Source organism: Parasteatoda tepidariorum, chromosome 9 (genome assembly GCF_982258835.1).
Source record: "Parasteatoda tepidariorum strain Cologne lab strain chromosome 9, Ptep-v5.0, whole genome shotgun sequence".
Classification (NCBI taxonomy): Eukaryota; Metazoa; Arthropoda; class Arachnida; order Araneae; family Theridiidae; genus Parasteatoda; species Parasteatoda tepidariorum.
Genome location: NC_141763.1, coordinates 9,157,227 through 9,301,405, shown reverse-complemented (window position 1 = coordinate 9,301,405; position 144,179 = coordinate 9,157,227).

Sequence of the window (144,179 nt, the reverse complement as noted above, 5' to 3'; positions counted from 1 at the left end):
TTGTTTTTAAAAAATAGTGAAGTAGTGACTACCATTCGAAAGTAGTTAGTCGTCACTACATTTGTAGTTAACTACATTTGTAATAAGGTAGTTGTATTCAACAACAAAGAAAAGGTATTTTTTTTTCGACTGCTGACAAAAGCTAAATTTTTCCATTATTGTACTGTAGTATAGTGTACTGTCTCAACTCTATCAGCCTAAATTATTAATGGGACGACAAATGTAGTTATTGTGCAAGTCGATTGTATAAGCTTATTAAAACAATACAAGTATGCAAAAAGTTTGTTATACACCACATGGGTTGTCATTTTAATGAAATGATTTTTAATTTGATAAAAAAAAAATTTTTAAATTCCTACTATTAGTTCACACTTAAGTTCAAATACATTTTTTTTAAAACTTGTAGAGAATGGCACTTGATGTTAATGTAGTTTTTTCAAATATAAATTCATTCATTAAATTTAATTAATTTTAATTTTATATGAGCGAAAAAATTTTAATTTTTTCGTTGTTGACCTAAGTAGGAATTGACTTTACATTTTTTTTTATAAATTACTTGTTTACCTTTCTATTCAAAACCTTTTTAAAATGATTTTTATTAGAGCCCGAAATTAAATGCTCCGTTTTAATTATTTTAGTTACCGTTTAGCAACCGTTTGGAATTCTGGGGTCAAAATAGATAATAAAAAAAATCGAAAACATTATTTTTCATTATACCTGAATTATCTTTTGTATGACAGATTATCACTGGCCAGAATTATCATCATACCAGGAAACAAAAGCATAAGTTGATTTAAAAAAGAAACATAAAATTATATATTTAATTAAGAAAGATTCTGTTTTCTCACACTGTACTCAGAACATCTCGATATTATCATAAATATTTATTTACTTCAATAATTGTTTAGAACATATTCAGGGGTTAGTCCAGACATTTTGTGAAAGGTCCTGTTTTTGCAAAATTGTGGAAAAACTATTCATAATTTGTGAATATAAAATGAACGTTAAGTCACATTCTTTCAACCAGGGTCCTGCTTTCGTGAATTTGTACAAATAGAGTCTTGTTATTGCAAAAATTGCTAAAAGCCTTTTCAAGAAGTTTTTAAATTGTAAATAGATACAAGATTCTGTTCAACAATTACTGCTACTAAATTAGAGATGTAACATACAAATATTTGGTATTTAGCCTACACTGCTCAACACAGAATATTCATTTCGGACGAATAAGGGAAACAAAATCAATCACACTTTTAATAATTTCAATTGATATATTTTAAATAACATAACTTAGTAATGTATCACTTTTAATGTGTTACGCATTAAGTAAGCTTAAACAATTCTTAAATTTATAATATTTTATTTAAAAAATTGCCAGAAATTAATTTTTATTTACATAATATTCTATTAATTAATTTTATGAATAGAAATAAATTAATCAATTATTTACTTACAAGCAAAAAAGAAAGATTTAATATTAATAAGAATGATCACACGATGTTTGTAAAAGTAGAAATATTTCTTTGATTACTACATTTGGAATTTAAACTTAGGGAAACTTAGTTTGTCTCGAACCGCCTTTCTTCCCCCCCCCAGGGAAGGATTTATCCGATTAACAAAACAATAATGAAGATAAACAAATTTGTGAAGGGTCCGATTAAAAGATAAATTATTTTGTGAAGGGTCCGTTTTAATGAAAAGATATTTCGTGAAGGGTCCGTTAGCGAACCCAAATTTCTTCTAAACAGACCCATGATATGGGTTGTTATGACGAGTGTCGACTATATAAGCTTTTACTCCATTAAAATTTCGATGAAAAGGTTCTTATTATTAGGGACAACTATAAACAAATGAAAAATTTAAAAGTGTTTTATGATTTGAGAAAAATTAATATTTTTTTCGTTTTTTTTTGTTTGCTAAAAATTTTCTTTATCCTTATTATTTTTATTTTCTCGAAATACTCACGAAAGATTAATCGTTATATCGGTAGTCAACTGTAACAATTTATTTTAAAAAAATGGCAGATATTTTATTATTTTAAGTCCTGTAGGATGCATAAGATAAAAAAAAATTGTATTTGCAAAATCATTTTAACACATTTTATTACGCACTATAAGCTTCCTAAAAGTTCAACAGTAAAAACTTGATTGCAGCATAAAAATTAAAAAAAATTTACTAGTTTTGAAAAAAAATTATTTCAATACTTTATGTTACACATCTTTCTGAATATTCTAAAATAACTAAATAAACGAGTTTTTTTTCCTTTAAAAATAACATTTAGAGTGGTCGTGAGAAAAGATAGTAATTAACCTTATTATCAGTTTTAGAAAAAGTGATAATTCATTCTTTATCTTTGTTGGTTTGGATCCAAATAACTTTGTCCACTACTAAAGTGGACACATTCTGCCGAAAGTAATAAATGATTTTGAAAGGTCTCCACCCCGTAAACTGTTATTATAAAACAGAAGGTAAGGTGATACATTTTGACACATTGCCAGGTCACATAATATTATGCGTCCACAGAATGTGTGGAATTTTAATTGTATTATAAAGGTCAAAGCTTAAAATTGACGGTTTTCTGTCGGAAATAGAATCTATTTTTTAAGAACTATTAGATTCAATTCAGTCTGAAATGGTTAACTTCCACTTCGGAAGTATGCCAATAGATAAACAGTACAAATAACAGAAATAAATCAACAAATAAATCAATAAATAATTAATATAAAAACAAGTAATATAAAAAAATAAACTAATAGTAGGTATTGAAAAAAAAGGCGCTTGGTATCAGACAATTGGGTATACTGTAGCCTACGTCACAGGTTGTGTTATTCCTACTAAATTTAACCCATGAACAGCATTTTCTGCGAGCCTAACTTCAAGCCACAAATAAACAAACGAAGTGTTCGATCGTTTAAATAGCTGCTCGCCAGATTTTATTGCATGATAAAGAAAAGTAATTGATATTCGATTTTTGATTAATAATTGATTTATGTGGATAGTGGCATTTATGTGGATAGTGGCATAGAGTTTAGCATTGCGTCATGGTAAATGTTATTCCTACTAAGTGGAAGTAGTTGTATTTTTTTTATACTATACCCAATTCTGAAAGTATACATTTGGTTACGTGGACCGCACGTGCTACCACGTAATGTTCTTTATTGAATTTATTTGACACAGCGAATATGAAATAATAAAATATTTAAATGTGCGCAATAAACTATTTTTTTGTTCAAATAGAGCTATAAGTTAGAATCATAATTGAATTTTATTAACTACTGAAAATTTGAATAAGATATTGGGAGTGTTTGAACTAATAATAGGGATTGAATAAATAAATAAATAAATAAATAAAAATGAATAAATACATAAATAAATAATATAAAACAGATAAAAGAAAAAAACGAAGCCTAAGTTCTAATGATAAAAATTTCAGTTTATTTAGTACTAATGATATTTATGACACAAATGATATTTAACACTGCAGCGGGAATTATATTTCCCGCCGACTTAATTAATTTTTAAGTATCGATGGGAAGTTACTTTTCCACCTGTTCTTTTTGCGGGCAATTAACTTCAAGAATATAAAAAAAATTGTAAATTCTGAGTTTATAACGAAATATAAACAAGGCGAGAAATGATCGAATGAACAAACGAATAACAACAACAAAAAAAAGAAGAAGAAAAATATCTTGAGCAATTCATATTTATTTAAAGTGTCCTTTATTGGTAATTTATTTATTTATTTGCATTTTCTGAAGTTTTCAGCACATGGTTGAGTAATGATAAAATAGCATAGATGATAAAATAGCTTCCCATCGAGATTAGAAAGCAAGTGGGAAGTTTACTTCCCACGGGCTTTTAAAGGGATTAATATAAAGAATTATCTTTCCTTTTCCCTATTATTCGATTGCCACTTTACTACAATATTGATTTATTTGCCAGAGTAATTAAGAAGAAAGGGATTCTTCGTGAAAATTACCTTTTTTCAATAATTTAGAGTAATTTATAAAATTGTACTTACAGACAATTTAGTCATTACAGTGTTTTTTCTTAAAGTTACTCTAAGACAGGTTTACCCAACAGTTTATCAAAAGTCTAAATTTTAATTTTTTTTTCGTGAAATAAAAATTAACATAGTGCAGAGTAAAAAATCTTAATTCATAAAATATTCAGTGTAACGTTTTTTTTGTGCAGTTAAACTACGATTGTTGAGAGAAAGAATTCCGGACAAAGAACAAAAGAAGAAAAAAGATGTTAAAAGGTGAAAAAAGTTAATTTTGGTAAAACGTTCATTTTACTAAAAAGGTAAAAAAAAAAGTTGCTTAAGTACATGAAGAACAAGTTCATCAATAAATTGTAGCTTTAAGCGATTAGTCAAAGTAACTTCTTTGGCATTTACGATATTGAACGCAGAAGTTAATTATCGAAAAACTTCGAAGTTCTAAGAAGCTTTATTTCTAAATTTTTTCTATTTATTAAGAGTTTAATTTTTTAGTTTAAACCCTCATTGAAAGAAAATAGGAAAAAAAAATTTTAGACAAGACTTCAAAGTCAAGTTTCAAGAGGTTATTTTGAAATGATGGAAAATACAGTTTCTTCTTACTTCACTTCTTTCTTAGTTACTTCTTTAAGTAGAAGAGTTTAAAAGAAAAATTTATTTTTCTTCTAGGAGATTGTTATATAAAAGTTATAGAATTGGAAACACGCAAAGAGTTTTTAAAAATAATCTGTCATTCACCTGCGATTTCTTAAAAAGATTTTGATTACATGCTTAATAAAGTAAATAATTTAAGACGCCTGTTATTTTATTTTCAATAAATATTTGGAGGGCGAAACCATTTTCGGATAGCCCGTCACAAAATGGTTTTACTTGATCAATCAATTTTGATAAAGTATAGAACTTACGGCACCTGTTATTTTATCATCAATGAATCTTGCATGTATTTAACACTAGAAAGACTGAAACTTAGTATTGCCCAAAAGCAGTAAAAATGACTGCATTGTAAAAGAATAACTAATGCGTAAAGAAATTAATTTTCAATATTTTTTATATTATTTACAGCTATATAACAAGTTATTAGTAAATATTAACAATAAAAAAACTTGCTTCACTTGGGAAAAAGATAATAACTTATACATTCTTATTTGTAAATTTTTTGCTAATGAAAAAGCAGTTAAAAAGCAGTCAAAATGACTTCCTTGGGCAATCTAGTGTAAAAACCAATTTTACATAGCTGAAAACAAAAACTAAAAAATTCAATGCAATATTAACATAATTCTACGATTGGGTACCTGCAAGTTACGTCCTGAGTGAGTATGGAATTTGATTGGCTACTGAATCGTGACCTACACAAATGCCACTATTCAGCAGCCAATCAGATTCGACACTCGCACGTGACGTCGCTTTCACGATTGGGTACCTGCAAGTTACGTCCTGAGTGAGTATGGAATTTGATTGGCTACTGAATCGTGACCTACACAAATGCCACTATTCAGCAGCCAATCAGGTTCGACACTCGCACGTGACGTCGCTTTCCGGAACCCATTTAAATTTGATCTGAAAATTGTTTCACTGTAATAATAAAACAAGTTAATAGCTGTAACGTTAACATGCTGTCTTGTATATACACAATCTGGGGTGTAGGGATGGGAGGTCACGGGGGGTCTCTGTGACCTCCCAAGCATTTTAACTATTCGAAATATTTACAAAAAATCTTTTTCTCTTATTTTATTTAGGAAACATAAATGAAACTATGAATAATGCTTCTTACTTTGTTTGAATTTCTAATTTATTTGGAATAGTTTAATTGTAAAGCTCCGAGGATTGGGAGGGAGGAGGAAGTAGGAAAGTGGCCTTTAATATAATTAAAATTATCAGGATATAAAAATTAGGGTATAAAAAACATCTGAGAGAAAAGATTAAGATACTCTCTAGGAAGGAACTGCGACAGAATTTTCGGGGATTTAGCGGTCGTAGTGAGCAGGAAGCGGAGTTCTCTTGTGATTGAAGAAAGAAAATATTAAGAACTAAGCTCCGATAGGAATTACGTGTCCGTTAAATTGGTGGGATACTCTTACAAAATCTTTTCAATGTTTGAGGGAAAAAAAAGTTAAAAATAAATCAACTTGCTTACTATCAAAAGTAATTTTAAAATAATCATTTTCATTTCATATGTTTCTGTACTGGTTTTATTTTATTTATTGAATTATTATGTATATTAACTGGAAAAATTAGGCAAAAAGTTACGTCTACTATATTCGTGACTACTTTACAATTGTTTACTTTTTAAAGTCAATCAATAAACATTTTTTTAAAAAATAAGTTCAGCAAATTTTTTATTTTTAAGGAATTATTTTATTCCTTTCAGTTTTTTTTTAAATTTTTAACTATTGAAACTATATTTTCATTTTCAACCAAGATTCTCAGAATATTTATTTTATTTCTATTGGTATTCGAAGAGATTTGCTGATTACGAAATTATTTGTTATTTGATTCGTGAAATAGTGGAGGTATGTCTTACATCGTAGCTGAGAATTAATTTATTTTTCTTTTACATTTCTTTTTCATTATTTATTTCATTTATTGAATGGAATTAAAGTATAGCATTACCACAACACCCCTTTGTATGCCAGGCAGTTGGTTCACGAATTGTAAGGCTCCACAATGTGGTAATTGCTGATTGCGGCAATGTGGTCAGTATTGCGCACAGGCACCCTTTACTTCTCAGACAAACTGGAACCCATCAATCTGAAGCTGGGTGGACTTCAAGTCGACGCTGGGGATCGAACCGCAGTTCTTCAGTACAGTTCAGTGCTTTACCCATGGACCAATCACAGCTCATTGACTTGAAGAATTAAGAATAAAGTCAATAAATCAGTAATATATTGGTGAAAAAAATTAACGCAAGTTAAAGTTTATGGCAATTCCTTATACTTGAGCCGTAGTGGCTCAGGGGAGGAGCGTTCGACTCCCAATGAGGAGAGCCGGGTTCGAATCTCTGCGGTGGCTGGTCGATACAAATTCCGCACCCGTCTCGCACCGACCGCAGTGTTGACGTAAAAATATCCTCAGTGGTCGACGGATCATGGGTTAGAGTCCCCTAGCCGTCAGGCTAACTATGGGAGGTTTGAGTGGTTTTCCTCTCCATATAACGCTATTGCGGGTTGTTTCCATCAGAAAGTCCTTCACGAAGGCAAATTTATCCCACTATTTGATCCAGGAGTTCCCCTGTCTTCTGAATTGGGTTCAAAATTACAATTACATGGATTTGAACATTGGTAGTCATAAACCCACAAATAGGGTCGGTGTTCGAGGATGGTTATAAAATAAAATTCTTTACAGTAGGCAAAATTTTCAACAACCTAAAATGAAATTAATTTCAGCTAAATAAGTTGCTTTTTACAAATCAACCTTAATCCCTAAACTATTTTAACATAGCATTACTGGAAAAAATATCCCGATCAAATGTTAAATATTTTCAAATTTAGATATTTTTGATCAAGAAATTCTATTTCACCTTACATGAATGCGTCACGAAGTTGTAATAATAAAACTTTGAACTAAATTGACTCTAAGTCTAAAAAGAGACTCAATTTTAGAGAGTTTAAATCGATGTCATATTTTCGGATCTAGGAGGTCCGTGACTTTGAAGACTTTAGGCATTTTTCTTTTCTATTTATTTTAAATTTTTTTTTAAAGTGAACGATAAACCTTATAAATTTTTTTTCTCCCTCTTATTTCAAAGCCTGTAGTGAAAAAGGATTTAAAAAATGAAAGATACGAAGAATTATGTTTATCTTCCGGTAGACTAGTGTAGTATTTTAGTGTCATTTTATTTATTTTAGAGTTTCGGATCAAATATTGAATGGGACTTTTATTTCTATGTGTAAAAAATATAGACGTTTAAAATTTATAGAGGTTAGTGCTAAAGTGTAAAGATCAGTAATTAAAACTTAAGATTTTTATACATATGATAAGCTATATATGGTTTTAAATTCCAATAATAATTTAAATTTTGTTTGCTTCGCTTGAAATTTTTTTTAGCGTTCATAGCATTGACAATAAAAGGAGAAAAGTTATCGAGACATTTTTTTCGGAATTTATCGTGAAGTCCTTACGTTGTCACACACACACAACACAGTCACAACAATCAATTACACAGTAAAGTAATTATACAGACTATTTAGGTCACATGCAAATTAACTAGCTTGATCCCTTAAACTGTCGAAATTACTTATTTTTTTCAAATGGCCAAGAAAATCTGCACATTACCGACCAAACACTCTTTAAAGAGAAAATAAGACCCTTCCTGGTACAACAGCAACGCTTTCGTGGTTTTTCCTTACACTTAACAAAAGCGTGGTTTAGTTTCTTTCCATTACAACGAAAAACTTGTACCAATTCTGGATTCAAAATTTCCCTTGTTTTCCAGATTGAGCCGTGGTGGCTCAGGGAATAGAGCACTCACTCCGAATCCGAGTGATCCAAGTTCGAATTCCAACGATGGTTAGTCAATACGAATACCAACCGACCACACTAAAGTTAGAGACTTCACATCATCTGATTAACCTCTGTAGGGCTTCGAAGTTTTCTTCTCCATGTAAAGAAAATGTGGTTTGGTTCCATCAAAAAGTTCTTCACGAAAGCTAGTTTTTCCAACTCTTGATCCTGGAGTTCATACGTTTTTTGCTTGGGTTCAGAATTACCCTGCCACGGAATTGAACATTGTTAGTCGTAAACCCAAAAATGGGTAGGACATTGAAGGTCGAAAATAAAATAAAAATGCAACAACAAAACTACAGAGTTGAACATTGGTGGCCAAAAATGGTCTACTGTTTAGTGCTGATAATGGAATAAAATAAAAATCTCTTAGGATATTTTGAGATTAGATCAAACACCCCTATTACATCCTTCGGAACTTGTGACATTATCGTTGAACTTTAAATAAAGCTCAATCAAACAAAATATCTGCTTAAAATCTAACTTCTGGATGGTCCTTGTGCAGACGACGTTTTCAAGTAGTTCTACTAGTAGTTCTAGTAGTAGTATCTACCATATGTCATAAAGATTCAGCTGTATCACAATGGTGTATTTAGATTAAAATAGCTACTATAATACTCTCAGCAAAGATTGCATAATAAAGTCTACAAACAGTTAGTTCACATCAATCTGCATTAATTTGGAGAAGTAACATATTTTACTGTTAAATTGGGTGACTTACAAGAAAATAAAAATAATTCATTCTGAATGTACAGTTAGTGAAATAAAAAAAAATATCCCGAATAACTTTTATTCTAATGATAGGATCTTCACGTTCTAGGACTCCATCTTAACGGTTAAAGGGGTGTCCATTAATATATTAATTCTAAGCGCAGACGATAATTTTAAGTTACAAAATCAGAGACAAAAGCATACTTTATAGTTACTGTGAAATCGAATTTTAAAAAAGTCAGATATTAAAATTAAATTTCTCAGGAACAATTCGAACGATTTCGCCCCAATTTTTCCCACCATCAGACGCTCGGAATCTTATTGACGCTCGGCCACAGAAACATTCTCATTGTGTGCATTGAAAGTCAGGCGAAGGATTTGCACCAATCACATTCGAAAAATTTGTTGCGTTTGAACTTGGTTTCCTAACGTTACGTTAAAAACAAACGTTAAAAGTAGTTGCCAGAAATCGCTACAAACTACTGTTTTTTTTTGTATCGCACAACTCACTACACTACCTTTTTTTTAAAAAAAAAACGTAGCACACAACACTACAAACTACAAAAAAAAAGTAGTTTCACTACTTGTAGAGGGCTATTTTCGACCACTGTAATACTTCAATGCAGTACTACCTAAAATAATTTTAGGTAGTCTATTTTTTTTATTTATCTATTAACGATGAAAAATTGATTGAATAGTTAGACACACAAATTTTTTCTTCATTTTTAACAACAGATTTTGAAATAAATAATAAATAAAATTGTTGTCCTATAAAAAGGCAACACCAAGAGTTTTCCGCATTTTACCTGGATATTGTGTACAGTCAGCAAAAAAAAAAAGATATCACCCTGAATAACTTTTGTTCTAATGATCGGATTTTCACGATCTAAGTGTCGATCTTAATGGTTCCCGGGGGTGACCTCAAATATGCTAATTAATTAGTGCTAACTATTAATTAAGTTACGAAATCAGACACAAAAACGTACTTTCTCTGAATAAACATGCATTTTTTTTTACATATTTGGAATCCTGACCCTTAAAATAGGGGGGGTAGACAAAATTTCGAAAAAAATGGGTTGTAAATTAGGTCGCAATAAGGATTTATATATCTGGCGATGGTTTAAAAATATGCCAAATTACCTCGCCATAGAAGGGGAAATAATTTATAACAACCATAAAGAAACTGAATGAATGACAAGATGGGAAAAGATAGTGCTTCTCGTTGCTAAGCAACCAAAAGTATTTTTCGCGTTGCTTTCTGGGCTTTTTTTTATTTTTTATTTTTTAATCTCCTTTAAAAAGGAAATTTAAATAAATTAATAAATTAATTTTGATTCTCCAAGATTATAGAATCTTCGACTTTTTATCTGACATTATTTATTTTTTTAAAGCTGTTTTAATGTAATTTGTATGACAGTTTTGAATTAAAACCAAATTTTCATAAGTTATCATAAATTTATGAAGAGTTGTAGGGTTAAATGCTTTTGCCCCTCACTTCGAGTTTCTTAGGAAAGGAAAAAAAAGTGATCAAGCAAAGGTGGACCTGAAAAAAGATAGCTATTCTGATGCATAATCGCAAAATTTTATAGAAATCACGGTATTTATTTTCGATAAAATTGTAAAACTTAATAAATGTTATGTGGCATTTTAAAAGCATTTTGATATATATATATATATATATATATATATATATATATATATATATATATATATATATATATATATATATATATATATATATATATATATATATATATATATATATATATATATATATACCGTAAACCGGGGTGAGTCTACCCATCCAGGGGCGAGTCTACCCATTTTAGTTTTATTTAATTTTCACTATTTTAAATGGCAAATAAAAAGCTTTTTACCGACGGAGGACTTAGTTCAGACTCTAAGGAAGATGGCGCTGTAGTAGCTTTATCCGTTTTTATTTATTTGGTGTCTTTTTAACCGACCTGTTCAAACGTCTTTTGAGAGATTTGCATTGAAAATCAGCAAACTTTTAGTTGGTGCTCCGTAAGTATATTATTATTATTACTATTTTCACTTTGGTTAAGTGATAAACTTATCTAAGACTAAGATTATATTAATTTTATATGAAAAAAAAAACAAAAGGAATGTAAGTTTTGCTGTTGTAAACAAAAGGCCAGAATTCGCGGGGCGAGTCTACCCATTCGTATTTAGTTTTAATAAAGCATAATAATATAATTTAGAACTTTTTTTATATTAAAATTAAGTCATTTTAAATGAATTTGCGTATATTATTTTAATTCTGCATTGATAAATTTATCATTAATAAGAAAATTTATAGGTTAAATATACTGTAAATATAAAATATGTTTATTTTACCTATTTTTTCAATTTTTATATTACAAAATTAACTTTTTTTATTTAATATTATACAGGGTGTTCCAAAATTATCTTTACAACTTCAAAAATTCATGACTTCGAACATAAACAAGATATTTATATTCTGTCTTTTGCATGTATTACTGCAACTAATAAAGTTTTTTTTTCAATAGGCTGAAAAGTTTTAAGTGAAGATGTGGACACCACAACAGAAAGCTCAATGCGTCTCATGGCCGTATTCGCTCCACATTTTCTGAACTTGTGCTGGGTCGTCCGGCTCCACTTTTATGCAATACTAATTCGGTGCTCATGAAGCTTGTGTGCCACGCTCGGATGGGGGGTCTGGATGGTGGGTCTCTTTGGAAATTTGTCCTGAAGTTCCGTTGAACCTGTGTATCTGATTTCGTCTCTATGAACCATGAGACGCATTGAGCTTTCTGTTGTGGTGTCCACATCCTCACTTATAACTTTTCAGCCTATTGAAAAAAAACTTTATTAGTTGCAGTAATACATGCAAAAGACAGAATATAAATATCTTGTTTATGTTAAAAATGTTATGTTAAATGTTATGTTATGTTATGTTTAAAGTTGAAAGTCAGCATGAAATTATTTCTAAGTGCGAAAAGCTTCATAATTTTACTAAGTCAAAACTGTTTAAATATTTTACTAAGTCTGAAATACCTCCAAATATTTCTAAGTGCGAAAATCTTCAGAATTTTTCTAAGTCAAAACAGTTTGAAAATATTATTTTCACACTGTTTTGAGTTTGAAAAGTTATGAAGATTTTCGTACTTAGAAATATTTGGAGGTATTTCCGACGTAGTAATATTTTCAAACTGTTTTGAGTTTGAAAAATTGTGAAGATTTTCGTACTTAGTAATATTTTCAAACTGTTTTGACTCAGAAAAATTCTGAAAATTTTCGTACTTAGAAATATTTTAAAGTTTTTGTAGTTAGAAATATTTTTATGTTGATTGAACTTTGAAAAATTCTGAAACTTTTTCCACTTTGAAATATTTCGAGGTTTTTCAGACTTAGTAATATTTTCAAACTGTTTTGACTTTGAAAAATTGTGAAGATTTTCGTACTTAGAAATATTTGTAGGTATTTCTGACTTAGTAATATATTCAAACAGTTTTGACTTAGTAAAATTCTAATGGTTTTCGCACTTAGAAATATTTGTAGGTATTTCTGACTTAGTAATATATTCAAACAGTTTTGACTTAGTAAAATTTTGAAGATTTTCGCACTTAGAAATAATTTCATGATGTTTGAACTTTGAAGAATTCTGAAGCTTTTTGGACTCAGCAATATTTTTAAACTGTTTGAACTTAGAAATATTTATAGGTATTTCAGACTTAGTAATATTTTCAAACTGTTTTGAGCTTGAAAAATTGTGAAGATTTTCGTAATTAGTAATATTTTCAAACTGTTTTGACTTAGAAAAATTCTTAAGATTTTCGTACTTATAAATATTTTAAAGTTTTTTGTAGTTAGAAATATTTCTATGTTGATTGAACTTTGAAAAATTCTGAAACTTTCTCCACTTTGAAATATTTCGAGGTATTTCGTACTTAGTAATATTTTCAAACTGTTTTGACTTAATAAAATTGTGAAGATTTTCGCACTTAGAAATAATTTCATGCTGTTTGAACTTTGAAAAATTCTGAAGCTTTTTGGACTTAGCAATATTTTTAAACTGTTTGAACTTAGAAATATTTCGAGGTATTCCAGACTTAGTAATATATTCAAACAGTTTTGACTTAGTAAAATTCTAAAGATTTTTGCACTTAGAAATATTTTAAAGTTTTTGTAGTTAGAAATATATCTACGTTGATTGAACTTTGAAAAATTCTGAAACTTTTTCCTTTTTGAAATATTTCGAGGTATTTCAGACTTAGTAATATTTGCAGACTGTTTTGACTTAGAAAAATTCTGAAGATTTTCGCACTCAGAGATATTTCAGACTTAGTAATACAATTTCTTTTTCTTTTATTCTCTTCAAAACTTGGAGAACTCCAATTAGACACTTTTTCATAAATATTTTCTTTCTAATTTATAATCACATACTTATTTACTTTAGTAATTGGTTCCATTTCTTCAGGTACAATTGTTGGCGGGACTATTATTCTTTTGGAAGTCGATTGGCCTCTTTCAGAATTACTCTTGGCAACATTTCCCGACTTAGTGCCACTTAGCTTACCAACATTAAGCCAACTAGACTCTGTGTCCTTCAAAGTAACTGTTGTTTCAAGAAAGGAATTTGGTACTTTTCGGGAAACATTTGGTGATATATTTTTATAGTCGGATTGGTGGTTACTATATCTCCAACTTCTATCGTAATTCTCTTTTCTATAATCCAAATCTCGATGACAACAGTATTTCTTAAAATGTCCTATTTCACTACAATAGAAACATTCACGTTCAGATCTAAATTTCTTCACAATACTTGGCGAATTCCATTTCTCATTAAAATGTTCTTTCTGGCTATCGTTATTACACGGAATATCTTGTGGATCATACTGAAAATTGGCTTTAAAGTAATAATAATCATCATCATAAATTTCTGGCCTTTCAGTAGGAATAAACTGTGAAGCACACGAAAGCCAAAGATCGAAATTCACCCTGAATTTCTTCGCTTTCTGTTCAAAGAGTTCGAAGTACCGTCGAATTCCACAATTCTTGGCATCAATTTTAAACATCTCATTCACTTCCTTTACTATAAGTAGGAAATTCATAATAACAATAATATTTTTCACCAATTCTTTCAAAAACTTAATAAAACATTTCTGGAACGGATCCCGACGCTGCCACCAATTAAATATATAGCTGTAACGTATCAAGCTATATTAAGAAACAGTTTTTTGTTTCATTAAAAAAAAAGTTTATTTCACAAAACAACAAATACAGTAACAAATAAAGGGGGAAATATACTTGAGGGTGCCCCTTGGCGAAATTAGCGACTTATGTTTGGCGCTATTCCTGTTTGCGCGGAACACCGTGGTAACAAGAATGGTGGCCAAAACATAATGATATTTCAGTAAAAAATTGGAAAATTTCAACAAAACATCGGCCAAAACTTGCAATGAACCCAATATAAGCAAAATTAATAAACCCAATAAAAAGGATTTCGAATCGAAGCAAAAATGAATGAAGTAGGCCCAGAAAGAAAAGGAAAAAAAACAACTATCTTCTTCATTAAGCTTGATTCTCAGATTCAGGTGCACAGAATTATCTAATAACAGTTAGATACTGTCTAAATTTATCATGAATAGAATCTGTGTACTTCCATCGCCACATCAATTCGACGAAATACAAATCGAAAATGGCGTCTGTAATACCGGACTAGCGGTGACATTTTTTTCCTTTTTTATGACTGTCCACATACCTTCGATCTTATTGACCAGATTCAAAAGTAACCTTACCAGTCGGTATCCAACGTAGAACTAACTGATCTCTAAAATTTCATATACGGTTGAACATTTAAAAATAATGCTAAAATCTAAACCAAACAGAATCACGATTGGGTTTCAACATCGCACAGATTGGCGATCAACCGCGATAACAACTTGGCGAGAATCAAGGGGCACCCTCAAATATAGTCTACCCCAAATAAAGTACCCGTAACGGGATAGTTAAATCTTATAAAACAATCTCGAAAAAGTGCCCGTAACGGGATATATGAAAACTCACCCGTAACGGGATAGATAAAATGTTATAAAACAAACTAGATAAACCCGTAACGGATTATATGAAAACTCAAATTCCACAACAAAACTAATCTGTAAAAAAATCAACAACTCTGTTGTTCTAAAAAATGTCTTCTAATTTTATCGTCTGTTTTTATTTTAATGTTTATCTGTTTATGTGTTTATTTTATTTTATTTATGCTTTTGCTAGCCCGCAATTTTTAAATATTTTTAGACTTTATAGTCCCCTTGCTGTCAGGCTAACAGTGGGGGGTTCTCGTGGTTTTCCCCTTCCATGTAAGCAAGTGAGGGTTAGTTCCCTCAAAAAAGTTCTCCTCGAAGGCACATCTCCCAATGCTTAATCCAGGAATTCCCTTGTCTTCTGGATCGGGTTCAAAATAACAAGGTTACGTAGTTAAATATTAGTAGTTGTAAAGCCAAAATTGGGTCGGCTGTTCAACGACTGTTATAAATATAAATATATCCACTGAAAATTTTCACAACCATTTTATTTATTCAATGTTTTCACAACAATTATATCCGCCGAAAATTTTGACAACTGTTTTATTTACTCAATGTTTTTACAGTAATCATATACACTGAAAATTTTTACAACCATTTCATTTACTCAATGTTTTTACAACAATTATATCCACTGAAAACTTTTATAACATACTTTATTCATGCAACGGCTTTACAACGATTAATCCGCTTTATTATTTTTATATTTATTTCCCCAAGTGGAATGTTTTTTTCCCCATATTTTTATCCAATTTAACTCTGTATCGAACGAGAAACGATTTGTCACGATTTGTAAAATTAAAGAGATTTTGTTTCAGTTTATAAACCAAACAACAAAAAAAATGAAATAAATTGCTCTATAGAAAATTCACCGTTACTTTAATGTATTGTGCATTAATCAGTTTTCCAAATTATCTGAAGCATTTTGAGGAAGCTGTTTTAAGTGGAAAAGGAAAGAAGCGCCCCCACGATTTCCCAAAATACTCAACTTATTTTTACCTTGCGAGCTCTTTTTGACGATTTCTAAATTTAGGAATGCATTAATTGTGATAGGTGGTGGCGATAAAACAAAAGAAAGGAGAGGAATCGATAAAAAGCTTTTCCACGGTATCAAGAAACTCGACGGAATTTATTGTCAAATCTCGTTACCTTCAGAATGTAGAACATTTTCTGCCATTTTTATGAATGAGATTGATTTTGTTATTTTAAACACCCCTGTCTTTGTCAAACCACATGACTATGAAAATAAATTGATAATTTATTTGTTTGCTTATGGAATAGTATTTTAACGGCATATCTCGTCTTTAACTAATAAATTAATATAATTGTTACCGTGAAGGAACGAAATCAAGAGAATGTCGATATTCAAAGGAGAATGTCAACAATCCCATAGTCGCTTTGGTGAATGTCCGATATATTTGTTATATCCGATTATATATTCATTTATTTGTTGACATTATTATTTTTATATATTTATTTTAAGATAAAGTTATTTAGAAAGGTTGTCTAATCTTATTAACCGTTTTACAATTACTATTTTCGTGCAATAACATTAATATACTGTCATAAAATTACAGTTAAAGAGATCTGTCAAATGATTTAGTTGTTGTTAATTTACGTCGCACTAGAGCTGCACAATGGGCTATTGGCGACGGTCTGGGAAACATCCCTGAGGATGATCCGAAGACATGCCATCACAATTTTGATCCTCTGCGGAGGGGATGGCACCCCCGCTTCGGTAGCCCGACGACCTGTACGCGAAGTCGAGCACTTTACGGTAGAACAGTTTAATAAGGACCAATACCGCACACCCTCGGTCCCTACGCAGACTGATCCAAGTGGTCACCCACCAGCACACTGACCGTAGCCAGTGATGCTTGACTTCGGTGATCTGCTGGGAACCGTGTCTTAACGATCAGTCCACTGCGGGACGTAAATGATTTAGAACTTAACAATCAGCTTCATGCTCAGTGTGTAATGAAAAAAGAATGTAAGATAAAAAAATTAAAGAAAATGTTATTGAAAGAAAAGTATTTTCCTTTCATCTGTGTATTTCCTTTTTAACGGTGAGTATGTTACAGTAAATGATCGAAATCAAGAGAATGTCGACATTCACCGGAGAATGTCGACAATCACATAGTCGCTTTGGTGAATGTTTGAAATAGTATTTTTAATATCCGATTTAATATTAACTTCTTCGTCTATATTATTATATTGATTCGATATTTCAATATATGCTGTGGATAGATTAAGAGAAACATCAGTGCTTGGAGTACCGATTAAATGCATACTGGGCAGTGGCACTTAAATAAACATCGATGTAGGGCATACCGGGCAAATGCATACCAGGCATGTATACACACCAGGCAATGTATACTATACTCATCGTATAAATATCTTTGTTACTGTGAATGACAGAAATAGGTGGTTGTTGACTTCCACCGGTGAATGTTGACAATCACATAGTCGCTTTGGTAAATGTTCGAAGTATATACTAGGTCTAGTTAAGTGCTACTGCCCGTTATACATTTGCCCGGTATACCCTACACTGATATTCTTTTAAGGTTCAGTGCCACTGCCCGGTATGCCATACATCAATGTTTTTATAAGGTCAAGTGCCATTGCCCAGTTTGCATTTAATCGGAATTCCCGAGCACTGATGTTTCTCCTAATCTATCCTCAGCAGATATTGAAATATCGAATAAATATAATAATATAGAATAAATATAATAATATAGACGAATAAATTAATACCAAATCGGATATAACAAATATATCGGACATTCACCGGTGGAAGCCAACAATCACCAATTTCGGTCATTCACAGTAACATAATCATTTTAAAAAATACGTTTTTCAACGAATATAAAAAGTTACAAATTATTATTTTTTGTCGTCAGACTTCTAACGAAAAACGCATGGTGCATCACTTTCCAAAGAGGGGAAGTAATTTTACTGGTGATTAAAGTTGGTAACAAAATCTAAAAAAGGAGTAAATTTTACTTTCCTCAGAGTTGAAACGAAAAACGACGGGTGCGTCACTTTCGAAAGTGATGGAAGTTAATGATGAAAGAGATGCACCCTTTACGTTTCACGTTCGGCAAAAATAAAATTATTTATAACCTTATGTTTAAGACAATTAAAAATATTAATCACTTGTTAACAGTTGTTTCGTTCTCCAAAAATTACAAGATAAAATAAAAAATATGTATAGTCGAACGAAATTTTCACAAGTACATTTGAATCAAAAATATAAGGTCTGTTAATTAGTTAAATTAGAAATATTAATATTACTGCAAATTTTATATTGATTAATGAAAACTTTAGTTGACTTACATTATTATCGAACAATAAAGTCAAATTATTTGTTAAACATTTTAATTATAAAATTGGAAAAAAAAACATTTTGTTTCCAAACATAAATTTTTTTTCCACTAATAACTTCATTTTATAAAGGGTTTTAGAAAATATGAATCAAAATTAATGCATTCTCGCTACAGCTCGTTATGAGCCAGGGGATGAACGCTACGTTATAGCACGTTTTCGTTGAAGCTTTAACGTTACATAAACACGTTTCCACTGATGATAAATCTCCCTAATTTGGAAACCAACGGCAGGATTGGGAATTTCGGTCAGCATTGCCTTTACTTCTCAGATATGTAGGTACCCGTTGATCTGAAGCAGTTAGAGGGATCGAACACTGGGGATCAAACCGCTATTCTTCAGTTTAGAGCCTCAACCACACAGCCATAATTTAACTATTATCGAACTTTGGGGCAATTCAAATATTATATCAGCATTTAAGGGGGGGGATTGTTTGTGATTAGCCTATTTTGCATACAAGGGGGGAAAGGGTTATGGACAATGCTTACTTAAGTCAGCTAAATTTTTGTTCTAAATTTTTTCAATTTTTAATCAATTCAATTTTTAGTTCAATTTCTACTTAAATTTTTTCTAACTTGCAGAGGAAAAAAAAATTTTAAAAGAATTTTGAAAAAAATTTAAAATTAGAAATTTTCGAATTCTTAATTTCTAAATAGCCCCCTGTTCTCAGACGCTCACAAATCCCGAAGATTGCTACGTAATAATTGCTGTTTCTTGGCACAAAACAGTTGAAATTATTCAACTAAACATGCATGTATTAAAAATATAATACTTGTGCCACCACATCCCGCGTCTAAATATTTCCCTTCAGATACTATTAAGATCTATAAGTGTACATAAATCACATTTGGAAATAACATTTATAATCAAAAATATATTGTTGCAACAAATTTGTGAGTTTACAACAGCAGTTTAATATTTTTGTTTACCAAGCGGATGGGTATATTTTAAATACAATGTTTGCATTCATCACTTTGTGCGTGAAGCTAAAAGTTAAGTTGTGAATCATTTGAAAAATCTCTTTAACAGTAATTCATAATAGCATATTAATGTAATTAGCACCAAAAAATAATAATTGTGAAATGTTTAATAAGACCGGATAAGATTTTAAGGTCTAACATTGCCCACTAAGCATTTAACCGGTACTCCGAACACTGGTGTTTCTTCTAATCTATCCTCAACAGATATTAAAATATGCAATAAATATAATAATATCAACAAATAAATTAATATCAAGTGGGATATAACAAATATTTCGGACATTCACCAAAGTCGCTTTGGTGAATGTCCGATAGAATGTGAAAGTCGACATTCTCTCGATTTCGGCCATTCCCTGGTAACATAGTTACATTTTGAGTGAAATCTATCTAACAAAAAGGAGTTTTCTATGTCAAGTTAATCCGTTTAGACAGAACTTAATGAGATGGTCTCCTTGTTTAAGCATGATCATTTCAACTTCTGCACGGTTGCTGAATGCTAATCAGTTTAAGCATTCTGACCTCGATTAGCACGGGACGTTTACTAAATAAATATTTTATTCTAGTGTACTTACATACTTTTAAAAGTTAACAATGGGACCACCGCATTTACGTCTGTCCCAAGTGTTTCCAAGTTATGCAGAAAAACATCTGCGATTTTGAACCAACGTACGACAAATGCGTAGATATTTAGGGCGTGTTATAATATACATATACAGTCAAACCCCGTTATAATGAACATAGTTTATAGTGAACTCCGGTATAGAGTGAACGAAATGTTCGCTCCCGTGTCTTGCTATACACATATAATATTATTTTTTGTGGATATAGTGAACCAAAGGAAGAGAGGGAATTGGACAGTGTGAACTTTTTTCTGTCTGATTTTTTTTTCTTCATTTTTAGGTAATTTTGAAATTTCTACACAAAATACATATACCGATTTTTAAAACCATCGATTGAGGGGAATGCAGCCATAAGTATTTTTTTCTTGTTTGCTTCTTCTATCTCAGTTTCCCATCCATAAATAAAGGACATTCCTAAATTTTTTTGTACGCAAGACGAAGAGGCATAAAAAATAAAAGTTAACGCATTCTTTGTTGCTACATATTACTTTTTAATCATTTTTGTATTCCTTTTTATGGGTCATTTATTTGCATAATGTTTAATAAAACGGAACAGTTTAGTGAAATTAGTTAAAATTGTTAAAATTGTCTATTAGTTAAAATTGTCTATTACGGATATAGTGAACTCCCGGTTATAGAGAACCAAAATTTTGGTTCCCTGAAGGTTCACAATAGCGGGGTTTGACTGTATATATATTTTTGCTACTTGTTGAAATATACTGAATCTTCTTTCGATTTGGCTGCGCCAAGAGTACTTAGTGGTTAAAATTGCACGAGAATATCGTTTTAAAAAATAAACTTTAAAAAACCATAACATTAATATTCTTATTAATTATGAGATCAGAAAATTTCTCTTCAAATCTTGTCATAAGTTACACTTTATAATACAATAAATTAAATATCAATATTAATAATAAGTTATATCAGTATTAAAAATAAATAATAATAACAAATATTAATAATAAATTAAAACATAATATAGATAAGCATATAATATAATGTACAGATGCATCTTATTCACACACCTAGAAAGTGTTTTTTAAGCTGTTGTAAAAAATAATGATTATGTAATTGCTGCGATTCATATTTTTCAATATCAGTATAACTTTATTATGTCTGAAAATTCTAAAGAACTTCATAATTCAATAAAAACTAATGAAACATTTTTTGAATAAATTTCTATAAAATATCTATAGAAATCTTGAGATCAATAAAATATACAGAGGCACCTCGTATTCACATGTATAATTGCCGGTGAAGAAATTTTATTTTATAACCGTTGTTGAATAGCCGTCCCAATTTTAGGGTTTACGACGACTAATGTAATAGCCTAGTAATTCGGTACCCAATCCAGAAGATAAGAAAACTCCTAGATTAAGTATTGGGAGAAATTTTGCCTTCGTGGAGGACTTTTTGATGGAACTAACCCGTATTTACGTTACATGGAGAGGAAAACCGCGAAAATCTCCCATGATTAGCCTAACGGCAAGTGGACTCCACTACCTAAATGTTAAGACAATTGTTTAGTTAAAAGCAAGAATAATGTTTCTGAATGTTTAAATGTCTGAATTTTTGTGAAACACAACAAAATATCAATTAATTTAATTCCACTTAATGACATATTTACTTCTGTAAAAAGAAAATTCCCTTATAAGCTCAAGACACCTAAAAGAACATTAATTATAAAGAAGATTGATTGTTCTAAGAAAATACATACCTAAAGAGACCGATAATTAAGAAAATCTTTGATAAGAATTTTCCTTCAAAAATTAGATTTTATTTACTGTAATTAATTTAAGCTCTGGGTTTTTTTTACTACCGTCATTGAACAGCCACCCCAATTTAGGGTTTACGGCTACTAAAATTCGACTCCGTAGCCTTGTCATTTTGAACCCTATCCAGAAGACAAGGGAACTCCAGGATCGAGTATTGGGAGATTTGCCTTCTTGGAGGACTTTCTGATGGAACTAACCCGCATTCGCGCTACAAGGAGAGGTAAACCACGAACTCCTTCCACGGTTAGCCAGACAGCAAGGGGACTCTAACTTATGAACCGTCTACCACTGAGGATATTTTACGTCAGCACCATGGTGGGTGCAAGCCGGATGCGGAATTCGTATCGATACCTTGAAATACCGTATTTTAAATGCATTTGATGGAGAAAAAAAAATGAAAAAACAAAAACATGGGTGTATTTTTTTTACATAACCGACGTTGAACAGCTGACCCAATTTTCGGGTTTACGACTACTAATGTTCAACTCCGTAGCCTTGCAATTTCGAACCCAATCCAGAAGACAAGGGAACTCCTGGATCAAGTATTGGGAGAAATTTGCCTTCGTGTAAGACTTTTTGATGGAACTAACCCGCATTTGCGTTACATGGAGAGGAAGACCACGAGAACCTTCCACACGGTCAGCCTGACGGCAAGGGGACTCTAACCTCATAATCCGTCTACCACTGAGGATATTTCACGTCAGCACTGTGATCGGTACAAGCCGGGTGCGGAATTCGTATCGACCAGCCATCGCCGGGATTGAACCCCGGCTCACCTCATTGGAAGGTGAACGCTCTATCCCCTGAACCATCCCGGTTCGGTGTAGAAATTAATGAAATGTAAATTTTTCGGTTCATAAATGTCTAGTATAATATTCAATTGATTTCGGTATTAAACTCTTGAAGAACTGTTGACCTCCAAGACAAAATATTTAAAATATATATATATATATATATATATATATATATATATATATATATATATATATATATATATATATATATATATATATATATATATATATATATATATATATATATATATATATATATATATATATTTGATTTCTTTGAAGTAATAATTGAAGTCAGGGAGAGTGATTGAATCTTATTTTTACACCTTCAGACTGATGGAGGGGTTATTTAGGAATTGCTTTAAACAAGTTGTCGATATCCGAAATCGATATAATAGAGTTTAAGAGGAGGAAATACAATCCGAAAATTGATTTCCCTGTCAAAAGGAGGGAATTTATGATTTGCAAGAGAACTTCTCTTTTCAGCTTTTGTGGCTGGCAACAACTTGCACAATACTCTACAAGTCTGTTAGAAAATTTTTATAGCTTCTTTTTTTGGAGGAAATAAATTATGGTATATGTTACATTCTCGTTTATCAAAGAACGTGTTTGGCCTCCACAAAAACGAAACAGTTTCAACCGCAACGTTTGTTGAATCAAATCATTCCAATTTTAAATTAAAACAAGAGTTTAATCGTACTAATGCACTTTTTTTAGTAAACAGTAAAGTGAAATAATTTCTGAGAGAAGAAAGGTTTTTATTTTATAAAACTACTTCCTTTTCTTGTGAAATTTAAAATTAAGACGAAAAAATCGTTCTAAAATTTAAACCTTATATACTCTCAACGCTGGATATAACGACTCGAGTGGTTTGTACGAAAATGGACGTTATAACGGGAGGTCATTATATCGTGAGTGTGTTGATGTGAATGATTGAAATGGGTGGTTGTTGACTTCCACCGGTGAATGTTGACAATCACATAGTTGCTTTTCTAAACGTCCGAAATATATACTAGGTCTAGTTAAGTGCCACTGCCCGGTATGCCCTACATCAATGTCTTTTTTAAGGTTCAGTGCCAATGCGCAGTATGCATTTAACCGGTACTCCGAACACTTATGTTTCTCCTAATCTATCCACAGCAGATATTAAAATATTGAATAAATATAATAATATCAACGAATAAATTAATATAAAATCGGATATAACAAATATTTCAGACATTCACCATAGCGACTAAGTGATTGTTGACATTCACCGGTAAAAGTCGAAATTCTCTTGATTTCTGGCATTCACAGTAACATACATATATGTAAAAAATTCACTTCTATGACTTTTTAAGAATAATATCGCGCACAACTGAACAATGAATATCTTAATTAAATCTGGCTGTTTCGAGGTCGAACAGTTTAAATCCAACAGGCTTTCGAATCGTATCTACCCATCCTTTATATGAAGGATTCAGAAATAATGACCTATTTGAGTTTGAAAAAAAAAACGGTATCAAATAACGGACACTGGGAATGTCCGACATTAGAGAACGTCTATATTTACATAGTCGTTTTGATAAATGTTTGAAAATATTTCTTTAAATGTAATTATTCCTCTATTACATCGGCAATTATCGATATTCACCATGCCCTCACTAACTGTGAATGTTGAATATAATTATTTCTAACTTACACCGGCAATTGTCAATATTCATCTCTAACCGTGAATGTTGAACATAACATTTCATCAGGGTTGGGTTTTTGACGACAAAAAGTGGTTTTTGACATGACAAGGGTATAATACTGGTTTAAACCGTCAAAAACCCGTCAAAAATGTCAAAAACTAAAGTTTGCCAAAAAAATATATAAACTTCAAAACTACCAACAGTTGCCATGCATTATATTGAAATTTAATTATACTATAGGTAATCAGCAGGTTTTAAAATATTCTTCAATTAAAATTAAGGTAAAATAACAGATTTAAAATCTCAGAAATTTATATTCAAATGCATGTGCAGAAAAATTTTGCACAGAATTTTTTTAAATATTTATATTTTGGAAAAAAAAATTTTTTTTTTGATACTTAAGAAAATTAAAAGTTTATTACTATGCATTTTTGACTTATAAGGAACATATAACTAATATTTATAAGGAACTTACAAGTTATGTTGTATAAATACAAACTTGATACAAGTGTATGACAAAATTTTTTAATGTTATACCGAATATCTTTATTATCCAGTATGTTAATTTGAATTTAAAAGTAGTTATATTTGTAAATAATGATAAATATAAGCAAGAAGTAATTATTCAGCAGCTGAAGCAAGAAGTAATTATTCAACAGCTGAATATTTAGATATTCAACAAAACTATATAGTATTCAGCAAAATGAAATTCACAAGTATTTGGATAAACTAAATTTTCAGCATAGTAAATGAATAGGCTGAATATACTGTAAATCGACACTAACTACTCTGTGTATTTAACAGAAAGCACTTAAATTTGTATTGTCTTATGTTAAAAAGATTATTAAGAAGATTTAAAAGAATATTAAAAAGATTATTCTTTAAAAGATGTCTAATGTACAAAACTGCTAATGTTTATCTTTAAAAATGTCTAATTTTTAGTATAATCTATACTATACACTAAATTTGGTTATAAATAAATTTCTTAATAATATCACTGCAGATTTTCAATAACACATGAAAATGAATACATAATATTACAAAAGATGTGAGCTTTCAAAAGTACAAGATTTTGGTTACTATTCAAAATATAAGTGTTTCTTCAAAATTTTAAATTTATTTTTTCTAGAACATATTTAGAAACACTATCCTTTATAAAAAATATAAATTTTATGTATTAATTAAATTTCACATATGAATATAGGTTTTTGACATTTTCGACATTTTTGACAGTGAGGTTTTTGACGTGACGGTTTAAACCATGGTTTAAACTGTCAAAAACTGTCACATGTCAAAAACTTGCCAACCCTGCATTTCATCTAATGTAATTATTTCTAACTTACACCGGCAAATGTCAATATTCACCATGCCCTCACTAACCGTGAATGTTGAACATAACATTTCATCTAATGTAATTATTTCTAACTTACACCGGCAAATGTCAATATTCACCATGCCCTCACTAACCGTGAATGTTGAACATAACATTTCATCTAATGTAATTATTTCTAACTTACACCGGCAAATGTCAATATTCACCATGCCCTCACTAACCGTGAATGTTAAACATAACATTTCATCTAATGTAATTATTTCTAACTCACACCGGCAAATGTCAATATTCACCATGCCCTCACTAACCGTGAATGTTGAACATAGCATTTCATCTAATGTAATTATTTCTAACTTACACCGGCAAATGTCAATATTCACCATGCCCTCACTAACCGTGATTGTTGAACATAACATTTCATATAATGTAATTATTTCTAACTTACACCGGCAAATGTCAATATTCACCATGCCCTCACTAACCGTGAATGTTGAACATAACATTTCATCTAATGTAATTATTTCTAACTTACACCGGCAAATGTCAATATTCACCAGGCCCTCACTAACCGTGAACGTTGAACATAACATTTCGTTTAATTATTTCTAACTTACAACGGCAAATGTCGATATTCAGCAAGCAATGATAGTAAGATGGTAATACAAATAGTGTTTTTCGTTAATCATTCAAAGCTGAATGTCGACATTTTGCGGTAATAATGATATTATGCCTGAACTACGGACATTCACCGAAAAAAAGTTGACATTTCAAAGTAGCATAAAAGGACAAAGATTCAATTAAAGTTTCTTTTTAAAAAAAGTCTTGAGTTAAGCATTATATTTAGCGCCTCTGGTGATTTTCAACTGTTTTCTTCACAATGAATCGATCGATACCAAAAGACGTATTATCGATTTCAGAATTTTTCTACCTGATCCAGCTGTTCTCTTTCGTTGTTAACTTTCTTTATATTCCGATATTTCAGAAACTTTATTTTAAACTTCACCGTTCAATGTCGAAATCACTTTTTCTCCAACAATAATATTATTTCGTTTGATAATATTAATGTAGCTAAAATAGACTGAAAAAACAGTAAAAAAAAATTTTTTTTGATAAAAATTGTTGTCAAAAAACTTTTTTTACAAAATTAAATTTCATAAAATTATAAGGTTTATGTATACTTTCTGTTCATTTTAATTTTTGAAGTAATATGATTCTTAAAACTATAGAATGTAAAGTTTAAATGGACCTTTCATGTTATATCATTAAATTTAGTAAAACTATTTCTCGGGCATTAGGTTTTAACTTTTATAAGAATATACACATTTTTTTCTGTTAATGTACAAATATTTCTCCGGTGTGTTTTGGATATTCCTTCTCTAATAAAAAGAGATACCATTTTTTTTATACCATTTTTTTTTCGTTTGCATAAGAAAGACTACCAAATATTTTTCTTTTTTAAATTTAATTAGCCACAATAAAGAAGGAACGTTGCAATGCTACGTGCTACATTAAAGACGTCTCTAGAGTAACTGAATCACTGTTCATATGGAAATCGCAGGTATCCGTCTCATACAACAACGCCCCCTATAGTTCGTTGCGATCGCGAATTAAAAAATGCATATACTTTCCTCCACTCTTATAAATGTATGCTAATGCGAACCTTACAATTGAAATATTAATTTTCGACAACTTAAACCAATAATATACGAAGGAATTAATAATTTAATTGTAAGGTTCGCATTAGTTTACATTTATCAAAGTGGAGAAAAGTTTAACTTTTGTATTAAAAATGTGGCAACATATTCGATACGTAAATAGAACGCTTCACTTTGATATATTTTTCGCTGTTCATAATTGGGTATAATATGAAAAAAACACAACTACTTCGATTTAGTAGGAACAACATATGACGCAATGCTAAACGAATGGAATTTAGTTGTTGTTTATTTAGTTATTGTTATTAGTAGTTGTAGTTATTTGTTTTAGTTGTTGTTGTTTATTTAGTTGTATTTAGTTTCAATAACTTTTCTTTATAATGCAATAAAATCTGGCGAGCAGCTATTTAAACGATCGAACAATTCGTTTGTTTATTTGTGGCTTGAAGTTAGGCTCGCAGAAAATGCCGTTCATGGGTTAAATTTAGTAGGAACAACACAACCTGTGACGTAGGCTATATTATACCCAATTGTTATAATAATTTTTTCTTCTTCTTTCCACGCTCTATTTTTTTTTTCTTAAGCGAAGACGATAATTTTTGTAGCGATATAGAAATAGAAATTGATACCATAAAAAATTATATAGAAATAGAAATTGATACCATAAAAAATTAATTTGTTTTCGTGTTCTTTTCATGTTTTTAGCATTTTAGTTTTTATTTCTTCAGCGTTGTAGCTATATAAAATAGAAATTTAAATGTTTTTGAAGGAACGATCACACTTACCTTGGATCTCTTTGGACTTCCACCGGTGAATGTCGACTAACACCAAATACGTCGGTGAAAGATGGAATATTTCATTACATTCTTGTACATTCGGACCCTCACCGGTGTATGTCGACAATCACAGATATGCTTTGGTGAATGTCCGAAATATTTATTACATTCGACTTGATATGAATTTATTCGTGGATATAATTACATTTATTCGATATTTTAACTGATGTTTTTTTAAGGTCAAGTGCCATTGCCCGGTATATATTTGCCTTATACTCCAAACACTGATGTTTCTTCTAATCTACCGTCAGTAAGTATTAAAATATAGAATAAATATAAATATATCAAATAAATATAATAATAGTAACGAATAAATTAATATAAAATTTGATATAACAAATATTTCGGACATTCACCAAAGCGACTATGTAATTGTTGACATTCACCGGTGAGAGTCAGAAATAAGGGTATTTAGCAAATATTTCGGACATACACCAAGCAACTACGTGAATGTTGACATTCACCGGTGAATGTCGACATTCTCCCGATTTCGGTGTTTCACCGTAATACAGTGGAATTCTAATATTATATTTTCCGTTGAACTAGCGTTAAAAAGGCTCGAAACGGAATAGCGTAAAATCGGAGTAAAAATATATATAAGCATTATTTTCAAAAATTGACACGAGATGAACTACTGGAAAAAATGTGCAATCGTTACCTTTTTTTTTATATACAATTTCAAGAACATTTCTCTCAATACTTAATTTTTATTGGCAAATTTGCTTTTTAGTTTACATTTGTAAATAAATAAACAAATATTGTTTCAGACTTTTCATGCTTTGGAACACTCCGCTGCGGCTATATTAAAATATCAAATAAATTTATTAATATCAACGAATAAATTAACATCAAATCGGATAAAACAAATATTTCGGACATTCACCCAGTGTGATTGTTGACATTCATCGGTGAAAGTCGACATTCTCTTGATTTCGCTCATTCACGGTAACATAAACACTCTTCAATCATTTAAAATAAAATAAAAAAGCAGTGATGTTTATTTAGAGCTGGTAGTTTTTTATATTTTATTTTATAACCGTCGTTGAACAGTCGACCCAATTTCATGGGTTTACGACTACTTACGTTCAACTCCGTAGCCTTGTAATTTTGAACCAATCCAGAAGACAAGGAAACTCCTGGATCAGTACCCCCAGAGGTATTGATTTGTTGTGGGAACATGGAGGACTTTGAGACTCGACAGATTTAACGTGCATCAGTCACCATTTACTACACGGGGAGTCTTCGGCCGGCGAGGATCGAACCCACGACCTCTTGGATATGGGCCCAGCGCCCTACCGACCAGGCTATCCCGGCCCCAGAGCTGGTATTTAATCAAAAATGAGTTACACACTAAGTTTGTTGCATGTCATTTAATAATTATCCTTCCGAATTGTATAGTGTAATTCGGTGTATTGCCCTTGTACCATGGCTGGTAAATTAACGAGAAATGATAAGAATATATAATACTAATTAATAATATGTAATAAAAAATATGTAAATAAATATATATTAAAAAGTATATAATATAGAATAAAGAAAAAAATAATAAAGAAATCACTTTCATCGTAAACATATAAAAAAATTTATCTTTCTTTATTAGGTAGCATTTTTAAAGATCACAACCATGGCAACATTTACAACTGAGAAAATATTTTGTTAACTAATCGTCAAGCAAACCTTTATCCTTGAATTCCAAAGCAAACATTGCTTTTCAAAAATAGAATTTTTTTTTTGAAAAATATATCGAACTGTTGTAGAAGGGGGGGGGGAGGCATAGGACGCTCAACAATCCCAAACTCGTCACGTCAACAAATTCAAATTACCAGTGGGAATACGTGTTTGATGAGAGCATGGTAAGAGATTCAATAACTGGCGAGTTATTCCTTAGTAATGCAGCCAAAAATAAAGCCAACCCCGCCTTATTAGCATTACATTTTAAATAATCTGGCTACAAATTAATCACCGTTAGAATTTATTATAAGCCTGTAATCGAAACACTTTTGTGGTAAAAGTATAAAGTAGCTTAATGAAAGTTAAGTTAAAAAAAGAAGATTTTGCTATATCGTTTTGCGGCGGCACTGAATTAATAAGAGTTTATACACTTGCATTGAATTAAAAAAATTTGCCGTTACATAGATTGTTAAGAAGAAACTAAAATTATTCATATCCTCATTTTTATAAATTGGGATAAAAATTCAATAATTACAGGATTAAGAATGATTTAAAAAAATTAAATTTATGGAATGAAGGAAATTTGAAATAATAATTAATTTTCTAAATAAAGAAATTTTAATTTGGAAGTATGTAATGCCTAAAATAGTATCACAATAATTAATTATTTTTATTTGTTAGGTTAGCTCTTAGAATAATGCGATGTACGTCACTGAATTAATATCGTCACCATCTGTGTATGGTTACGCTTTTGTAACATGTTTGTGTAGAATATAAAGTCAACGGTAATTAAAATTAAAAATGTTTTCAAGGGCAAATTTAATGGAGATAATTGCTTTGTTACGTTAAATTTTGTTTACCATAAGTTGGCAGCGAACAACAACATCATACTGATTTTTATTGGGAATGATTAACCTTTACTTTGATGAATTGAACTTTGGCAACACCTGTTTTGGTTAATCTTAAAGTATAGCCGTGGTGGCTCAGGGAATAGAGAGTTCGCCTCCCAATGAGGTACACCGAGTTTGTATCCCAGCGACGGCTGGTCAATAGGAATTCCACCCCCGGCTTGCACGACATCAGTATTGGGTATAATATAGCCTACGTCACAGGTTGTGTTGTTCCTACTAAATTTAACCCATGAACGGCATTTTCTGCGAGCCTAACTTCAAGCCACAAATAAACAAACGAAGTGTTCGATCGTTTAAATAGCTGCTCGCCAGATTTTATTGCATTATAAAGAAAAGTTATTGAAACTAAATACCACTAAATAAACAACTAAAACAAATAACAACTACTAATAACAATAACTAAATAAACAACAACTAAATTCCATTCGTTTAGCATTGCGTCATATGTTGTTCCTACTAAATCGAAGTAGTTGTGTTTTTTTCATATTATACCCAATTGACGTAAAATGATAATTAATCACTATTTGCAGACTAAAATACACACTTTTTACAGGAGAATATATTTATTTTAAAAATTATATAATACAATGTTGTTTATTCTTATTACCCATAGACAAAATGGGTATTGGTTTGGACTTCAGGGCGTCCTCACTTTCAACTACAATAATCAAGAGTAATAGTAAACACATGCGTTGCTATGGCGACAGCTGCTGTTTGATAATGTTTTTTAGAATCCTTTTTTTTAACTTTAAATTTTGTTATGAATTAAGTTGGTGAGTTTATTTTTGAGATATGGGACCAGAGAGATCCCATAAATACTTCTTGAGTTGTGAATAAAAGAGAATTTCATCATTTGAGCGATATTTTTGTTTTAATTAAGAATCAGAAATTCTACCCTACAGTTCAAACTGGATCGCTTTCAATACTAATTCAGGTGAATATCACACATAAAGAGGGTCCAAACTGATTGACATGGTCCCAAAAGTTAGAGTTGAAGCAAGAAAAAAACGATGCCAAGGCCTAAACTTACCGAGGCTGAAAAAGCCAAAGTCAAAGAGCGTAGACGGGAATTTTTAAGCGTTACACACAAACAGAAAAACAAAATTATTCCGTTCGCAAACGCAAGCATGAAGCCAGTCCCTTACAAAAGTATCTAAGTGGTTGAGAGAGTTGAACTCTACCGAAGAGCGAGAGGTGACTCTCCGAACCCCTTTCATGCAAATACTGGAACTGGGTGTTGATCACCAGTTAGGGATAAAAGGATCCATTGCCAAAGTGCCCAATAACTTGCACAAGACCGTAGACCACACCATATAAATGATTCATTCACTATTCTTGTAAAATTGAGAAAAAGCCTAGCTTTCAAATCATATTTCATGAATGAACTTGTGAATCCGGAACTGGTGTATGATGCGGCTTACGATCTCCATCAAACACCATTGTACCCATCCGAAAATGTTAATATTTATCACGATTGGCTGTTCAATGTCTATTCAGTCATCAAAAGAATTTACACAGAATGATTCAATAAGATTCTCAAGGGCCTCCTGAGAGCCTGGGCCCTTCGGAACTGCCCGTGTGTTACCATGCGTTAAGACAGTTCTGAAGTAAGTAGTTTTAATGAATACTAGATGTGAACCCATTCTCTAACAAGAAAACTCGAATTTGTAGTTCTGACAGTCGCTTAATTTGCGTTCATTAAAGGAAATGTGCTTTCCTAAGAAGCATTCACATAAATCATTAGTTTTAAACAGGGAATGTCGTACAGCGGATACAAATTAAGGAGTATTCATGGCGGTGGCATTTTTGAAGAAACAGGAGTCCCGATAGAATTAAATTAAAACACAACCATTTTGAACTCATAATACAGCAGATTCGAAACCCGAGGACCTTTATTAAATTCCTCGCAGGGTAAGAAAATTTAATTACAAATTTTACTCAAGGGAAAACCATTAAAATTGTTGTGAGCTTATGCACGGCCAGAATGAGAAGATCAGCTTTATGTTTATATTTTTTTTTAATCTTGTGTACTATACGAGATAAAAACTATTAAATTTTAGTGGTTCGTACAATAAATAAGTTTTCGACAGTTTTTATACCGCCAACTCTGAAAGGTTCATCCATTTGTACCTTGCGTTTTTTTTTTTTAGAAAAGGAAAAAAATGGTTACATTTTTCGAAACAATATAAAAGCTTTTAAAATTTGAAGACATCAGACAGAAATTTAATTCATGCTACCTTTTACGATATATATCATAGAATTATTAAAACAAAAGTTATAGTTTAGTAGTCTTACTGGAATCCTAGAACTTGGCGACACCTTTGGATAAATAAGGAGAACATTCGTTTTTGAAAAAGAAACCACTATATGATGTTGCAAGAGCGTTAGGTTTGATTGGACCATTAAAAATGGCGCGTCTTATGCTGACATGCCCTTAATAAATCAGAGGCGAGATAAAGAATTGTTGCTTTTGTTTCGCTGTCGAAGAAAATCGTCTGCAAGAAACAATATATTTATTATTCTTTCATCAATTTTTTTTAAATGCGAACAGAAAGATGTATATTCGTAACGATTTTTACGTATTATTTTTATTAATTTTTATTACTTCCTAATTGATTATTTGTTGCAAATAAGGAAGCAAGTAAAAAAGAGGCTGTGCAGCTTTGTTTCAAAAGAATTGGCGATATTGATACACATTCGCGCTAGGAGCTTGGCATCCATTTGGCGTGGTCGAAACATGCTTTTTCCATAGGAATAATCGTTTCCATAGGAAAACATGGTAACCCTCTTAATGGTCGTATAATTTTGAAGAAAACGGTAAGAAAAGTGCTTTTTATTCAAAAAAATTATATTAAACTAAGTGCATGTTATTAATTATTGTTAGCTGTTATGCTTGATGAATGCTAGTTTAAAATAAACACTTTAAGAACAGTCTAGTGTATAGATTGCTTTAATTTTTTATTGGAGGGAGAAAAAAAAGGGGTTAACCAGTTTTTGGCTATTTCAATTACTATTGTTTTTGTTGCCATTGTGATGCATATTTTTCACTAATTTTATTTATAGTTATTTTTAATAGTTCTAATGACATTTATAAAATATAAGCCACTAAATTAGTGTAAACACTTTCTGTTGAAACATTTTTAAAATACGCTAACTTGGACCGGTTATTGATATATTCAACTTTTTGAAAATGTATAATTACTCCACTAGAGTGTAGTCTTATATTTTTATTACGGATTAAAGATGCACTGTATATGAAATTACCATTTTATTCACCATTGCTATTCATTCGCCATTAACATTATTCATTTTATTCCCATTTAAGCACCATTTCATGTTTTAAATAACGTATTTTTCAGTTATGAAACTTTTTTTTGTGTCTTCATGAATGCAATTTAAGTATATTTCTATGAAAATAATACCACATATTCATTGCTACATATTCATTGCTATCTTTTTTTTAAGAAAAATATTCGTTACAAATCTGTTCTTTAAAAATATTCATTATTACATAAGCTTCGTGTAAAACATTTATTATATATGTATACTATTCATTTTTATATGTTATTTTATAAATATTTACTACTGTGTAATAAAAAATAGACTAATTATGTTATTATTTAATTGTTTATTAAGTATATATCGCACATCCTTATTTTAAATACTCATTATTATGCAAATTATTCTATTTAATATTACATATTGCGCTTTTTTTTAAATTCACTGTAACGTAATTATTTTATTCCTCAGTACGTATAGCACATCTTTAAATTAAATGTTCCTTACTACGCAAATTATTCTGTTTATTATCAGATATCGTTTTTCTTTTAAAAAAAAATTGAATGTGACGTAATTATCTTATTCTTTATTACATATTGTGCGTCGTTTTGCTAAATACTCAGTATTACGCAGGTTACTCTGTTCATTGTTACATATCGTTTTTTTTCTCCAAATTCAATGTTATTTTCCATTCATTTCTACTTATCTTTCCCTTAAATTCATTATTACGTAAATATTATTACGCAAGTATGTATCTTATTAGAAATTATTTTTGAATTATTCATTATTTTTTAGCAAATTAAAAGCCTTTATAAATGAACAACAACAGTACTTAAACTATTAAAAAGAGCTCATTTTAAAAGATCGTTTTTATCGATAAATATCTTTCAAATAATGTGGGTAAATAGGGTTTCAAAAATTAGATTGAAAAAAATAGCATTTGATAACTTTCAGAGGTTCTATGGAATTTTTCTCAAAAATTTAAAACTGTAAAATAATGCGGTAAGTCGATTACAATATTTTTTTTTATTTCTGTTACATGTGACAGTTTTAAGTGTTTTAAAACTTAAGTTTGATGTGGATTGCTTGCTCTCCAAACTGTCATAACAAAGGAATTTTCTGCTAAACAATTAGCAGCTTACAGTTTGTCTAAATTAAGAACTCCCCAATTCATTCGTTTGGACCCGTGGCGGTGACTATGGTAACGAGGTACGACTATTTTAAGTAGGGGTGCGGGGTCGCTGTTTTGGAATGTTTTCGGGTCGGGTCCGCGAGAGAAAGGAAATCTTTTTCTTCTGTCTATTGTGTTAGTCCTAGAGTGAAGAGAAGCTACCTTCCCTGAAATATGCAATTCTTGTTTCCATAGCAGAAAACTTTGTGACGGGGGGAGTTTTTACCGTAGACAAACTATAGGAGGATAAGTCTTATCTTCCACCTGTATCTCATACACTGGTCGTAAAATTATTGAAGCATGCGTTGCTAGGCCGGGATAGCCTGGTTGGTAGGGCACTGGGCCCATGTCAAAGTGTTCGTGGGATTGATCCCAGTCGGATGAAGACTCCCCGTTTAGTAAATGGTGACTGATGAACACTAAATCTGTCGAGTCGCAAAATCCTCCATGTTCCCATAATAAATCAATACCTCTGGGGGTACTGATCCAGGAGTTTCCTTGTCTTCTGGATTGGGTTCAAAATTTCAAGCCCACGGAGTTGAACACTAATAGTCGTAAACAAATATTATCCCCTTGCATTTGTTATTCCATGTTCTATGGCGAGATGTATCCTCGTGTACACGTAATATTTTCTCTTTAATTTACGATGCATATGAGAGACGTAAAATTTGAAATTACTGCTCTTAATTAAACTTATAATGCAAAAAGGTGAAAAATTATTGAATTCCAAATCATATCAATACTGAATGAACTTTAACACGAATATTATTCCATTGCATTTGTTATTCGATGTTCTATGGTGAAATATTTTCTCGTGCACACGTAATGTTTTCTCTTAAATTTATGACGCATCTTATATGAGAGACATAAAATTTGAAATTACTGTGTTTAATTAAACTCATAATGCAAAAGCGAATAAATTATTGGCTTCCAATCATTTTAATATCGAGCGATATTTTTATTCGAATTTTAAAACCAAGATTGCGATGATGCTTCTAAAATTTGCTCTCGGTGAGAGAGTTTGCTGAATGGTTTTGCAAATGAATGGCATCTCCTCGGAATAATGGTCCCCCTTTAGTAATGATGGTTATTGCTCGATAACTCATTAAAAGTCAAATGTAACGTAAGGGAGACGATAGTTAAATACTTTGGCTACCAAAATTATCGTCAAATAAACAGCTGGAGGCAGATTATGTAAACTCTTCTCCGATGATGGGAGATTATTGATCGTCCAGAATTTCAAGTTAAACTGGAAGTTCAGTTTCGTAACATCTTTTGCAAAATAAAATGGCAATTGTGACATGCCAGGGGGGGGGAAGAGAAATAATGGTCAGTAAAGTGCTTTTTTTTTAATGTAAAGTTTCAATAAAAAATATTTGAAAGAATTAATTTTTAAGCTACAGTCCCTGGGCATATTATTAGAGGCATTATAAGATTCCATGTAAAATTATAATTATCATTTGATACTATACAGCTGTATTGTTTTTACTCGGCTGAAACCGGTTTGCATTTGTTTACGCTCTTCTATCAATGGGTTAGCATTGTAACGCAATACGTTGAACATAAATACAAATAGGAAGTATATGAAAAATCTTCCGAATAAAAACCCATTACATGTATGTTTAAACATAAAAGTATTGCCTATAAACTCGTGCAAATCATGTCATTATTGAAAAAACAACAAGGTGTCTCATAATTTGATCTCATTATTATAATAAACTAATATAATGCTTGATATAATAAATATTCTATATTTATATAATATATCGTCTAATTTTTCAAATCGTCGAATTTATATAATATATCGTATCTCAATTTTCAAATCGTCGAATTTATATAATATATCCTGTCTCAATTTTCAAATCGTCGAATTTATATAATATATCCTGTCTCAATTTTCAAATCGTCGAATTTATATAATATATCCAGTCTAATTTTTCAATTCGTCGAATTTATATAATATATCCTGTCTCAATTTTCAAATCGTCGAATTTATATAATATATCGTGTCTCAATTCTCAAATCGTCGAATTTATATAATATATCGTGTCTCAATTCTCAAATCGTCGAATTTATATAATATATCGTGTCTCAATTTTCAAATCGTCGAATTTATATAATATATCCTGTCTCAATTTTCAAATCGTCGAATTTATATAATATATCGTGTCTAAATTTTCAAATCGTCGAATTTACATAATATATCCTGTCTCAATTTTCAAACCGTCGAATTTATATAATATATCATGTCTCAATTTTCAAATCATTGAATTTATATAATATATCCTGTCTCAATTTTCAAATCGTCGAATTTATATAATATATCCTGTCTCAATTTTCAAATCGTCGAATTTATATAATATATCCCCTCTCAATTTTCAAACCGTCGAATTTATATAATATATCGTGTCTAAATTTTTAAATTATCAAATTTATATAATATATCGTGTCTAAAATTTCAAATCGTCGAATTTATATAATATATCCAGTCTCAATTTTCAAATCGTCGAATTTATATAATATATCGTGTCTCAATTCTCAAATCGTCGAATTTATATAATATATCGTGCCTAATTTTTCAAATCGTCGAATTTATATAATATATCGTGTACAATTTTTCAAATCGTCGAATTTATACAATATATCGTGTCTAATTTTTCGAATTGTCGAATTTATATAATATATCGTGTCCAATTTTTCAAATCGTCGAATTTATACAATATCGTGTCTAATTTTTCAAATCGTCGAATTTATATAATATATCGTGTCTAATTTTTCGAATTGTCGAATTTATATAATATATCGTGTCTCAATTTTCAAATCGTCGAATTTATATAATATATCCTGTCTCAATTTTCAAACCGTCGAATTTATATAATATATCGTGTCTAAATTTTTAAATTATCAAATTTATATAATATATCGTGTCTAAAATTTCAAATCGTCGAATTTATATAATATATCGTGTCTAAATTTTCAAATCGTCGAATTTATATAATATATCGTGTCTAAATTTTTAAATTATCAAATTTATATAATATATCGTGCCTTAATTTTTAAATTATCAAATTTATATAATATATCGTGCCTAAAATTTCAAATCGTCGAATTTATATAATATATCGTGTCTAAGTATTCAAATGGCAAAATTTATATAATATATCGTGTCTAAATTTTCAAATCGTCGAATTTACATAATATATCGTGTCTAGATTTTCAAATCGTCGAATTTATATAATATATCGTGTCTAAATATTCAATTCGTCGAATTTATATAATATATAGTGTCTAATTTTTCAATTCGTCGAATTTATATAATATATCGTGTCTAATTTAACCCATTGTTACACGAACGTAAGCAAGTGCAAACAGAAACGTAAAAACAATAAAGCTGTACTGTATCATCTGATAATTAAGATTTTAAATATTATCTTATAGTGCGACGAATAATTTGGAGAGGGACTGTATTTTCGTAACAAGATTTCTAAACTGTGAATTATACATCGCCCTTTAATATATCCTCTCTAATTATGTATACGTTTGATTTCTCTCCCATAATAAGCGTATATCTTTCTTTTTCATCGTCGGTATTGTTTTTTTCAACGTGTAATTAATCATCCGTCCGATGGAAGAATATATATTTTTTTTCTCCCTTCCTTCACGAGACAGCGTCGCATTTTATGAGGCAGAAAAACCGTTTGAGATTCCCTCAAGCGCACCACTTCCTTAATGAAAGACCCCTAAAAAGAATGTTGAAAAAAACTGACCTAAGTCACTGAAGAAAAAAAAAGAAAGAAAGGTAAATGGAGGGTTTAATTATAGATCGGGAACACAAACTGAATGAAACAAAGAATATAAATCATTCGCGTTGTTTCGTTGCAAAAAAAAATAATAATAATAATTTTGGAGTATTTAAGTTGTAAAAATTTAGTTTAAAAGTAAAAACTTATGGGCAAAATTTACTGACACCACCGGCCAGGACAACTATAACACATGGTGAGCAAAGATTTATCAGCCAATTGCCATTTTTTTCTCGAAAATAAATATGGAATTATTATGTTGTTGTTGTAGTTCATTTACGTCGCACTAGAGCTGCACAATGGACTATAGGCGACTGTCTGGGAAACATCCCTGAGGATGATCCGAAGACATGCCATCACAATTTTGATCCTCTGCGGAGGGGATGGCACCCCCGCTTCTGTAGCCCGACGACCTGCGCGCGAAGTCGAACACTTTACGGTAGAACAGTTTAACGAGGACCCATACCGCACACCCTCGGTCCCAACGCAGACTGATCCAAGTGGTCACCCACCCGCACACTGACCGCAACCAGTGATGCTTGACTTCGGTGATCTGCTGGGAACCGTGTCTTAACGATCAGTCCACTGCGGGACGGAGTTATTACGAATATATAAAAATATCAGAGTAGTGCAATAAAAAAATAGTTTGTAGCGCTTCCTGGCAACTACTTTTAACGTTCATTAAATAAAGAGACAATGTTCGAACGCAAAAAAAGTTTTCGAATCGGATTGGTATAAATCCTTCGCTTCCCGCTGTGGACTAATCGTTAAGACACGGTTCCCAGCAGATCACCGAAGTCAAGCATCACTGGCTGCGGTCAGTGTGCGGGTGGGTGACCACTGCATAGGGACCGAGGGAGTGCGGTCCTCGTTAAACCGTTCTACCGTAAGGTTCCCGACTTCGCGCGCAGGTCGTCGGGCTACCGAAGCGAGGGTGCCATCCCCTCTGCAGAGGATCAAAATTGTGATGGCATGTCTTCGGATCATCCTCAGGGATGTTTCCATAGACCGTCGCCTATAGTTCATTGCGCAGCTCTAGTGCGACGTAAATGAACTACAACAACAAATCCTTCGCAGGCATACATACGCACTGAGAATGCCTCGGTGTCCGAGGATTAATAAGATCTATGTCTGATGCTCGGAAAAAGCGGTACGAAATCGGTCGAATAGTTCCTGAGAAATTGAATTTTAAATATCTGACTCTTTCAAAATTCGATTTCACAAGAACTATAAAGTACGTTTTTGTGTCTGATTTCGTAACTCAAAATATCTTTACCACTTATTAATATGCATAGTCGCCTCCGCAAGCCGTAAGATGGAGTAATAGAACATGAAGATCTGATCACTAGATTAAAAGTTATTCAGGGTGGTCCGCTTTTTGTTTTTCGCACTGTGCTTTATTTCTTAGAGAATTGAAAAAAAGTATTGATCGTTCACATCACAAATAATTGATAATTTCCTAGCATTTCTTAAATCATTGTCGAGAAAAGCATAGAGTTTGAAGGTTAAAAGAACAAATTCGTAAAAAGTTCTTTTTTTTAATAAAAAAAAAACTATTTCATGTAAACATGAATTAAAACTTCTTATTATCTCCACACATATAACCAAGACAATTTTTTTTATTCGAAATTATTTTGAATATGGGTGAGAATTAAGGTCAAAGATAAGTTTGCATTCTGAAAGTAGTGAAGCACTGACTAAATTTCGAAACTAGTTTGTACTCACTGCATTATAAAAAAAAAGTAGTTATAGTTGACTACAATTGTAATAAAGTAGTAGTAGTTAACTACAAAGAAAATGTAGTTTTTTAGATTACTAGTCTGATTGAAGGACAGAGTTTCTAATATATTATTTAATATATTATAAATTATACATGATTTAATATATTTAAACAATATATAAATTATAATATAAATTATATATTATTTAATATATATTATTATTTAATATATTATTTTTTAATATAATATATTATTTTCAATTAATTCCATTATGATCTTATTTTACAGCTAGTTAATATTTCATTGGCTTGGATGGTTGTTGTTGTTTTATAAATACCCTGTTGCTTATTTATGTGACATTGCGCGTTTCTTAAACGAACTAATGAGGCCACATTTATAATGAAATTCAATCATTTTAACATGTTAAATAAAAGAAAGAGTTAAATCTTATCTTTTTAAACTATAACTATGCGCATTCTTAACATAATCTGCTTGCGGCAAAGAAAGGAAAGAAAAAAATGCAGTTAGTTTAAATCGATTAAATCCATTACACATGAATCGATAGTGGAATTTGCGAAACATATGCACACATCAAGGAAGAAAAAAAGAAGATTCCAGGTTTTCTCTGATTTTCATTTTATGTTTTGTTTGCTGTTTCTTTAACTTCGACTTTGTTCGTTTCTTTCTTTTAAAATATTTTTAGCACTTAGGAAGAGAAAAATTCTTTTGTAAGCGTCATGTGACCTAAAGGGCATTTATCCCCATTACCTTTACAAAAGCTTTAAACTATTTATTTTTTTTACACGTAAAATGTGAGAAATAACATTTTTTCTCCTAGTTAATGATATTATAAATGAGATACTTTTACTAAATACTTTTTTCTGGGGTATAGAAAATGCAGAACTATTCTTTTTCTAATGCTACCTTTCTTTCATAGCGTCTTACAGGGTACAAACTTTTTCTCTCTTTCATTCTCTTTCATTAAAAAATGTTCCAAATTAAAATTTCAAAGATTAAAACTCCCTCAATTTTCGTTCGAAGCAATAAATATTTGTCGGCGTTAATCATCTGGGACAGAGAGGCGATGGCTCAGGGGATAGAGGGTTCGCCTTCCAATGAAGCAAGCCGGGTTCGAATTCCAACAATGGCTTTAGAAGTGAAAAGTGTAAAAGTTTTTTTCTCATCCCATTGTACGTATTTAAATCTTCATTTTATCATATTACGAATATAAAAATTTTAAAAATTAGCATTCATATAATGCAATGTCCATAATTTATTTTTTAATTTTCCGTAACTTGCTATATTGTTGGGGAAAAAATCAAAATTTGATACCGTTTTAAATTACATGAACGTAGTTTTCGTTGCATGTAGGTTTTTTAAAAATTATTATTATTTTTTTTTTTACAAACTGTGCTGTTTTTGAAGAAAAGAAATCACAAAATGACGTAAATTACGTTACATTTTCGTGAATTATTAAAGCCCAGTCACCCCGATTAAAATATCTGCAGCAAAAACTATTTTATTTTGAACATTGTGCAAAATTTGAAGTAAATTGTTTGAAAATTGTAGAGTCACAGCCAGTATGAGAACCATAGTTTCCAGTATACTGCCTTTACAGTTTTGTGATCAATAATCCATAAAAATATATAAAATTTTGCAATTAAATAATCAGGTCCCGCGTTAAGCATTCGCCACCTCGCCAAATGCGATAAAATCGTAAAATTTGGCGAATAAAATTGTGCTTTGGTGAATGGCAAATAATTTTTTCCACTGAAATATTAAAATTACGTCAAAATGATTTTTTCTGAACAAATCGGTATTTTTTTAAAATTAAAATACAGTAATTTTTGGTAGATTCACCGCATTACCAATTAGAATTAAGTACAAATAGTATAAGCCTGCAACAAACTACCGCAAATTGTTTTCTGTGAGAAAAATCTAATCATAAAAAACTGTTAAAGATTTGCATTTAGCGAAGACTTTCAAAAATTGGCGAATACTGTAGATATTTGGCGAATTTACTGGCTAATAATTTCAAATCCTTCACGCGGGCCCTGATAATGCATCAATACCAGGTCCGTAAAATGCTTCTTCTCCATAATTTCTATTAATAATTCTATACTTTCCATTTTAGAAGTTCTGCAGGTAAAATATAGTAACGAAATATTTAGTTTATTTTTTTGATTACACATGTCTATTTCCTGTGTAGCAATTGTTAGAAATATTTGAAGCAGACGAACAAAATTCGATAAAAAAAAAATTCTAACGCTATCGGGAAAAAAAAAGAAAGACATCAGCGCTCTATTGATTGAAATCATTGAGCAGAAAGACGAAGCGGCTGACTCAACTGTTTGAATTCCCTCCGAATAATTATTATCTTTATTTTCTAACCGATGTATTAAGATTTTTCTTTTCTTTACAGTTGAAAAAATTTCACTAAAATATTTATACATAATTTAAGGAATAAAAAGGAAAAATCTATGAACCCAAATGCAGAAAAGCTCAATGTTTTGAGACAAAATAGTTCATATAAATAGATTTTTTAAAACGTATTTCTACAAAATATTTATAAACAGAACATCTAAGGGAATTAGGAAAGTGAAATGTTAAAGGAAGGAATGAAAGAAAAATTAGCCAAATGGATGAAAATCGGTGATTTTATGCAGTCATTATATTAAGATGTTTCATACATCAATGAATTTTGTAATTAGAAAAATTACATGCATTGATGCATTTTGTAACAAGAAAAAGAAGGCATGCGTTGATGTATAAATTAACCAGAAGACTGCAATAGTACAAAATATAGTTATCGGTATCTTATGTAATTTGCATGTGTAATGTATACGTAAGTTGTATGCAAATGAATGTAAAGAAAAGTGTGTTTGAAAATTAATTACAATAATCAAATATGCATATATTGTTACAAATATATTCATGACGTATAAAAGCATGTTTAGCATGTCAAGTCATTAAAATAAATTTGAATTCAAATAAATGACATGTAATTCGTTAAACCTATTAGAAATGTGCTATAGTATGATTCGTGATATAAATCAAATATCGTCAAATAAATTCGTAATATATAAATTCGTGAATAAAAGCGCTTTCGACAAAATACTAAAATAGAGATCTATCGACAAAGACTACTCACTTCTGCCTAGCTTAATAGTATGAGATTGCCGCAGCTGATGCTCTCTGGTTATTTCAGTTTCCGTTTTTAAAAGCGCTATATGTTGAGCCACCTCAGCGAGATTCGGCATGTAACATTTTTAGCGGCAATCATAGGTCGATTCTTTGTGTAAGAGAAATAGTAACGTAAACAAAACAAAGCAAACGTTGCCACCGGCGGAAAAGAAATACAGCCAAAATTTGGGAGCCACGTAAGAGAATTATATATATTAGATTTTATATTGTATATTATGTATTGTATTCTTTTCCTGGACTTTCGCAGAACCTTTGGGGTACAGAGAAAGCAATTTTAGACTTCTTGTCTTGCTCTCTCGATAGAAAAGGTTTTGCTTTTATGACTTCCGGAGATGGTACCCACTGAAGACGTCAGCTTTGGTTGTCATATTTATTCAATTTTGTTTCATTTTTTCATTGTCTCATTTAGTTTCATTGACTTATAAGAAATACATACATTGATGTACAGTCTTAAAATTGTGTTGCAAAAATCCAAAAAATAGCGCCACAAACGTGTGTCTGATCTTAACATTCTAATAACACATCTGCAATGACCACCCCTATTATATATTTTTAAAAATGAATCAAAAAATGCATAGGACATCTTGAGATGAAATTATTATTGAAAGCAGGGTAAAACATTAAGGTGAAGCCTTCTAAAAACCTATTAGTTAATTGCCAACTGGTTTTTATCCTTGAGTTAGCTGTATAATCTTTTAACAACGATGAATTCATTTCTACTTTAATGATCGTGATCAAGCTTCACTTAATTATGGAATCATCGTTTTTTTTTCACGTGTTTCGATGCAGCTAGAAATTACGAAATTTAACTATGTTAATGCCGTTGAGGTTTATACACCAAAGAATTTTTCCTCTTGTATCTTAAACATGGTGCGTAGCCTTTTTAAAAAGTGCTTAAAGGTGCTTATTTTCGATTTTCGTTTTTTAAAAGCTCTTAAAGGTGCTTTTTTCATGGGGTGTTTTTAAAAAGTGCTTAATTTTTCCCATTTCGAAAATGAGATTTTTTTTCTTTACCATGTCTATTTTCGTCACGTATTATGCAAAAGCTTGCTTTTCGCATTGTTATATTCAACGTTTTTATAATTCATTAATCACCATCCATTTCGGCGTACCGTCGGTCCATAACGTATGAAAACGCCAATCATGTTACATGTTTGATGAAATACTGGGGAGTCCGCATGTGCGTCTACTGAGTTGGGTTCGGTGAGATTATTGCTCTCTCTCATATGCAACTCTGCTGTATTTTGCAAGATATTCTCAATTTCAGGCTTCACTTTCCGTCCTCTAATATCGAACTGAAAAATCTCATTTTATAATGTTTAATATAATCAAGAAAAAGTGTTCTTTGTCAGAAACTAGTTATTTTATCATGATCATGTAAAGTCTTTGAAAATTATTTTGCATTTTTTTAATGTATATAATACTTAAAAATATTTTTTGAGTGCTTAAAAAGTACTTAGAAGATGCTTATTTTTTGTTGAAAGATTTGGCTACGAACCCTGTTAAAAAACTACTACTACTGTTTTTTTTAAAAATTGGATTTGATATCAACGTAGTTTTTTTTTTTTTTTCATTAAAAGTTTGGGGAATTTGATCGTAAGTGAATAAAACCGGATGTTAATTTACTATCGAGTGGACTTTAAAGACTTACCTTTTTTTTGAGAGAGAGTTAGTCCCAATTACAATGTAAACTTCTATTTATTTTAAAATTCGTTACCTGATCTAAAGAAAAGTGATGAATCAAGATTTTTTTTTTAAAGAAAATGCCTAACAGAAGAGTCAATCGTTAAAGGCTGCAGTCCTGGAAAACCGCACCCCGGATATAAAATAATCTTATTCTCGTGAATTATAGTTTTCTTTGCCTTGAACCTTCATAACTGAGTTATACCATAAAGTGTTTACTTCTTTATTCTGTTACTATAAAAAATTTATTTTATTTTTAGGATTCAAGGACCTCACGGTAGCACCACAGGGATCCCCCATCACAAGAGGAAGGGGTAAAGGGCCACTCCGGCCTCAGGCACCCCGACCAACCGACAGGACTAGGAAAAAAATTATTTAATATATCTTACTGCTCCATAAATTATAAAAACATTTTAAGAGAGAGAAAAAAAATCGATTACAGAATATTGGAACTCGTTGAGTGACTTAATGCATGAACATAAACTGCTCAATTTAAATATATACTTATGAAAATCCATTCAATCGCGGCGGAAAACAAAAGCAATTGTATTTTTACAAATAATATTATTAACAACTCGACACAAAACTTATGAATTAAAATTTAGGACACTTGAAACATCTTGACACTGCACTTGAACCATCATCTGACAGAGAGCACTCAAGTCCAAATTATATAGAGCCAGGGAATTGAATCAAAACAGAAGAAAATACTTCTGACTGGAGTATATTTGGGATCATCAGCAGCTCACATCACAACGGAGGGTTAGGGGGGAACGTCAAGTGGTGTGCCATCCTCTTCTGCGCCTCCGAAATAGAATAAAAATTTTAAAAGCTCTCAGAGAACATTAGAAGGAGTGATGGAGAGAGTTTAATTTGTCGAGGCGATTACATCACCCGATACATTTTTACAAGAACACTAGCGTGGCTGAGCTCTTACTCTCCGTCTTACAGAGCCGAAACTCCGGCTTTCTTGACATATTTGTTTTTAGCAAAACAATATAGATGACTTATCTATAAAAAGTGAAAGATAAAAAATTATCCCAAAGAGATCTATCTATATCTATTTATATCTTGTATCTATCTATCTATATCTATTTATATCTTATATCTATCTATCTATATCAGCCTATATTTACCTTTATCTATATCTATCGTTATCTATATCTATCAATTTATATCTATCTATCTATATCTTATATCTATCTATCTATATCAGCCTATATTTATCTTTATCTATATCTATCTTTACCTATATCTATCTTTATCTATATCTATCTTTACCTATATCTATCTTTATCTATATCTATCAATCTATATCTATCTCTACATCTATCTATCTATCTATTTTTTGGTAGGTTTATATAGATTTTGTGACTGAGAAGAAAAGAAAGCCCGGGATAGCCTGGTCGGTAGGGAGCTGGGTCCATGTCTGAGAGTTCGTGGATTCGAACCCCACCGACCAAAGACTTCAAGGTGTAGTAAAATGGTGACTGATGCACGTTAAATCTGTCGAGTCGCAAAGTCCTCCATGTTCCCATAACAAATCAATACCTCTGGGGGTACTGAATTGGAGATGGGTCGTTCTCTGATTCCGGTGAAAATGGCGATCTGTGGATGAATGAATGGGCATGCCTTATAAACGGATGTGACGTCTGGTATGGCAGAAGTCGAATTCTTGGCCATAGATGGCGCCACTGGAAAACAAGAACAATCGCACCCCTCTGCCTTAACAGACATACGAAAGAGAGAGACTAATTTAAAAGAAAGAAAAAGTGAGTTCAGACAAATCTAGAGTAATTCATGAAGTTTCAATTGCTGAAAAAAATACTTCAAAATATTAAAAGGCAAACAAATTATTGGAAGAGAACTTCTCCTTTGTGTAATCCTAAGTTATCATCTCATCATTTATTTTAATTTGTATATTTTAAAATTTTCCTTTCGGTATTTGAAACCTCGTGGCTTACTCTAGGTTTGTCTGAACTTATTTTTTTTGCACTATAAATTTTAAATAGTAAGGAAAGATACTTTGCCGCGAAAATATTCTTCCGCGTTATGACGTCCTCTTAAAAAGACAAGGAAGGGGACAGATTAACAACGTAGAAAAAGTTTACTTTTTTTAAGCAGTTCATATCGTTCAAATGTATAACATACTTTAGAGTCATTCTATTTATCTCAGGGCCTTTTTAATGCCCTCTAATGAACTTAACGAACAGTCTTGTTTCTGCCCCTAAATTATATTCTAGCTGAGTTTTGTGGCAATTTTCACTGTAAGTGCAACGTACTACAACTGAGCTTTAATTTTTTAGAATTTTACAGTTGCTGATCAAAGGGGGCTAAAAACTTGTATGAATTCCAGGCATTCCAAGGTTGGGGGAAAGCGAAAGAAAGGGGGCGGGTAAAAATTGAAAACTTGTAAAATGTCGGTGAGACTAAAAAATCTGCGATCCAATGTCACAGGTAGCAAAGAGTTTATTTAATGACGCGGATAAAATTTCATCTTCCATATCACTCCAATATTGCTTGATATTGAGTATTGTTTCAAATCTTGCATAAGAGAAGCACAAAAAGCAATGACAGGATGCAGAATCATTTTTTTGAAGTTATACTTCTTATGCGACTTCCAACAAGGTTGCGTTAAACGTTTAACGCTTCATTTTTATTGGCCGGGAAATCACGTGGTAGGATCCAGTTTTCCCTCATTCATTTCCATATTGTTTTGGTTCTCACTAGCATAAAAGTATTGTTTTTCCATAAATATTTTTTTAGTTTGTTTTGATACACATATAATTTAATTCGCGATCGCAACGAACTATAGGGGGCGTTGTTGTATGAGACGCTTACCTGCGATTTCTACATGAACCGTCATTCAGTTACTCTAGAGACGTCGTTAATGTAGCATGTAGCATTGCAACGTTCCTTCTTTATTGTGACTAATTAAATTTAAAAAAGAAAAATGCTTGATATTCTTTCTTATGCAAACGAAAACAAAATGGTATCTCTTTTTATTAGAGAAGGAATATCCAAAACACATCGGAAAAATATGTATATTCTTATAAGAGTTAAAACCTAATGCCCGAGAAATAGTTTTACTAAATTTAATGATATAACATGAAAGGCCCATTTAAACTTTACATTCTATAGTTTTAAGAATCATATTACTTCAAAAATTAAAATGAACAAAAAGTATACATAAGCCTCATAATTTTATGAAATTTAATTTTGTAAACAAAGTTTTTGACAACAATTTTTATCAAAAAATTTCAAGTTTCAATAAAAATCATTATTTAGAAACTAAGAAACGTAAAATAAAGAATGCTGACGAAAAAAAAAAACAAAAAAACAATTCTTTTTTGTCGCCATTTTTAGTGCTGCGAAAATTCGTCTTTGGGATTTGCCAAAAACAAAACAAGATGCAATTGTATTTTTTTAGGAGGGAAATATTTTACCGAAAAAACGAAAATGTACCGATTCCCACAACATAAAACTTTATCTTGGTAAACGTACGTTTTGGAAATGTTATTTCATTTGGAATCTTATTTATCAGAGTTCATATGGCGATATGATTGTTTTGAATCTTTGCTAATCTCTATATCGGCTCATTTTCCACCGAAATCCGATTGACTATTTTGATTTTAAATAAAGTGTTTTATTTTATGAATTGTCGCAAAAATTTTAAGTGTAGATTAGCGGCACTTAAAAACCGCCAAATCTGTAGCGGCGGTGGCGTTAATAAGTAAGTACCGAATTTTTATTCCATACTTTTCTGAATCATATTACTTCAAACATTGGAATATACAAGAAGTATACATAAACACATAATGTTATACCATTTAATTTTTCAAAAAAAGTATTTTGAGAACAATTTTTATCAAAAAATTATAAACTAAAAAACGGAAAATAAAGAATTCTTAGGATAAAAAAACGATTTCAAGAATTCTTTACATTGAAATAAAAACTTTCATATTGTTTCTTTTTTTATTATTCTTATAGTTCTTAATCAGACGTAAAAAACCATTCTGTAGAGAACCATCATCAAATGAAAAAAAAATATTTACAGTCAAATTTTTTATTGTAAAAATCATTGCACTTACCTGATTTATAATTCCCGGAGAATTCCAAAATGATAAGTTCCTTGTTTGAAAACTTTATTCTCAAATAATAGATGCATAGTTTATCCCTTCATTACTTTTAGATAACATACTATACAGCAAAATTTTATAATAGATATGAAATTGAATATGTAGCTAAAAACAGAATAGCTGAATTCTAGTTGAACTTATTCTTTCAACACTAAAAAATACTTACCAAGAAAGCGATTAAAATTAATTAAGAATCAGCACAAATGGCACTATTTCAAGTAACTTGGATAATTTTTTATTGTTGTTTTCCGAATTATATGGATACAGAAATATATACTATTCTATAACGAAGAAGAATATGTTATAACTATTACAATTCTGTATGTTCTGAATTCATATTTATTCACTGGAATGACGAAAGCAATGTTGACTTCACTTTAATTCGTAATGAATTGAAGACAGAAGAAATGCATTTTACCTTCACACATCTGTAACAGTATCCGAAATCGGAAGTCATCAGTTGCAAGTTTGTTGATAATAGAAATAAAAAATTATTGCGGAATTTTTCTTCAAATGTTTGGCGTGTTCTGTTCCTGAAAGATTTACTAATATTCTGGAGATTTTTTTCAAGTTCTTCGGCCTTTTCCTTAGGGAAATTTTGTTTCTTATTTGCTGCTAAAAAATGGCGTCTGATTCAGTCAATGATTTCGATGGAACTAAATGAAAACGTGATAAATTAATGTCCGATATTTACAGGTTCCCGCTAGACGGCGTACTCGAGCGTTGCGATCGCGAATAGGGTAGTATTTTTTATTTTCAAATTTAGTGGATAACAATAGTAAAAAATGAGTGAAAACAATCCCACGGACAATGCGACGGATTTAAGGTTATGTCAAGGTACGTCTCTTGTGAATATCAATTGATTGTTTCTCTTCTGAAATTACATTATGACGCATTCACATACATTATTAATACAAATACATTTTCCAGGACGAGACGATGAGGCAACCACAAGCAATTCGACTGGTTCAAGAGGTCCACGAGGGAAAAATGCTACCGTGATTACAGAGCACGGAAGCGAGCGGAGCAGGAAAAAGAGTCGTTGAATAGAACTAGTGATCCTTCTACGACTGCTGATTCTTCCACAATTAACGTCGCAGGTTGCGAAGTTTAACTTCTTCCGCGCGGAGTGACTCCACGCACTATTTTTTTTTTTTTTTGAAAGTCGACTGGTAGAATTCATATTGAAGAAAATTTTTAAATCGTTCAAATAATTGTATTCAAGAATGTTTCACAAATTAAAATCAATATTAAGGTCTCTACGCAATTATTTGAAAAGGAAATCAAAAATGTTAATAGTTAAATCAAATTGCATAACCTGTACATTCATTAATCACTCAGACATTTTGATATTCATGAGAGAGAGAGGCCTCTTTAATCATTTTACCCCTTTTCTCGATAAATAGTCCTTCAGGGCATTCATTAATTGGGGTTGATATCCTATTCTAATGTCCCCCGTATTTTGACATTTTTCGACCCTAATCTCATTATTTGGAAATTAATTTCAGGACCAGGCGACTGAAAACGTGATTAAAATGTTTCGAAGTGTGTACTGCGAAATATATACAGAATGACTGGGAATTGTCAGAATTATTTTGAGGGAGCTACTTATTGATTTTGAGGATCCGGTGGCGTAAATAACACCCCCGGAAACCCCCGAGGAGGGGGGGGGTGGCACACGAGGTTTGAGGTCGCACTATCCAGAAATAATACACTACATGTTATAGGGGAGCACAACCTGCTGCCCGGAGAAGCACCTGAACTTGAAACAAAAAAAATACTACAACTTAACTTTAAGAAAATAAACTTAAATTAAAAAAAAGCTAAAACTTTAAATTTTTGCAACAAAAAAAAATAGTGCGTGGAGTCCCTTCGCGTGGAAGAAGTGAAACTTCGTAATGTGGAAATGAAAATAGGAAGGGGTAGAAATTGATTTTTAGTGAAATCATATTGTTTCCTTAAGACAAACTTTATTAACATTGCTTACAATTCACAATTGATCACATCTCTTAATTATCATTTTCGAGTGGAGAAAAATATCCAAATCTATAACATTTACAATGGGATTATGATAACTAAAGTAAGATACAAAATGTTTGAGATCTATTTTTTGTATATTTCTTGCAAAAACTGCATCAATGGTAGTTACCCCTTTGGTTGTTGGATCACTCCTACCACTTATCATTTCCAATCCAAATTTGTCTTTAAGGAAGGTTAATAATGCTTCAGCTTCAGGTAACGAGAAATTCAAATTAAAATCTCCAGCAAGGATCACTGGCCGCTCGTTGCCATGGTAGCGTTAAACGTTTAACGCAACCTTGTTGGAAGTCGCATTAGAAGTTTCACTTCAAAAAATCTGAACTTTTGAATTACACATAATAAGTTTAAAAAAATGTATTTGAAATTGAGTGTATGAATAAAAAGTATTTTATGAATGATTGAAATTTCGAACAAGATATAGAGAGAGCGTGAACTAATAGTAGGAATTGAAAAACAATATCTTTATTGCATGATCCTCTGCTTTATACTATGGAGTATAAGTGGGCGAAATCGTTTTGATATAGTTGATATAGAAACTAGGTGATGGAAACGATTTGATATACAGTCCTATAATATTCTATGTAAAATCATAATTATCAGGTGATACTCTACAGCAGAGGTCGCCAAAGTGGTCTATATAGACCCCCAGGGGTCTATTTAACATAAGCGGGGGTCAATCTGAGCCAGGGGGTCGAATGGGGGTCGATTCGAACAGGAAGGGTCGATTGGTCGAAGGATTATCAGTATTTTTCAGCTATGTGACAATTAGAAATAAAAGAAGAAGACTTGGAAATATATACAGGTAATCTTCAAAAATTGAGAGACAATTTTAAGCAGCGTTTTGTTGATTTGGAAAAGATTGACATCCCTGATGGGATTATTGTGCCATTTTCTGCTGAAATTGAAAACGTGGACATCAACCTGCAAGATGAGCTTTCTGAATTATTATGGGGATATGAAGCAAAGACGCTTTTTAAAAATTCAACAATAAGCAAATTTTGGACAAATATAAATATAATGCAAAAATATGTGAGACTTTACGAAATAGCTCAGCCATTTATGATAGCATTTCCAAGTTCCTATATGGTTGAAGTCGGTTTCAGTCACGTAAATTCAATCTTAACTAAGAATAGAAATAAATTAAATGTGGAGTTTTGAGGGGATTTAAGATTAAAATTGACCAATTTTGAACCCAATATAACGAACCTTGCAAAAAAAAAAAACACCAGGCACACATATTTCATTGATTAAGAAGCAATAAATCCGTAGCTACTTTACTTATTATTTGATCCTACTTATAATTACTTATTATTTCATAAATATTAAGGTACTTATATTTAAACATTAATATATTTTTCATAAAACTATTGTTACACTATGTACTATTACTTTAATAAATGTTCAAAATCGTAAAATAAATGTACAAACACAGTATCTAATAGAGTTTTATTTTAATTAACAGAAAATTACTTTTGCGGGGGTCGATGGAAATTTCGAAAAATTATGTAGGGGTCGATGATCAAAAAAGTTTGGCAACCCCTGCTCTACAGCTTTATTGTTTTTACGTGGCTGAAACCAATGAGCACTCGTTTACGTTCGTGTATCAATTGATTAAATTACACAATAAATAATATAAATTCGTCCATTGGATAAATTAGTCGATATATTATACAAATATAGAATATTTATTATATCAGGTATTATATTAGTATATTATAATATTTAGACTAAATTATTCGAAACACTGCAGTGACAATAACGACATGTTTTGCGCAAGTTTGTATGCAATACTTTTATATTTAAACATAAAGGTTTTTATTCGGCAGATTTTTTATGTACTTCCCATTTGTATTTATTTCTAACGTATTCCATTACAATGTTAGCCCATTGATACACGAATATAAACAAGTACAAACCGGTTCCAGTGGCGTAAAAACAATAAAGTTGTATAGTATCACTTGATAATTAGGAATTTACATAGAATCTTACAGTGCGTCTAATAATTTGGACAAAAATTGTAGTTGAAAAAAGCTATCATAAATTTGCTTAGCTGGATGTTTTCTCCAAAACACATTTATTCTGGTTAAGATGTGGTCAAAATTTTCAATCATTTGGCTAAGACAAGATCCACAGCGACGGCTTCAAGGGGATTCCCGTCATGATGAATGTCATAAGTATTCGAATTGGCAACGTGACGTTCGCAATGTTGTAATTATCATTTATGTTATGTAGATGGCGCTAACGAGCCTGATCTATTTTCAATATGTGAATTGCGTTAGAGATTATAAAAGTCATGTTTTACGTTTTACATGTTTGTTTGTATGTTGTCTTTTGTTACGTATAAAATAACTAAAGCTTGCTCAAGGTAAGTTTAATTTCACTAAGTCTCTTTTTCAATGAATAAGATGATTAAAGAGTTAATAATAATTAGTTTAAACTTAAATAGTTAAAAAGTAAACAATGACTAAAAATGTAATGACAAGTCGAATCATGGAAATGGCACGCTTGGAGCAAAAGTGTGGCAAACCAAAACCTCTAAAAAAGAAAAAACCCTTAAGTGGCATTTTAGAATTTTAAATGGCCTTCTTTAGAAAAGAAAAATAATTAATATGCAATTTTTGAGCCATGGTAGCTCAAGGAATAGAGCGCTCTGACCCGGATTCGAATCCCTGGTCAATTCGAATTCCACTCCCGGCTCGCTCAGACCACAGTGCTGACGTAAAATATCCTCAGTGGTAGACGGATCATGGGTTAGAGGTCATGGCCGTGAGGCTAACCATGGGAGATTTTCTTGGTTTTCCTCTTCATGTAACGCAAAGGCGGGTAAGTTCAATCAAAAAGCCCTCCACGGGGGAGAATTTCTTCCGATATTTGATCCAGGGCTTCCCTTGTTTTCTGTATCGGGTTCAAAATTACAAGACTACGGAGTTGGACATCGGTACCAGTAAACTTATAATAAGGGTCTGCAGTTCAATTACGGTTATAAAATATATAGTTTAGTATATATTATACAATATAATATATAGAATAATATATATACATATATATAATATATAAAAAATATATATATATTAAATATGAAAAATATATATACAATACCCATATAGCAAAAATTCTTCCGTAGTAGCTCCTACGGAGGAATCGCTCAACCTCCCCCGGAGCTCCCGACTTTTCCCGAATTCTTCCCGCGGAGCTCCTTAGTAATGCAAAATGTCCGCACCTTTCAATTCCTCAGTTCCTCCGACGGGCTTCCCGAAAGTCACTCCATAGGAGGAGCCGAGGAAGAACGGTGAGGAAGTTTCAAGGTCTCATACTTTCCGATGGCTGTCCCCGGGCAGTCTCCTAAGGAAGAACTGAGGAAGTTTCAAGGTCGTATACTTTCCTCGGGTACTGAGGAATCTTATGGCTTTCCCTTAGGCTACTAATACATATAATTATACTTACTAATACATCTACATTATTAAATTCCCAAAAACTCCAAGTTGCTTCTGGAAATCAAAAGATGCGGCTTAGAAGGGGCAATAGAAGGAAAGACTTGGTATCAAAATAATAAACAAGTTCCCTCACTAAAGCCCCACTGAGCCATCCTGCATCATAGATAATCGCTAAACTGGATCACTTCTCCACAGTTAAAGGTAATGCTTACACAATCTCTGCTTAGGAAATCTTACTGTACTTATATGCATTCTCGTATTTCATCAATTATTGATGAAAAATATGAATAATTATAAAATAATCTTAACTTTACTGGCACTTTGCACAAGTAGATTCAGTTGAAAATATGTCGCTAAATACATCATTTAGTAAAAGCTACACCATTAATGAAACAATTAATGTATCAGATAACATTTGATAGATTTATTACAGTGCTATTTTATATTAACTTACTTAAGTTTAATTCAATGTGATATACAAGTCTACAATTACCACATTACGACATACGGTTATATAATCTTAAAGAAAAGTAATTATCAATGTCAATGTACCATCATTTACAAATGAAAACCTTTTAATTGTAAATGATGGTTCATTGACACCTACCTTTTATTATATTTTACCTTTTCTACACACATAAAAGAATTAAACAGTTTAGAATTTTTTTTTTATTGATTATAGTTTTTATAAACAAAATAATAAACTATCGTATCTTTAAAATAATACTCTTTTTATTAACAGACATTTCTTATTATATCAAAGATAAAATCGGAGAACAAGTATGTTACTAGGCCTAACTCAGTAACGTGGAAATCATTAACTACTTTAACACAGATAATTAGAATTATAAAATGTGGTAAACGTTTAAAATACATGGATACAATATTATAAACAGAAAAAAATTATTCAAAACAATTAATTTACTTTATTTTCTGAATCATAAATGAAGAGCTCAAAATAACAACAGTCAACATAGCTACACTTGATTACACCTGTAAGCAAAAAACTATGTATACCTCCGCGCAATTTCTTTTTCACTTTTCAAAAATTCTTTGGTGAGAACAGGGACTAATCACATCTAGCGCATGCGCAAATGCTCAGCCGGTTGCACGCACAGACATAAGTAATTTTGATGCTCCTACGGAATAACCAGGGAGAAAAATCCATTGGATTGATTTCTAACGGATGACCGGTGGAGGAATATCCGTAGGTGATGTTTCCGAAGGACTTCCTACGTATCGTTATCCGTAGGAATGTTAGAATGGGATTTCCCTCGGTGTTCCCCTATTTATCCGCACCTTCCCTCGGAAGAAAGGGATGCATTTGGGAGGTCCTAGGGAAAGGTTTCGGAAGATGAGTGCTATATGGGTATATAAAAAATACTAAATTTTTGACTAGCGGATCACCACAAAAACACCATTCCGCCTTTTCTCCCTCCTCTTCATTTTTTCATTTTTATGCAGCAGACATAGTTTCCAGCGGCGTTAATTTTTGTTACTAAACAAATATTTTGGTTGTTATTTTTCTTTTTGAATCTTGCCTTTGGCTCAGTAAACACGGTGCACTTTTAAGTTGTGTGGTTAAATTCTACACACGGACTGACATTCAATTCGGAAATCAGAACATTTTTAAAATGCATGGTTTTTCTCTGCATTTAATTTTATCCCGTAGAAATATCACTGAAAATTCCTAGTAAAGATATTTCCCCCTTGTTACTAACAGTGGGGGGAGGGGTGGAGTGTATGATTAAGGGGTTTTAACGAGAATGGTACAGCATATTAATTAAAGGAGACAAAATGCTTGTCCCAGCAAATGATGAAGTAATCAATAATCAACTCTGCAGAGATTGAAGCTCATTTAAGGAAAGCCCAAAATGTCTTGAAGCTCCATTTCTCCTGGAGGCATTCGAATATATTGCATTCCCTCCAATGATTAACTTAAAAGAAAGTTATCTTATAAGTATGCTTTCTGTTCGTACATTTCTTGAACTTACATTTTCTTTGTGATAATGACTGTCTATAGATGAATCAAAAAGATTTGAAAAAAATTTAAAAGTTTGCTAAAATAAAATGCATCAGAACAATATAATAAAATTCAATGGGTAACATAATTTATATATATTAAAATCGTATATGATATTTATTTTGCCTCATATCTGACACGTTTTATAATCATTCCTTTCAAGTATTTTTTTTTTCAAAAAAAAGAACAACATATTTTAAACGACGTATATAAATAGTTAAAAACTTATAAAAGAAGTTAGATCGCCCTTTGGAATCACGCTTACAGTTGTGCATATTATTGAACTTTAGAGTGCAAAATTAAATAACATAGAAAGAATAAAAATCTTAAGCCTAATAAAAGAAGTTCAGCTACCATTGGAATAACACTTACAGTTGTAGATATATTATTCAACTTTAAAGAGCATAAAAACAACTGAGATAACTTCAATATTTAGTTTGCCTTTGTTTTAAAAGTGTATAACAAAAAAGACATGCTATTAAATAATATAGAAAGAATAAAAATCTTAAGCCTAATAAAAGAAGTTCCGCCACCATTGAAATAACACTAACAATTGTGCATATTATAAAACCTAAGAGTGCATAAAAACAAGTGAGATAAGCGAGTAGGGGTGGGGTAATTATACATGTGTAAGATAAACGTGATGACGTCATGAAATACTTATTCTCTGGCGTAAAACTCTCACCTATCAATGAGGCCATAAAGGTTTGAATCCCAGTGGTAACTGGTCGATAAGAATTCTGTTCCCCTAGCTCGTACCGACTACATATCTGATGTTAAATATCCTCGGTGGCAGACAGATCATGGGATAGAATCTCGTTGCACCTGAACTAACCGTGGAAGGGTTTCGCAGTTTTTTTTTTTCACTTCATGTCTTCACGTTGTTTCCCATCAAGAAAAGTAAACTCTCTACTAAGGCAGATGCATTATTTTGTCTTTTGGGTAGGGCGAAAAATTACAAGGCTGTGAAGTTGAACTCTGATAGTTTTAACCCCTAAACCGGATAGACCGATGCTGACTATAAAATAAAATAATATACTTTTTGAAATTTATCTTAGATGCATGGACTGAAATTATATGAATAAATATTCATGATTCCAAAAAGTATGAGCCGTGGTGCCTCAGGTGATAAGAGTGTTCGCCTTCCAATGAGATGAACCGGGTTCGAATCGCAATGATGGCTGGTCGATACGAATGCGACCACGATGCTTACGTGAAATATCCTCAGTGGTAAACAGACCATAGGTTAGAGTCCCCTTGACCGTTGAAAGTTTTTGTGGTCTTCCTCTCCATGTAAAGCAAATGCGGGTTAGTTCCCTCAAAAAGTCCTCTACGAAGGCAAATGTTTCACTACACTTGATCCGGGAGTTACCTTGTCCTCTGGATTGGGTTCAAAATTTCAAGAGTTGAATATTAGTAGTCGCTAACTCAAAAGTGGGTCGGCTGTTTGATGACGGTAATAAAAAAAAGTATGTACTACAGAAGAAAGTATGTACTACAGAAACTAACTCCTTCTCACTATGACTCGTTCACTCTTTTCTATCCATGACGATATAGCTAGGAATCCAGTGGTTACATTTTTTTCAGATGATGATCACGTTTTAGAAAGAAATCATCGTGAAAAATATAAAACAATATTTAGAAAAAATAATTGGACCAGAATATAAACTTTTTAAAAAGGAACAAAAACATTTTAAACTGCCTTCACTGTACAATAATTAACAATTCGCCACGCGTGATAAATAAGTGTCTGGCCGCGATAAAGAAAGTGACTCGAATGAATAGTAAATAAATTATTGTTGGTCTGGACAATACATAACTAACACAAGCGATAAAAGGCAGTCAACCGGATAACGTCAGGAAAAATTGACCGCAAGACTGGGAAAGATAACTTTCTTGATGACAGGAATCTGGAAAAGTGGAACAGTTGCCGTCATTTAGGAAAGCGCAGGAGGAAGGGGGGGGGGTGACTCCCCGAAAATCTATCATTAATTGAATGAAGCTCCTCAACCCCCCATATAAGACGGAATTCTCTGGAATGCGACACAATAAATGTCACCCTTCAGAAGCGCCAGTCACGGCACAACAAAAATGTATCGCTCACTTTCTGTGTGTCTGGGTTATATATATATATATATATATATATATATATATATATATATATATATATATATATATATATATATATATATATATATATAAACACACACAGTCCTAGCCACAATATTAGGCACATTCTAAGATTTTATGTAAAATTAAAATTATCAGGTGCATTGATGAAACCGGTACTACAGCTGCATTGTTTTTACTTGGATTAAACCGGTTTGCATTTGTTCACGCTCCTGTATCAATTAGTTAACATTGTAATGCAATACGTTAAAAATAAATACAAATAGGAAGTATATAAGAAATCTCCTGAATAAAAACCCATTACATGTATGTTTAAATATAAAAGTAATGCCTTTACACTCGTGTAAAACATGTTATTATGAAAAAGCTACAGAGCGTCTAATAGTTTGATCTAATTATTATAATATACTAATATAACGCTTCCTATAATAAATATTCTATATTTATATAATATATCGTCTAATTTATACTATCGTCTAATTTATATAATATATCGTCTAATTTAACCAATTGATACACTAACGAAAAGAAGTGCAAACCGGTTTCAGTCAAAAACAATAAAGCTGTATAGCATGACCTAAAAATCAAGATTTTACATAGAATCTTACAGTGCGTCTAATAATTTGGCCTGGGACTGTAGGGCATACCGGGCAAACGTATGTCAGTCAGGGGCACTTAACTAGACCTAGTATATATTTCAAACATTTACAAAAGCGGCGATGTGATTCTCAAGATTCACCAGTGGATTCTGAAGATTCATCGTCAACTTTATATTACATATCGTCTAATTTAACCAATATATACTAGGTCTAGTTAAGTGCCACTGCCCGTTATACAATTGCCAGGTATACCCTACACTGATATTTTATTTTGGTTCAGTGCCACTACCCGGTATGCCCTACGTCGATATTTTGTTAAGGTCAAGTGCCACTGACCGGTATGCATTTAACCAGTACTCCTGAACACTGATGTTTCTTCTAATCTATCCTCAGCAGATATAAAAATATCCAATAAATATAATAATATCAACGAATAAATTAATATCAAATCGGATATAGCAAATATTTCGGACATTCTCCAAAGCGACTATGTGATTGTTGACATTCACCGGTGAAAGTTGGCATTCTCTCAATTTTGGTCGTTAACGGTAACATATATACTCTTCAATTATTTAAAAGATAAAAACAATGATGTCTATTTGTATCTGTATTTAATCCACAAAAAAAAGAGTTACAACACGAAGTTTGTTGCATGTTTTATTAATAATTATCCTTCCAAACAATATAGTGTCGGTACATTGCCTTTGCACTATGGCTGAGAAAATGGTGAGATATGATAAAAATATATATTACTAATATATAATAAGAAATATAGAATAAAGAAATAAATAATAAAGAAATCATTTTTATCGTAAACAAATCATTCATTCATCTATACAAATTTACTACAACACGGCACAATTTACAGGGTGCCTAGCCAAATTATTCAAGAAAAAATAAGCACCTTTTAAGCACTTTTCAAGTACTCAAAAAATATTTTTAAGCACTTAAAAAAAACATCATAATTAGGCACGGTAGGAAAGTTTTTGACCACTGACATTTTTATTTTGCTTTAACCGTCATGTCAAAAAAAAAAAAAACTTTTGGCATTCTTTTTGACAATTGTCAAAAATCATGGAATTTTGAATCATGTAAAACGAATGGTGTTTTCATACGCTACGGACTGACAATACGCCGAAATAGATTGGGGTTGAATTAATTGTGAAAACGTTGAAGAAAACAATGTGAGCTGCGTCTTTTTGCATAATTCATAGCGAAAATCAACATGGTAAAATCTCATTTTGAAAAAGAGAAAATTAAGCGCTTTTTAAAAACACCCAATGAAAAAAAGCACCTTTAAGGACTTTTAAAAAACGAAGATCGAAAATAAGCACTTTTTAAAAACTCTACGCACCCTGATTTAAACAAGTATATTCTTAAATAAAGAACTGCGATTTTTTTTAATGCATTTTTATCAAATAGAATCAAATACACGCCCTCAACTTCTTTGCAAAGGATCTTTACTTTAGGTGAATAGCGTCCATGTTGGTCTAAACATTTCAAAGCTTGCCATTACTAAAGCCCAGCCTTTTAAAACATTTTTAAGCCGACCCTTTTTTTTTTATCTTTTTAAACTTAGACAGGTATTTCCCATTTTATTTTATTTATTTACTTTTTATTCTGTAAGGGGAGAGGGGGAAAAGAGAGCTCTTAGCCACATCATTTCATCGAATCACAAAACAGTGTCTAAAAATATCTCGAACTTCCATTTGTGATTGAGAACATCGTTCCTACTTCCCTTTAGGACTTTCTGCAAGTCCTTATTCCACGAAAAACACATTCTCCTCCCCCCACATCAAGACAGATGCGATTTAGAAATAAAATGAATCAGGACATTCGTGGAACTCTCCTGAGGAACGGAACCCATATATACCTTCCCCTAAAATTCCCCGTTGAAGGACTTTTTGACATTCAGTTAGGTATTTTATTTGTCAAATACCCCTAACGTTTCTTCCGATGGAAAGGGATTTTCGGAAGGGAAATGATAGTTTTCAAATATTTATGAAACACTGTTGTTTGGAAATTTATTGTAGTTGCTCCTTTTAATACCCTTAAAAGGAGCAACTACAATAAATTTCTCCAGTTGATTCCTCTATTTAATTCAAGAGAATAACATGGGATTCGGACAATAAAGTATTGCATTTTGTGTAAACGACAAGCACGGTAAACAAATGGTCAAGACATTTTACAACTAAATTACTATAGAAATAATTTTCTAACTCATTGTTTCGATTGGTAAGTTTTTGAAATTATATCAAAATTGGCTTACCTGAGATTTCTTGCTGCTATTAAAAAATTTTTAGTTATCTGAAAAATAGGAATTTGATTTATATACCAAGAAATGGGACAATAAAGTATTTCATTCGATTTATTTTGATTTTTGAAAATGATTCCCATGACAGGAACAACATCGCTAGCCTCGATTTCAACCGCAAGCCAAACATAAGCAGAACAGATTTTTTAATGTTATTAATAAAGTTAAAGTTTTTCCCCCATTGAAATTGATTACTAAATTGATCATTACTAATGTTCAACTCCGTAGTCTTGTAATTTTGAATCCAATTCAGAAGACAAGGGAACTCCTGGGAGAAATTTTTCAAAGGAATTAAATCGCATATGCGTTACCCGGAAAGGAAAACCACAAAAACCTCCATCGATTAGCCTGACCATAAGGGGAGTCTAACCCATGACCACTGAGGATATTTTATGTCAGCACTGCAGTCGGTGCAAGCCTGATGCGGAATTCGTATCGACCAGCCATCACTGAGTTTCGAACCCGGTTCACCTCATTGGGAGGTGAACGCTCTACCCCCTGAACCACCACGGTTAATACTTTCTTGATTAATAAAAATTATATCCATTCCACATACTTTCTTAAATTATAAAAATTCCATAAAAAATTTTTTTTAGCATTCTTATTTTCATACCTTGTTTCCTATTTCGGAAAATATTTTATTACCGTCGTTGAACAGCCGACCCAATCTTGAGTTTACGATTACCAATGTAAAACTCCGTAACCTTGTAAGTTTTAACTCGATATAGAAGACAAGAGAACTCCTGGATCAAGTACTGGGAGAAATTTGCCTTTGTGGAATACTTTACATGGAGAGGAAAACCACGAAAATCTCTCACGCTTAGCCTGATGGCAAGGGGATTCTTACCCGTAATCCATATACCACTGAGAATATTTTTACATCAGCGCTGTGGTTGGTGTAAGCCGGATGTGAACGCTTTATCACCTGAACCATCACGCCTCTTCTGGCTCATTTATAAATAATATTTATGGAATAATATCTTTGTACCGCATAATTGATGTAAATATATGCAAATGATAGAGACGAAGCTCTAAAAGGGCTTTTTTAAACCCTTTTATAAAAATTAGCTCATAAAAATTCTAAATTTTAAATCTAAAGTTGTTTTTAACTTACAAATTTTTCCCTAAAGAATTGAATTCATATCTTTTGTTTAAAGTTTAATTAAATTTAAATCTACAGTTGCTTAAACTACCAGATTTTTCCCTAGCAATTAAATTCATATCAATTTAAGTTAAATTTAAATCCACAGTTGCTTTAAACTTAGATTTTCCCTAAAGAATTAAATTCACATCATTCATTTAAATTTTGATTGTAAATATTATCTCGTATATTGTTGGGGAATAAACATTGAAAGACAGGTTAATCTTAAAACGGATTTTTAATTAAGTAAACAAACTAACGAGATGAATCGAATGAATGATTGAAAATACACTTCAGTTTTAAAAAACTTTTTCGATTTTTTAAACGAGCGATCTATCTATCATTAATCTCTCCAAACCTTTATCATTCTTGCATTTCAATTGATAAATCACCTCAGTATGATAAATTTTTAAGAGGGATAAAATACCTTTAAGAGTTTCAATTTTATTTAATAGTCGTCTGAAGGAAGGTATTTATTTCGTGTTCATCAGTAGAACTGGTTGAAAACATAAAAGTAGCTTAAATATTTTTGCTATACACAGTAAAAAATTTTAGTATACCTTAACACTGGTGATGCTCTACAACTTTGGTGTTTCTACGGGGCTGAAACCGGTTTGCACTTGTTTACATTAGTGTATCAATGGGTTAACAGTGTAATGCAATACGTTAGAAATAAATACAAATAGGAAGTATATTAAAAAATCACCTCTATAAAATCCAATTACATGTATGTTTAAATATAAGAGTATTGCCTTTAAACTCGTGCAAATCATTTAATTAGTAAAACACTACAGTGAATCTAATAATTTGGTATAATATTATAATACTAGTGGGCTACGCCCCCTGCTCGCTAACGCTCGCCAGCCCCCGAAAATTGCTACACAATCTTATATGATTTGCTTCGCAAACCAAGATCGCTTCGCTCGCTACTAACTTAGGTACATTGCAAATGCACAACATTCTAAGAATTCAAAACAATCATTTAAATCCATATAACAACTTTAAAAAAAAAAAAAATTACATCTTTTTAGTAAATACTAAGTCATTAAAATAAATTTGAATTCAAATAAATGACATGTAATTCGTTAAACCTATTAGAAATGTGCTATAGTATAAAATCTTAAAGCGTAACAGCACGACTGAGACTCATTTTTCAATGAATAACTAATAACAATAATAAAACAAATAAATTCGTGATATAAATCAAAAATCGTCAAATAAATTCGTAATATGTAAATTCATGAAAAAAGCCCTCTCGGCAAAATACTAAAATAGAGATATATCGACAAAGATTACTCACTTCTGCCTAGCTTAATAGTATGAGATTGCCGCAACTGATAATGCTCTCTCTGGTTATTTTAGTTTCCGTTTTTAAAAGCGCTATATGCTGAGCCACCTCAGCTAGATTTGGCATGTGACATTTTTAGCGACAATCATGGGTCGATTCCCCAGCGTTGCCATTCGGGGAGTTGTAATGAGACTTTTTTTTGTCACCGTGTAAGAGAAATATATATATAGATACTAATATAATACCTGATATAATAAATATTCTGTATTTATATAATATATCGTCTAGTTTATCCAATTGTCGAATTTATATTATATATCGTCTTATTTCAACAATGGATACACAGACGTATACAAGTGCAAACCGCGTAAAAACAATAAAGCTGTATTGTATAGTATCAACTGATAATTAAGATTTTATATAGAATCTTATAGTGCGTCAAATAAATTTGCTAGAGACTGTACATGTTTATGTTTATATTTTATGCAAACAGACAGCGTTAGGATATGGAAGCAAAGAAAAAAAAATGTTTTTCTTTCGCACAAGTAAAGCAACTACTTTAGAATACTTTTCGAAAAAGGTGACATATTTCGTGACATTTGTTCTCTGAGGAAGTTAACGTCCCAAGGGAGAAAAAAAAATGAACGCTATTCTTTAGAATAAATTTCCCTTGAAACATCCACCTAGAAATAAGAATCCTCGCATTTTTAAAAGTGATATGAGAAAATAGTTTGAGCTGCATCAAAAAAAAAAAAAAAATATTCTCTTGTGAATTGCGGACTTTTCTTTTATATCTCCTTCGTATAAAATTTCTGCTGACACAATAACTATTACTACGACGGTAGATAAGATTAAGCTAAAAATGTGTTTCTAAATGTATTTATGACTCACTATTTTAAATCAAACACTCATTTCTAAAATTATGAAAGTTTTCTCTTTTTGTTACTGTATAATAAAAAATGTTTTACTTTGATGCATAAATGTTTTACTTTGAACAAATGACTTTTCTGAGTCCAGTGCTTCAAAAAAAAAAAACTGACTATTTTCATTAACTCTTGGTCTAATGACCCTATATTTCTTTACATTCTAAAACTTAATGGTAATGGTTCGACGTCGAGGGGTTGACCTGAAACATATTAATTAGTGCAGGCGACTACGAAATCAGATACAAAAACGTATTTTCTCTAAACAAACACACCTTTTTTTCGACTCATTTTGATTTCGGACCCTAAAAATACAGAAAAGATAGCCGCAATCTGAGAAATAGGATCCTAATAGTTTGATCAGGGATCGGTCCAAAGTTTTGATTCATCAATATTAATTTTACTTTTTGCGTATATCTCGAGAATTTTTTTTTTAAGGGAATTGAAATTTTTTGGCACACATTTATAAAATCGTTTATCCAAAGATAATTCAATGCAAAAAAAAAATTTTTTAGTAAATATTTATTACTTTTTTATTATATCACTTAAATGTGAAAAGGTATACAATTTTGAGCGAAATTAGGGGAATAGTTCCTGAGAAACTCAATTTTTAAAAAGTTAACTATATTTAAAAATCGATTTCTCAGGAGCTATTCAACCGACTTGGCTCAAATTTTTTATTTTGCCCACCTAAAATTAGATGCTTTAAATTTATGTAAAAAAATTTTATACCTTACAATTCAAATTTTTTTCGACTATTATTAAATAAAATAATAAATATTCATTTACAGTTATTTTCTTTTTCGCATGAAATCATCTTCGGATAAAATTGTATGTAAAAAAATTTTCAAATCGCTTAAAAAAGATATGGTGATAAAATTAACATTAGGGGGTTCAAACCTTGAACCCCTAATGTTTGAACCCTGACCAAACGATTGAGACCATATTCCCCTGATTGCGGCTATCCCCTATATTTTGTTGAAATAAGTTTTTGTGTCTGAAATCGTAACTTAAAATGTCATCTGCAGCAGTATTAACATATTCGAAGTTACCCCCCTAAACCCATTAAGTTGAAGTCCTAGAACGCGAAGATCCGATCATTAGATCAAAAGTTATTCAGGTTGATCCGTTTGTATTTTGACGCATGGTGCATGCATTTTTGCTTAAAAATGATTTGACGTTCTTGACATATGACGAATGCGGAAATTGAAGTGAGCCCTTTGACGCAGAATTCTTTTTAAACATATTTTTCATACTTTTTTTTTTCATTATAATGTACTAATTTAGGTCAAAATAAGTGAAAAATATTATATTTACCATTATACACCGGTGTCTTTTTTTTTTTTTGCGTTAAAGTAAAATCTTTCTAACACGGCTCACTTCCAAACTAATTTTTCGAATTCGTACTTATTAAATCTAAGAGAAATAGTTATTCCTAAATGGAGTTTCTTTAATTTGCAACATAAATGATAGATATATTTTTTGAATATAAATGGAAAAAGACATATTTTTTAAACTACTAGGATTGGATTTTAAATTTTAATACAAATATAATTCCGATAATCTTATAAACTTTTTAGACTGTTTTTCATAATTAAAAAATACCAGTATGTAGTTTTGCTCTCAATTCACTTTAGCGCAAGATTTTATAACAGAAAGCCAGTCAAGTAAAAAAGCAATTGTTGGGATCTCGTTAAGTCAGCATTCGTAATAAATACACTTTAACACAACAGTTGCGCTAATAAATGCACTTTAACGCAGGATTTTATTATATCAAACCAATCAAGTAAAAAATTGTGAGATCGCGTTAAATCAGTGTTCGTAATAAATGCACTTTATTACATCAGTTGCACTAATAAATGCAGTTTAACGCAAGATTTTATAACATTAAACCAATGAATTAAAAAAAAATAGTGGGATCACGTTAAGTCAGTGTTCGTAATAAATGCACTTTAACACATCCGTTGCGCTAATAAATGCACTTTAACACAAGAGTTTATAGTATTAGACAATCAAGTAAAAAAAATTGTGGGATATCGTTAAGTCAGTGTTCGTAATAAATACACTTTAACACAACAGTTGCGCTAATGAATGCACTTTAACGCAGGATTTTATAACATTAAACCAGTCAAGTAAAAAAAAATGTTGGGATCTCGTTAAGTCAGCGTTCGTAATAAATACACTTTAACACAACAGTTGCGCTAATAAATGCACTTTAACGCAGGATTTTATAACATTAAACCAATCAAGTTAAAAAAAAGTTGCTGGGATCTCGTTAAGTCAGTGCTCATACTAAATGCATTTTAACACATCAGTTAGAACCCTATTCTAAAACGTAAACTACCATTAAACAAGGGATTTAGAAAACGCACAGCTTTATCAGATTATTCCATTACAGAAACTGGCCGAAAATGTAATTTGTTGAGGAGAAGAAACAATGAGATGCAAAAGTAGAAGAAACTTCTATTCCCATGTTTCATTAATATTTCCTTCGGAAAAAGTAGAAATGATGAGAAAAAGCAATATCGCACGTGGTCATTGTTTCTTTACCAAGAAACTAATAACAATCGCTAACTTTATTTCTTTCTGTTGGTTGAAAACGAAAAAAAACGAAACATTTGATCTGATATTCAGGCACTCAGATGAAACTATAAAAGTTAGTTTGTTCTTCAATCTAGTTAATATCTAAAAGTGTTCTGAGTGCATAAACATAAATTTTAAAAGTTTTCGAGCAGAAAATAATTTTATTTTTGACGCAATAATTTCATTATTAGTTTCGCCTTCTTCAGTAGTGATTCGTTAAACTTGACTGGCCCACACCGGGCTGTTGTGGGAATGCTTTTCCTTTAAATATGCATATGATTTTCAACAGGAATTCTAACATTAAACATTGGTGGGTAGTGGAGGAACACCAGTATGTAGAGCATGTTCCCTTTTCTTGAATAATATTTTGGAAGTATGAAAATCAGGTGCATGGTGGTTTATAGGATGACTAGATCACATAACTGACCAAATTTGCACTCTTAATGTTTCCCAATTTTGCTTCACTAAATGTGCAATAATTTTCAGAATGACGTTAAAACGCAGTAAACATTCTTTAGGGGTTTTTCTTTTAATCAAATATTGAATCTTTAGGTGTGGGGGGGGGAGATAAACGATTTCACTTATTTATTACAAATTGAAAACATTATGGTCAATGAATACCCAAATATATAAGCAAAGTGTATAAAGCAGATTTAATAAATTTTATAAAACATTTTATAACTATCTTTCGCATAAGAATTACACATTGTTAGAGTTAAAATGCATATTGTTTTTTTTTTCACAATCTGGTACATTTATTGACGAACGAGATGGTTTCCGAAGAGGACTGATAGTAATAAACTAGCAATAAGAAGAAGTTAAGAATTATAAGCTTTATTGAAAGAATTATTTTGCGAAAACAAGTTGTAGGCAATTCTTAAGAATTGCACAAATTGCAAACTCTTGTATTGATGACATATTTTTTTAAATTCCAAATCAAGTGTTCAGCTCTTCGCAAATCCCGAACGTGAGCCGTGGTGGCTCAGGGGATAGAGCGCTAGCCTCCCAATTACGTGACCTGTGTTCGATCCCAACTATAGCTGGTCGATTCGAATTCCGCACCCGGTTCGCACTGACTACAGCGCTGACGTAAAACATCCTCAGTGGTAGACGGGTCATGGTTAAAGTCCCCTTGCGGTCAGGCTAACCGTGGAAGGTTTTCGTGGTTTACCTCTCCATGTAGCGCGAATGCGGGTTAGTTCAATCAGAAAGTCCTCCACAAAGGCAACTTTCTCCAAATACTTGATCCAGGAATTCTTTTGTTTTCTAGATTGGGTTTGTTTTAAAATTACAAGGCTACGGAGTTGAACATTAGTAGCCTTGAACCCTAAATTGCGTCGGCTGTTCAACGACGAAAGTAAAAAAAATCCCAGAACGTAAACTAATTATTGTAAATAAAATCTAATTTTTGAAGGAATTTTTTATCAAAGAATTTCTTAATTGGTAGTAATCAATCTTCTTTATAATTAATGCTCTTTTAGGTGTCTTAAGCTTACGTGGGATTTATTTATTTTTATTTTTTTACATAAACAAATATGTCATTAAATGGAATTAAATTAATTGATACATTGTTGTGTTTCTTAAAAATTCAGACACTCAAACATTCAGAAACATTTTATTGTTTTTAACTAAACAATTCTCGAAACATTTAGGTAGTGGATAAAGCAATCAATTAAACGTTAATTAAATGTTGCTTAATTAAACCATCACCCGCACTTACTAATTTATAATAATACCCGCAGAGTTTTTAATTTGTCCTCTTTAAAATTTATTCTTTAAGAAAAAGAGTTTCAGAACACTTTGGACACTTTTGATGGAGAGAATCTTGAAAATTTCTCCTGAAGACGTTTCAAGGCTTCTTTTTTTCTACCCCTTGCATTTAATTAAGGAGCTTTTCTTCAAACATGAAAAGATTTTACAAAAATTTTACCTTCTGTATTAAATGAACTAAAAATAATTTCTTAATTTAATTGAGTCAGTCGCGTTTATCCAGTTTGAGTTCTTAATATTCACATTGAATATTGCAAATTCAACATGAGATATTGCTTACGAGAATTATCTTAGTTATTTTTGTCCATCGGTCGTTAAGCGAGCTGGAAAAAATGGCGCCCTTTGATCCAGTAGTAATTAGATTTTCCATTGCTAATGCTATTACAGAGTTTTTATAGAACGATGTAAACGAACTAATATGGAACGTATATAGCCAATAGAATTTTGAAAAATTGATGAAGCAAATTTTTTGAAAAAACGTTTTTGCAATAAGTAACTTATCATACGAAAATGCCAAATATATAAAAATATGAATTTTGAATTTTTTATAGCTTACGATGATTTTTCTGTTGTACTGCAGAATTATTATAAGTTCAGATGTTGTTTAAAATCACACATAAAATAATACTGTATATCAATAAATATGAACAGATTCAAAATTTAGATATTCGAATTAAGGAAAAAGGTCCGAATGTTGGTCTTTTTAACATTAATTTCATTTTTGCTCAAATTTGGCTATACCACTGAAATTAGAGAAGATTGTGAATTTTGCTTGGCCGAGAAAAAGTCTATTAAAAAATTAAATTCTTCAGTTTTTTTATATATATAATTTAATTTAATTAAGTGAGTATTTTGAATTGTAAGGTGTACGAATTAAATGTTAAATAATAATTTAAAATCGCGTAATTTTGAGTGAAAAAATGCAAAACGAAATCGGTCAACTAGTTTTTAACTAAAAAAAATTTTAGACATATTCTTTTTCTTTTCAGAACTATTTAACCAATTCTACTCTAGTTTAAGATTTTTTTCATTAAAAGTAAGCTTTAAAAGGCGCAAAATTTGTAAATCAAATATTTCCTAAATATTATAAAACTACATGATAATAAATAGTCTTTAAAATTTTTGTTCTGCAAGGTATTATCTTTTGATAATCCAATTCAATAGTAATAAGGTTTTGAGCTGCTTTAATCTTTCCAGAAATATGGTGAACTAAGCAAAGTTCGAAATAAACATAAAGGAGACCAAACTTTCGATCGCTCTCGATCAAACTATTAGAATTGTATTTTATGGATTGCGGCTGTCCTCCATATTTTGAATTAACATACTTTTTTGACCCACAGAGAATAAGTATTTTTGGGCCTGCTTTGGTAAACTGATATTTATTAATTAACGTATTTAATGTAGAATCCACGAGCCATTAAAATTGCCTTTTAGTACTTTGAAATCTTATCGGTAGATCTAAAGTTACTAAAGTTTTGAAACAGGTGTTTCTATGTAATGCGTCAAAACGTTGACGAAAATCGGATGAATAGTTCTTGAGAAATCAAAGCGTTAAAAATAAGACTTTAAAATTGGATAATTCAGAAACTATTTGACCGATTTTGTATACATTTAGTTTTTTGTCTCTTTTAAATACCCGCTTTAAGATTATTTAAAATTCACTCTTTAAGCGGTAGAATAGTTTTTGATAAATCAAAGTTTTAAAAATACTTTTTAAAACTGGATAACTCAAAAGCTGTTTGACCGATTTTGTTTAAATTTAGCATTTTGTCTTTTTAAAATACCCACTTTAAGATTATTTAAAATCCACGCTTTAAGCGGTAGAATAGTTCTTGATAAATCAAAGCTTTAAAAATACTTTTTAAAAATGGATAACCCAAAAGCTGTTTGACCGATTTTACTTAAATTTAGCATTTTGTCGTTTTAAAATACCCACTTTAAGATTATTTAAAATTCACGCTTTAAGCTGTAGAATAGTTCTTGATAAATCAAAGCTTTAAAAATACTTTTTAAAAATGGATAACTCAAAAGCTGTTTGACCGATTTTACTTAAATTTAGTATTTTGTCGTTTCAAAATACCCACTTTAAGATTATTTAAAATTCACGCTTTAAGCTGTAGAATAGTTCTTGATAAATCAAAGCTTTAAAAATACTTTTTAAAAATGGATAACTCAAAAGCTGTTTGACCGATTTTACTTAAATTTAGTATTTTGTCGTTTCAAAATACCCACTTTAAGATTATTTAAAATTCACGCTTTAAGCGGTAGAATAGTTCTTGATAAATTAAAGCTTTTTAAAAATAAAACTTTTTAAAATTGGATAACTCAAAAGCTATTTGACCGATTTCGTTTAAATTTAGCATTTTGTCTTTTTAAAATACCCGCTTTAAGATTATCTAAAAGTCAGGCATTTTTCTAGTTTTTTTTTTTAAATATAATTATTCATTTAAAATTATTTTGTGCTCCTTTGGATAAACGAAGGGTGTCTTGAGACTCAGCATTCGATTGCTAAACTATTTTCCAGACCTGAAGGATTATTCAGGACCGGTTGTTTATTCGCAGAAAGTATCTTAACATGTCATCTGCATTAATTAATTTTAAAATCAGGCTGTCGAATTCTCCCGACCAAAAGTATTCAAAGTGTTTGTGCACCTTCTTACTCAATTATTGCATTTTATTAACACTAAAAATACCATAACCGGTCAATTAACCGTTTAAGAACTTTTGCATCGAAAATGCGCTTATCATGTTATCGTTTTTGCACATTTGACTTCATGATTTTTTCTAGCAATTATATACAGTTAATATACTATTATTATTTTTTTTTGTAATTTGTTTGTTTCGAACAATTCGTGTCGTTTACCTATTTCTACCGCAACCGGTCATTTGACTGGGAGAACAATTTATTGCTTTCGAAGGTCATCGGATCAGAAATGACGATGCAATGCGTGTTCAACGTATTGCATTCGATGAGTTGCACATTTCTGCAAAGACTGTCACATAGTTAGTTCAATCAGAATAACTGTGAATTCAAATTTCAAGAAAGTACCTGAAATTTTAGATTGGTATATTTTTGTGTCTGAAAAAGTGACAAAAACTAAATGTTTTAGTCAGTAGCGTATATTTTATTTTGATAGCTTTACTTCATTTCTAACTAACGGTTAGTTTTTACCCAGAAAAATGTCGCACAAGTTCTTAGAAGAAATAATATTAATTATAAGAATTATAGAAATAATAATGATTCGAACTATTAAGTTTGCGGAAAATGTACAATGTAAGCACCCTGTATATGTAAAAAATGCGATGAGCAATGAATTAAAAATTCTAATTCTTTGTGTTTGTAATACATAAAAATTGGCAATAGACAATTTTGTTTAATTATAATAAATTTTTTTTCGTTTATTTCCTTCATGGAATATTTCAAACATTCAATCAAGAAACAAAACTATGGTAGAAATGAGTATGCATTAAGTGTTGGTGTGTTTAGTGTTAATAGCATATTTCTGAGAGGAAATAAACCTTCGTAAATTATATTTTTCATTCAACTTAATTTATTAATTTGTTGTATAGCATTTCTTTTATCTCATTCGTTTGATGCGTTTGTGACTCAATCCAGTTTTTATAAACTGATCTGAAGTATAACCACAGAACAAAAATTCCAGGTCCAAAATACCGAGCATCCAATACATTTTTTTACACAAATTTAGATCAATAATAAGATTTGTGTTTCGGGAATATTTTTAAAAAATATCATGAATTTCAGTTAATATTGGAGTTCTTTTGTTTTAATTTCATCGAATTGTTGGCATTATTTTGTTTTAATTTCACCGAATTGTTATCATTATTTTGAGATTGTTTTGTTTCATCGAATTGTTAGTATTATTTTGTGTTTGTTTCTACTTCATGGAATTGTTAGCATTATTTTGAGATTGTCTTACTTTCGTCGAATCGTTGGTATTATTTTGAGATTGTTCTAATTTTGTTGAATTGTTCGCATTATTTTGTGTTTGTTTCTATTTCGTCGAATCGCTGGCATTATTTTGTGTTTGTTTTAATTTCGCCCATTTCGTAAACAAAAAAGTGACAAAAAATAAATTATATTAAAAAAATTATATTAAATAAATGTAATGAGATTGGTTAATTCGATTGGAATTTAAACTTAATTCAAGAAATGTTGGTTATGTAATGGAAACAAAAATAAATTAGAACAAGTGTGGAATTTTAATTTTTGTCCCGACCAATATTTTACACGATTACTCAATATATTAAGAGTAAATTCCAAGAATCACAATTAGAGGATAAAAAGATTCTCAAAGCAATATGAAAAGTTTCAACTTTAATGCGGCAGGATGTAAAAAATCGAATATATATATATATATATATATATATATATATATATATATATATATATATATATATATATATATATATATATATATATATATATATATATATATATATATATATATATATATATATATATAAGGTTTTTTATAAGTTTTCTATGAATATTTTTTTTTTCTTGCGCACTGTACAACTCGGTAAGCCAAATGAATTAAATTGTGCCGGAAATCAGATGAATTCACAGTGGGAATTCAACTATTTAAGAAACGATTGTTCTTTTTCTTGGCATCATCCCACCCACCAGAATATCAGCAATTTAGCCAGACGAAAAGCGGGCTAAAATTTCGAATGCACGAATGTCATCGTTATGAACACAAAAGCAAGTTATTATAAAAGTGATACTGAAAAATACCATCAGCTCGAGCAATATTAACGGAGAAACGAACAGGATACTCATTTTAAAGCTTCATCTTCCTTTTAAGGAACAATGTTTTAAGGGGGTTCGTTTCATGTTGCTGTTTGAGACACATGCAGCGACTTGTTTTCCGATGGAAATGATTTATTAGAGAATTCTTCATTCGTTTCTCATCTTTCGCCTGCCTCCCCCCCCTCTCTCTCTCTTCAGAAATGTGTTCAATAAATTTATCTTTCATAAGTTGAGAAAAATTTTCGAATATATCACACGAGTCGTGCCACTATTATTCAATTTTTTTTTTTTTTAAATTGTAAAATTTTCATTAAAAAATTTTTTTTTAGGATTGTTATTTGTAAAACTTGTTTCCTATTTCAAAAAATATTTTATTACCGTCGTTGAACAGCCGACCCAATTTTGAGTTTACGACTACTAATGTTCAACTTGCAAAGTCTTGCAATTTTGAACCCGATCTAGAAGACAAGGGAACTCCTGGATCAAGTATTGGGAGAAATTTGCCTTCGTGGAGGACTTTTTGATGGAATTAACCCGCATTTTCCTTATATGCAGAGGAAAACCACGAAAACCTTCCAAGGTTAGCCTCACGGCGAGGGAAGTAAAACCCAAGATCCGTCTACCACAAAGGATATTTTTACGTCAGCACTGTGGTCGGTGCTAGCCTGGTGAGGAATTCGAATTCTAGCCATCGCTGGGATTCGAACTCAGATCACCTCATTGACAGGCAAGCGTTCTATCCCCTGAGCCACCAGGGCTCTTAATAATAAAAAACCAGCTTAAAATAACCAGCCGACCCAATTTCTTAGGTTTACAACAGCTAATGTTCAACACCGTAGACTTGTCACTTGGAACCCAATCCAGAAGACAAGGAAACTCCTGGATCAAGTATTGGAAGGAATTTGTTTGGAAGAGATTTTGATGAACTAACCCGCATTTGCATTACACGGAGAGGAAAACCACGAAAACCTCAGACGGTTAGCCTGATGGCATGGAGATTCTAACTCGTGATTCATGATTCCTCTACCCCTGAGGGTAATTTACGTCAGCACTGTGGTCGGCACAAGTCGGATGCGGAATTCGTATCGACCAGTCATCGTTGGGATTCGAACCCGGTTCACCTCATTGGATAGATTCTATCCCCTGAGCGTTCACGGCTCGTTCGAAAATAATACCATATTGCGATTTGTTCGAGCCAAAAGTTTTTTGTGCTTACAATACATTTAAAAACTTGTAGCCTCAGGCCTTTCTGCTCGCATTCATCGTTCCCCCCCCCCTTAATTTAGATATTTTTCAACAACAAAAAATCAATTTAGTCAATAAAATATATAACAATTCTAATTTTATGAAAGAAAACTTTGTTAATATCTCAATAATAGTCAAAAAATTTAAAAAATAGTCGACTGTACTGGAGAGAAAATATTTAAATTAAAGAATACAAAATGGTTGAAAAAATGAAAAGTAATCTTACTGGTTAACAATGTATAATATTAGCCTTTTAATGCATATCAGTTAGAATTGGAAGCGGTTTTATATGCTGCTAGACTCTTATATTTTTAAAAAAATTTCGATATAAGTGAAGATATATATTTGATTTCACCTAAATATCTTACTTTTATTAATTTGTTTGTAACTTTTAACACGAAGTTATACTGGAGTTAAATGGTCGGAAGTAGCTCGCTAAACTTAGCTAAACTACTGTAATCGCAGCATTTTTCCGTAGTTTATAGTGTAGTGCACTACTTTTTAAGAGAAGTAGTGTATTGAGCAGTGCGATACAAAAAAAAAACAGTAGTTTGTAGGGATTTCTGGCAACTACTTTTAACGTTAATTTAAAAAAGAAGCACGGTTTAAATGCAACTAAGTTTTCGAATTTAATGGGTACAAATATTCGCGGGTCCGTCAATAGACGAAATTTAAAATGAATGTTAACAAAAACTGTGTATTTAATGTCGCGTATAACTAATATTTGAGTAAGCCATTACGAATAATATATACAATCGGACCTCTATTTAACGAAGTTGCTAAATCCCGATAATAAGTTCGTTATATGAAAAATTCGCTAAATAGAAAATCACCTTTTGAAATACTTAAACACAAAACAGATTTTAAATTCATAAACACTAATTAAAATAGCAAGTGGCACATCTTTATCTTGTAAACTAGTATCTATTATTTATTTTGTAAATCTTAACCATAAAAGAAAAGCTAAATTTATGTATAAAATTATGGCTGCATTTATTTGTTGTATAAAATTATAACTGCAAAGTAATTTTAAACACACATTACACCACATGTGTTCTTAAGTTATAGATTAGTGGTTTCCAACTGGCGGCCCGGTGGCCGCACCCGGCCCGCGAAGCCTTTCTTTGTCGCCCGCGAACTAAAATATATTAGTTGTCATTTTTTGCGGATAATTTTCGTAAAAAATCTATATGGGTTTAAAATACTTTTCTCATTAATAAAAACCTAATTTCTTCGTTTCTGCGAAATTTAACATACCAACGGTGCAAAAAAATTATTTCTCAGGTTTTGCATCCGAGAAAATATTTATTCAAATACAAAAATAGTCGCGTATGTTGCTCTTTTTTATTTCATTTTTTTGTATATTGTGAATATAATTTAGCATGTGTGTAATAGAACTTTTCTCGAAGAAATTCTCCGATTTTAACTTTTTGAAACCACTCATTTTGAACGAAAATATTTACACACACATTTGCAGATTTTAAATTTAAAATGTAAATATTTATTCTCTGGTGGTTGCAGCAGACAAACCTCAATTTTGCCGTTGAATATTTTGTGTGCTACTATATAAGTTTTAATGCCAACATTTTTAAAGTTTTATATCTTAATATCTGTTGCACATTAATTGTTTAATACATGGATGCACATTAAAGTTATTGTAGCCCGAATTTTTTAATATGCAATTAAATATTTTTAAAAATCTACTTCTTATTTTAATTTGTAATTCAATACTTTTGTTTTGTACAACTTGGTAAAAATCTGACACTAATATTTAATGTTCCTTCAAACATAAAAGAGTTCTACATAAAATTTTGATAAAGTTGCGGCCTGCCATTTGATTTCTGTTTTTAATTGTGCCCCCCCCCCTCATCTAAGTTGGAAACCCCTGTTGTAGATAAAATCCGTTCATTTTGTCTGAGTTTTTCGTTTGAAATGCAAACAAAAAAGGGATTTTACTGCTCACTCTCTCTAGAAGTGGCTTCGAAAATCATTCAAGGTCATTTCCCTCATAAAATGTGTTAACAAGTTTGAGGTGTTCTGAAATATTTTGGGAAATAGGGGGAGTGGATCTCAAAAGAAAATTTCGTTAAATAGAAAATTCAATTATTTTGCGAAGAAATTTTCGAAATGTCCTTTAAGAAATTCGCAAAATGGAAGTTCGTTATATAGAGGTCCGACTGTAGTTAATCACTTTGGCAGCACTTTCACATGCGAATGAACACTCGTGAAACATTGATGTTATTTACAAGGAAGCAGGTTTGGCAAGATTTTGCCGCAGGTGGAAAAAACCATGGTAATTACCGGTAAAAACCATCCTGGCAAAAACAGGTTTTTGCCAAGCAAATTGGCAAAAAGTGGCAAAAACCTATATTTTCCAAGATGAGAGGACAAAAACACATTTTTGGTACAAAATTATTCCTAAAATTGAAATATATACTATAAATATAAATAATTACAAAAAAATTAACAAAATTATTATTCCATAATTAAATTATAATGTAATAATATATCATTTTAGTAGTTTAAAACATTATTGATTGGAAAATTTGCGATTATTCTCCTTTTTCCAGTGAAATGAACTTATTTTAAATTAATATAACTATAATTTAAAGCATAAAATATCTAACAAGATGTGTAGTTAATTATTGTACAAATAATAATTTTTTATAATATAATAATAATAATATTATACAAATAATAATATTTATTTGTAAAAAAACATTTTTTTAAGGATTCTAAAATGAAAAGAGGTCAACAACTTTAATGTTTTAAAAATTATTGCCTTTATATTAATTATTAATATGTTAAAAATAATTTTTTCATGTAATGTATCAAAATTATTATTCCTTATGATTGATTTAAATTTGCTTCAAGTATTTTGTAATAATATTTAATCAGCAATTTAAATAATTTGGTTTTTGCCGGTTTTTACCAGGTTTTTGCCACTGTCCTGGCAAAAACCCCTTTTTGCCGGCAAAAACTCCAACCCTGCAAGGAAGGGAACAAATTTTCGATGTATTTAATTTCTTAGAAGAAATAAAAGAGCATTAAACACTTCGCGAAATTGCAAGTACAGTCGAACCTCCCTAACTCGAACCTCGATTTCACGAATTTTTCGATATCTCGAAGAAAAAAAAATTTCCTATACACTCAATGTTAAAAAAAAAACTTGATTTCACGAATTTGTTTTTCTAATCCCTCGATAACTTGAATTTTTTTCTCCATAAATAGTGTAAATTTTCTTTCTAAAATTAAAAAAAATATTCCAAAAAAATAAAAAAAAATTTTAAGAATGGCTGACAAGGCATGGAATAATGTGTCTTCCTCTACAATAATGAATGACTTCAAAAAGTCTGGATTCATTAGGGATCACAAAAATAGTCAAACAATCATTATCGTTAATTCTGTTGAAAACTGCACCGAAAATGATTGGAACAGATTGACCGGACTCATGAAGCTTGATGACATGGAATTTCATGACTTTGTATACGTAGATGATGCAGTAACATTGTGCGATCAGTGGGATGACAATGATATCATCGCTCAAACGAAAGCTTCTTGTGAACTATCAGAAGAAGAGGATGATGAAATCGAAGATATACCACCCGATGTTACGAACAAACAAGCACTTTCTGCAGTGGACACTGTAAGGAGATTTATTGAGAGGCAGCCGAATATGTCAGAGGAGACATTTAAAGCTATAGTCCACTTAGAAAGTGTTATACACAAACTTTCTTACACATCTCTAAAGCAAACAACGATTGAATCTTTTTAAGTGTAAAAAGTGTTCTTAGAATAAATATGGAATATAGTAAATAAGGTATGTAAAGAGCATTTTTCTTCATTCTACCATCGATAACATGCGATTTTCGATAATTCGAATTTTCGATATCTCGAATTTTTTATCCTCTCCCTTCAAGTTCGAGATATCGAGGTTTGACTGTATTTGATAATTTTCTAGCATTTCTCAAATTAAATATCTGCTCTTGAGAAGGTCATAAAAAAATTGAATTAAATGAACAAATTAGAAAGAAAAAAAAATGTTGTAGAATAACAATTTGGTACATGTAAACATAATTTAACCGCTTCCCTTACTAATTTTTTTGGAGAAAAAAAAAACTCAAAAAATTAACAAAAAAATTTTTTTCATTAACAAGGAACTAAAGCAGAATATAATACACAAGTTCTAAGTTGAAATTTTAATTTTTTTGATGCGTAAAAAATTTTTATTTTACCATCAGTTTACTATCCCAAATTATCTCGGGCATATGAAAAAATTTAAATATTAGTCTTTGTATACGTTCGCATCTTCATAATCTGAAACATTAATCTGCTTACTTTCACTTTCGCTCGCGATTGCCATTTTTTTACTCTTTTTTCTACATAAATTCATCAATAATCGTATATAAAACTGTGCAAAACACGTCTGCAGTCCAACAAACAGCAAAACTCCCAAACAAATATAGGTAAATTTCCAATCACAGCAGGTCCCGCAGTGGACTGATCGTTAAGACACGGTTCCCAGCAGATCACCGAAGTCAAGCATCACTGACTGCGGTCAGTGTGCGGGTGGGTGACCACTTGAATCAGTCTGCGTAGGAACCGAGGGTGTGCGGTATGGGTCCTCGTTAAACTGTGCTACCGTAAAGTGCTCGTCTTCGCGCGCAGGTCGTCGGGCTACCGAAGCGGGGGTGCCATCCCCTCCACAGAGGATCAAAATAGTGATGGCATGTTTTCGGATCATAAGCAGGGATGTTTCCCAGACCGTCGCCAATAGCCCATTGTGCAGCTCTAGTGCGACGTAAATTAACAACCAATCAAACCAATCACAGCAGATTATTATAATTTTTCGTTTTGCTTCCGGCCGAATAAAATCGCTGTAAAACAAAACGTATTGACGAATTCTGTTATGACCGAGTTTACTCGCGATAATAAATATTTGCAATATATATACATATCCGAGTTGACTCGGGGATAATCAGGGAAGCTGTGAATATTTTTCTTATTGCTAAGCTTACAGCAATAGCCTTTAAGAATAACCTCAGACATTATTTATTTAAGATCAGGAAGCGTCTTTATAACAAAAATAATAAAATTTAAATTTGAAAATCGAAGCATATATGAATTAAAAGTGATAAAACTAAATCAATAAATGTCAAGCACACTTACCGAATTTCGCATAGGCTTTCGATTGTCAACACACTTGCGGCAATTCTTCAGATTTAATGTCAGCCAATTTCATCTCACTATATTTTTTTAAAAAAAAGTAGTTGTAGTTTTAGCTAACTACATTTATAACAAAGTAGTTACAGTAAACTACAATATAGTTTTCTTCGACCACTGCTCATAACCAATACATTTCATACAGATTTCTTTTTTTAAAAAAAGTTTCTAAATATCCTCCCTTCTATTCTGAGAATGTTTTATTAAATGAAAACCACATTTGAGAGACAAAATTTATTTTTTTTTTTCATGGTCGAAAACACTGTTTAAAAAGGAATAAAATATTTTATGTAAATAACTTTTGGAATTTCTGAAGAGTTCTGTAAGCAGAAGTAAAAATACGCTTTCTTATTCTATCAAAAAAATAGAATTTAAAAGCAACGGCGGCAGTCAAATTTTATGTCCCCGTGATATAAAAATTTAGTTTCTGCACATTCGTAAACAGCGGATTTGAGTGAATTTTAAAATTTTGTTTCAGGCAGATAGCCAGAATGGAAAAACTTATGTTCTCTACCTTTCATCTTGACACATTCAAGAATATAAATTTTTTATATTAAAAAGAAACTGTTTATTCTTATTTTAATGCTGTCTTTGAAACAAATGCTTTTACTCACATAAATTGCGAAGGCTTTATTGAAATTACATACGTTGTTGCAGTTCATTTACGTCGCACTAGAGCTGCACAATGGGCTATTGGCGACGGTCTGGGAAACATCCCTGTTTATAATCCGAAGACATGCAATCACAATCTTGATCCTCTGCAGAGGGGATGGCACCCCCGCTTCGGTAGCCCGACGACCTGCATGCGAAGTCGAGCACTTTACGGCAGAACAGTTTAACGTGGACCGATACCGTGCACCCTCAGTCTCTACGCAGACTGATCCGAGTGGTCACTCACCCGCACACTGACCGCAGCCAGTGATGCTTGACTTTGGTGTTCTGCGGGGAACAGTGTATTAACGACCAGTCCACTGCGGGACAAAAAAAAACAGATAGAACAATTCAGGGAAAGACATGACGAAGAATACCTCCAGCGTTACGGCGGGATTCGAACCCGCTACCTCCACGCTTCGAACAACGGTAGCGAAGATTCTGTTGTTAAAGGCACTAAGGTGTCTTTGCGAAGGACTGGGGTTTGATCCTCAGTGGCGGTTTAAAGTGAGCACAGCTTCAGATCGAAGGGTAGTAACTTGTCTAGGAATTAAAGTCGGTCTGGGCGTAATGCTGACTACATTACCGCAATCGCGCTGCTGATCTTGTAATTGTGAAACCCCAGCCTACCTTGCTGTAAACGGGCTGTTGCGAAAATATTTTACTTTTAATTATTTAAGCATATCTTACATCTGCAAAATGTATATCTTGTGAGACATGTCATCGCTAGAGAGAAGAAATCTATTCTGCAGATTATCTTCCTAATGTGCAGATTAATTTGTTTAATCCGTTAGAAAGATAAAAAAAAATTGGTTCATTTCTCAAATTGATTAGATAATCAGCACTAACCAGGTGCTATTTAAACGAAATAAAGACTTTTGCTGGGACAACAACTTTTGCTATTCATTTCACACTAACTACAGTTAACTATAATTAAAAAAAAGACAGGAGCCGGGATAGCCTGGTTGGTAGGGCTCTGGTCCCATGTTCAAGAGTTCGATCCCTGCCGACCGAAGACTCCCCGTGCAGTAAATGGTGAGAGATGCACGTTAAATCTGTCGAGTCGCAAAGTCCTCCATGTTCCCATAGCAAATCAATACCTCTGGGGGTACTGATCCAGGAGTTTCCTTGTCTTCTGGATTGGGTTCAAAACCACAAGGCTACGGAATTTAACATTGGTAGTCGTAAACTCCAAAATTGGGTCGGATGTTCAACGACGGTTGTAAAATTAAAATATCACCCCTACGCTTTCGACATGAAATATTCGCCACATAATCCATATTGAATTCCACCACTCTCTCTTTCCCTCTCTTGCGTGCCTATGACCACTGTCTACCTCCAGTTGAGTTTTAGACGTGCTGTTATGGTAGCAACCCTTTACTAAACTTCATAATTATTGTAAGAAACATTGTTACTTTTTCTGGTAATATTATAATGTATTTCGTTTCAATGTGTATACAATATTTCAATTCAGTGCCATTTTGTTGCAATAATTATTTTTATTACCTTATCAGGGGACTAAGCCCACTGTTAGCTACCGCTCACCAACTTCGATAATTGCTTCGCAGTAATTGTCGTTTCTTGGCAGAAAACAGCTTTTTTCTACTAAAGTTAAAATTATTCACTTTACATCTATGTATTAAAGGGAATTCTGTTAGCTTACGCTTGTGCCTTCACTTCCCAATATCATTATATATTAGTACTATAAATATTTAGATCTATTGTTTAACAGAAGAGTAATTTTTCTAATTAATCATCTTTTAAAATAACATTTATATTGTTATATTGTTCAAACAAATTTGATGAATTCACAACAGTAATTTAATATTTTCACTTACTAGCATTTCACTTACTACATATTATTTTTGCTTGCATCTCACTGTACTTGACGCAGATCGTTAAGTTCTAAATCCTTTAACTGTAATTTATAACAGTATATTAATGTCATTTGCACACAAAAAATAATTGTGAAATGGTTAATTAGACCACCTTTCTAAATAACTTTATCTAAAAAAGTAGTGCAGAATTGATTTATAATAATAATAAAATAAAATAAACCATTCTCTTAGTTTTTTTCTCTCTCCCTCTCGTATGCCTGTTTAGGACTTGGGGTGCGATTGTTCTTGTTTTCCTGTGGTGCCATCTATGGCCAAGAATTCGTCTTCTATCACACCCGTTTATAGGGCGGACTCATTCATGCATTCATCCTCAGATCGTAATTTTGACCTGAATCAGCGAACGATCAATTTCCAATCCAGTACCCCCAGAGGTTTTGATCTGTTACGGGAACATGCAGGACATTGTGACTCGACAAATTTAACGTGCATCAGTCACCATTTGCTGCACGGGGAGTCTTCGGCCGGCGGGGTTCAAACCCACGCACTCTCGGACATGAGCCCAGTACCCTACCAACCAGGCTATCCCGGTCCTCTCTCTTAGTTTTAAACTCTTGAATTAAAAGCGTAATAATAGCAGTACAGGAAAGTAACTTTAAATTAGGGATACTAAAATATTTATAGAAAAATGATACCTTCAGGACTTTTATTAATTTTATGCTGATGACAGCCAAAACAGTATGGAAATGAATGAGGAAAAACTGGACCTTACCACGTGATTTTCCGACCCATAAAAATGCTCGGGCGACAAAAGAAACATTATCATTAGATTTTTATACATAGAAAGAAGCTAAAATAAAGCGAGTACAAATAATAATAAATGTTTCTTCCCCATAGCAATCACGTCCGGGTCACCAATGTGGGGAGGGTAGATATCGGCAAATGTCAACCTTCATCTATGATGAGGTACCCCACCATAGACTCGAGTTAATATATGTCTTATATACTAGTGAATGGGAGTTATATTTTTGTAGTGGAAGACACACTACAGTACCGAATTATAATTTTAAACTTTTCGTGATATGCCTTAAATAGGGTGCACTTATCTTACGTGGGGGAGGGAGGGAGTACCTCAGTCTATGACGTGTCTGATTCCATCATCATAGACACGACAAAGAGTTAATGAAAACGTAGAAAAAAAATATAATGCTATTTAGGTACGTCCCCTGAAAATATTTATAAGATGAAAATTTTACTGATCGGTTTTGGCGCATCAAATTTCTGAAACTAAAAATTCAATATTCTATCAAATATGTTAAAAGGATTTTAAAACATGAGGACATTTTTTTTAATACCTCTAATGACTCTTTTACTTAGATTGTTTCCATTCTTAAATTAGGTTTCTTTTTAAACAATAGATCGGTGGTGATAAATATTTCTTCACTCGAAGGGAAAAAGAAGGAAAATCGCTTTTAATACATTAAGTAAACTGAAAGATTAAGTGAACTTCTTTTCCACTAATAATCGGTGAAAGTCTAACAAAAATACTTTATTGGCCTCTTTTGTAAAGCAGCCCGGTCATTTATTACCCCATTATTTAATTTATAGATGAAATGCATAAACCGGTTAGCAGACGAGTTATTAATTAGAGTCTTTTCATTTGAATGTTTCCCAAAACGCAGTTACAGATTGGGGCCAAATGCTTACGACGCATATACAATAATTAATATAAATTCAGCACGCGAGGTACGCATTGAATCAAATTTTACCCTTTTCATAATTTCAAATGATGTACGCAATCTTAAATTTATTTGTTATAAAAATTACAAATAATAATAAATGCGTTAATTAATATATATAATAAGAAAAATATTATAATGAATATACGTAAAAAAGTTACAGTAAATTAATAAATAACAAATACTATAACAATAAAGTAAAAAACAATATTTTATCTATTTGTAAAGAAATTATTTTATAACATTATAATGCACGAACTATATTATGCATAATTAACGATACTATGCACGAACTATGCATAATTACTGTGAAAGACCGAAATAGGTGGTTGCTGACTTTCACCAGTGAATGTTGACACTCACATAGTCGCTTTGGTTAATGTCCGAAATATATACTAGGTCCAGTTAAGTCCCACTGCCCGGTATACATTTTCCCGGTATACCCAACACTGGTGTTTATTTAAGGTTCAATGTCACTGGCCGATATACTACTAACCGGCACTCTAAACACTGATATATATATCCCAATCTATCCTCAGCATATATTAAAATATTGAATAAATATAATAATATCAATGAATAAATTATTGGGGATATAACAAATGGATATAACAAATGGGGTATAACAAGTATACACAAGTGGGATATAACAAATATTTCGGACATTCACCAAAGCGACTAAGTGATTGTTGACATTCACCGGTGAAAGTCGACATTCTCTTGATTTCGATCCTTCACGGTATCCACTATGAATGAGAAACACTAATATTATGAATAAGTGTTGTGAAATATTATTTAAATTTATTTTAATAATTGTCGGTAAACAAGAAATGCACAGACCGTGAATATTATACACAAGAATGAGTTTTAATAAGAAATGTTTCCCTAATGGAGTTAACCAGTTACATGTTTTTGACGTCATATTATGCGGTATTTTGCTACTTTTTGACTGTTTCGGTCGTATATTATCAAACATAACCTCCATAGACCGGAGCGTTTAGCTAAACAGTCAGACTACTCGGCCAAATAAGCCGCAGCAGTGTTCTTTGACTTCATATTAAAATATGAATATGAAATTTTTAATGAATTTTATATTCTTAGTACATTATAATATAAATATGAATATGAATTTTAAATATGAATTTTTATATTCTTAATCTGAATTTATGAATATGAATAAATATGTATTTATGAATATGATCAAATATGAATTTATGAATGTGATTAAATATGAATATGATTAAAATGAATTATAAATTTTAAGTACGAATATTTTTATTCTTAGTACATTATAGTAGACAGTTCTTTTTGAATAGTAAATTTTAGTGATGAAACATTTGTGATACCACTTTTTTGTGAACCATCCTTCTAAAATCGGCACAAAAGCAGAGGTGCCAGCTATTATCTATCCTTCATTATTAAAATGTTATCGTCAAGATAAATCTTACAGTTGAGTAATGAAATTTTTGGAATTTTAAAAATTAGTTTTTTTGTTCTCCTTAACTACCAAGAGTTTTGAGACTTTAGTTATTTGCAACTAATCTGTAGCGTAACTACCACTACGATAATTAAACATCAATTCACTAGTATATAAGACATGCTAACTCGTTTCAATCTCGGGGTACTTTTTGATAGAACAAGGTTGGCATTGTCGAAATTACGCTCTCCACATTGGTGATACTCAAAACTCGATGGTGTACTCAACACTTAAACGTGCCATAACCAGTGGCGTACGCAAGGGAGGGGTTTAAACACCCCCCTTGAGCTCAGACAAAACGGCAAAAATAGAAATTTTATTAGAAATTATGCGAGCTATTATTTTTTAAGACAATATATTTTTATCTGCCTTATGCCTACTTTTTTTTCACACGGTATTTCTCAGAATACTGAAAAAACATTTACTATAATAGGGTTGTACTTTTGAAACCAAATTCACGTGATACTGTTACGGACTGGTTCCTTTCTGTCCTGCCAATATAGTTTTCGAGACTGGCTGTCATTCGCGAGATCTTTACGCGATGATTCTGTAATCCTAGACGTGCTGTCGTCTTTGAGACAATTCGAGAATTTTGGAGATGCGGTGAAAAATTATATAAAAGGGGGAACGGAGTACAGTGGATGATGTAATATCAAATACACTGGTTATCATAAATTAAGGAAAAATCACAAAAATAGCGATAACTCTTTCAAAAGTAAGCCAAACCGTGCAAAATTTGCATATGTTGTCCACTAAGAGTAGCTGAGTAAAATTGCAATATGCAAATTAGTGGCGCTGCACTCGGCTTACGTCATCTGCCTGGAGCATAAAAGTCCAAGTTTGAGAGAAAGCACACAAATTTTACTGTGATTGCGACATTGAAAATCTGAGATAGCCAATTCGTAATAATGACCTCTAGGCATCATTTGCCTGAAGAACTACGATGGAGAGCCATCGGGAGACTAGAGGCAGGGCAGAGTCAATCAGAAGTGGCCAGATGGCTAAATGTGAGTCCATCTGTGGTTCATAGACTTTGGAGGCAATTTCAAACCACAGATTCGGCATCTAGGAGGTTCAGTCAAGGACGGCCAACTGTTACGACCAGTGCCGATGACCGATATTTGACATTAAGTGCACGCAGGAATAGAACCGCTACTCCGACACATCTTAGATCCTCTCTTGCTGCAGCCACCGGAAGGTTGGTGTCAACGTCAACTGTGCGCAGAAGGCTCCACGAAGGTGGTCTGTATGCGAGACGACCAGCCATTTGCGTGCCGCTCACATCACGCCATAGGAGAGACCGTTTGCAGTGGGCCCGACAACATGTCCACTGGACGTCAGATCAATGGAGGCCTGTTCTCTTTACGGATGAGTCCAGGTTTAGTCTAGAAAGTGACAGTAGACGTTATTTGATATGGAGAGAACCTGGGACCCGTTATCATCCATCAAACATCCGTGAAAGAGATGCATACGGAAGAGGCAGTGTCTGTGTTTGGGGAGGCATATCCTTAGGAGGGCGCACATACCTCCATGTCTTTCCAAGGGGAACCGTGAATGCTCAGGTTTATCGAGACAACATCCTTGATGCTTATGTGCGCCCATATGCCGGGGCAATTGGTGATTGCTTCCTGTTACAGGACGATAATGCAAGACCACACAGAGCTCGCATTGTTGATGATTATCTTCAACAGGAAACAATTACTCGCATGGAGTGGCCAGCTCGATCCCCGGACTTGAATCCTATCGAGCACGTTTGGGATGCTCTAGAGAGGCGTGTATCTGCCATCAATCCGCCCCCTCAGACCCTTGCCACGCTTGCAACTGCTTTACAAGAGCAATGGCTCTCACTTCCTATTGAACTGATAGACCGCATAATTGAAAGCATCACACATCGCTGTTTGTGCTGTATTGCTTCTAGAGGCAATCATATTCCATATTAAAGGTACTTTTTCTATTGCAAACCGATACTTCCAATTTGTTTATTTTATACATGTGCTAATTTCTATACTACTATTAATGTCTGATAATTTCTTTTTATGTTGTTTAATACCTTACTATGTGTTGTATATTGTGGGTAAGTTTCATAAAATTCCATGTGTAATTTCTTGAGTTATCGCGATTTTTGTGAATTTTCCTTAATTTATGATAACCAGTGTAATTAGGGGCCCCTTAAAATGGATTTTTTTGAGAATAAATTTTAAAAAAATAAGAAAAGCAATGATTGTTTTTAAAAAAATCAATTTTAAATATATATTAAAATTTTTTCAAAATGTTATGATTAAAATTTAGTTCTAATTTAACAAAATAAAGTAAAATTCAATTTATTATTATTTATTTTAATTTTAAACATGCTGTCTGAAATGAAAAGATATATAAATACTTTTATATTTGAATAAATAAAAAATATACGAGAAAAACAACTTAATCGAAGGGCCCCAAAAATTTGAATGGCCTAGGTCCCCGCGTAAGCGCCGGCCATGAGCATAGCATTTATTTCTGAGCCAGTATATATATTTACTGTTCTTGGATCTTTAGGATGTCAAAACGTAAGAATTTAACAATTTTTAATTATTTTGAGAAAAAAATCACGACCTGAAATTAGTGAGGTGACAGCATCTAGTACCAATGTAAGTTTTTCTGTTGTACAGAAATGTGATACTTGCTTTGAAAAAAACGTTTCTAGCATAATAAAATCTGATGAATGTGAAAGTCGCCCTCAAAGTGTTACTTCCCACCCATATGACATTGGACTTTTTTCAGAAGATATTACATTATGTTCTTAAACTTAAAAAATCAAATCAAAATTTAATCAAACAATGTTGTCTAAATAAAAAGTCAAAATTGTTTAGCTGTCTAAACTAGGGAAATAATAGTGCTTTATTACAGACTCGAATTTCTTTTAGTAGTTTCAGAAAATTATGAACCCCCCCCCCCTTGAAAAAATTCTGCGTACGCCACGGGCCATAACCAGACCGTTTAAGAACTTTTGGATCGAAAATGCGCTTATCATCTTATCGTTTTTGCGCATTTGACTTTTTCTAACAATTATATACAGTTAATATTCAATTGTTATTATTTCTTTGTATTTTGTTTATTTCGAATAATATTTGTCGTATACCTATTTCTACCTCAACCGGTCATTTGACCGGGAGAACAATTTATTGCTTCATAAGGTTATTGTATCAGAAATGACGATGTAATGCGTGTTCAACGTATTGCATTCCATTAGTTGCACATTTCTGCAAAGACTGTTGCGCAGTGAGTTCAATCAGAATAGCTGCGCATTCAAATTTCAAGAAAGTGACTAAAATTTTAGATTGCTCATTTTTGTGTCGGAAAAAGTGACAAAAACTAAATGTTTTAGTCAGTAGCTTATGTTTTATGTTGATAGCTTTACTTCATTCCTAACTAACTGTTAGTTTTTACCCCAAAAAATGTCGAAACAATCGAGACAGCACAAGTTCTTAGAAGAAATAATATTAATTATAAGAATAATTACAATTCTTATATATTCCTATAATTATAAGAATAATTATAAGCATTATAGAAATAATAATAATTAGAAGAAATATGTACATTGGAAACACCCTGCATATGAAAAAAATGAGCTGAGCAATGAATTCAAAATTCTTATTCTTTGTGTTTGTAAAACATAAAAATTGGCTGCATACAATTTTATTTAATTATAATAAAGGCTTTTTTAGTTTATTTCCTTCCTAACATCCATATTTCATACATTCAATCAAGAAACATAAGGTCCGATCACTTGACCGGCTATGGTAGAAATAAGTATGCATTAAGTAGTGGTATGTTTAGTGTTAATATGGCTGTCAACACAAGAGCTCAAAATCAGGTGAACTTAATACAACTCTCCCGGTCCTTCGCAAATACGGCAACTAGTGGTATCCGCTCATCGAATTTCATTCGTTTTATGGTGTAGTGAAACTATCAGTTACGATTAGTAAACGTCAATTCACCAGTATATAAGACACGCTTATAATCTTATAATCATATATGGCAACGTTACTTTTAAAAAGTAACGAGTAAAAGTACAAGTATTTTTAAAAAAAGTAACGAGTAAAAAGTTCATATTTTAAAAAGTAACGAGTAAAAAGTACAAGTAAAAGTACAAGTACTAAGCAAAAAAAGTAACGATTTAAAAGTACATTTCTAGGAAATCGAAAATTCAAAGTAACCTAAAATTTTATTGAATAATATAAATAAATACGAAAGAATATTATAATATAATTTTATAATATAATCGTATAATATAGTTTTAAAATCAAATATAGTTTTAATTTCAAACTTTTTATGGATTTGCACGAAAAAGAAATTTTATCTATTGATTTTAATTTTTAGTTTATTATTTTTATTTATTTAAATTACCATTGATTTAAGATTGTTTTACTCTTTAGAGACGCGTTTCAAAAGCACAAACGTAAACAAAGCAAACACAGGGCTTCAGATAGCTTTGTGATCTTTGAGCTAGTAAAAAATAATTGAATGTGCAGTATAAGTTGAAACAGAAGGTATTTAAACACGAAGTTAGCTGTGAATGCATGTATATTGCACATTAATTTTATTAATTAAAAAAAAAACATAAGCATTTTTTTTCAATTTAATATTATTTTTTAGAAAGCTTACCGATTTTTAGAAAAAAAGTAACGATTTCGTTCGATATTTCCGTTACAAATACTTGTACTTTTTCCCTAAAAAAGTAACGAAAGTACAAGTAAAAGTACTAAATTTAAAAAGTTACGAAGTACAAGTAAAAGTACGTACTTTTTACTTGTTCCGGCGGTAGAAGTAACGAAAGTAAAAGTACTGCCATATATGCTTATAATCTTTCTCGATAACCTTCGAGTACCTTATGATAGAACAAAGTTAGAATTGTCAATATTACGCTCCCCACAAATCCAAGACAATTTTTTTTTCTACTCCTTAAACAATTACAAAAATAATGCACAATAAAAAAAGAACAATAAGAAACAGTTTGTCATAAACAAGAAATTTAAAAAAATTCACCAATAAAAAACGAGAGACACGACTCATTACTTTAGACGAATTATCTTAGTTCATTTGAAGATTAGCTAGGTAATTATCATATATTAACATCTTTCGAGCTTTAACGGTAACATAAATACAGTCCCTGGACAAATTATTAAACGCACTATAAGATTCTATGTCAAATCTTAATTATCAGGTGATACTACACAGCTTCATGGTTTTTACGTGGCTGAAACCGGTTTGATAATTAATATTCTGCATAGAATCTTATAGTGAGTCTAATACTAATTTCGCCAGGGACTGTGAATAACTGAGAGTAGAAGGAATAGTTAGAAAAACAGTAATAACTTTTTTTCATTATAATCAACGGTATTTTTTTTTCAAACTAGTAATTAAACATATAAAAAAGAATAATAAATGTCATACGATGCGAAGTACAAGTGAAACAAGTACTTTTTAACTACTTAACTAAGTACGTTCCAGACAAAAAAGAAAAAAATTTCGTGCATCCATAAAATCAGACGACGCTTGAATAGTTTCAGAGAGAAAAACAATAAAAAAAAATGAAAATTTTTAAATCGTTATTTTTTTGATTAATAATCGTCTGACGAAAAGAAGGAAAAAAACGTTTTTTAATACAATGCTATCATCACTTATGGTTTGATGAGTGTTAACAAATGGATCATCATCGTCATCGAAGAAGACAAAATGTCATCGGAAGCAGTAAGGTCACGTGTGAAAGAATTTACTGTTTCCCCAAAAAAAAAAGAAGTTAAAAAAAGGAAATGGCGACTGCAGTGATTGTTCTTTATTGATTTTATTCAGCAAATATTGCGGGTTTCTGATAATGCGTCCTCTTGACTAATGGAGGTTACTTGTATGGCACACACAGCAGACTATTATTTATCGAAAAACAATCTCCTTCCTTTCGAAAAATGGAAGGAAATTGGATTGAGCTGTTCATTAAATGACCGTAAAAATGTATGGATGAATATTTGATGGGTACATTGAGCACTGTTTGCACCTCATGAGCTGTGAGGGGGGGGGGGGTGAGGCATACTGTTTCATTTAACTAGACTAGTGTAGAAATTCTGAATATTTTTCTTGAGTCTCATATTTATCACAGACATGTCAAACTAGATTCTCAGACAATTCATCAATATTTATTTTACTATGTTTTTAATTATCTTAGGCTTGTCAAACAATTCCTAGAAATGGCCACATAACTTTCTTTTATATTTTTATTATCACAGGCATGTGAAACACGATTCCCAGAACAAACCATACAATATTTTTACTGCATTCTTATTATAATATTATCACCGACATGTCAAACTCAATTCCCAGAAAAGACCACCAATCTTTCTCTACGTATTTATTATGACAGACATGTGAAACTCAATTCCCAGAAACGACCACGTATCTTTCTCTATGTTTTTATTATTATAGTTATGTCAAACATGATTCCCAGAAGAGATCACACTATTTTTTACGTTTTTATAATCATATTATGACAGACATGTTAAACTCAATTCCCAGAAAAGACCACCAATCTTTCTCTAAGTTTTTATTATCATATTATGACAGACGTGTCAAACTCAATTCCCAGAAAAGACTGCCAATCTTTCTCTACGTTTTTATTATCATATTATGACAGACATGTCAAACTCAATTCCCAGAAAAGACTACTAATCTTTCTCTACGTTTTTATTATCATATTATGACAGACATGTCAAACTCAATTCCCAGAAAAGACTACTAATCTTTCTCTAAGTTTTTATTATCATATTATGACAGACATGTCAAACTCAATTCCCAGAAAAGACTACTTATCTTTCTCTACGTTTTTATAATCATATTATGACAGACATGTCAAACTCAATTCCCAGAAAAGACTACTAATCTTTCTCTACGTTTTTATTATCATATTATGACAGACATGTCAAACTCAATTCCCAGAAAAGACTGCCAATCTTTCTCTACGTTTTTATTACCATATTATGACAGACATGTCAAACTCAATTCCCAGAAAAGAGTACTAATCTTTCTCTACGTTTTTATTATCATATTATGACAGACGTGTCAAACTCAATTCCCAGAAAAGACTGCCAATCTTTCTCTACGTTTTTATTATCATATTATGACAGACATGTCAAACTCAATTCCCAGAAAAGACTACTAATCTTTCTCGACGTTTTTATTATCATATTATGACAGACATGTCAAACTCAATTACCAGAAAAGACTACCAATCTTTCTCTACGTTTTTATTATCATATTATTACAGATATATCGAACTCAATTCCCAGAAAAGATTACAAATCTTTCTCTACGTTTTTATTATCATATCATGACAGATATGTCACACTCAATTCCCAGAAAAGACTACTAATCTTTCTCTACGTTTTAATTATCATATCATGACAGATATGTCAAACTCAATTCCCAGAAAAGACTACTAATCTTTCTCTTTGTGTTTATTATCACAGATATGTCAAACAAGAGAGAAGGCTACACAATTTTTTACTACTTTTTTATCATCATAAACAAAATTCCCAGAAAAATTTATATTTGATGCATCTTTATTATCAGAGACATGTTAAACACAATTTCCGGAAAATTTCATATAGTATTTCATATGTTTTTATCATCACAGACATGAAGGGCTAGATTTATGGGGGGGGGAAAGCACATTATCTTTTACTACGATATGATTCCCAGAAAATACCATATTATTTTTTAACAACGTTTTTATTATCATATTATCACAGATGTCAGGTATTATATTAGTATATTATAATAATTAGACCAAATTATTATACGCATTCTAGTGTTTTAATAATGACATGTTTTGCACGAGTTTATAGGCAATACTTTTATATTTAAACATACATGTCATGGGGTTTTATTCGGGAAATTTTTTATATACTTCCTATTTGTATTTATTTTTAACGCATATCATTACAATGCTAGCCCATTTATACAGGAGCATAAACAAATGCAAACCGGTTACAGCTGCATAAAAACAATAAAGCTGTATAGTATCACCTGATAATTAATATTTTACATAGAATCTTACAGTACGTCTAACTATTTAACCAGGAACTGTAGGTTAGACAAAAAAAGAATTATTGTCAACTTTTAAACCACTTTGAAAACATAGTTTTCTTTTAAATTTTTATTTTACTTCTTAAAACTAATTTTAAAGGTCACAAAGAAATAAAATTTTCCCTTCTGTTAACCTACTGGGAATTCGAAGTTTTCACATTTATTCTGCAACTAATAGAATAGTTTGGATAGTTTTTGTCATTGAAATGTTTTCACTTAGTAACAGAATTTTAAAAGTTGCGAGTTTTTTGAAAAATTTTAAACTTTCAGAACGTTTTAAAAACTACTTACTAACTTAACAGTTCGATTTCGGTAACAAAAATACTTTACGAATACAATTTTAGTTCAGAAATACGTTTTAGCTTACCAGTGCATTTTAGAGAAAAAAAAAAAAGGCAGTAAAAAAATGCCGTTTAAATGATGAAGGATTTCTGCAATAAAACAAACCATTTTTTTAAAATGAAAACAGAAAAAAATCTCTTGAGAAAGCAAACTGGAGAACTTAAAAATAACTGCAGGCAAATTAAGAAGAGAAAAATAAATCTTCATATTGACAGGATATTATGCAATAATAGTCTATTTTTCAAAAAAAAAAAAAGGAAAAAGAAAAACCCATATATATTGTAAAAAATTCCGGTAAAAAGCACTCAAACTTTTGCTGCAAAAGTAAAAATCGTTTTTCCCTTAAAATTATTCAAATGAGATCTTTGATATTAATACCAAGTCAAAGGACGCGTGTCAAAATTTCTAAAAACATATACATATGCTAAAAATAAAATTTAAATCCTTTTTTATTTATTTTTTTATTTTGTCCATCCCACTCTACATAATTACCGTATGGGCTACAAAAGAAAATAATGGAAATATTTTATAACGTGGGTTAAAAACATATACGTATGCAAAAAAATATTTATAAATCATTTTTAATTTTATTTTTCCTATGTCACTCTACAGTCCTATGCCCGCGGGCACCATGGGCCCTTCGATCAGTCTAGGTGCAATCGCTGCTTGTGCCCAACCATAATATATTTCAGTTTATACCGTAATTTTTATAATTATTTTACAGTAAATATTACTGTAAAAATTACGGTACATCAAACGTTTTGTTCCATAAAATGGTACGGTGAAAAGTAGCGGCACTCAGATTACCAGTTCCTTTTACCATAATTTGATTTAGAATATTTTATAGTGTAGTCTTTAAATTACCTAATAGTAAGAGGCAGAAAACTTTAGTTTTTTATTCCCTTTAAAAAAGAACCTTAAGACCCTTAGCCTTAAAGGTTTTTACAAAAGTTTGTACTTGGTTAAGTTCAATAGAACGTATTTCAATGAATAAAACAAAATAAATTTTAAAAAAAATCAACAAAAAAGTTGTGATCGCCCTATGACGATCACTGGTTGCCCATTGGTCAAATGCTTTTTGTTTCTGGTTTGACTGCGTTAAACGCCACAACATTTCAAATCTTGGGTTGCAAGCAAAAACTGTCTCCATTGATGTTTGTCGTCGGATTGATTTTCATATCTCCTGCCTATGTACGTGTTTCAGAAAATACTTTTCCTTCTTCAGCATTCTTATTTATATTGAAATCACCGTCAGGACAGTCATTATACGTTAACAATAAAAAGAATACAAAAATCTATATATATATATATATTTTTCTCTTACACGGCGACAAAAAAAAAGCCTCATTATAACTCCACGAATGGCAATGCTAGAAAATCGACCAATGGTTGCCGCTAAAAATATCACATGCCAAATCTAGTTGAGGTGGCTCAACGTATAGCGCTTTTAAAAACGGAAACGGAAATAACCTTAAGCTAGGCAGAAGTGAGTAGTCTTTGTCAATAGATCTCTATTTTAGTATTTTGTCGAAAGCGCTTTTTTTTACGAAAATATATATTACGAATTTATTTGACGATTTTTGATTTATATCACGAATTTATTTGTTTTATTATTGTTATTCATTGAAAAATGAGTCTCAGTCGTGCTGTTACGCTTTAAGATTTTATACTATAGCACATTTCTAATAGGTTTAACGAATTACATGTCATTTATTTGAATTCAAATTTATTTTAATGACTTATTATTTACTAAAAAGATATAATTTTTTTTTAAAAAGAAAGTTGTTATATGGATTTGAATGATTGTTTTGAATTCTTAGAATTTTGTGCATTTGCAATGTACCCAAGTTAGTAGCGAGCGAAGCGAGCTTGGTTTGCCAAGCAAACCATATGAGATTGCGTAGCAATTTTCGGGGGTTGGCGAGCGTTAGCGAGCAGGGGGCGCAGCCCACTAGTACTTTATATTATTATAACGTAAATACATTAAAAATACCTGCTGGTGAAAAGAAAAAGAAAAACAGCAGCGGTCACCATAGCAACACACAAGGGCGCCGGCAGCGGGGTGCAAGGGGGTGCACTTGCACCCCCCTGGCTTTTTTTTAAAACAATTAAAGAGATACAGAAAAACAATTTTGTTATAAAAGAATTTTATTAAACATATTCTTATTGAAAAACAAATAATTAAGCAATTATTGATACATAACAATTAAAAAATTGTTTAATCAAACAAGAACTGTAATCGTCTTGTTCGCTGACCAAATCTGTTTTTAACTTTTTCAAAAACTTCATCAACACAATAAATAACAATGTCAAGCGTGCACAAACACGTTAGTATACGTTGTAGTTCATTTACGTCGCACTAGAGCTGCACAATGGGCTTTTGGCGACGGTCTGGGAAACATCCCTGAGGATGATCCGAGGACATGCCATCACAATTTTGATCCTCTGCAGAGGGGATGGCACTCCCGCTTCGGTAGCCCGACGACTTGCACGCGAAGTTGAGCCTTTTACGGTAGAACAGTTTAACGAGGATCAATACCGCACACCCTCGGTCCCTACTCAGACTGATCCAAGTGGTAACCCACCCGCACACTGACCGTAGCCAGTGATGCTTGACTTCGGTGATCTGCTGGGAACCGTGTCTTGACGATCAGTCCACTGCGGGACCCACGTTAGTATACGAAACTACTGTTTGTAGTTATTTGTGTTTCAAAGTCAGTAGCTATGCCAGCGCCATCAATACAGTTTCTCGTGGCAAAATTTACAAGTACAAGAAATTCGTACTTTTTTAAAAAATATCTTGTTAACAATGAAGAAATGTATCTTGAAAAAATTAACAGATGAAAGTATATGTAATAACAAAACAAAATGTAATAGCAGAATATTTAATTTTTTTGGGGGGGGTGTTTGTTAGAGGGTTGCAGAGGGTTAGAGGGTTGGAGGTTTGTTAGAGGGTTAGTTAGAGGGTTAGAGGGTTGTCCCCTTTTATATTATTCTGCCGGCGCCCTTGGCAACACATGCAATAACGACGCATGCGCACTGTTTACTGTTACTGTTGACCACAGTTGAAAAGTGTGTGGACGCCATCAAATTCAAAACAAGATCCATTTTGCTAATGGGTAAAAAATAAGGAAGAAAAATGTTAACTCCTGGATCTCAATATTAAGAAAAGAAATGTACTTAATAGTAAAAATCTTTAGCCAAGGCTAAAAAATGTTAAACAAAACTAGTTGGCAAGTTAAAGTTCATCTTAATTTCCAATTAAATGTGTCAAATAAAAGTAAACTTATTACGTAAATACTTATTAACTTGGTTATACTTTCTTTAAGATCTTAAACAGCCCCATTAAATCTAAACGGCACTTTTCCATTTCGATGGCGCAAGTAATTTCGGCTATTTTATCTATTTACTTTTATTTTTAAAAAAAGTTGAATTTATTTGCACTTATGTAAGTTTGCATTTGGGACTTAATCGCCTGAGCCGGCGAAATGGAAAAGTATTATATAAATTATTTTTAAGAAAGTTCCTTTTTGCTTTAAAATGTATTGTTTACGGTTTTAGATAATAGATGAGATTAGGTTTTTAACTTAAGTTTAAAACAGTCAAAGCTCATTTCGCTTTGGCGTTAAAAACGCTTACAAATGAAACTCATGGGCTCGCATAATTATTAATAGCAAGCGAGTTCCCGATTTGCTTTGATAAAGTTGCTAATTTGATTTATTATTCAACAAATGTGCTATTAAGATATAATTAGCACATTTTTTTATTAATAAATTTTTTTAATGTCAGCATATATTGTCATTTTGCAATATTTTTTAATCCTTCTACGTTGAGTTGTTCGCCTACAATATTAAAAAATATGTTCTTTCCCTGCTTCAACGCTGCGTTGTCATAGAAACAGCATAGTTACAAAATGATTAAAAATACAGAAGCAAACGAGATAAAAGGAAATACCTAATTGGGTACTTGCTCTTCTAGAAGAAGATTACAATACCCAAACAGGTGACCTATGACGTCCGTGTCAGCTGATCTTTTATTAGAAAAATAGCGTGTTAAAGTGAGCCAAGTTAGAATGTTAATTAACGTGAAGTTAATTAAATATTGAATTTGTTAAAATATATAATTCGTTCTTACATTTATTATTTGTTAATGTATTTTATTGTAACACGTGGTATATGTTTGTTTTGTGTACCTGGCAACTTCGATGCATAATTAGTTTGTTTATGTTCTGCATGACTTCGTGTCTGTCTTTGTGTTAAATACGAAATATATAGTGAAAGAATTGTGAAAGAATCTTTGTGAAGGTTTATAGAATGTATCACTTAAGAGAATTGATACTTGACGGGGTAAATTAACTCGGAAAGAACAGTTGCTAACTTAAACAAAGCCGCGTTTTAACAACCAATCACTTCGAGATACCCATACTACGTCATTGGCAGGTATCCCATTAAAGTTCACTAAGCTCATAATGGGATGCCTGCAAGTGACGTAGTATGGATATCTCGAGCCTGATTGGTTGTTAAAACGGGACTTTGTTTACGTTAGCAACTGTTCTTTCTATTCTATTTAATGTTAACTTACCACGTCAATGGCATATATATATATATATATATATATATATATATATATATATATATATATATATACAGTGCCTGGCCAAATTATTAGATGCAATATAAGGTTCTATGAAAAATCATTATTATCAGATAATAATTATTCAGTATATACCTGTCGGTATTTTATTTACGTCGCACTAGAGCTGCACAATGGGCTAGTGGCCATCACAATTTTAATTTTCCTTTGAGGAGATAGCTCCCCTGTTTTGGTAGCCCGACGACCTGCGAGTGAAATCGAACACTTTACGGTAGAAAAATTTAACAAGGACCGATACCGTGCACATCGGTGTGTACGCAAGTTAATCAAATTGGTCACCCACCCGCTCACTGACGGCAGCTAGTGATGGTTGACCTCGGTGTTCTACTGGGAACTGCATCTTTACGATCGGACCTTACTAGAGCAACCTGAGTTTATAAATACAAATTGTCTGAATTTGTTACTGTATGATTTTAAATCTCGATATCCTGGAAATTTTACTTAGTTAAATATGTGGACCAACCTGTCGCCAGAAGCGGCTAGTACAGTTCCCGGCGAAATTACTAGACGCAATATAAGATTCTATGTAAAATCTTAATTATCAGGTGATACTATATTGTTTTTACGCTACTGAAACCGGTTTGCACTTGTTTACGGTCGTGTATCAATGGGTTAACATTGTAATGCAATTGGTTAACATTGTAATTTTAGAAATAAATACAAATGGGAAGTAAATAAAAAATCTCCTGAATAAAAATCCATTACATGTATGTTTATACATAAAAGTTTTGCATATAAACTGGTGCAAAACATGTAATTATTAAAAAAAACTTCAGTGTGTCTAATAATTGGGTCTAATTATTATAATATACTAATATAATACCTGATATAATAAATATTCAATATTTATATAACTTATCGTCTAATATATACTATCATCGTATTTACTCATCGTCTACTTTATCCAATCGTCGAATTTATATTATATATCGTCTAATTCAATTCATTGATACACGAACGTTAACAAGGACAGACCCTGTTAAAGCAGTATAAAAACAATACAGCTGTATAATATCACCTGAGAATTAAGATTTTAAGATTCGTCGAATTTATATTATGCATCGTCCAATTTATACATTCATCGAATTTTTATTTTACATCGTCTAATTTATCCATTCTTTGAATTTATATTATGTATATATAATTTATCAATTGGTCGAATTTATATATTACATCGTCTAATTTAACCATTCGTCGAATTTATATATTACGCTGTCTAATTTATTCATTCGTCGAATTTCTATTATACATCGTCTGATGTATCCATTTGTCGAATTTCTATTATACATCGTTTAATTTATCCATTCGTCGAATTTATATTTTACATCGTCTAATTTATCCATTCGTCGAATTTATATTATATATAATTTATCCATTGGACGAAATTATATTATATATAATTTATCCATTCGTAGAATTTATATATTACATCGTCTAATTTATCCATTCGTCGAATTTCTATTATACATCGTTTAATTTATCCATTTGTCGAATTTCTATTATACATCGTTTAATTTATCCATTCGTCGAATTTATATTTTACATCGTCTAATTTATCCATTCGTCGAATTTATATTATATATAACTTGTCCATTGGTCGAAATTATATTATATATAATTTATCCATTCGTAGAATTTATATATTACATCGTCTAATTTAACCATTCGTTGAATTTCTATTATACATCGTTTAATTTATCCATTTGTCGAATTTCTATTATACATCGTTTAATTTATCCATTCGTCGAATTTATATATTACACCGTCAAATTTATTCATTCGTCGAATTTATATTATACATCGTTTAATTTATCCATTCGTCGAATTTATATTATACATCGTTTAATTTATCCATTCATAGAATTTATATTATACATCGTCTAATTTATCCATTCGTCGAATTTATATTATACATCGTCTAATTTATCCATTCGTCGAATTTATATTATACATCGTCTAATTTATAAATTACATCGTCCAATTTATCCATACGTCGAATTTATATAATATATCGTCTAATTTATCCATTCGTCGAATTTACAGATTACATCGTCTAAATTATCCATTTGTCGAATTTCTATTATACAGCGTTAAATTTATCCATTTGTCGAATTTATATTATACATCGTCTAATTTATTCATTCGTCGAATTTATATTATACATCGTCTAATTTATAAATTACATCGTCCAATTTATCCATACGTCAAATTTATACAATATATCGTCTAATTTATCCATTCGTCGAATTTATAGATTACATCGTCTAAATTATCCATTTGTCGAATTTCTATTATACATCGTTTAATTTATCCATTCGTCGAGTTTATATTTTACATCGTCTAATTTATTCATTCGTCGAATTTCTATTATACATCGTTTAATTTATCCATTCGTCGAATTTATATTATACATCGTTTAATTTATCCATTCGTCGAATTTATATTATATATCGTTTAATTTATCCATTCGTCGAATTTATATTATACATCGTCTAATTTATCCATTCGTCGAATTTATATTATACATCGTCTAATTTATAAATTACATCGTCCAATTTATCCATACGTCGAATTTATATAATATATCGTCTAATGCAGAGGTCGCCAAAGTGGTCTATATAGACCCCAAGGGTCTATTTAACAAAAGCAGGGGTCGATCTGAGACAGGGGGGCGAATGGGGGTCGATCCGAATCGAAAGGGTCAATTGTGGGTCGAAAAAAGAAACAGTTCTCAATACGCAAATCACACATACCTAATTAAGTATGCAAAATTTGTGAATTTTCTTTATAATTGACTCAATATCAGTTTCTTTATAAAACATAAATTAATAAACGTATATTTCTTGGGGTGAAACAAGTATGTACGTACCACCGCGTAGTGGCACGAACTCAGCGCAGTTTATAAGTCATATGCATAAGTGCGCTTGTCCAAATGTCACGTGTGACGAGCATTGACGTTACAAATGCAAATATCATACGCAGTTTCAACTATCTTTGCAAACTGTGTTGAATATTTGCAGTGTCATTATAAAAACTTTTATAGTTTTGGATAATTAGTTATTGTTTCGATAAAACCATTCGTTTGGTTTAGATATCAATTTTAATTATCAATGCACAAAAAAGAAGGTAAGCATTAATGATATGGATTAGTACAGCCCGCGACAAAACTATAGCACACTTTGTATTTTTTTACGAAAATTACAAAATTGACCAATTTTGACGAAAACTAAAATTGACCAATTTTGAACCCAATATAGCGAAGCTTGCGAAAAAACACCAGGCCCACCCATCTTATTGATCAAGAAGCAGTAAATCTTTAGTTACTTTACTTATTATATCTACTTATGCATAATTACTTATTAAGGTATTTAAATTTCAATATTAATATATTTTTCATAAAACTATTGTTACATAATGTACTATTACTTTAATAAATGTTTAAAATCATAAAATAAATGTACAAACACAGTATCTAAAAGAGTTTTATTTTAATTGACAGAAAATTACTTTTGCGGGGGTCGATGGAGATATCGAAAAATTATATAGGGGTCGATAATCAAAAAAGTTTGGCGACCCCTGGTCAAATTTATCCAGTCGTCGAATTTATATTACATATCGTCTAATTCAACCCATTAATACACGAACGTAAACTAGTGCAAACCGGTTTCAGTCACGTAAAAACAATAAAGCTGTATAGTTTCCCCCAGATAATTAAGATTTTATATAGAATCTTATAGTGCGTCTATTAATTAGGACAGGGACTGTAACATTCGTGTAATTATCAATAAAACAACCACCGCTCCTAAGTAAAGTCTGAGCACCTGATAAAGCGAGATTCATTTGTTGCTTTATCGCTCGCAAAAGACGCATTCCAACTAAACGCAACATTTATTCACGAGTTGAGTTCGTCAATTCGAAAAGAGAGAGATTTAATTAAAAAAGATAAGCACTTCATTTTCTCCAATCTTGTAATTAAGTGTCCTTTTCACGAATCCCACTTTCCAAAAACTCTTTCTTTTAATAAAAGCTTCCACCGCATATTCTCTTATTTTATATATATATATATAATAGAGGAGGAGAAGAATTCCCGCTTAAAATAAAAGGTTTTTCCAAAGGAATGTGTTTCCCAGAAAAGTTATCAATTTTCTCCTCTGTCAAATTCAGGTGATAGTTTCGGGAAAAGGTGAAATTTTGAAAAGGTAACCCGTCTTCCTCCTGTTAGGAGGGAATTTATTTTCGGTTTTCGAAGTAAGCTCCGTAAGTAAAAAGGAATTCTACCGTAATGAATATTTTTTTTTCGAAATATAATTTAATAAATTTTCTTTCGTTTTAGTTTGTTTGACCTTATTTGCAATTATAATATTTTCTTGTAAAAAATTTTGAATAAATATTTAACAATTTTTCCTCCTGTATCGATTATCATTCTGATGGCTAATATACATGTAGTCAACCTTCATCTATGAAAAGATTTCCAAACATAGAATCGAGTTAACATGTCTTACATACTAGTGAATTGCAATTGTATATTTGTAGTGGTAGATACACTATAGTACAACCCCACCAAAATTACAGTTATTCGATGCACGGATACCACTAGTTGATTCATTGCTGTTTTGTGAGAAGCCGGGAGAGCTGTATAAAGATCACCTTACTTTTGAGTGCTGATCGCGAGAACTGTATTAACTTCACGTTCGTGGATGCTCCTGTGTTGCCTTTAGCAGTCAAGTGCATACGTTGTGTGTGATCGAGACTAAGAAGCAACAGGGCGAGGAGAATGTCTCAGTCACAAGTAGCAAGTCAACTGCTCAATGTGAACCATCTATTGAAGTAGGCGTGTTCTAATCGAAGTAGGAGTTTCTGTCAAGGTAGGCGTGTTCACATCACGTTTGAAAGTCACCAATGCGGGGTTAGTTGTTATCAATAATCAGGGGTCCATACCTGCCAACTCTTCCGGATTTTCCGGAAGATTTTATTTTCATATTTAAAGTGGTAGCAATACTCAGGTTATTCCAATTAATTTTCTGAATTATAATGATAATTATAAATGAGTTTGACTACCACTTCATATAAATAATTACAATAAATATATAAAAGCATAATAATCTTTGCGCAAGCGAATTTCAACGCGATCAAAATATAAATATATTTTTCAGTCAGATTGTTTTTCGTTTATTGTTTTACAACCACTCTGAAAATCCATTCTCGGAAAGAGTGAAAGTTGGCAGGTATGGGGGTCTGTTTAGAAGAAATTTGGGTCCGTTACCGGACCCTTCACAAAATATTTTTTCATAAAAACGGACCCTTCACAAAATATTTTAACTTAAAAACGGACCCTTCACAAAATAATTTATCTTTTAATCAAATTTGTTTATCTTCATTATTCTTCTGTTAATCGAATAAACCCTTCCCAGGAAGGGGGGGGGAGAAAGACAAATATAAACGAACTAAGTTTTGTCTTCGTCAGACGCTTCTTCCTTTTATTCATCCGAAATTAATATTCTGCGTTCAGCAGAATAGGCTAAATACCAAATATTTGTATGTTGCAACGCTAATTTAGTAGCTGCAATAGCTGTTTATTTTTTAAAATTTAATTTTTTTTATTTATAATTTTACAGTGTTGAGCATAATCTTGTATGTCTTTAGAATTTAAGAACTCCTTGAAAAAGTTTTTTTGCAGCAACGGACCCTATTTGAACAAATTCACAAAAGCGGACCTTGGTTGAAAGAATGTGACTTAACGTTTATTTTATATTAACAAATGACGAGTAATTTTTTCACAATTTTACAAAAACGGACCTTTCACAAAATATCTGGGCAGATCCCTGATAATGTCAACCGTCATCAATGAAAAGGTACCCCCATTTAGAATCGAAAACTTAAACTGTATAAAATATCTGGGCACCTGAGGCCGCTTGTGGCCCTTTTCCCGTTCATCTTGAGCTTGATCTTTGTGGTGCTTCGATGAGGTTGTTTAATGCAAATGAAGTAAAGGTGTATTCATGTAAATCATTGAGATTCTGACTATGTAATTATATGCAGTAAGGTGATAAGACTATATTGTGAAAGTATGAACTTTAGCCAAGCAGATATGATGAAAATGAGGTTATGTATATGCTATTGATGTCGAGAATATGATGCATCACTGCAATAGTATGCTGCTATTGGTCTGATGTTATTGTTTTCAGTCAAATTTTCAAATAGGAACATTTCATTGAAATTTGCTGTAGAGCAAGAGGTGGCTTTTTCGTAGAATTTGTAATTTAATTTAGCTACGTGTTTGTCTATTGCATCTATTTTGAGGTCATGGTGTATTGTATCCTTTCTTACTTCACTTTATTTGACAAAAGCTGGGCTCCTGGGCCGCGCAGAAGACCCATATCCCATTCATCGTGAAATTATTACAGACAAGTTAAAAAATAAACAGTTTGTATTCAGGAGCCTCTGGGGTAACTGATATTGTAAATTGTATAATTTCTTACGAACCATCTGGCTTTTGTTATCCTTCTTAATATTTTATTCTGGCAGACTATTAATTGTTAGAAACGAATTAACGTGTCTTATATACTAGTAAATTGGAATTGTATTTTTGTAGCGGTAGATACACTATATACTTTATACTCTATTGCGGAAGTAACATATCTTACAGCGGTAGCAAAGTTTTATTTGTGTTTTACAGCAAATTAATGTTTTCAACAAATAACATTGCTTGCATTTTACCAAGAGATAGTTATGTTTTAAAAACGTAGTATAGAAGAGGGGGTGTAAAAGAAAAATTAAGAAATTTAAGAATCTGGACTTGCGATCTTTAATAGATGACGGTTGACATGGTCAAAATCTAATCTCCCCACACATCAGAATCTCTCCCAACGACAGAGAAAACCTCTGCACCAAATGCGGGAAAAGGTCAAATAAGGAAACACGAAAAAATATCAAGACAAGAAATATTAACGAAACAAAAGTAGATTAAAATGCATTCATAATATTTGTGCGATCTTCTTACTTAGACAGAGTTCGTAGCTAAATCTTTCAACAAAAAATAAGCACCTTTTAAGTACTTCAAAGACTTTACTTGATCATGATAAATAACTAGTTCCTGACAAAAAACTTTTTTTCTTGTTTATATTGACCATTATAAAAGATCGAGAGATTTTTCGGTTCGATATCAGAGGGTGGAAAATGAAGCCTGAAATTGAGAATATCTTCCAAAATGCAACAGAGTTGCACATGAGAGTGCAATAATCTCACCGAACCCAGCACAGTAGACGCGCATACCGACTCGCAAGTATTTCATCAAACATGCAAAATGATCGGAGCGTTCATACGCTATGGACCGACTGTACGCCGAAATGAATTATGAAAACGTTGAATAGAACAATGTGAAAAGCACGCTTTTGCATAATACGTGGAGAAAATTGACATTGTAAAGAAAAAAATATCCTTTTTGAAAAGGGAAAATGAAACACTTTTTAAAAACACCCCATGAAAAAAGCTCCTTTAAGGGCTTTAAAAAAACGAAAATCGAAGATAAGCACTTTTTAAAAATGCTACGCACCATGTTAGAGAGCTCGTTTTGACGATCTTGGAAAGAGGAACTACAATTTCACGTTGCAAGTCAGAGTGCACTAAAGACGTTGCTATCAGTGATTTATTTTTCAAATCAGTGATTTATTTTTTAGTTCAAACTTAAATTAAAGAAGAAAAATTATTTCAGAAAAAAATATGCATCTGAAACAAACAAATCTCTCCTCATTTTTTAAAGCTAACTAATTTTTAAGATAAAAAATTAAAAGCAAATTTAAATAAAAAACATATTTGTTATTTGTAGTTCACTTGTTGGTAAATTTGTTTTTGCACACAGTGAATATCAGTAGGGAAAATTTTTATTGACGCTAAATTTTATTCATCTATCTAGTTCTGCATAACGCCAACAGAAATGGAATTCCGCACCAAGAAAATGACACTGTCTAAAATTAATATCGTTTGCGAAAAATCATGAACCTTCAAAATCAATGGAGGTAGTCCCTAAGAACGACTAATTTACTTTGGAACAGAGAGTGGTCGTTCTAGAGAGGTTTCACAGTAGCAACGTTAAGTAAAGATTAACCCTTTTAAAGTAAACTAAGTGCCTCAATTGTGGTATGTCTCTGTAACTACGGAGAAAAAGAAAACGATAATGAAAAAAGAGAAGAAATAAAGATAAAAATGGCTAAAAAAGAAATATAAAAAAAAACGGAAGAGAGACGACAAAGATATTGACATAAAAAGATTAGTGTCAGTCTGGGGAGTCATATTTCTTCTGTCGGAGAAGGAGAGTCATGGATTCCTTCAACCATTTTCTTTACTTCTAAATTTGTTGCGAAAATAAAATAATTATAAAAAGATGAGCTATTGATCATTTATTAAACTAATTCCCTAGGCTTATACTTCTGTTAATAATCCCTTGTCAGATGTTTAATTTTTGATTAATGAATGTTTTGATAAAGCTTGATGTCTTAAAGGAAGAAAAATCTTTGTTAATATGTAACTATTTATTTTATTTTGCCTACATAATTTCTTTGTAAAAAATGCACATGAAAATATTTATATTGATCATTTATTAAACTAATTTTCTAGGTTTATGCTTCTGTTCATAATATCTTGTTATATGTTTAATTTTGGATTGCTTTGAATAAATATTTATAAAATAACGAATTCTTTATTATCAGAAAATTAAAAATCGATATGTTAATTTTTAGTGTTTTACTATGGAAATAACAATTTCTTTAATATCAAGAAATTTAAAATCGAAATGTTAATTTTCTGTATTGTCTAAAGAAATATCAAATTCTTTAATATAAAGAAATTGAAAATCGATATGCTAAAACTCTAAATCCGTTAATATGCAAATTACCTTTCTAATCTGTAGATTAACTAGATAATTTGCTCCATTAAAGAGCAAAATCAAGAGTTTTCCACTTTTTTTTAACTAGTTAACGGACACATTAACGACTTCCGTATCGTTAAAAATCAAAATTTTGTTTGTCTCATTTCTTTCCTATTATATTCTCATTTAATTCTCAATAATGTAATTCTCATTTTAATTGCCATAATGTTTTAAACCGTTTCTTTGTATTATAGCAGGGGTGTCCAACTGGCGGCGCGAGGGAAGCATCCGGCCCGCGAAGCCTTTTTTTGTGGCCCGCGAACTAAAATATATTAATTGTCATTTTTTTGCGGACAATTTTCGTAAACAATCTATATGGGTTTAAAATACTTTTCTCGTTAATAAAAACCTAATTTCTTCGTTTCTGTGAAATTTAACATACCAACGGTGCAAATAAATTTATTTCTCAGGTTTTGAATCCAAGAAAATATTTATTCAAATACAAAAATAATCGTGTATGTTGCTCTTTTTTATTTCATTTTTTTTTTGTATTTTGTGAATATAATTTAGCATGTGTGTATCAGAAATTTTCTTGAAGAAATTCTCCGATTTAACTTTTTGAAACCACTCATTTTGGACGAAAATATTTTCCCACACATTTGTAAATTTTAAATGTAAATATCTATTCTCTAGTGGTTGCAGCAGACAAACCTCAATTTTCTCATTGAATATTTTGTGCGCTACTATGTAAGTTTTAATACCAACCTTTTTAAAGTTTTATATCTTACCAATTAGATATCTATTGCACATCATTTGTTTAATACATAGGTGAACGTTATAGTTGTTGTAGCCCGAATTTTTATAACAATTATATATTTTTAAAAATCTACTTCTTATTTTAATTTGTATTTCAATACTTTTGTTTTGTACAACTTGATAAAAATCTGACAGTAATATTTAATGTTCCTTCAAACATAAAAGAGTCCTACATACAATTTTGATAAAGTTGCGGCCCGCCATTTGATTTGTGTTTTTAATTGTGGCCCCCGACACCTCATGTAAGTTGGAAACTCCTGTATTATAGTATAATCATATTAATTGATTGATGATTGATTCAATCAACTAATTTATTGATTGCTTATAAACCATAATTTCTTGATTTAGGCATCGTCACTTTTTGCACTTTGACATATCACCCTAGTTAATCTGCACATTAACTAGATAATCTACTGAATAACGGATTTCTGCTCATTAGCGGTAACTGAGATAAGGACCCTGACATAGAATAAGTTTCAACTTTGATGACATGCAACTTTGATTTGATGATACTCATCTTTGTCAAAAACACAATTATATATAGACATATTAGTGTGAATGACCGAAATTAACTGTTGGTGACTTCCACCGGTGAACCTTGAGAATCACTTAGTCGTTTTGGTAAATGTCCTAAATATATACTAGGTCTAGTTAAGTGCCACTGCCCAATGTACATTTGCCCGGTATGCCCTACAGTCATATTATTAGACGCACTGTAAGATTCTATGTAAAATCTTAATTATCTGGTGATACTCTACAAGTTCAGTGTTTTTACGTGGCTGAAACCGGCTTGCACTTGTTTGCATTCGTGTATTAATAGGTCAACATTGTAATGCAATACGTTAAAAATAAATACAAATGGGAAGTATATAAAAAATCTTCTCTATAAAAACTCCTTACATTTGTGTTTAGATATAAGAGCATTGCATATAAACGCGTGCAAAACATGCAATCATAAAAACACTACACTGCGTCTAATAATTTGGTCTAATTATTATAATATACTAATATAGTTCCTGATATAATAAATATTCTATATTTATATAGTATATCGTCTAATTTAACCAATGGATACACGAACGTAAACAAGTACAAACTTGTTTCAGTCGCTTAAAAACAATAAAGCTGTATAGTAATCACCTGATAATTAAGATTTTACATAGAATCTTATAAAGTGTCTAATAATTTGGCCAAGTACTGTACGTACATAAATGTTTTTTAAGGTCAAGTGCCCAGTATGCATTTAGCCCGTACCCCGAACACTGATGTTTGTCCTATTCCAGTGGTGGCGAACCTTTATACACCAACGTGCTATTTTTTCTAAAAAATTGTTCAATGAGATCATAGACGTGCCGTCAAATAATTTTGACTTCGTGATTATTGGAAAAATAATAATACTATCAAATCAAAACTCTTTATTTACATTGAAAAAAAAATACATTTTGCCATGTCTTAAAACAACTTAAAGTAACATCAGTGTGACTTCTGTTGTTGCAGATTAGATGACAAATAACTTATATTAGGTTGTAAGATGTTTGTTTAAGCAGGACTGTTAATTTTTTTTTTTTGCTAGTTATTTATTGTTAGCTTGTTTTTTATGGTTATTAATTGTTTTTTAGCATTAATTGTTAAGTTTTTTTATTAATAGTTGTTTATTTTGTTCGTTTTTGTGAATTTTAATTTAATTGTTTCATATGCTTCATAGTGTAATAATACAATTGTGATCGGTGGCGTGCCCAAAATATTGTGTCTCGTGCCATAAATGGCACGCGTGCCATTGGTTCGCCATCCCTGTCCTATTCTATTCACGGCTTCATTTGGGTTACGCAATACGCAAGAGATGAAATTAACATGAAGGGCCTAACGTTTTGAACTTTCGGAACTCAAATTTATAATAAATATCATTTTGTTGCCAAAGTGATCACCGAGTATTCCCAAGATTGTCGGCAAGGATAAGTCATAGGTCCTTTTATAGAAATAACATTAGGAGTTATTTTCTATCTAAAATAAGTTAGAACTCCGAGACTTTTTTTTGCGAATTTTTGAATTTAACCGCTTAGTTATGATCCGTTTCGTTTATTTAACATTATAACAAAAGAATAATCACAAAAAATATTCGCATATTTACAAATTCGTAACAATATTAATTAATACAATTTTTTTAATTTTAATTGTTATAATTTTTATTACTTCAAATATTGTGATTTCCAATAAATATAATTTTTATTCATTAAACATTTTATAACTGAAATAATTTTTAATTATTAGTATGTGTAAGTGATAAATTAAACAATCATTATGCTTTTAATTGCATTAATTTTAAAAAGAAAAATAAGTATATTAATTAATATACAATTGATACACCCTTACGAACAGAATATGTTTGTTTTGAATTTATACATTTTGTTTAAATATACTTTAAACTTTGACTTTATATTCAACTAATTGTCATTTCATTGAAAAAAATATTTCACGCTGCATTAGTGAGATACAAAGCGATTGAAGTAATTTGGTGGGAAAATGGCAGATGTGCAGAATTTTCGGCAGACGGGGGGGGGGGGAATCACAACGAAAACTTACCATAGAACATATGGAATCAAAAACTACTTTGAGAAAATGGTAAAACAGAAGCATGATTTTTATGTAGGGGAACCAAAATGTGAAGAATCTCTCCACCTTTAGCTCGTATTGTCACCTTAGCAAACATACAAAGCACGCTCAGAATCGTTTTTACGTCGTTGTTTGACTACTCAATAACGTCAATGGGTACCACTTTGAAATGCTTTTGTTATAGAGCCGTGGTGGCTCCGAGGATAGAGCCCTCGCCTCCCAATGAGGTGAACCGGATTCGAATCCCGGCGATGGCTGGTTTATTCGAATTCCGCACCCGGTTCGCATAGACCACAGTGCTGACCTAAAACATCCTCAGTGGTAGACGGATCCTGGGTTAGAGTCCCTTTGCCATCAGGCTAACCGTGTGGGAGGTTTTCGTCACCATGTAACACAAATGTGGGTTAGAACCATCAAAGAAACCTCCACGAAGGCAAATTTTTCCCAATATTTGATCTAGAAGTTCCCTTGTCTTCTGGATTGGGTTCATAATTACAAGGCTACGCAGTTGAACATTGGCAGCCATAAATTAAAAATTCGATCGGCTATTCAACGGTGGTTATAAAATTATAAAAATAAAAATTTGTGTTTCTATATGTGTAGAAAGTATCCTTTTGTTTTTCTGCGTGACGTCGTTCAAGCATCACGATTTTTATCCCCTCAATATCGTTTTCATCGCCCCTCTAAAATTTTTTTCATTTTGGAAATCCCTGTGTAAAAAGAATACTTTTAAAAAGTTATTTACTCAGAAGAGTAAACACAAAAGGAAGAAAAAAACTGTCTTAAGAAAATACTAAATTATTTTTTTGTCTACTTTAAGAAGCAGCTTTATATGAAAACTTTTTCACAGATTATCGTTTCAGGCTATATAAAGCCTTCCTTAATGTCCGACAGATTTCATTAAACTAAAATACTTTTCCTCAATCACTTCTGTCTCCCCAAACCTAATATGAAAAGGTCAAAACATTTGGCAACGAAACTTGGACAAATTCCAATTAAATTTGTAACTTTTTTTCTTCATAAATGGAAATGGCTTATAAGGGGGAGGACTAATAAAGAAAGTGTTTCATTCATTCTATTCCAAACAATTGAATGAGTCAATCCCTTTACAAACTCATTTAAAGTTCGAGTATAGTTAGCACATTTCTTCTTTTAAATACATAATAGTAATTTTTTTTCAAAAAGTCTTTTGACCTTTGTTATGCGTTTGTTTTACTGTTTTCTGAAAAAAAGAAATGAAATCGGATTATTCTTAACCAGCAAACGATTGGGGGGGGGGATTCCAAATCGAAAGTCTCTTTTAAAATTAAGATTAAAACATAACAAATGCTACAATGTTTATCATTATCTAATGTACAAAGGGCAAAAATAAAATCTGAACTCAACATCTTGAATAACTTTTAATTTTTTTAATCGTCGGATTTTCACTTAGTGAGACTCAATCTTAATGGTTCGAACGCAGAATCTTAAACAAGGGGATTAATTAGTGCAAGCAATATTTTCAGTTACGAAATGAGACTCAAACTCATACTTTTTCTGAATATACATATTTCTCCCAACGGATTCGGATTCCTGACTGTCTCTCAAAATAGGGGGGAGGGGTAGCCGTAATCCAGAGAACAGAGTCCCGATAGTTTCGTCAAGTAAGCTGTTGAAAGTTAAAATGTTGGATGCAATTCAATCAACGACATTTTGAATGACGAAATTTATATTATGAAAATAATCTTTTGAACAGTTCGTAAAAATAAAATTTTAAATGTACGGTTTCTTTCAGGTGACGTAATACGCAAGAAGTGAAATTAGGGGGTTGCAAACTTCTTAACGTTTTCCTACCTCACCTGTTGGAACCCTATTTTCATACATATTTCAAGGACCATTATTACAAATTTATCGTAAGAAAATATGATTATTCAGAGAAAGTACATTTTCTGTGTCTGATTTCGTAATTTAAAATATCGTCTGCTCTAATTACTTAGCCCATTCCTGATTAGCTTATACATGATTTATCTAAAAATTATACACTTTATAGACGATCTTAAAAACTTCTTAATTTGTTCTTATAACTGTGATCTTCACCCAACCTTCGTATTTGTTTTACACTAATTTTATTATCTCCTTCGGCTATAAAAAAAATTTCGTATGTTAGGGGACAATCGTATATTACACTATTTATAAATAGAACAGGCTTTCCAAGGTGACGTGATTTCCCCATTCTCCATACTTTCCCCCTCCGATATCATGATTTTCGTCTAATTATTTAACCCCACGCAAGTATATTCTCACTTCATAGCGAAATGTGCTGCTACGGGGAAATCGCGTAATCTCGATACACCTATTTTTATTTACAAAAATTATAGGTATATATATATATATAACACAGGGAAATTAAAGACATATGAAAAAGGGGGAAATAATAAGTAATAAGTAAAAAAATAACAAACAACAGTTCAAAAAAAAAGGGTAAAAATTTTATTTAAAAAACTTGAAAAAAAAGCCGGAAAAAAAGATATAATCTTTTCATCAGCCCACACGATTATATTCGTAAAACAGAGTGCTTTCTGATATTGTATAAATAAAGCCAAAGCTAAATATATTAATACAATAATGTGAAGTTCTTTAAATAAAATTTTTGCCCTTTTTTTTTCTTTTTTTTTAATATATATATATATATATATATATATATATATATATATATATATATATATATATATATATATATATATATATATATAATTGTATAGGTTAATATTATATAGGTATATTTTCTCTAGTTTCCATGTTGAGAAATTTACGTTTATGTACTCTCTGTTGGGAAAAAAAATTTTTAAAAATATATATTCTATCTTCTTTGTTTATGTTTGTTGCAGTGAAAGACCGAAATTAATAAATGTTGACAATGTTCCAAAATATCAATATTAGACATAGTGTCGCCTTCGGTGAATATATTCTAGACATCATTAGACATTTAGTGCATTCACCCTTCACCTTATAAAAATACTATTGTTGAAAACAATAATGGTCAATTTATATTTTTTATTAAATCTATCAAAGAAAAGATTAATGCCCAACCACAAATGTTTTGACATATATGAAAAACACCTGCATGAAAAAAGTGATAGTCCTAATTTTCTATCCCAGAAAGCATTTAACCTTACGGCAACCTTGTTTCGGAATTTTTTTTTCAATGTCAGGAAAATGTTTGTACTAAAAACCTTTTTTCAATAAAGCAAAAATATTGCAGTTTCGAACCTTTCATTCTAAAAAGACTTAAAAATTATCTTTTAAAGCGTTTTCAAACAGTATTGTCACGTGAGTCCATAATGATGCCTTAGCTGACGTCACACTAGAGACAGGATCAAATTGCATTGTCCATTAAAATTTCGTGACAAGGTGGATTTCAGCTGAGCGAAGTGAAATTTAATAATTACCTAGATTTAAGATTATTTTAACCTTAAGACTAGCTTTATTAAAGGATTTTTAAACGCTTGAAAACCTTAAAACAACCTCGATTTAAGGTTTTCACATAAAAGGTTGTTTTTTAAGGTTTTGGATTAGGCTAATGTGCGTAGAGGATAGAGCAGATGGTCACAGATCTCGTTTTAAGGTTAGAAGGTTTATACGTAAACCTCATAAAAAAAACTTTTTTAGGTTTACATTAGAAGGTTTTTGCTGAGAGGAAATAAACCTTATTTTGCTATCTGGATATGTATAATTTTAAAGTGAATGCGCACATAAAAACAGAAATGGTAAAAAAAATTTACACTAAACAGTATCTTTTGATGTAACATAAAAATTTTGTATAATTTTATACACAAGTTTGATTTCCAACAAAAAAACTTTCCTAACAGGAAAGCCTTTCAACGTTATTTATTTCTCAATATCTTATAAATCAAGTCAAAAAACACAGTCAAACAATTAACAAATTAGCTGATAGATTGAGAGAAAAAAAATACTTTAACCGTTAATGCGCACATAACCTAGGTAAATTGCGGAAATCTCTTGATTCCGCACTTAGCAATAGTTAATCTGTGGATTAGCTAGGTAATATGCATTTTAACTGTCTTCAAACTTCAGCGGTAACATTAATGTCAAATATATATTGAAATAGTTAAATCATCATCTATATTGAAAACAATTGGTACTTCTTTAGGATTATCCCTTCGATCATTTTCGTACGTTGGGATTATCCCGTCGACCATTTTCGTACGTTGGGATTATCCCGTCGACCATTTTCGTACGTTGGGATTATCCCGTCGACCATTTTCGTACGTTGGGATTATCACGTCGACCATTTTCGTACGTTGGGATTATCACGTCGACCATTTTCGTTCTTTGGGATTATCCCGTCGACCATTTTCGTTCTTTGGGATTATCCCGTCGACCATTTTCGTACGTTGGGATTATCACGTCGACCATTATCGTACTTTGGGATTATCCCGTCGACCATTTTCGTTCTTTGGGATTATCACGTCGACCATTTTCGTACGTTGGGATTATCACGTCGACCATTATCGTACTTTGGGATTATCCCGTCGACCATTTTCGTACTTTGGGATTATCACGTCGACCATTTTCGTTCTTTGGGATTATCCCGTCGACCATTTTCGTACGTTGGGATTATCACGTTGACCATTTTCGTACGTTGGGATTATCCCGTCGACCATTTTCGTACTTTGGGATTATCCCGTAGAAAATTTTCGCTAAACCCGATATTATCGGCAAAATGTAGCTTCTTCGCCAATAACAGCAAATTTTATCCTATTTACTGTGTAATCCTTGGCTACGCGAGTTAGTTTTCTTTAGAATTTTCTTTTCTATGTACTGTTTTTTTTTTTTACTCCGCACAGGGATGACTTTTTTTTTTTTTTTTGCTCTTTAAAAGCTATTGAGGATTTTTACACTTACACTTTTACGTTACTATTATTATCATTATTTGATAAGTGTAAAGTATTTAAAATGTTTGTTTTGGAAATTGCTTTTCATTATGATGGGGCCAAAGGACTTGCGCATTGACAGGTCGGCAGGATAATTAAAAAGTACGAAAAAATGTATTCGACATAGCTTCAAAGCGATGTTAGGATATTAAAATCTTTATTTTTCCTTAGTGATAATAATTTAGCAATTTAATTGTAAACTAAGGATTAGAGCGGTGGAAAAGTTATTCCCCCAAACATTACAACCGATAATCTCTCTTGTACTATTTCAGATCTCTCGCGTCACAGGACATTTGCATAGAAAGTCCTCTTCCTAAGATGGGTGCGGATACTTCACTTTCACCCGGAATGTTGGCTCGCATGTGAGGCACATTACAATTAAGAGGTACACATAAGAGGATTACTTTATACTCGCCCCTCATCCCTTCAAGACTATTCCGGTAAGAAGATTAGAGCTATGGCCGCTTCTCTCTCGTGCATCCTTCATCCCCCCCTCTATACTTTTTCACCTGAAAGCACCCGGAATATTTCAAGAACGAATGACGAAAAAAAAAATGCATTTAAATCGATTTTATCTAGTTATTGATATGTACTTTGAGGTGTTTCTTTTAACACAGGAAGTTTTGTAATACACAAATTTAAAATCATTTTTTATACGAGATTTATTTTCCTAATCATCACCCTAAAATAATTTGTAGCATATAATGGGATACCTGCAAGTGACGTAGCGTGAATATATCGATCCTGATTGGTTGTTGAAACGTGGCATTCTTTCCACACAGGAAGAATATGCCCTCATGTTTTGTAATACACGAATTTAAAATCATTTTTTAAACTTATATTCCAATTCTTCGCCTTAAAATAATTTGTCGCACATAACGGGATACCTGAAAGTGACGTAGCGTGAATATATCGATCCTGATTGGTTGTTGAAACGTGGCATTCTTTCCACACAGGAAGAATATGCCCTCATGTTTCGTAATACACGAATTTAAAATCATTCCTTAAACTTATATTCCAAATCTTCGCTTTAAAATAATTTGTTGCACATAACGGGATACCTGCACGTGACGTAACGTGAATATATCGATCCTGATTGGTTGTTGAAACGTGGCATTCTTTCCACACAGGAAGAATATGCCCTCATGTTTTGTAATACACGAATTTAAAATCATTCCTTAAACTTATATTCCAAATCTTCGCCTGAAACTTGCATACAATAATATACCTGCAAGTGACGCAGTATGAATATATCGATCCTGATTGGTTGTTGAAACGTGGCATTTGTTTACATTTGCAACTGTCCTTTCCATTCTATTCGAGTAAGCCAAGCCTGACATCAACTCTTCTAAGTGGCACATTCTATGTTCTTATGTCCTTAAACTTATATTCCAAATCTTCGCCTGAAACTTGCATATAATAATATACCTGCAAGTGACGTAGTATGAATATATCGATCCTGATTGGTTGTTGAAACGTGGCATTTGTTTACGTTTGAAACTGTCCTTTCCATTCTATTCGAGTAAGCCAAGCCTGACATCAACTCTTCTAAGTGGCACATTCTATGTTCTTAGACAAAGATTATTTTATGAAGATTTCAACTCGTTCGTTATATATTTCTAACTTAACACAAAGACAGGCATGAATCCATGTAAAACATTAAAAAAAAACTAATTAAGCTCTGAAGTTGCCAGAGACGTAAAACATAAATATATCACGGTTACAATAAAATACATAAGCAAATAATATATCTGAGTTAAGTAAAAGAAGCAGACGAGAAAATCTTTTATTTCAATATATTCGATGAAAAACACGATTTTTTTACCAAACGATTTTAAAAATAATTTATTTTCACAATCGTTTTCTAACTTTTAATTTCATTCATTGTTTTCGTTTAAAATTAATGCAAAGAAAGAATCTGCATTTTACATTTTAAGAAAGAACAGCGCAATTTTTTTAAAACTATATTTTCGTTATTCACCAAATTTTTGCAGCTTTACTCGTAATTCTGATGCGACTTTTTTTTATTATCAAAAAGTATACATTAAAATAAGAAAGAACGATTACATCAACGAACGAATCTAAAATGGTGTACTTTCAAAATCGTTTTCTAACTTTCAACTTCATTTTAAGTATTTAATCCTGATTTTTTTGAAAAGAACATAAATAATTTTTAAAACACGAACTAATTTACGAAAACAGTTGAGTTATGAAAAATATTGACTTAAAGCTTCTAAAAATGGAATAAATGGTGCTAAACGTCAACTGTATTAATTCGAGTGAGCAATCCAATGCGTGCTACAAACTAGGCGTCACGAAAAAAAAGACCCCTGGTTATATGGAGGTTTATCTTATAGCTAGTATCTTAAATAACGGTAAATATTTTAACATTAGGAACATGGAAATTTTACAGGTATTATGAAACGTTTTAACTTTGACTGGCGCTCTTTTATACCTTTTAATTTAATAATCGTATTTTTACGGATTAATTGATAATTAAGATTTTACATAGAATATTATAGTGTGTCTAATAATTTGGCAATGGACTGTATACTAATTCCGTATTATGCGTGGTTAAATATTTCGAAAATAAGATAACGAGATTTCGAATTAAAGGAGTTTTTCATTAAGCAAGTTCCGCTATGTATACATTTTTTAACCGCGTCACGTATTCCGGAATGGAAATCATCCATTTTCGTGACGAACTATATTCCTTTTTTCTTTTTCTTTCTTTCTTTCCGAATGTTTTAAAATCCTTTTCTTCCAGAGAGAGGCGCCATCAGTATTATAGAGTGTTTTCCGGTGTCTATGACAAACTGGATCAGTTCCAAGCGACGCACGTGAATGGAACAGATTGCATGGACTCCGGGCAGCGGTTTCCATGTTGCCCAGAGAAACAAAATGTTTGAAGTATGCAAATGATTTTTGAAAAAAATGGAACGAGAAACAATTCTATTGATTCTGCAATTTTCGCTGAATTATTAGTTTCGCAGTCACTTTATTTAAATAATGGGCAACTTTCCGACCATATATGAAAGATATAAACACCTTTTGATAAACTCCTTCATACTTTAAACTCACTGGAATATATGGGATTATGAATTGCAAATAAATATATGTTGCTGTGAATGATCCTAAATTGGTGGTTGTTGTAGAAACACGTGGTTTCATATAGCCTTAAAAATACGGATTCAGTGACGTCATTCCCATGCGTTGCGTGATTATTAACTTTGATTTTACTTGTAATAACCTAACAAAGAAAAACCATGATATAAATTTGTAAGAACTTGCTTTTAAACTAATTTTTGATTCGTTAGAGCTTCAAGTTAGCAAATCATTCATATAAATACTTAGAAAATTTTATAGAAAATTCTTTTTTGGGGATGTAGCGGACGAATGGTGTGATAGGAGTGAGTCATAAAGTGGAAAGTTAGTTCTGCCGTATCTTTGAATGTTTATATAGTTACTGTGAATCACCGAAATGGGTGATTGTTGACTTCCAACGGTGAATGTTGACAATCACATAGTCGCTTTGGTAAATGTCCCAAATATATACTAGGTCTAGTTAAGTGCCACTGCCCGGTATACCCTGAATCAATGCTTTTTTAAGCAGTATCACTGCCCGGTATGCACTACATCAATGTTTTTTAAGTTCAAGTACCACTGCCCAGTATGCATTTAACCGGTACTCCCCGAACACCGATGTTTCTCCTAATCTATCCTCAGCAGATATTAAAATATCGAATAAATATAATAATATCAATGAATAAATTAATATAGAATCAGGTATAACAAATATTTCTGACATTCCCCAAATGTGACTACGTGATTGTTGCCATTCACCGGTGAAAGTAGACATTCTCTTGTTTTCGGTCATTCACCGTAACATATATAGTTTCTGCCTGTCGTTTTGTCCTAAATCAAAATGTCCTCAATTAATGGTGTTTAAATCAACATAAATTGTTTCTGAAAACTGATATGAAATACGCATGACACAGGTTCTCCATTTAATGCTTTTTCCTAGAATTCCAAGCAAACTTTTTGGAAAATTTTATACACTTTAGGGACGACATATTTTTTACTACTTACATTCAGGTTTAGTAATATGTAAATACATACATACATACATACATATATATATATATATATATATATATATATATATATATATATATATATATATATATATATATATATATGTAATACAAAAAGTAAATACTTTTGTATTAATAAAAGAATTAAATCTCTTTCGTTTTCATAAAATGTCTTTGTTAAAGAATAAGCGTAGAGAGATTCTATTTTGGGAATTCAAGGCTGAAAACATACCATTGAAATATAAATAGATTTATATTTCAAAGGAAGAGTTATTTTTAGAATCGTTCCCTTTTTCAATTCCATATAAGGAAGCAGAAATGATTTTCCTTAATGCGTAAGGTTACAAGGAATGTACGAAATGTGCCTTTTTACTTCAAATCTATGTTGGTATAAAACGTAAGAACGCATAGTTTTGCGTGTCCTTTCATCATGATTTGATCCTGATAAGCTGTTCAGGAATTGTCAGAAGTCTTGTCCATTCCCCTCCCATAGGGAGTGTGGACGTAAACTATTAGCAATACCAGCCTATATTTAAATAAACCTGTTTAGAACGTCTGATGGCTTATGACTGCAATTATTTCATTTATTGTATGTTGCATCTCTAATTTAGAAGCAAAAATTGTTGTTTATTTTTTAAAATTCAATTTTTTTAATTATAATTTTACAGTGTTGAGCATAATCTTGTATGTCTTTACAATTTAAAAACTCCTTGAAAATTTTTTTTTTGCAATAACTGACCCTATTTGAACAAATTCATAAAAACGGACCCTGGTTGAAAGAATCTGAGTAATTTTTTCACAATTTCACGAAAAACGGACCTTTCACAAAATGTCTGGACAGACCACTGTATATATCAGGGGTCTGTCTAGACATTTTGTGAAAGGTCCGTTTTTGTATGATTTGTGTCTATAAAATAAGCGGTAAGTCACATTCTTTCAACCAGAGTCCGGCTTTTGTGAATTTGTGCAAATAGGGTCCGTTATTGCAAAAAACTTTTTCAAGGAGTTTTTAAATTGTGAAGACATACAAGATTATGCTCAACACTGTAAAATTACAATTTAAAAAAAATTACATTTTAAAAAATAAACAGCAATTGCTGCTACTAAATTAGAGATGCAACATACAAATATTTAGCCTATACTGCTGAATGCAGAATATTCATTTCGGACGAATAAAGGAAGAAGCGTCTGACGAAGACAAAACTTAGTTCGTTTACATCTGTCTTTCTTCCCCCCCCCCTCTTCCTGGGAAGGATTTATTTGATTAACAAAACAATAATGAAGATAAACAAATTTGTGAAGGGTCCGTTAACGGACCTAAATTTCCTACCTAAGATCTAATAAATATATATATATATATATATATATATATATATATATATATATATATATATATATATATATATATATATATATATATATATATATATATATATATATATATATATATATATATATATATATATATATATATATATATATATTATTATTATTATTATTATAGAATTAAATACTCGATTGTACTAATAAAATGCGATTAATTTGTTATAGTGTTTTCCATAAACACAAACTAAGCAGTGAATTCAAACCAAAATAGAAAACTCTTCTCTGCAAATATCTGTTCACCTAAAGATAGAAAGAATCGATTGGGTTGACTTTAGAGAAAGGAGCTTTTCAAATGCAAATTTTCCCAGATTTTCGTAAGATTATGAGAATAATTAAATTTTCTTAATGACACTGAAAATTCCTTCCACGTTTTCGCTCTTCTCAAATAAATCCTCTTCCTCTCCTTAATAATGAGGTTTAAAACCTCATAGGTGCAACATTTTTATAATAATTCAGTCCAGCTTAAAGTGCTTAAACATGTTAAAGAGATAGTTGGCGTTAAGAATTTCTAGTTTGTAAGTTTATGATATAAAATATTATTGGTAGGAATTTGAATTTTTATTTTTTTTAATAATTTTTAGTAGTTATTCGGTACTTTAAAGGTCCAGTCAAAGAGATAAAACATTATTTGTAATATAAATGAAGCTACGAGTTGTTAGTTTATTCAATAAAATATTGTTTGCAACAGTTACAAATAAAATAACTTACGGTTCGGAATGTTAAGAATATCTAGTTTGGTAGTTTATGATTTAAAAAATATTATTGGCAGGAATTAAAAATAAATTACAATTTGGAAACTTTATTTTACAACAGTCGTTGAACAGCCGACCCAGTTTTATGCTTTTAGGACTACTAATGCTCAACTCCGTAGCCTTGTCATTTTGAACCCAATCCAGAAGACAAGGGAACTCCTGGATCGATTATTGGGGGGAAAATTTGCCGTCGTGGAGGACTTTTTGATGGAACTAACCCCCATTTGCGTTTCATGGAGAGGAAGATCACGAGAACCTCCGACGGTTAGCCTGACGGCAAGGGGACTCTAACCCATGATCCGTCTACCACTGAGAATATTTCACGTCAGCACTGTGGTCTATGCGAACCGGGTGCGGAATTCGAATTAACCAGCCATCGCCGGGATTCGAATCCGGTTCACCTCATTGGGAGGCGAGCTCTCATTGGATGGTTCATTGGATGGAGCGTTCCATTTCCAAAGAGGTGACCCGGGTTCGAATCCCAGTGATGGCTGGTCGATACGAATTCCGCACCCGGCTTGCATCAACCACAATGCTGACGTAAAATATCTTCAGTGGTTGACGGATCATGGGTTACAGTCCCCTTGCTGTCAGGCTAAACATTAGAGGTTTTCGTGGTTTTCCTCTCCATGCGACTCAAATGCGGGTTCGTTCCATCAAAATCTAAGTTAACGATGCAGACGAGAAACAATTATATTTCAACATATTCGATTTGCCATACGGGGCTGTATTTAATTAACTTCACTTTAATTAACATGTAAACTTATGTAAAGAAGTTTAGCTCAACTTTAACACGTCACCACGAAGGCAAATTTCTCCCAATACTTGATCCAGGAGTTCTATAGTCTTCTGGACTGGGTTCAAAATGACAAGGCTACGAAGTTTGAACATTAGTAGTCATAAACCCTTAATTGGGTCGGCTGTTCAACGACGGTTATAAAATAATAGAGTCGCTATAGCGAGGGTCGTCCGAACGAGCATAGATTGTATATTTTTCAGAAGGTTTCTTTTCTAGAGTTCTGGAATGATTCCATGGGGGACGCGCGAATCAATGAATTTTTTATGTTGTGTTATAACTTCATGCAGATAATGAATAGACGTGTTTAATCAATCGGGAATTTCCTTTTATCCACTAACGACACAAGGGTATAAAAATATTTTATCCACTACAAAAGAGATCTTTCAGAAGGAGTCACGTTTCGCGGGCATTTTATGAGAAGCCGCCTCAAATCTTTATTTATGATGAAGACTTCTTCTTGTGCTTTACGTGGAGGGGTGAGGGGGTGAGCAACTGTTTAAGCTTTTTCGGCATGTTTAGATGAAGACAACTAGTATCTTTATTTTTCATAATACGTGCGTCAGTTCCCGGCGCAATAAAACTGTAACACGAAGCATCCAGAGCGTAAATTTCGAACAAAATCCTTCTATTGTAAAAGAATATTTTTATGCTCGTTTTTATTGCGAATAAAAAGAATTTAAACTGACAAAGGAACACCTTTCTGCGAACATTTAAATGTTATGGGGTATATTCTTTATTATATACAAGTTACAAAATAGACATTTTTCGTTCAAGAATTTTTTTTTTTTTTGCACTGCTGTAAAATAAGTACTAATTAACAGAAATGTTAATTTGTATACAGATTGTGATTTGTTAAAGTGAAATTAGTGGAAACGCTATGGGGTATATTTATTATTATATACAAGTCGGAAAAAAAGGAAGTTTGTACTTTAACTGATTTCATTACTTAAAAATCAGTACAAATGAATGGATGTAATAACTTGTATAAATATCGTAAATTGAAGTATAATTATTGAAAACGTTAAGCGAATACTTATTATTAGTTCACGTTCTCTCTAATTTCTTGTAAAAATTTTCAATCGTAAATAAAATACTTTTCATTCATCCACTTAAGCTCAAATATATTTTTTTAAACTTGTAGTGGATGATGTTAATACAGTTTTTTTTTCAAATATTAATTCATTCATTAAATTGGGATGAGCAAAAAACGAAATGGAATTTTCGGATGGATTAAGCGCCAGTCATTGTTTTAAATTTTACCATAAGAGATTCAGTTTTTCATATACAGTCAAACCTCGATATCTCGAACTTGTAGGGAGAGGAGAAAAAATTCGAGATACCGAAAATTCGAATTATCGAAAATCGCATGTTATTGATGTTAGAATAAAGGAAAATGCTCTTTACGTACCTTGTTTACTATTCCATATTTATTCTAAAAACACTTTTTACACTTAAAAAGATTCGATTGTTGTTTGCTTTAGAGATGTGTAAGAAAGTTTGTCTATAACACTTTCTAAGTGGACTATAGCTTTAAATGTCTCCTCTGACATATTCGGCTGCCTCTCAATAAATCTCCTTACAGTGTCCACTGCGGAAATACTTGTTTGAGAATTGATTATGAGAATTAGTTTTGTATTCCTAAAAATTTTTTTGGAATATTTTTTTTATTTTCAGAAAAAAAAATCTACACTATTTATGGAAAAAAATTCAAGTTATCGAGGGATTAGAAAAAAAAATCGATAAATCAAGGCTTTTTTAACATTGAGTGTATAGGAAATTTGAAAGGAATTTTTTTTTCTTCGAGATATCGAAAAATTCGTGAAATCGAGGTTCGAGTTAGCAAGGTTCAACTGTATTTCAAAAATAACATCCGTGATGATTTCTAACTTCTAGCTCTATTTGAGCAAAAAAATAGTTTAGTGAGCACAATTAAATATTGGATTATTTCTATTCGCCGTGTCAGATAAATTCAAACAAGAACATGACGTAGTAGCACGTGTGGTACACGTCACCAAATTTATACTTTTATAGTTGTCTGAAACCACGCTCCTTTTTTTTTCCTTTTAATTCCTACTATTAGTTAGAATTGACTTTAGTTTTTTTTTATATTACTTGATTTTTATACTGAAAATTATTATATGGTTTAAAAAATGGTATTGAGAGGCATAAAAGTTTTTAGACCAACTTAAGCCACGTTTATTTTAAATTAGAAGACTAAAATTAAAGCGAAATCGGCATACTAGTTCTTGCAAAATTATTTGAGATGGTGGGTGACACACTCGAAAAGGAAAATTAACGTTGAGGGGTTCGAATTTTCTCCGCTCTCCTGACTACCCCATATCTTTTAGATTGCATTTTGAGAATAAATATTACTGGTTGGTTCTAATGCCACTTGCCACACGGGCAAGCCTGCTTGGTGAAACCGAGCAAATTTAAAGCAGAGTGTGCGATTCTTGTTTTTCAGTGGCGCTATCTATGGCCAAGAATTCGACCTCTGCCGCACCCATACGTCACGCCCGTTTATAGGGCGGACCCATTCATTCATCCACAGATCGTAATTTTCACCTGAATCAGAGAACGACCCATCTCCAATCCAGTACCCCCAGAGGTATTGATTTGTTATGGGAACATGGAGGACTTTGCGACTCGACTGATTTAACGTGCACCGTTTACTACACGCGGAGTCTTCGACCGGCGGGGCACGAACCCACTAACTCTCGGACATGGGCCCCGCGCCCTCCCGAACAGGCAATCCCGGCCCAACGCCGGTTATAAAATAAAATTATAGAATATTCTGCTTGTTCTGGCATGTTCTCATTTTCATCAACACCGGAATAAAATCACATTGATCAAATGAATTAAGAAGACACACACAATTCAACTAATTGATGAGGACATCCTTTAGTGTAAATATAAATTAAAAGATCGCACATAAGCTCTAAATAGTTTCGTACTAAATACCTTAACCTGTTAATTAATTCAAATTGTAAATTTCGGTTTGTATAGTCAGCTAAAAATAAACGTATTCTTTTTCTAATACCAAAATAGTTTACAAGAACTTGAACCGAAACGAAAGACTGATATAGGTGTCTTGTTCATCTTTAAACCTATATCCGAACAAAATCGTCACGTATAAGTCACGTCAATCGTCATAAATTTTTGCTTAAATCTTTGCAGTCAGGGGTGAACCCTGACTGCAAAGATTACCAGAAGGTACAAGAAAAAGGTATCGTCCACCGGCTAGGTGGCTGGACGCAGTTGAGAAGGGCCTAAAGATAATAGGAATAACTAACTGGAAGGCCATGTCACAGAATAGATTAAGATAGCAAAAACTTATTGGGACGGCCTTGGCCTGTCACAGGCTGTAGTGCCCAAGAAGAAGAAGACTTCAAAGATTATCATCACTACTTAATTTACACTTTTTAAGTGTTTCCCTAAAACCATTACGATTTTATTTCAGGCAGTGAACATTTAATCATTAGATCGAAATGAATTTCGTTTACATTTTTTAGTTTATTTTGCTGCATAAATATACTCTTCGTAAAGGGACTAGACGTCTGAAGGTTAAGTGATTTCCTCCCCTCTCCACACTCTTCCCCTCTCCGTTGTCATGACTTCGGAAAGTCTTCCCTTTTCCTCAAGCCAGTAGAGTCGAACTTCTTACTGAAACTGATTGCCGTGAAGGAAAAGAAAGATTTGCTGAAACTGTGGTAGCAGGAAAAGTGTGGAGAGTGGGGTAAATCGTGTAACAGTGAGAGGCCAATTCCATTTACAAAGAGCATGCTGAAACTATGGTAACAAGAAAAGTGTGGAGAATGGGGTAAATCGCGTGACAGTGTGGGGTAAATCGTGTAACAGGCCAATTCCATTTACAAGGAGCATACATGTAGATTATAATAGTGGAAAATATATTTTTATGCTATTTACATATTATATTAATTAAATAGATAAATTGTGCTCTGTTAAATAAAGGGTGTCCCAAAATTAACGCAAGGCTTAAATTAAATAGAAAACACAGTCTTTAGATTGTTATTTTTTCGTTAAATCTTAAAGTACACAGGATAGGGTTATTTATGGAATAACACATCGGGCAACTGGCCTCCACGGCTTTGCTGGCGCATACGCACTCTTTTGTCGTAATTTTTCATGACCTTTCAGAATTGTAACTGAATTTCGTTGATGCAGCTTTTAGTTTCTTGTTGTAATACACGGGTGGTTGTGGGCTTATTGACATAGAACTTTGACTTCAAATAACTCCATAATAAGAAATCTCATGGTGTTAAATCACATGATCTAGGAGAATTCTGATCACATGATCTAAATTCTGCTCACCGAAACGAGAGAACACACGACCAGAAAATGTGTCATGCAGCATTTGAATTGTTGTATTGTAGTAAGTTTTAAAAAATAAGCTGTATAGTATAACGCTCCATTTTTACTAACCCTAAACTCTCAGCTGTCGAATTGTTCTTTTTTCAGTGTTGCCAACAATTTACTGTAAAAATGTCGGCAAATTCAAATCTTGCGTCAATTGTGGGACAACCTTTTGATAAATTGTAGAAATGTTTCTCTTAATGTAAATTTAAAAATTAAAAAGCTGTCTACATTACGGAATGAAATGAATGTATAGAAAATACATGCTATCATGCTAAACATTAAAAAAAAGAGTTGAAGTAGAATAATAAATGAGAAATAGGTAGTTAAAACTTCTTTTTCTTCAAAAGTGTTAACTGTAATTGTAACATTTAAATGGAACGTTTCAATATCATTAGTTTTGAACAAAATTATCGAGACGCAAAGCTGTCATTTCTAACGACTTCAAATGAAAGATATACGATTCAAAAAAAAAAAAAAGTTCTTAATTATTGTGCCCCGTTGTGCGTCTTAATTATTGTTTTTTCGTTACTGACACGGTGCATGCTTAATTCAAGGAAAAAAACTATTTTCGAAAAATTTAACTCGGGAATATTTGAAATGGAGCTTTTTATTTTTATGAAAACTAGAAAGTTATTTCACTGTTTATAGATCGCGATTTCATTCCAATTTTAGAAAAGTAGATGGAATTTCTGAGCAATTGAATACTGGGGTGGTCGGAAAAATGAAGCTAATATATTTGGGAGGGGGCATGTGGGCAGATCTACATTGTTTTTAATGGCGATCATTTCGGTCTATTTCTTATTGGTCACAGAAAGGCCAGAATTACTACTCTCTTATCGTTACCCACTGGTCACCTGTGGATAAGTCACAGGGGTGGAGTAGCGTCGCCCACGTCATACAGCCACAAACCCGTTTATAGAGCGACAGGGTGCGTAGTCAAATCTTTCAACAAAAAATAAGCACCTTTTAAGTACTTTTTAAGCATTAAAAAATATTTTTAAGCACTATACACATTAACAAAATGCAAATTAATTTTCAAAGACTGATCATGATCGTGGTAAAATAACTAGTTTCTGACAAAGAACTCTTTTCTTGATTATTGTTGTTGTTGTAGTTTATTTACGTCGCACTAGAGCTGCACAATGGGCTATTGGCGACGGTCTGGGAAACATCCCTGAGGATGATCCGAAGACATGCCATCACAATTTTGATCCTCTGCAGAGGGGATGGCACCCCCGCTTCGGTAGCCCGACGACCTGCACGCGAAGTCGAGCACTTTACGGTAGAACAGTTTAACGAGGACCAATACCGCACACCCTCGGTCCCTACGCAGCTTTTCTTGATTATATTAGCCATTATAAAATGATCGAGAAGTTTTATAAAAGAAGAAATTATAACATTATAAAAGAAGAAGAAAAGATCGAGGGTGGAAAATGAAGCTTGAAATTGAGAATATCTTGCAAAATGCAGCAGAGTTGCACATGAGAGTGCTAGAATCTCACCCAACCCAGCTCAGTAAACGTACATGCGGAACCGCGAGTATTTCATCAAACATGTAAAATGATTGGCACTTTCATACGCTACGGCTGACGGGATGCCGAAATGGATTGTGGTTGAGTGAATCGTGAAAACATTGAACAGAACAATGTGAAAACCACGCTTTTACATATTACGTGCCGAAAATCGACATGGTAAAGAAAAAAAATCTCATTTTCGAAAAGAAAAAAATCTAGCACTTTTTAAAAGCACCCCATGAAAAAAGCACCTTTAAGGGGCTTTAAAAAAATCAAAAATGAGCACCTTTTAGCCCTTTTTCAAAACGCTACGCTCCATGAGTGAACTACATTCACAACAAAAACACAGAAGAAAGAACATAGAAAGTTACATCAATGCCTACGGTGGGATTCGAACCCCCAACCACTGGCTCCGCATTCCAGTACAGTAACCACTAAACCAGTGATCGGCAGGTCTACAAAAATAAATGAAAGAAAATAACATAGTCTAAAACATCGGTTCTGAAATTGTGAAAAAAGGGTTAAGAGAGTTAAAATAATTTTTTAAATCTATTTATATCCAATCTATAACCCGATATTTACTGAATATTTCTTTTCTAAAATTATTTAAAAGTGTCAGTGAAAAAGTAATAGAAATTTTTTTTTAAAGAAATTTTTTTTTCTCATAACAATGAAAAATTTAGTAAAAAAAAAGAATGGACTTTAAGAAATTACGATAATATTTCGCATGGCGTTTTTCAATTAAAATTTAAATAACTAAATTGCTAAATAAATAAATAAGCTCTGCTAAAAATCATTTTCGACATTTATTTCAGTTATTCTTAGTTTCAATTTCAATGAAAATCATAATTAGGCTTTATTTCATTCATTTTCAGCTAATGCATATGCACAAAAAGCAATTTCATAACTAGAATAGATTCAGCGATATTAATATTTCAATTAATCTGCAAATGAGAATCATAAACGCAATTTTTGAGGTTTCCATTTTCTTTATATATTTATTTATTTATTGCTTTTACGTTGAGCTTTGATTTTTCAATTTTGACCGAAAGATTTTTATCAAGAAAAGGAATTATATTATGAATATTGTTTGTTATAAATGTTTTGAAAGTAGCATTATTTTTAAAGTATTCAATAAGAAGTCTTACTGATTAGATAGAGAGACTCTAAATTTAAAACAATCATTTACCAAAACTGTGTTCACAATATTAAATTTAAAAGATATTTATCAATTAATTTGGTCTAAATTGTAATAAAATTACAGTATAAATATAATTTTGAATATAAGCAAAAAAGAAATTTTTTTTATTTATTATTACTTAAAAACATAGTCCAAAAAATTATTTATTCGATCAAGTAAAGGAATTATATTATGAATATTGTTTGTGATAAATGTTTTGAGAGTAGCATTATTTTTAAAGTATTCAATAAGAAGTCTTACTGATTAGATAGAGAGACTCTAAATTTAAAACAATCATTTACCAAAACTGTGTTCACAATATTAAATTTAAAAGATATTTATCAATTAATTTGGTCTAAATTGTAATAAAATTACAGTATAAATATAATTTTGAATATAAGCAAAAAAGAAATTTTTTTTATTTATTATTACTTAAAAACATAGTCCAAAAAATTATTTATTCGATCAAGTAAAGGAATTATATTATGAATATTGTTTGTTATAAATGTTTTGAGAGTAGCATTATTTTTAAAGTATTCAATAAGAAGTCTTACTGATTAGATAGAGAGACTCTAAATTTAAAACAATCATTTACCAAAACTGTGTTCACAATATTAAATTTAAAAGATATTTATCAATTAATTTGGTCTAAATTGTAATAAAATTACAGTATAAATATAATTTTGAATATAAGCAAAAAAGAAATTTTTTTTATTTATTATTACTTAAAAACATAGTCCAAAAAATTATTTATTCGATCAAGAAAAGGAATTATATTATGAATATTGTTTGTTATAAATGTTTTGAGAGTAGCATTATTTTTAAAGTATTCAATAAGAAGTCTTACTGATTAGATAGAGAGACTCTAAATTTAAAACAATCATTTACCAAAACTGTGTTCACAATATTAAATTTAAAAGATATTTATCAATTAATTTGGTCTAAATTGTAATAAAATTACAGTATAAATATAATTTTGAATATAAGCAAAAAAGAAATTTTTTTTATTTATTATTACTTAAAAACATAGTCCAAAAAATTATTTATTCGATCAAGTAAAGGAATTATATTATGAATATTGTTTGTGATAAATGTTTTGAGAGTAGCATTATTTTTAAAGTATTCAATAAGAAGTCTTACTGATTAGATAGAGAGACTCTAAATTTAAAACAATCATTTACCAAAACTGTGTTCACAATATTAAATTTAAAAGATATTTATCAATTAATTTGGTCTAAATTGTAATAAAATTACAGTATAAATATAATTTTGAATATAAGCAAAAAAGAAATTTTTTTTATTTATTATTACTTAAAAACATAGTCCAAAAAATTATTTATTCGATCAAGTAAAGGAATTATATTATGAATATTGTTTGTTATAAATGTTTTGAGAGTAGCATTATTTTTAAAGTATTCAATAAGAAGTCTTACTGATTAGATAGAGAGACTCTAAATTTAAAACAATCATTTACCAAAACTGTGTTCACAATATTAAATTTAAAAGATATTTATCAATTAATTTGGTCTAAATTGTAATAAAATTACAGTATAAATATAATTTTGAATATAAGCAAAAAAGAAATTTTTTTTATTTATTATTACTTAAAAACATAGTCCAAAAAATTATTTATTCGATCAAGTAAAGGAATTATATTATGAATATTGTTTGTGATAAATGTTTTGAGAGTAGCATTATTTTTAAAGTATTCAATAAGAAGTCTTACTGATTAGATAGAGAGACTCTAAATTTAAAACAATCATTTACCAAAACTGTGTTCACAATATTAAATTTAAAAGATATTTATCAATTAATTTGGTCTAAATTGTAATAAAATTACAGTATAAATATAATTTTGAATATAAGCAAAAAAGAAATTTTTTTTATTTATTATTACTTAAAAACATAGTCCAAAAAATTATTTATTCGATCAAGTAAAGGAATTATATTATGAATATTGTTTGTGATAAATGTTTTGAGAGTAGCATTATTTTTAAAGTATTCAATAAGAAGTCTTACTGATTAGATAGAGAGACTCTAAATTTAAAACAATCATTTACCAAAACTGTGTTCACAATATTAAATTTAAAAGATATTTATCAATTAATTTGGTCTAAATTGTAATAAAATTACAGTATAAATATAATTTTGAATATAAGCAAAAAAGAAATTTTTTTTATTTATTATTACTTAAAAACATAGTCCAAAAAATTATTTATTCGATCAAGTAAAGGAATTATATTATGAATATTGTTTGTTATAAATGTTTTGAGAGTAGCATTATTTTTAAAGTATTCAATAAGAAGTCTTACTGATTAGATAGAGAGACTCTAAATTTAAAACAATCATTTACCAAAACTGTGTTCACAATATTAAATTTAAAAGATATTTATCAATTAATTTGGTCTAAATTGTAATAAAATTACAGTATAAATATAATTTTGAATATAAGCAAAAAAGAAATTTTTTTTATTTATTATTACTTAAAAACATAGTCCAAAAAATTATTTATTCGATCAAGTAAAGGAATTATATTATGAATATTGTTTGTGATAAATGTTTTGAGAGTAGCATTATTTTTAAAGTATTCAATAAGAAGTCTTACTGATTAGATAGAGAGACTCTAAATTTAAAACAATCATTTACCAAAACTGTGTTCACAATATTAAATTTAAAAGATATTTATCAATTAATTTGGTCTAAATTGTAATAAAATTACAGTATAAATATAATTTTGAATATAAGCAAAAAAGAAATTTTTTTTATTTATTATTACTTAAAAACATAGTCCAAAAAATTATTTATTCGATCAAGTAAAGGAATTATATTATGAATATTGTTTGTTATAAATGTTTTGAGAGTAGCATTATTTTTAAAGTATTCAATAAGAAGTCTTACTGATTAGATAGAGAGACTCTAAATTTAAAACAATCATTTACCAAAACTGTGTTCACAATATTAAATTTAAAAGATATTTATCAATTAATTTGGTCTAAATTGTAATAAAATTACAGTATAAATATAATTTTGAATATAAGCAAAAAAGAAATTTTTTTTATTTATTATTACTTAAAAACATAGTCCAAAAAATTATTTATTCGATCAAGAAAAGGAATTATATTATGAATATTGTTTGTTATAAATGTTTTGAGAGTAGCATTATTTTTAAAGTATTCAATAAGAAGTCTTACTGATTAGATAGAGAGACTCTAAATTTAAAACAATCATTTACCAAAACTGTGTTCACAATATTAAATTTAAAAGATATTTATCAATTAATTTGGTCTAAATTGTAATAAAATTACAGTATAAATATAATTTTGAATATAAGCAAAAAAGAAATTTTTTTTATTTATTATTACTTAAAAACATAGTCCAAAAAATTATTTATTCGATCAAGTAAAGGAATTATATTATGAATATTGTTTGTGATAAATGTTTTGAGAGTAGCATTATTTTTAAAGTATTCAATAAGAAGTCTTACTGATTAGATAGAGAGACTCTAAATTTAAAACAATCATTTACCAAAACTGTGTTCACAATATTAAATTTAAAAGATATTTATCAATTAATTTGGTCTAAATTGTAATAAAATTACAGTATAAATATAATTTTGAATATAAGCAAAAAAGAAATTTTTTTTATTTATTATTACTTAAAAACATAGTCCAAAAAATTATTTATTCGATCAAGTAAAGGAATTATATTATGAATATTGTTTGTTATAAATGTTTTGAGAGTAGCATTATTTTTAAAGTATTCAATAAGAAGTCTTACTGATTAGATAGAGAGACTCTAAATTTAAAACAATCATTTACCAAAACTGTGTTCACAATATTAAATTTAAAAGATATTTATCAATTAATTTGGTCTAAATTGTAATAAAATTACAGTATAAATATAATTTTGAATATAAGCAAAAAAGAAATTTTTTTTATTTATTATTACTTAAAAACATAGTCCAAAAAATTATTTATTCGATCAAGTAAAGGAATTATATTATGAATATTGTTTGTGATAAATGTTTTGAGAGTAGCATTATTTTTAAAGTATTTGATAAGAAGTCTTACTGATTAGATAGACCAGGGGTTTCCAACTTACAAGAGGCCGGGGGCCACAATTAAAAACACAAATCAAATGGCGGGCCGCAACTTTATCAAAATTTTATGTAGGACTCTTTTATGTTTGAATGAACATTAAATATTAGTGTCAGATTTTTACCAAGTTGTACAAAACAAAAGTATTGAATTACAAATTAAAATAAGAAGTAGATTTTTAAAAATATTTAATTGCATATTAAAAAATTCGCACATGCTAAATTATATTCACAAAATGCTAAATTATATTCACAAAATAAAAAAAAATTAAATAAAAAAGAGCAACACACACGATTATTTTTGTATTTGAATAAATATTTTCTTGGATGTAAAACCTGAGAAATAATTTTTTTTGCACCATTGGTATGATAAATTTCACAGAAAAGAAGAAATAAGGTTTTTATTAACGAGAAAAGTATTTTAAACCCATATAGATTTTTTACGAAAATTGTCCGCAAAAAAATGACAACTAATATATTTTAGTTTGCGGGCCACAAAAAAAGGCTTCGCGGGCCGGATGCGGCCCCCGGGCCGCCAGTTGGAAACCACTGAGACAGACTCTAAATTTAAAACAATCATTTACCAAAACTGTGTTCACAATATTAGATTTAAAAGATATTTATTAATTTATCTCAATTGTAATAAAATCACAGTATAAGCAAGAAAGAAACTTTTTTTATTATTATTTAAAAACATAGTCTGCTAAAAAAAAATTTTTTTGTCACGCATCTTTAAGTTAAATTTATTGTCTGCGGAAGAAGCTCATGCTTACTATTTGTATAGCGAAGATTTTTTAAAATAAAAGATCTTATAATGAAGCGGAGCAGGATTCGTATCGACCAGCCATATCTTAGATTCGAACATGGATCCACTAATTGCGAGGAGAGCTCTCTGTTCACCATACCACCACGGCTAGTAAAATACTATTTTATTTATCGTTGAACCGCCGGCCCAATTATGGGTTTCAACTCTACCGCCTTATTATTTTGAACCCAATTCAGAAGACAAGGAAACTCCTAGATCAAGTATTGGGAGAAATATGCCTTCGTGGAGGATTTTTTGATGGAAATAGCCCGCATTTACGTTACACGGAGAGGAAAAACCACGGACACCTCCCACGGTTAGCCTGACGGTAAGGGGAATCTAACCCATGATCCGTCAACCACTGAGAATATTTCACGTCAGCGCTGTGGTCGATGTAAGCCGGATGCGGAATTCATATCGACCAGCCATCGCCGGGATTCGAGCCCGGTTCACCTCATTGGAAGGTGAACGCTCTATCCCCTAAGTCAGCGGTTCTTAACCTATGGGTCGCGACCCAAAATTGGGTCGCGCTGAGTCGAACCAAAAAATTTTGTAATACACCAAATAATAAGTAATACCAACACCTCCTAGAAGAAGTCATTGTGGCTTACTCAGCTTAATTTTGACTTTTTTTTGGGTCGCGACATGAACATATTTCTCAAATTTGGGTCGCGGCTTAAAAAGGTTAAGAACCCACTGCCCTAAGTCATCACGGCTACGTAAAATAGTTTTCAAATTTTTGTTTAATTCTCAGAATATTTATTTTTATATTAATTGAATTTTGATTCCAATGACAAATGTGTTGACTTAATCTTGCGCACTAGGATGCTCACGCTTTATTACAGTATACTCTCGATTTGTCGAACTTCGATATCTCGAAAACCTTGTTACGTCAAAAAAGTATTTTTCCCCGTGGCAATATGTATCCACCATATGTTCATTTGAATTACTATGTCGAAGGGTTTTTCCTCAAAGCTTTGTTATGTTTTTCGAAATAGAAAATGAGTTTTTTTCTGAAATAAACTTTATGTAAGTTCATTGTAAACCAATTGTTTTCTATTTAATGCAAAAATATTTTTAACTTACTTTTAAAAATTAAATTATAATTGCTGTATTTAGACTTATAGTCAACTATCATTACGTGCATGTTTATTAGTAATTATTATGTTTCGTGACTCTACTTTTCAGAGTAATATTTTAGAACATATTTTTTTCTACTTTTTAGAACATAATTAGTTGTGAACTTGCTATAACGAAAATTCGATATCTCGAAATTTTTTAGCGTCCCTTGGACTTTGAGATATCGAGAGTATACTGGGTTTTTTTTTTAAAAAAAACATACCAATAAAAATGTACTTTTTTAAATTAATATATTTTTCAGCTAAGATCAATCATTTCTTTTTATTGTTCAAAAAATTAGAGTCCTGCAATGAAAATACGATAAAAAGCAAAATGAAGGAATTCGAATAATATCGACATTTCGTTACGCTGACTAATTTAAAATTTTGATAGAAGGGGAATTCATTTGTTTAATGATGGTCATTGGATTACTATCTTTCTTCTATAAACATAGTTTGTTAAAAAAGTTTTGCCATTTGAATCTTTATTTTTCTTCCAGAATGAAGGAGAAACGACAAATATGGGGGTTTAAATCATATGTAAGACTTGGCAATCACAGAATACAAATGTGATAGCCCTTTCTCACAGATTTCTTTACGAAACTATCTCGATTCAAAAAATGTAAATTGAATGTCTCTCCTGTAGCTCCGTTACGGTTGCAGAATTACTATCCAAAACCGCCCTCAGGAATACTCCCCTCTTCTCAAAGTCTTGAATTGCATGCTCATTCCGCTATTGATCCGAGATCGATATTCTGATATAGGTATGAAATCAGTCTCCCTCAATGAAATTGAAGTGGAATCATTGAAAAAAATAAAAAGATTTTTGTTCCAATCTCGGTAGCATAATTTGAATATACCATTTTCTGGTTTTCTATTTTAAGAATCTTTAGAATTGGTATTGAGTATAGAATTCTTACTTCTCCGAATTATAAGTAACAGCTACAGACCGAATTCTTTTTTTCACATAAATGCAGCTTAAGCCTAATTCATAAAGTTCTAAGCCTAATCCAAGTTCTTAAGCCTAATTCGAAAACGACAAATTTATATAAATTATTGATTAAGAAAAAATACACAAGCAGGAATTTCGGTGTATCAATACTAGCACTAAGTAATAATTATTTATAATATTTAGGTAAAACTCGCAAAAGGATAAGTTTAAGATTTATTGAATGAATTCATAGATTTTATGAAGTTCTTGTATAGAAGTTATGTTGTTCATTTTACTAGTTTAGCTTTCATTTTTGGTTTAGTATCGATTATAATCTTTAAATTAATTTCGCACTTGTTCCTCGCAGCTAGTCATCTAATCTTGGAAAAAGATGTAACATGAAAAAAAGTGTAAAAAAATTTTTAAAAAAATTTATTTTTAAAAAATTGAAAAAAATCGTTAAAAATTTAAAAAGAAAACCGGAAAACAAAATAATGAAAAGATGTTATCTCGTCATCAGCTCAAACTATTATATCAGCTTTGAAAAATTTTGTTGTTTGAAGAAAGTTGATTTGAAAAATTGTTAATTAAATTTTTAGTTATTGTTAATTCAATTTAAATGTTTATAAATGTACAATGGGCTAAATTAGACAACACATGATATAAATTTGACGACATATTATATAAATATAGAAATGAAGTACCCAGAACGCGAAAAATATTTGCAAGCTGATTCATCTTCATGCAATTATTTTACAGTTGAAGATATTTCAAAATATTGAAGAGAGCTCTCATTCTTTATGTGCAGTTTGAGTTGAATAAATCTTCCATACAATACATCCTCCATTTCGTGTCGCATTCTGAAACGGATTCCCCTCGATGAACTGCTTCTGGATAAACTTCTATCTGCTGGAAACAAATTTCGAACGAGGAGAATCGATTCTGGATATTCTCAGTGAATGGAAACGGGAGAGCATTTGACGTAAATTCTCAATGGCAGGTGATAAAGATAGCGATTCCTAATACTAAATGTCAAATGGCTCCCCATCTTGGATAGTTTAAGTTCCTTCATATTTTGATCAGGATTTGAATTTTCATTGATTTTGCAATATTATTATTATTTCTTACGTTCAGATTTGCACAATTCGTTCTGGGTGAATTTACATTGATTTGGCGAAATAATCATTTTTGACGTTCTGACTTGCATAATTTATTCTTCTTTAATTATCATTGATTTCGCGATATTATTATTTTTGACGTTCAGACCACAGTATGTTCTGGTTGAATTACATTGATTTGGCGAAATAATCGTTTTTGACGTTCTGACTTCCATAATTTGTTCATTATTAATTATCATTGATTTGGTGAAATAATCGTTTTTGACGTTCTGACTTGCATAATTTGTTCTTTTTTAATTATCATTGACTTCGCGATATTATTTCTGACGTTCAGATCACAGTTTGTTCTGGTTGAATTTACATTGGGTTGGCGAAATAATAATTTTTGACGTTCTGATTTGCATAATTTGTTCTTTTTTAATTATCATTGATTTCGCGATATTATTATTTCTGACTTACAGACCACAGCTTGTTCTGGTTGAATTTACATTGGGTTGGCGAAATAATAATGTTTGACGTTCTGACTTGCATAATTTGTTCTTTTTTAATTATCATTGATTTCGCGATATTATTATTTTTGACGTTCAGACCACAGTATGTTCTGGTTGAATTTGACGTTCTGACTTGCATAATTTATTCTTCTTTAATTATCATTGATTTCGCGATATTATTATTTTTGACGTTCAGACCACAGTATGTTCTGGTTGAATTACATTGATTTGGCGAAATAATCGTTTTTGACGGTCTGACTTCCATAATTTGTTCATTTTTAATTATCATTGATTTGGTGAAATAATCGTTTTTGACGTTCTGACTTGCACAATTTGTTCGTTTTTAATTATCTTTGATTTCGCGATATTATTATTTCTGACCTTCAGACCACAGTATGTTCTGGTTGCCATCCTTCTCTGTTGGCTAGTTCTATCACGTCTCCAGATTGCAGCTATCCCCTATATTTTGTGTCTGATTTCGTAGCTTAAAACATCATTTGCACTTATTAATTAGTCTCTTTGAAGTCACCCCGTCGGACCATGAATATTGAGTCCTTGTACATGGAGATCCGATAGAAGGATATTTAGGGTGCTCAGTTTTTTATTTTCTGCAATGAACAATTCATTAAAAAAAACCTATTAGTGGACAATTTTTTAATTGGTAACATCTTAAAATTTTAACGGGGAAAAACTATAGTGTTTACAATCACCTACGTGGAAAAAAAATTAATTTAAAATGAAAAAATGCATGGATTGAATCTAAATATATCCCTGACCATATTATTCGACGCACTATAAGATTCTACGTAAAATTATAATTATCAGGTAATACTCTATACAGCTGTATTGTTTTTACTCGGATGAAACCGGTTTGCATTTGTTTATCCTCCTGTATCAATGGGTTAACATTGTAATGCGATAGGTTAAAAATAAATACAAATAGGAAGTATATAAAAAATCTCCTGAATAAAAACCCATTACATGTATGTTTAAATATAAAAGTATTGCCTATAAACTCGTGCAAAGCATGCAATTATTAAAAAACTACACCGCGTCTGGCAATTTGATCTAATATTATAATATACTAATATAATGCTTGATATAATATATATTCTATATTTATATAATATATTGTCTAATTTATCCTATCGCCAAATTTATATTAAGTATGGTGTAATTTAACCCATTGATACACTAACGTAAACAAGTGCAAACCGGTTTCAGTCGCGTAAAAACAATAAAACTGTATATTATTACCTGATAATTAAGATTTTACATAGAATCTTACAGTGTGTTTAATAATTTGGAGAGGGACTGTAGAGCAAACTATCTAGACGCTCTTTAAATCGAGACGATGTCTTAATTTTCCAGAAAATCTTAGAAAAAATGCTTGAAATCTTAGAAAAAAAATGCTTGAATAATTTGTTTGATTAATCGAAATTATATTCAAGTAAATACAAAACATTTTATAAATAAAGGAAAATGAGAATATAAAATAGTATTTTCATTTATTTGCTTAGATATTTTCTTATCCTTATACGGTCATGCCCGGCAGATAAATCTTTTTCGGGTACTGACAGATACCATTCCACAAAACAAAAAAAAAGCTGTGTTGTTGTTATCCTAGAAAAGAGAAACGCTTGCGGCATCAGATATTTTTTGTTTAGATATAAAGTTTTGAAAAGGGAAAAAACACACTTTTACGAAAAGAAAAATATATTTGGACTGCCATTCCCACTTTATTATTAAATATTGGCTTGTTTATGTTAGAAAACATTCACATAAGGTTTCTGTTCTTCGTTTTCCCCTTCTGATAAATTCGATTTTTTAAACCCTATTCAAATTCAGTTTAAGTATGTTAACTGCAAGAGTAATTCAAATGTAGCACTGATAATAATTTCGTGTTATTAAATATTAGTCTAATATAGTGGTTCCCAAATGGTGTTCCACGGACTAATTCAAGTGTAGCACTGATAATAATTTCGTTTGATTAAACATTAGTCTAATATAGTGATTCCCAAATGGTGTTCCACGGACTAATTCAAGTGTAGTACTCATAATAATTTCGTTTGATTAAACATTAGTCTAATATAGTGATTCCTGAATGGTGTTCCACGGACTAATTCAAATGTAGCATCCCAAATGGTGTTCCGTGGAGTAATTCAAATATAGCACTTATAATAATTTCGTGTGATTAAATATTAGTCTAATATAGTGGTTCCCAAATGGTTTTCCACGAACTAATTCAAATGTAGCACTGACAATAATTTCGTTTGATTAAACATTAGTCTTATATAGTGATTCCCAAATGGTGTTCCACGGACTAATTTAAATGTAGTACTCATAATAATTTCGTTTGATTAAACATTAGTCTAATATAGTGGTTCCCATATGGTGTTCCGTGGAGTAATTCAAATATAGCACTTATAATAATTTCGTGTGATTAAATATTAGTCTAATATAGTGGTTCCCAAATGGTTTTCCACGAACTAATTCAAATGTAGCACTGACAATAATTTCGTTTGATTAAACATTAGTCTTATATAGTGGTTCCCAAATGGTGTTCCACGGACTAATTCAAATATAGCACTGATAATAATTTCGTTTGATTAAACATTAGTCTAATATATTAGTTCCCGTATGGTGTTCCGAGGAGTAACTCAAATATAGCACTGATAATAATTTCGTGTAATTAACCATTAGTCTAATATAGTGGTTCCCAGGCGGCATTCCACGGAGTAATTCAAACGTAGCACGGATAATAATTTCGTATAATTGAACATTAGTCTAATATAGTGGTTCCCAAATGGTGTTCCACGGAGAGCACTCAAAATTTTTTTAAAAAAAAGAATAGAACACATGAAGTAAATAGCATATTACGAAAAAAACAGAAAATAAAATGTAAAGAAAAAACAGAATAAAACATGAAATGAAATCTATAAGGCGAGTAGCGAATTCAAATGAACTTACATGTACGGGAAACTTTTAAGAATGATTTAAAATATTTTCCTAATAAGATTCCCTGATTACAAAATTTGAAAACCGAAGCGCAAATGGGGCTAAAAGCGTAAATTTAAGTATTTTATGTAATGGCGAGTTCTTACTGCAGTACTGAATCGCATTTGATTTGTTCGTAACCAAGGATTGTTCCGAAAATGTATGTGTGTAAGGTAATAAATGAGATAATTTAAAGAAGTTCAGAATTAACAAGGTTGATAATTAATTATACAATTTAAAGAGAGAGAGAAACATGATTTGCCCGTTTTGCGCAGATTTCTACCCACGAATTTACCCGAATTGGATTTGCACATGGTAGAAATATAAATTAAAAAAGAAGTTTTTAGTAAATTTATTAATAATAACATACAATTAGCTCAATGATTTAATATAGAATTTAATTACTTTAGATTAAAATACATCAAATTTTGAAAGAGAGTGTCTATTTGTTTTTGGATAAATAAACGTAACTACATATTCTTTTCATTCTATTCTTTGATTAAAAATGGTATTTAAATAGATGTTTTAAGAAACATTAGAATTCCAAGTAATTAGTTTATTTATATTAAAATTAAAACCATTTCTTTTATCGAATAAATCAACAAAATAGATATTTTCTTCCTTTTTAATACTCAAATCCAAAAAATTAATATAATATTATCATCATGATTGTGAAGCAAGATTAATTCCTCGGGGTAAATATCATTTGATAAAATTGCATAATCTTGAAAATTAAAGATAATTTAATCATCAAAAAATCTAAAAACAAATTAATATTAAGAGTATAATTTTTTTCATAATAGTGCAAAAATAAGATAGCTAAACTAGATGAAGAATTAGATCCTTGTGGTACTCCATCAATTTGAAGAAAATATCTTTTCCATTGTAAAGATAATTATTAAAAAGACAAAACTAATTAGAATTTCTCAATAATCAAAATCGCAATAAAGAATATTTTTAAAATCATAGCAATAACTCAAAAGGACATCTTTTAGTTTAGAAAGAAGAATGCTATTGAAAAGATCCTGGAAATCAAACACCGCAATAGAATTAATTTTATTTTGTTTAATAAATTCTAAAATCGGTATATTATTAGT